At 36.7% G+C, this 140,517-nt stretch overlaps 4 protein-coding genes across 4 annotated transcripts; 1 reads left to right on the top strand and 3 right to left on the bottom strand.

Annotated features, from left to right (window-relative positions):
* Positions 1 to 57,886: 57,886 nt before the first annotated feature.
* Positions 57,887 to 74,626, bottom strand: LOC140169273 (cholinesterase-like). Its single transcript, XM_072192530.1, has 8 exons — positions 74,181 to 74,626; positions 64,579 to 64,738; positions 63,969 to 64,046; positions 62,055 to 62,173; positions 60,190 to 60,357; positions 58,765 to 59,384; positions 58,262 to 58,443; positions 57,887 to 58,038 (listed from the first exon to the last, which is right to left on the bottom strand). Exons 1-8 carry the CDS (start codon positions 74,532 to 74,534, stop codon positions 57,887 to 57,889), a joined length of 1,833 nt encoding a protein of 610 aa, XP_072048631.1. The 5' UTR covers positions 74,535 to 74,626.
* Positions 74,627 to 76,974: 2,348 nt separating this feature from the next.
* Positions 76,975 to 101,208, bottom strand: LOC140169272 (uncharacterized). The gene is made up of 2 exons (XM_072192529.1): positions 100,209 to 101,208; positions 76,975 to 77,120 (listed from the first exon to the last, which is right to left on the bottom strand). The coding sequence occupies exons 1-2, from the start codon at positions 101,206 to 101,208 to the stop codon at positions 76,975 to 76,977; spliced, it is 1,146 nt and encodes a 381-aa protein (XP_072048630.1).
* Positions 101,209 to 101,568: 360 nt separating this feature from the next.
* On the bottom strand, positions 101,569 to 102,999 carry LOC140169271 (uncharacterized). The gene is made up of 2 exons (XM_072192528.1): positions 102,976 to 102,999; positions 101,569 to 102,489 (listed from the first exon to the last, which is right to left on the bottom strand). Exons 1-2 carry the CDS (start codon positions 102,997 to 102,999, stop codon positions 101,569 to 101,571), a joined length of 945 nt encoding a protein of 314 aa, XP_072048629.1.
* Positions 103,000 to 103,046: 47 nt separating this feature from the next.
* On the top strand, positions 103,047 to 113,396 carry LOC140169270 (hyalin-like). The gene is made up of 6 exons (XM_072192527.1): positions 103,047 to 103,218; positions 104,031 to 104,273; positions 104,797 to 105,039; positions 105,160 to 105,402; positions 110,803 to 111,048; positions 113,065 to 113,396. The coding sequence occupies exons 1-6, from the start codon at positions 103,047 to 103,049 to the stop codon at positions 113,394 to 113,396; spliced, it is 1,479 nt and encodes a 492-aa protein (XP_072048628.1).
* Positions 113,397 to 140,517: the final 27,121 nt, after the last annotated feature.

Below are 140,517 nucleotides of genomic sequence, written 5' to 3'. Positions count from 1 at the left end.
GTTTAATTTACTGATAAGGAAACATCTTGATTCATTGAGCTCACTTGCATGCGCAGTATTTAGAAAGATCATTCCGGTTCCAAGAATTTATGCAAATAGTGGCATAAATAATTGGCTGTTTCCAGAAATTGTGATTAAATGGGTGCACAAATTTCATCAATATTGGGACGGTTCAGCGTGTTGCGTAATGTTTGGCATCTACGTGTAAACCTCACAGAGGGTGCTGTAGATATATTTCAAATTAATCCATATATTCCACATACATGTAACTACTTCTGACTATTAATGGGCTCTTCCATTTAAAATCCACACTACCCCTGTGGAAGATTTTGGAAATATCATCCCCAGGGGGAGTATGTTTTTCAAATGTAATTAGTCAAGGTTAATCATTTTGAAACCCATACTCCTCCTGTATTAATGTCTGACTGTTCATAAATAATAGGGATTGACCAAGCATCAATCTAAAGATCAAATTTGTGTCTATTGCCTAACAGAAATATGTACCTTTTCTCTTTTGTGGATGAAACTGGTTGGATTTGTAATTTTTCAAAATTTTGAATTTGGTTGGAATTGCAAAATCTTCCTCAGTGGGAGTGTGGATTTCAAATGGATTAGCCCATCTGATGAAAAGTTAGACTTTAACTTTGTGATTCTGTAAGTTAGCATACAAATTGTATGTGCATTGTAATAAGTCTGAGACTTAGTAATGTGTTTCTTACTATTGAAGATAAAAGTCAAGGTTACTAATTTGCTAACATTCATTTACTTGGCTAATACCGTAAACGTTTGCCTAATGGCGCACCTGGGCTCCTTTGCCTTGGGGTAAATTTCATGTACAAATAGAGAGATCCCTCCTCTAAAAATCCAAACAAGAATTAAGGGTATGTGCCCTTATTTTATTTGCTTGTGGGATTTTTATGGGAAGACACATTTAGTTTGTGTCTAAAATTCCAGTACATGTCAAGGGAGCCCATAGCGCCATTATACTGATCATTGTTCATTGATTGGTCAAGAGTACAGCTGAAATTGATGAAGTACCTTAAGTTTCTTCCTTGCTACTTTTAATTTGACCTTTAAAGGTCAAAATTATTTTGCTATTGCTACCATACTTGTACTCATCTTTTATATTTAATATGTCCTTGTTCATTAATTGGTCAAAAGTACAAAAATTTAGTTTCACCTTTTGGGGTACAAACTTTGATCAATTTGGCCAAGTAATCTCTATTAATACCGCTCCTCGCTTCGGTGAAATTGGTATAGTCAGACAGAGTAGAAATACGCGGAATCTTAATGAAACCTGAATTCCTGATGGTCTTGTAAGTTGTAGGCAGTGGGCGATTTGTCATGCAATGTGATGTACTATTTGATGATCATCCAAGTAATCTCTATTAATACTGCTCCTCGCTTAGGTGAAATTGGTATGGTCAGACAGAGTAGAAATACATGGAATCTTAATGAAACTTGAATTCCTGATGGTCTTGTAGGCAGTAGGTGATTTGTCATGCAATGCGATGCACCATTTGATGATCATCCTAGTAATCTCTATTAATACCGCTTCTTGCTTCGGTGAAATTGGTATAGTCAGACAGAGTAGAAATCTTAATGAAACCTGAATTCCTGATGGTCTTGTAGGCAGTTGGCGATTTGTCATGCAATGCGATGCACCATTTGATGATCATCCTAGTAATCTCTATTAATACCGCTTCTTGCTTCGGTGAAATTGGTATAGTCAGACAGAGTAGAAATACATGGAATCTTAATGAAACTTGAATTCCTGATGGTCTTGTAGGCAGTAGGTGATTTGTCATGCAATGCGATGCACCATTTGATGATCATCCTAGTAATCTCTATTAATACCGCTTCTTGCTTCGGTGAAATTGGTATAGTCAGACAGAGTAGAAATCTTAATGAAACCTGAATTCCTGATGGTCTTGTAGGCAGTTGGCGATTTGTCATGCAATGCAATGCACCATTTGATGATCATCGGGTGCCATCTCATCTGGCGGGGATTCTTGAGGGCTAGGTACTGTCTTTGTTGCTCCTACAGTAGCCGCAAGGGAGTATCAGGCGGGAAGTCATCAGTCATGGTTTTCTCCAACTGCTTGAAGACAGTGCAGGCTAGATCATTGCTTTGTGCGATACTGGTGCCAACAGCCTCTTTGTGCATCAAATCAGATATGCTTTTTTCAAGATTCCGTTGGAGATCGCATTTCTCCTTGCTCAAGTTTGATATTTTTTTAATGAGAAGCTCACTTGGTATCTGATTATGCCGTCCATGTGATGAGCTCTCTCCAGCTGTAGAAGTAGTAGATGACATGGCCTTGGCTTGGTACCGAACATCCACTTTGTAGAGTTTACATACTTTGCAAACACTTGACATGTGAGGTGCCTTATTGTTTTGCTTACTGTTTACTTGTGATATGTGGTAGCTCGTCTCTACACAGGCAATTGGTTACCGCGCAAACCTTTGAAGGTTTCCCTTCCAGCAATTTAGGGAAATCGGGATTCCCAATGCACATTGGCTGCATAGCAGTGTCAAATACTTGAACAACATCTTCTTCACCTACAAGCTGGTAGGTATTGCTGTGAAATTGGTGAATGAATTTGCCATTCAATTGAAGTCTGTAAGAGTTACCCATCTTTATTTCTACGAGACGGTGGACTTGATATGTCTGCATATGTCTGCATATCAAGGGTAGCAAACATGTGTGTGCCATCATCTGTTTGCCATGACCCAAACCCCTTCTCTTGTTTGGAGTTTACAGTATATCTTATAAATACATTGTTTTGCCATCTGAGAGTTTTGATCGGCCACTGTTTTTTTTTCAAATCGCGTATTGCTTTTCCTACACACTTCCGCACATGTCTGATGTACTCTTTCTTCTTAATTGTTATGATATCGCCATATGGCGTACTGTCCGCGACCATTTTAAAGGACTCTGTACCCCCATCATCAATGTAATTTACATATCTCAAACCTCTTTGCTCAACATCAGATTTCTCAAAGATTTTTTTCACTCCAGTAGGTTCCACTGCCGGAGCAGAACCTTGGTAGTTCTGTAATACCACAATGAGGCAAATATATTCTGCATGCAAGTCTCATACTGGGTCGCCAACATTGTTTCTTATGGCCTTGCCATATATGTAGTCAATTTATTTATGACAGGTTCAATTAGTTTTCCAAATCCACTGCCACTTAGTGCGATTGCTATTTTTATTTTTTGATGTGTCCGTCCTCAGCTTTCTCAGTGCCGTCCCCATTCAATTTCTGAAATCTTACCTTTGATTTTTCGGGGGATTGGATTATTTGTAGTGTCACGGTAACTTTGCAATAAAGATAATGGGCATGTAATTGAGCTGTCTTCCTGGATTTCCATTTCATTCTGATGATATTCAACAATGAGACATTTGCTCATCATCTTCCCACCCTCCCAAAATAATTCCGATCACAATGAGGTTGAAGACAAATGCAAATTTGCCTGGAGAAACAAAACCATCTGAAATCCTACCGATATCAAATATATACTGAGGTAGAGTTGCCTCAACAACCGGAGCATTTCCGCCAGAGGTGGGTTTTGCGATTTCAGCACATTGAGATATCTTACTTTGTATAAAGGCTACCACTCAAATATTGTCCATGTGAGATTTCTTGTGAATCACTGTTTTTGTCTTGATATATAATATGCTTTTGGGATGTTTGATTTTTTGTTTAATTGAGCAAGAACGGAGGAAAATATGATATTTCCAATGAACTTAAAATCTTAATTTTCATAGTGAAAACTTGGAGACGAGTCTGATGATCGGAACACACACCTTTAAATGATCATTCAAATTTTTCAACAGACGCAACAAATAGGTAGGCCTATATTGTTATAGCGGTATGGTGAAATAACAGAATGATATCTAAATGATATCCATATCCATAACTAACACAAGTCTTCTTACATAAAATGGGGGGGGGGGTTCAAAATATTTTTTGGGGCCTTAAGGGTGGGTCAACAATTAAGTTTTAGGGTTACATCAAGGGGGTCGAAAAGTTCTCATAATGTGCGAAATTAAATCATCCACCCCTAACAACCAACCACTCTTGCTGACCAATTTGTATCGATCACAGATACCGCACAGTAACCAATGGGACACTATGCATATATCTAATCATAACTTCAAATCAAATGTCACAATCAACTCAGATTTTAGAAATTTAAAAGCTTTTCTTGTGGATATCCATTGAACGGTCCTCAAAAAAGAGCATGCTAGAATCACAAAATACAACTTTAAACAAACACTACATACCATTGTATAAAACGTCTTGATCATCTGCATCACTGCCCAGAAATGTTTGCCTAATAGGGTCCACTTGCTGGACAGTGATATCTATGATGGTCCCATTTTGAGAGCTCACTTTTAGTGTATTCCCGAAACAGATCCGGTTATATCAACTAGGCCGGGAGCGAGGCAGTCATGAGATCACTTTCCCGATCGTTTTGCAGACAGCTTTTGGATGAAAAATATTATAAGTTTGTCAAGGGTGCACTTAATTTACAACACTGTTGCAGTTTAGAAACCAGTGTCTGTTATTATGGTACGGGTGGTAATACCAAAATGAAAATTTGAATACTGAAATGGTGAAAGTGATGAGGATTTCAGTGAGTATCTAGTGAAAATTATGACACTTATATGGCCATGTGCCATATAAGTTGGGACCTAAAGATGATGGTGACGTTACATAATTCTCAAAAATTTGACATGTTCATTTAAGTTTTTCATGAAGATCAATATGTACATAGCTGGTTTTGGGCTTATTTAAAAGCCCTGTTTCTTCTCTCTAATATGATACCAAGATTTATAGACTTATTCTAATCTAATTCTTCCGTTATTCGCCCCTAAAGGGGAGGGAATAATTTTACCCCTTTGGGGAAGAATTTCGTATTTTCGGGAAAAAAACTAATTTGGGAAACAAAAAATCTATAACTTGAGCATGTATTATTATTTTAATGTGGAAATGGGCTATTTTTGGAGTGAAATAGATGGTCACTGGCAGGCAGTGACTGCTCTACAGGGTGGGTGAAATTATTCATCAAGTGTCAGTGTCAGTTAGGGAAGAATTATGATGGTTAAATATCATTGGCATATCTGTAGCAGTTCTTTGGCTTTTACCCCCGCTTTTACCCTTCCCCATCCAAAAAATAATGATGTTGAGGGAAACCAGGAATGCTTTAGCATAAGACAGGGAAGAGTTGGGGTCAGTAATAGTGACTTGGTCAGTAGCGTATACAGCCCTTTTTAAACAGGCGTGCACCCCGTGTATAAAAAAAAGAGAAATTGGAGAAAAAGAGAAGAGAAACGCCTGTGTGCATGTGATTTTGACCAAATTAACCCATATTAATTTTGATCATTTCAGCTTTTTAAAAAGCAAATTTTGGTGCGCTTCGCTTAAATTTGTTCCATTTAAGCTTCAATATGTTATATGTACATGTTTCATGATCCTTTCTTAGCTCACCAAGTCATAGGGTATATTGCTGATCCATTAATTATCCTTTTCTGGTGCATTGTGGGATAGAAAAGGGAGCAAATTAGCGATCGATTTGCCCCCTTTTCAATCCCACAATGCACCAGAAAAGGATAATCAATGGATCAGCAATATACCCTATGGAAATTATACTGTAGGCCTAATGCTGTACTTTATTTTCTTATATTTTGTCCGATTTATTTATTAACAATGTTGAATATTGCTTTCACAATACAGGAAAATGAACAAAATATAATGTTATAAAGTAATTTTACACAACTTTCACAAATACCGATAAGTGTTGTATACAGGCATGAGAATTTTAAGGAAATTTCAGGAATTCCTGAAAATTTGTACAAATTTACAATTTATTTTCAGCCCATGTTGGGGCTTTTTAGCCTGATTTCACACTCACACTTTTTCAGGTTTTTTTCACCTTCTTTCCTGAAAATGTGCTTAACCCATTCTCATGCCTGTGAGCCAGTCCATGCCAAATCACCTGATGGTCCCCGGGTGATTCCCACCCTCTAATCTCAGATTTTGCTCATTTTTGGATATTTATAGGTGAGGATTTATGTCAACCAATCAGATTTTAAACGAAAAATTCTAATTCCTTACAGTTTTTGCGTAGCGGCTCCTCAAAAAATGACAAAATGGCTGCCAAGCCTATTTTTCTTTTGTTTTTATTGTTTTCTAAGTTAAATATCCCATGTGGGCAAACCTCCACATTTTTTCTTTTTTTAGTTTCTGATAAATATGTGTCAAGCTATTTTTTTCAAAGTTGGTCTCAACTTGGTATGTTCGATCAAACAAATCCAGAAGAACACAAAGGCATACAAAGTAAAGAACATGTTCTTTACTTTGTATGCCTTTGTGTTCTTCTGGATTTATGTATGATACTGTTGTACAAATATCTACTCGTACAGTTGATCCTTCTCTTATACGACCTGAATTTCTGCCAACCCTTTGCTCATTGTCTATTGCTACATTAACATATCTCCGGGAGGGCATATTACAACATCGGCCGGGGATGTGACATAATTGTGTACTGTTTTGTAACTTCCTGCAGGCTCCCAGCTTCCTGTTAAATTTACAGAATTTTTGGATCCGGTGATTGTGTACTGAATTATATTGTGTTCCATCAAAGTTAACAGCAATATCAATAATACTGTCAGGGGTCAAGGTGTTATCTATAGCTCCATGTGTTTCCCGAACAATTCTGACTGCTTCCTGAAGATTATCAATTCCATCATCACTTATAGTGCTGCTTACTGTTTTTGATGTCTTCACAAAATTTATATGTGATGCGATTAAGCGAAATCAGTCGGAGCTCGGAAATATTAAATTTTCAATTTCTTATAGGATAGTAAAAGGCATTTACAAAGCTGCATTTTGCAGAAAACTATTGAAATTGAACAACCAGTTCCAAAGATTATGAGCAATTAAATAGTTTCCAAAACAAAATCAATATTTCCGAGTTCAAACTGATTTTGCTCGAATGCATCACATATGACTTTTTCACTCATTGCAGTTGTGATCACCATCATATAAAATGTTCAGTACCCTGCATATCCACTGCCACTGGTGTTGAAGGCAGCAACTGTATTTTTGTGGATGTCGTACGTGCCCATTCAGGACATTTCAACGCGGGTGGATGACATAGTTGTGCAGACTTCATGTCCACATTCCTGATGCTGTCAAGTTACTTCAACAGCTATGCCTTGGTTGCAAGGATACTCATAATGTTTCAAGTCATCACTCATACAGTTTGGGCAAAGGGCCCCACGACTAAATTCCTTCAGTCTTTTCACTGAAACAACTACCTATACTCATCATCGGCAAGCTCTGACCTACTTTGTTTCACTCTCGGTCAAAGACTCAGTGTCCTGAGAATCTTCACTTGAAGTTCCAGCACTGTGACATGTACTAGTAGTACTACTTGTACTACCAGCTGCAAAGTTATTCAGTTTGTGTTTATTTGCTGATATAGGCGAGTCAGTTACCTTGCTCAGTTACCAATGTAAACAACAATACACACAGCCCGTATCATGCACAATGTGCATGCTCAATGAGCCATATATGGAACTATGCATACCATATATATATGGTCAAGCTACCTATTTGCAAGTTTAAAAAACTGATATAACATACTAATGTGCCCCTTTCTTTTTCACATTGTTACTCTTATATCAGTTACAATACATATTTCCTGTCATTAGTAGTCACATTCATGGGAGAAAAATTTGAAATATTTCAGCATCATCTTCTTCGTTTCCTGCACAAAGTCCTTGCACTGAGCGTCGGTGAGGGTACGATAAGGTTTATATTGCACAGGGAGTGCATAAGGTTTGGTCTGTCATTTCTCATCCGATAACATCAGCACCAAGACATGTGTTGCTGCCTCTCTCTTTTTTGCATGTACAGGAATCTCAAGTACTCCAAATGGTCCTTTATTCAACACTTGTAAGTCACCTCCGTCTTCCTTGTTGTATGTCTCTTGAAACTTGTTACATGTCTTTGGGGTAATAATAGATCTATCTTGGAAGTCTCTTATGAAATTAGTTTTCTGAAGTGTATTTGCCTGGAGAAGTTTCGCAAGATTCGTTTCTCCAAACCACCTTGCCAGTCATGGTCCAATTGGCATATATATGAAGCGCTTTCTTGGTTGCTGACTCTTTACATTTATTTTCCGTTGCTCCGGGCAATTCTTAAGTTTGCTATAGGGTCAGTCCATATCAAAACAGATTGAGTGTACACCCACCCTCTTGGATTGTGCTCTCCTTTGGCTTAGGGGTACCTTTCATGGATCCCTAGGTGAGGTCACAAGAAAACAATTCAAATTCCATTTCGTTTGCGAATGGCGGGCAATCAAAGTTTGGCGACCTCGACCAAAATTGGGAATTTAAGGGGTCCAAATGACAAAGTGCTCTCTTTGAGGGGCACTTTCTTCTTAATTGAATCAGTTGTGATCCTCTTTTTGAATCTGGTCACTCACTGGCTGTGTCTGAAATACCTAATGCCAAAAAAGATAGATTTGAATTTCGATTTGGGATTTCAGAGGGGTCAAAATCAGCACTTCGTACTGTTCAATCAAATTATCTTGATTTTGAAGGACCCATGATAATGTCACAGTGCACTTATAGGTCCTAATTATGTTCAGAATGGATTAACCATATGCCAATGTCTATGAGCAATTCAAAAAAAGAGAAGTTTCTAGACCCCTACAGAATTTTAGGCCACCCCTAAAGTGGTTCAGCCACAAATGGCGCTTAAATCAGCACATTTTGACCCCTAATAACTTTAGGTGTACACCAGATATGAATTTCTAGTCTTTTGCATCTGAAAGAATGTAGTTTAATGTTACTAGGAACATAAGATTTGTTTTGTATTTTTGTGTTTTAGTATTAAGTTGGCGCTTTCAAAAATAGTCATTTTTGCCTAACATACCATGCATACAGGATACAGTACACAATGCCAATTTTAGTATGATATTTTTTTTGTATTTTTGATCACTTTATAGCCATTTGTATTATTTATCCTGATATTTCAAGTTGCTCTTGAGTCAAGTAATAAGAAAAAACTACTTTCTAATCCTCTGTATGGATTTTTAAGGGGTCAAAATGCACTTCCTGGCAACGATGCACATGCAAAGTACAGGTTATGGGGTCAAATTTTCAGAATGCTCCCAATTATGTCAAGTAATATATCAAATTACTCGTATGGTCATGAGGATTCCAAAAATGTATAGTTTGTTATGTGTCAGACCTTTCAGGAGGGAGATATGACAAAAAATGTTCATAGGTCAACGACCTTTTTGAATTCTGACCATAGTTAACAACGTCTGATTTTGGTAATTTTGGTGTCTAATTATATATGTTTTCTTGCATGAGAAATACAACTAAGCAAATTAATAAACTATACAAGGAACCGATGACCCTCTTTTGCAACATGGCTGCCAAAAGCATCCATATTGTAATAAGGAGGTCATTGGTTCCTTGTACAGTTTTTTGTTACAAGTTAACGTAGTTATATTCTCATGCAAGAAAAACATAATTAGACACCAAAATCACCAAATCGGACGTTATTAACTATGTAATAACAGGATAAATAAGACAATTTGCTGTAAAGTGATCAAAAATAGAAAAAAGGGTATGTTGAAATTGACATTTTGTACCCATAACCTGTACATTATTAGTCAAAAATTGGGATTTTTGGGACCATCAACTTAGTATCAAAACACAAAAAATACAAAACAAATCTTATATTCCTAGTAATATTAGACTACATTCTTTCAGATGCAAAAGACTAGAAATTCATATCTGGTGTACACCTAAAGTTATTAGGTGTCAAAATTTGCCGATTTTAAGCGCCATTTGTGGCTGAACCACTTTAGGGGGGCCTAAAATTCTGTAGGGGGTCTAGAAATTTCTCTTTTTTTGAATTGCTCATAGACATTGGCACATGGTTAATCCACTCTGAACATAATTAGGACCTATAAGTGCACTGTGACATTATCATGGGTCCTTCAAAATCAAAGATAATTTGATTGAACAGTACGAAGTGCTGATTGTGACCCCCTCTGAAATTCTAACGAAATTCCGAAATCAATCTTTTTTGGCATTAGGCATTTCAGACACAGCCAGTGAGTGACCACATTCAAAAAGAGGGTCACAACTGATTTAATTAAGAAGAAAATGCCTCTCAAAGAGAGCGCTTTGTCATTTGGACACCTTAAATTCCCAATTTTGGTCAAGGTCGCGCCAAACTTAGATGGCCCGCCATTCGCAAACGCACTTGAATTTGAATTTTTTTCTTGTGACCTCACCTAGGGGTCCATGAAAGGTACCCGTGAGCCAAAGGAGAGCAAAATCCAAGAGGGTGGGTGTACACTCAGTCTGTTTTGACATGGACTGAGCCTATAGTCTTCAAGAGTTTCTTGGCCTTCTGCTCTTTTCAGCTTGTGGTACCGCAGTTCAATTTTATTGTTCTTTGCTTTTTTTTCTGTTTATCAAGTTTTTCTTTAAATGTGATGACCTGGTCTTTAAATTTAGCAACTTGTGATTGAAGTTCTTCGATTCTGCGTTTTCACGCTGATGTGTTTTTGTTTTCAAACGACGAATGACATTGCTAGATTTGAGTGCCTAGCTCACCACTTAACTTGGCTGACAGTTCTGTTGCTTGGTTCAGTTCAGTTGAAGTTGGCGAATGGATTCCTAGACCTTGAACCTTTAAGGATATCTTGCAAGGTTTGACGACTAACGGCGGAGGCGAAAGCGAATGGTCGATCCCGGTAGGTTCAGGTGGTTGCTACTACTCGGAGCAGAAGCACCGTCACCACCATCGTCATCGTCGTCATCAGCAGATGGGTTGCTACTACTCGGAGCAGAAGCACCGTCACCACCACTGTCAACAGCAGCAGCAGCGGACCTTGTCAGTGTTTTGGCAGAGGAGACGCCTACCAATATGTTGGAAGGGTCGACAACGAAAGTCCTGCGACGAAGGCGCTTGGCTGGTTGAATATCAACTGGTGACACCTCTACATCAACTTCTTCATCTCCTACATGCTCTGTCTCGTCAACCAAGCCGGGCATGGGCTCATCCTCACCAGTCTCGTCGCGGTTGGACACCGAGTCGTTTTGCTGTAACTTTACCAGCACCATATCGACAATTTGGTCGAAATCCAGTGGTACTTGCCACCGGGAGAAGAACGGATGAACATTTTGTACATTGGAATTGAACTGCGTCAGGAGTGCATGGCGTTCAAACATGCAACGGCAAATCTCTTGAAGACTTCCACCGAAGTACGCGTACCATTCTTTCCATTGGAAATACGGATGCCACTGTTGCCACATCATGCGAGATGAGCTAGCCTCCTCAGAAAGACCGCGAGATATCATGAGCAGCGTGCGCCTCCTTGAGCGTAAGGCCTCGTATCCATAGGCTGTTCCCTTGTGGCGTGTGCCCTTGTTCCCTGTTTTACTTTTCCCATGTGACCTGCCACACAGACAACGAACCTTTGTTTTGCTTAGTGGCGCTACGGTTCGTTGTCTGTGTGGTAGGTCACATGGGAAAAAGTAAACAAGGAACAAGGGCACACGCCACAAGGGAACAGCCTATGGATACGAGGCCTAAGAGCCATTGATACCAGCAGCATGAGTACTTTCTTCCAGCCGAAGGACTCCAGATCACCACGCTCCTCGAAGACTTCCAACAACTGAAGTAAACGGTCTGTGAGCCGATCACCAACACATATGTCCCCGAGGGTGGGATGAAGCATCTTGCTGACACCACAATGTTCTTGAACGCACAAAACCGCGTCCGCAATTCTTCCGGCACGATCAGAGTACTCCAGAGACCACCATCTGTCCAATCTGGACACTCCACTGCGCGGCCGCAACCAAGGCCACGCTGTAACACCGAACTCCGACAGCAGCCTGTACAGCTTCTGGTCCACTTCTCTCTCACTGATATCTGGGAACAACTTCCCCATTACGGTGAGATATACGGTTGAGCACAAGGCGTGCGGTCCTCTTGATTCCGGTAGAAATCGAAGGCTCTGCAGAAGATCAGAAAAATGGAGAAGGAAAAACTCATTAAATGTGCATGATCCAATCCACAGCCTCATTCCCCACCCTACTTCATCAAAATTGCACGGTTGTTAGGTTAACACTTAAGTGACCAAGGCGTTTCCACCGTTGGTGCCCAAGGGGTTCCATGGACCCCCTGATAAAAACCTATTTGCCAAAGGAATTTTTACCACATATTAGTGGAGTGAAGATTACAATATTTATGAAAAAAAAAAAACATTTTACCTTTTAATAGAAATTTAACATCTAGATACCTAGACCAAATTTTTTAAATATATTTTTAGTGGAAGGTGAAAAATAGTAAATGCACTACGTAAACTGTATATAGCGCTATATGCTCAATTTGGAGGAGCTCAGACATTTTTCTCATTTTTGAATGCAATCAAGGATGAAATCTATTTTTGTAAATATGGTTCAACTTGTTAGACATGCGGGTACTTGTGTATGAAAAATTATCCCATTAGCTCCAACCAATTCTTTTATTTCTGTCTTGGGCCGTTCCGTTTGGTGCCCAAACGGGAGGGGGGGGTCGAGGGGCGCTACAGGATTATCTCATTAACGCTACGGCGGCTTTTAAAATTTCTTAGTTCAAAAAAAGTGTATTTAAGAGGTTGACAATTACATAAAACAGCGGTCAAAACTATAAGCGCGATAATAGTTATATATGGGTCCACCCATCCTCTTTGTATTCTTGCAACTATTGTCTGTAGCTGTGCACATCAGCAATAGTTTTCAAAGTCTCATTAGTCGATCACCGTGTGGACATTTTGTAGCCTTCAGGAGCAAGGCATCTGCCTGCATCTTGGACAGCTTTGTTAAAGGTTGACCCTTCTGATACCAAAGTAGCAATCCTGTTAATTGTGTCAGGCGGGATGTTACTCTTTCTTTGTACCTTAGATGATCCATCTGCATTTTCTGGAAAGATAAAATGAAAAACCCCTTGATGAATGTCAACTTCAGCTTCTTTCCTTCCTCAATATACAAGACAGAATGTACATCAATATGAATCCTTTCAATAGTTATGACCACATAAAGCAAAACAACAACGCAGCCTGTGACAGGATCCACTTCTGGCATGTACAAGTACTGCAGGAAGTCCACCCCTTCCTCTTTGTATTCTTGCAACTGTTGTCTATAGCTGTCTCATTAGGCGATACCCGAGAGTGAGACACACATTTTGTCGCCTTCAGGAGCAAGGTAACTGCCTGCATCTTGGACAGCTTTGTTATAAAGGTTGACCTTTCGGATAGAGTAGCAATCCTCTTCATTACCTCAGGCGGGACGTTACTCTTTTTTTGTACTTTAGATGATCCATCTGCATTTTCTGGAAAGATATTTCAGCCAATGACATGTTTAGTCTGTAAAGCTGACTGTATATTTTCTCCAACGTATTTCACTTCTTTGTACTGCCTGGGACTTGTATCTTTACAATTTTGTCTCCAAGTTGTTGTTTTACTTCCTCTCTTCTTGTCATTTTCTTCCTGGCATCAAATTCTGATGTTGAAAGGGAGCTTCTTCTTTTGGGGAGAAGACTTCTTCTTTATAGCAGAAGAACATTTATGGGTATAGGAAAGAATCATATGGAAATGTTTCCAAACATAATAACCATACTGAAGATATGTCAGATCCCACATGATGAAGACGTTTTATTGGATACACTACTACAAACAAAAGTGTTAGAAAGCGAAGGCAGGAATGTGCTTAGAAACGTTATGTTTAGAATATGGATGTCTTATGAATTTGCTTAGGAACGTTAAGTTTTGAATATGGATGTCAGATGTTTAGTAGAAATTGAATACCAGTTTTTAGAAATTGAATACCCATGTTTAGAAATTTTACAAGTGATGGATGTTTAGTTTCTAAACATGTTTACAAAGTGAAGGCAGAATTATGTTTGAAAAGTCTTTAATTGCTAATCATTGCCCAAGAATCCTGCATATTTGAGTCAATGGGGTTTTCACTTGGGGAGAGGTATTAGTCGGATGATCTAATTGTTGACCAATATCCTGGAGTATAGTGTCTATCCAACAAGTATATGTTGTACACCTTGAACTGAGATAGTTGTTGTGATTTTAGCAAGTTATAGTCACATTCAGTTCTAAACATATGTATGTTGGGGGCCAGTTCTAAACATCCATGTTGGGGGACATGGTCTTCAGGTGTATCATATAGGGAGGTAAGTTCATGGAGAATGTGTCAAAGTGTTGATTGTTTTCTGGGCTTAATTATCCATTTATTGTTTCCATAAATATCACCGCTAGAAAATCCAGGAAAAGATAAGATATAAGTTTTCAAATGAATTCTGAAGAAAACTAAGTGTAGTAGCTAAGTACTGTAAAGTTGAGTACTGAAGCCATTGTCTGTTGAGGTTTATGGCATATATTGGTCTCCTCCAATTCCTTCAAATACTGCTGAAAGTTTATGTGTCTATAGTCAAAGAACAGATTCTTTGCTGCCTCACTGAACATTAACCTCAGATCAAATTTGTCCACACGTTCTGCTGCAATTTCAAATAGAACAGGTGCTAGTGAATCCGATTCTGGGTCCATGCATAGGTGTTGCTTCTGCGATGGATGATCATACCCACGTCCTACGCATCGCTTCTTCACCAATGAATTGAAGACTTGGTTGATGCGTTCGGCATATATGTACCCCATCAGTTGCTGTAAATCTTGGACGGCCATTCTGAAGATATAAGATGTGTTGTCACAGTATGGTAAATATTATGGTGATGTTGCTCTCAAGTGATGAAACAAGTGTCTAAATGATGATAATCAAATTTTTATCAAAATATTTATTACTAACTTCTACATTGTATATCAGCAACCACACAAAAAGATGTATTTGTAAATAGTCACCATGTTACAATCACATGGTCTGATGTTTTCTGTTTACATGATTTCTGGTTTGAGTTGAGCGTTCAGTTTACTGCTCATCAATACCTTTCTTCTGCTTGTTCTCTGTCTTGTTGCTGATCATCTCCTTGGAGATAGTTCCACAAGCTACTGTTTTCCTTTTATGTCACCACTTCTCTACTTACCTGGTAGAAAGGTGCCAAAGTCTACATAGAATGTGCCATCAGTCATATTCTCATCTCCTTTCTTTGGATGCAAACATGCAGGCACACAATAAGACGGTTGTTGGTCTTTCTCTTCTGTTTGCCCATCTTTTTCCTGTGAACACAAACCAACAATCTATGTCATATTTTCTTTCACTGTTGAAAGATAGAGTGTAATCTGAAATTGACGAGGTGGATTTAATTCTTTGTTTGGATAACAAAAGTAGAAAATCATCCTCAAAAAATGGTTGCTTTGAAAAAGCTTGCATTTCCCATATATGTTAATTAATGACTGTGAATTGGAATTCGTATGGCATAGAAGCCCTTTATGGTTCCAATTTTTATATAAATTGTGTGCATCAGGGTTGATTAGACCAACCTTTCTGTTGTTTTTTCCCCACTATTCCACATAAAATAAGGCACCTCCTTTGTGATACCTGTGTGTATTGATGAAGAAAGCATGCATAATGTTATTTGGGGATTTGGAACTCTTGCTTTGTGGTAGCATGCAAGCCAGCCACATGATTGGTCACCACATTATGTTTTGGTCCTGATGTTATAAATCACAGCATCCAAAAACAAAGAGCATCTATTCATGTGCTAACATTATTGACTGTATTGATTGCAGCTATATTCCACGCATGAAAAGAAGAGTCAAAGTCCATTGTTGTGGGACATGTAAAAAAACCTTAAGATTTTAAAGCAACAATTCTTGAATTATCAGTCTGATTACTTGCCCCAAGCTTAGTTGCTCCTGCCTCTGAAAACTTGTAAAAAGTGTGTGCATTGGCATGATTAGAAACCGAAAACCCAATTAAAAAAATAAAAATAAAGACAAAAGGGCCTCCTAAAACAGGTTTCTACTTACCCAATCTGTGAAGCTCTTCATAGTTTCTGCTTAATATTTTTATACCTTCTCATATCTGCTCATCATAAATTCATTGTCTGAGAAGTACTCGTATATTTCCTCATCAGAATCTCCTGTAATGCAACAGATATTAATGGCCACCCGTCTTGGTCTCTTTATCGTACTCCGCACGTTGCTCTCAATCCCACACCACTTCGATATTCTCGATGAGGTATCCCATTTCCACAGCTTTCTTTACTTCGAGCGTCACCCACGTAACCCTGATCGTTCGGGCTTTATCTGAATGAGGGCAGTAGGCTTGCCGGATTCTTCCATGCAGGTTCCGCACAAGGCGAACATTAACTTACCGTGACACCTCGCCGGGGTAAGGGGGTAAGACTGAACACCTTATCCAAAGTAAGAAGATAATTATATCCTTGAAGTTATTTGTGTAGATCTTCGGATGGCATACCAGGGATAGAGACTACAATAATCCAGGTATCTGATGACCTCTCCATCTTTGACCTGGTGGAAGAGTTTAGTCGCCTGCACGGCCTCCATATAAACTCGCTCTCGCGTCTAGGGTTGAAATGAGCGGAACCTCAATCTGCCGTTTCACATTGGCGGGTAAATCTTTCTAAATCCTCTTCCATTCGTGTTCCCACATTTCTATAATCTCGTACCCAGGGTAATTGACCTCCAACTGTTGCTTTCGGAACAGAGTTATCCTGTAAAGTTCGGCCATGGGTTTCTTGGAGATGGGGTTGAGAGTATCTCACAACGTAACAATCAGGACAACTGTGGTATAGGCATCGGTGGTAGGAATATATTCTGTGTTTCTCAGAACAAAACCCGTCGACCGCCACTTTCGAGTGTGTTCATCATGTGTTGTATTTCGATATCGTCCTCGAGAGACACATGATTCAACCATCGTATGGAGTCGAGAGAAAAGTTCTGGTTCAGACCGTATGTGTGCAGTGGAATGATTGCGATAGTGTTTGGCTGCAGGAAATTTCTTCCTAATACAAGGTTACACACGGCGGCCACAGTAAGGGGTTTTTCTAAATGGGTCTACCCTGGGATCATCTTCATCCTTTTTGGTCTGGCACATGAACATGTCGCGGAATTTCATGCAACACCGATGAAGGATATTGACGTCACTGACGCAGTATTTCAGGAGCTCCTCTTGAAAATTCAAGTTCGTATGCCATGCCATAAACTGATCTTTACCGGCTTCGGACATTCCCTCCGGGACGAAGAACTCAGTGGCTGGTACATCTCTCCCATATGTAATTTTATTCCGCTTCATGTTGAAGAAGTGCGGAAAGTAGCTCTTGCATAATTTTTTGATGCCGAAACTCTTGGGGCGTTTAGAGAGAGGCATCGGAAAGAAGTTTAGGCTGTCCTTGAACACAATGTCGGGTCCAGGTATGGTGATGGACATGATTTTCGCGCCATTCATGATGACTTTCGCTTGATGGCGTTCTCTATGTATTTATTTTTTCCGCCACTGGCACATACTCATGGGTGTATTACCGTGTGACACTTATAGCTTTGATATGTTTTCCTTAATGTACATCCTTGCAGAAAAGCAACAAGCTATATGTATTCATTCTTTTGGCTTCTGTCCACTGACACATACTCACAGGCAAATAACGTCTCATATTTGAATATATCTGCCCTTCTGTTAAAGGAAAATGTTATTTTTACAAAATATTAATGCTATCCGGTTTGATGTTTTGCATACACTAAAGGCAGACTTTCTAATCCTTCTATTTTTATTCCTTTTGAGCCTTTTACGCCTTTTGAGCCTTCTTCCCGGACTGCTTCAATCAATCCAAAAGGCTCTCTCAACAGCTCCAGTTAAACCAATTGGGCCAGTAGTGCCAACTTAACCGGTAGGCCATGGGGGCCAGTGAGACTGGAAGACCGAACAAACAAATTTACTGTTTGGAGTTCACAGTATATCTTATACACACTGCAGTCTGTGGATTGTAGCAAGTGCTCCTAAAAATGTATCCCCTTCTTCAGGAGCTAGGAGTATGGAAGCCTGACATGGGCCAGAAGTCCCTTGAGTGTGTAATCATTGATTGTTATTTTCCCAGAGTGCTTCAATCAATCCAAAAGGGCACTGAGGGCCAGTGTCCCATCTCTCCCCCAACTTCTCCAGTCAATCCAATTGGGCCAGTAGTACCAACTTCATCGGTAGGCCATGAGAGGGCCAGTGAGACCAGAATACCTAATTAAAGATCAACATAGCAATGACTGACTTTGTCAACAAATGGGAATTCAATATTTTTGTGCATCTTTATAATCTACAGTAGGCTCACACCAAAGTGTAATAATCACTAGCAATTATGGGTATCCAGGTGTAATACATACATGTATGGTTTTACATTTGCTTTGACAAATCATGTCAGCAGAAAGCCTCAAAGTTGCAAGTTATTTCTTGTACCATTTGGTAATTGTCTATACCAAGTGTATGGTGCATCTCCTAAATACAATTGTCTTTTACGTTGTAATTCAGACTGCGGAAGGTTAGTTTGTATCTCAAATTTTTAACAGTAATTTTCTTTTTCCAAGCATATAAATTTGGTCTATGCAAATACATACATTGTTGAAACTCAAGAATAAGTCAGAACAATAACTTTTGATGGATAATAAAACCAGGATCATGCAAGAAAATGCAATATTATAATACATACAAACATAAATCATGTATGACTGGTGCAAGATGGTTACATGGTAAGCAAAATACCATGGAGCACATGATGACAAGGGATAAGACACCAATGTTGCACCAGACATAATTTGAGGGAATATGTATACATATAGACATAATAATACAAGATGAAGACATTTGATTTTATAAGAGCATCATAAAAACCATGTAAAAAGGAAGCAGTATTGGAGATCAAAAGAAACTGGGGAGAACATAGTTGAATTGTTGAAATTCAAGAATAAGTCAGAACATTAACTTGTGATGGATAATAAAACCAGGATCATACAAGAACATGTGTAGTATAATACATAAAACCATAAAGTATGTATGACTGGTGCAAGATGGTTATATGGTAAACAAAATACCACGGAGCACATGATGACAAGGGAAAAAAACCAATGTTGCACCAGACATAATTTGAGAGAATATGAATAAATATAGATAAAATGATATAAAAATGAGGAACAGTTGATTTTATAAGAATAACAAATGAAAAGGTCATAGACCTTGATGTAATTGGGAGAGGAACAATAGTCATGGGAGAATGTGGGAGAAAATCAATCTGGGGGCGATACACACCGCATGAAATTATCATAACCAAGGATAGAGCTGAAGGAAAACAGACCAGTGAATGGATTATGAGGATCATGCGGTGTGTTTACAAACATTGGATAGACATAACAAGAAAACACAAGTAGGGCAACACATTTAACAATAAATAATTGAGTTTGTTGAACAAGTCAGTATATATGGAATATAAAAAATGTTCATGTTCATCCGAGTTATGTTCGCGATTTAGAAACGCGATATGATGGCCAAATGTTCAGTAATTATAAATTGTCAAATTCACTCACTTTGTGAATTACAGTTTTGTTACCATCATTAGACAAACATATGATTCTGCCATCTGCAGACCATGCTGCCTGTACGTTCTCCGACTGTTTAGCCTGGCGTAATATGTTCATTCTAAAATTGGTGAGGCTTTCTGTTATTACTTTACCTGTTCCTTTCAGTTTACTTTTGGTTTTATAAGACCTTGGCACGGTCGGCGTAGGAGATGAATTTGACGATGATCGGTCTTGGTTTCTGCTCTGTGGTTTGGTTTAGGTTTTAGAACCTAGTCTGTGTGATCTGTCGAAACAGTCTCACGGATATGTCCAAGTCGTTGTCCAACTTTGCATTGATCAGGTTTATGGTATCAATCACCTTGGATGATGTATCTTCCTTTGCTGATTCAGGGATGCCATGAAACAGCAGACAGTTTCTCCTTGAGTACTGTTCTTGGTCATCAAGTTTGTAGTGAGTGACTTCCAAGTCTTCTTGGAGCTTTGTTATCTGTTGGTTGGCTGTTTTGAGTTGATCCTTTACATCGGCTATATCAAACTCAACGGATTTGTAAATGTCGTTGGTAACTTCTTCTTTTATTGAATCTCGAATTTCACCAATAAGAGACTGTCTCAACTCATCCGTCTGCATAATCTGCTCCGCTAGTATGCTGGCGAGGTTTCTGATGATTGACTGATCAGATGTAAGCAAGTTGTAAATCTTGCTTTCAATAGAGTCCTCGCTAGCGGCTGACTCACAAGATGGCGGATCTCGTTGTTGTTTTGTCAGTCTTAATTTAGATGTGTCAACTTTTTCCTTCTTGTCAGGCATGATGAGGAGTTGTGTGACTGTAATATTATGAGGTATTGGTGATTAATATAATAGACGATGGTTTATGAGTTTAAAGATGATTTTTAGCGTAGATATGTTGGACTCTGCCACGTACGGTCAGGAGCTCTAGGTGTACACGTCCGTTCCGTACGCCGTCATAATCAACTCAAGTGAGGGAGTTTTTGGAACCTGGTTATAATGATTCCACTGTACTAACCTTATAATTACAGAAGAGCAATTAAAATGAAAATGAAAAGACCAAACAAAAAGGAAAGTGAGAGGAAAAACTAACCATGCATGAATAGCAATTTTCCTCTTCAATCGCAATCCATTTTCTGAAATCAAAATGTCGAGAGATGGATGGAGACTGTCAGTTTTTTTTTTTTTTGTTTTTTTAGTTTTTTTTTTTTCATATAACAAAATAATAGGGTTGCCATGTGCCACTTTTGGCACTGTACCAGGTTACAGACAGCTGGAATAGGCCAGAAGATAATCTGAAGTTTGCTGATCAGTTTTGTACACTTCTTACCTCTTGGAAGGGATATCCGGCTTCTAAAAGACCTTCATTTTGAGCCCATTGATTATGCCAATCTATCCAATAGTTAGCAAAAACATTTCTTTTTTGAGTTCATTTCCTCCATGGCCTTGAATGTTTCAAATCCTTCAATTAGCTCTAATTAGGTAATTTCTGAGGCTGGCCTGTAGTGGGCGATGGTGTCAAACTGGGCGTTTCATCAGCATTGAAGAACCGCTTTCTGCCATTGAGATCGATGTAATGGTTTGGGTTTCTTGACTTGTCAACACTAGTACAGCCAATATCCTGAAAATACCATTTTTATTCCTGCATTCACCTGAACAGTCATGGATTGTCTTTAATTACCACAGGATTATAAGTTTGACTTTACAGATTTGCTTTACAGATTTATTCTTCTGCAATTATTTGTGGTCTGCTTACTTGGGACAAATGAAATGGGGCAGAACTTTTCTACTTCCAAAGATGTATTCCAAAGTCCTGTCTTGTTGATTTTCTGATCTTAACGTTAACAACTGCCCACATGTGTATTTTCTCTTGAAAATCATATTCAAAAAATAATTGATCGTGTTCCTGATGACGATATGACGCCATGGTTCTTGATGTTGTGTTGTCACCTTTCTCACTGTGATGCACACTTGTTGTTCCATCATCTATGTTATCCAATTCTCTTGTTACTTATTTTTTTAAAGTGCACATTGGATCAATGTCACCAATATTAATTGATACATCTTGGTACTTTGTTTTGTAATATTCCAATAGTGTTTCACAAATAGCATCACTTAAGATCCTTTGTTGTTGTTGTTCTGGTTTTTTAGTGACATGGTTGATGGAATCTTCAAGTATGTTCTTTGGCCATGTTACACACACCGGACCTATACAAACTGCTTGAAGGATCTGCTTTGGGCAAAAAGTTGACTTGCTACTAAGTAACATATATATGTATACACCAGCCATAAATCTGAAAAATGATCGAAACAAAAATACTAATGTTTTAAAGCGACCGTTATAATGGTTACTTATGCTTGCAGGGGCAAAAACAGGTAAAACAAACACAAACTAAATGTGTTTAAAATTAGAAGGTCAGAATTTTCTTACTTTATAGATTTTAAGTGGTCAAAGAGACAAAATCAATGTTGCTGAGATTCTGTGGGTAAAAATTTTGCCCTTATTGGTGTAGAAATGAACTGTGATGTCTGTAACGTTATCATGCTTCCTATATCCAACTCTCCTAGTCTGTTCTTGGGTCATGCCTATTATGTCTGTCAAATATAGATCCAACTAGGACACTATTAGGTGGCCCCAGTCAAAGTCCTCCACTCCCTTTGCATCCTGCAATGCGATGTTGTAAATTTTCATTCTTTCTTATAGCTGCCTTCTCTTTCTTTAATGGTTTTCCATGTAGTTGTGAACTTCTTCACTCAAATCATCACCACAGTATACTTGGGTGAATGAACTTCTTCAACCTTTCTTTAATTTTTTTCTATCTTTTTGTTCTCATCAGTTGTAATGCAGGACATACAGCCATCTTCATTTTCCTTTTGGATGACTGCCAGTTTCGGTTCCCCACGCTCTTTCATCAATGCATGAAGTTGGGATCTTGGACAAAAATCATCACAGGCTTCTGACGGTTTTGTTGTATTTCATCCACATTTAAGCCATACATGGAACTGAGAGGTTTCCTGACCTGATATCCTGAGGATATCCTGTGTTTAGTATACCACAGCTCATCCGTCAGCTGTGGGCTGTCCTTCGATATTTTAATCATGTTGATTATTTGTTCTGCATTAGCTGGCCAGAATTGAATGGTTGTTTGAAGCTCACTGTCCTCTCTTTGAAGTTTATCAAAATGGCAGGTGACGATCGCTGATGAACAGGTACATGTATAGTACATGTACAAAGTTTATTATCCTTCACTAGTTTTATAATCTTTTCACAAGCTTTCCGCTCTGATAGCATGGGTATGTTGGCTTTCTGATTGAGGAATACTCTTTTCACTCTTTGTATGTTCATGGAATCCGAAAAATATCACTATTACAGACCTGTCAGATGATATGGTTTTAATACAATCGAAAACGGATCATACAAATGTATCATTCAACTGACATGAAGTAATGAATTTCCTGAAAAAAGTCAAGTTATGTCTTCATATTTGTTGGATCATTCAATAACTAAAGTCTGAGCAGGGTCGATCAACATGACCAAACCCCTCGAGTACTCCATAAATGCAACCATTCTGTACATCTATATGTATCTGTATCTAATCATTATTTAAATAATAATCATAATCAATATTTCTTACTTGTTGATTCCTTGACTTTCTGTTTGTTTATCTGAGGGTCCGTTTTATTCTTTCCCATTCTGTGGCTGCTTTGCCTGTTAGGTATGAAAATATTAACGCAATTAACGCAACCTCCAGAAGAGGTGTTCCTTTTCGGTGAACGATTTTCCATGCTAATATGTTTAGCTGATTATGGTAACAAAAAAGAACAGTGTCAAAATTCTCCCGTTGTCATATCACAAATGGAGGCGGTACGCAAACCATTTTGATTAATGGTTTGGATTATATGATTCCTCCAGAAGAGGTGTTCCTTTTCGGTGAACGATTTTCCATGCTAATATGTTTAGCTGATTATGGTAACAAAAAAGAACATTGTCAAATTCTTCCGTTGTCACAAATGGAGGCACTACGCAAACCATTTTGATTAATTGTTTGGATTATATGATTCCTCCAGAAGAGGTTTTCCTTTTCGGTGAACGATTTACCATGCTAATATGTTTAGCTGATTATGGTAACAAACAAAAAAAACATTGTCAAATTCTTCTGTTGTCATATCACAAATGGAGGCGGTACGCAAACCATTTTGATTAATGGTTTGAATTATATGATTCCTCCAGAAGAGGTGTTCCTTTTTGGTGAACGATTTTCCTTGCTAATATGTTTTGCTGCTTATGGTAGCAAAAAAACAAATAAACAAGGGGATATTCATAAGTAGTGGTAGATAAAATGGTTATAGAGTTTAACCTCAACACTACACTATCTTTTGCTCACCTGGAACTACATCGCAACATCCTATGACATCATTATGTCAATCATATTACGTCATCAGTGAAGGATATCCCAACTATAGACAAGATATCATAACAGTATCACCATCTCCTGAAGACGCCAGTCGGACTAAAATAAAAATAGTGTAGTGTTGAAGTTAAAATTCTTTAATCAAAACAAGCAATAATATTACTGTACAAAAGAACCTGCAAATAAATAACCATAGATTATTGAAAATTGAGGTTCCTACAAAATGGTGGGGAAATATTGATCTATTTGTTTATCATGCTATAATTACCATCTCAACAGAGAAAGGTAACAAAATATACAATTTACAGTCAAGTTGCATTAGACTTAAAAGACTTTACTCCTTGTTTATGAAGTTGTATACAAAATCCATGCCTCAGAATGAGTATAGTCAGGTATGTGTTTGAGGTGGTACATTAGTCCTTTCTCTTGGCCTAAGGGCTAAAGATTGATTCACATGATATGTTGGATCTTTTACCTTCTTTTCATTGACTGTTGAAAAAGGGACCATTCTTTTCTGTTTTATTCTTTTTGAACTCACGGGGAGCATGGTTAACTTTTCCAGTGTACTCCTTGACACACATATATCTCCTCCGTCTGTCCTTTCCTTCATAAAGAATGTAATCCTTTGCTGTAATGAGTGGTTCATGCCAGCAATGGTCTTTTATTACAAACTCTTCAGGTGACAGTATCTTGACTTCAATTTCCTCTAGTTCAGTTTCCGGATGGTTGTAACTGGTCACTGTATTAATTCGAATAAGAAGGAGAACTTATGTATAGAGCAGTGTACTCCTTGACACATATATCTCCACCATGTCTGTCCTTTCCTTCATAAAGAATGTAATCCTTTGCTGTAATGAGTGGTTCATGCCAGCAATGGTCTTTTATTACAAACTCTTCCAGCAACAGTATCTTGACTTCAATTTCCTCTAGTTCAGTTTCCGGATAGTTGTAACTGTCACACTATTAATTCCAATATGTACGTTGCTTCTGTCATGGCTTTTGAACTTCCTGTGTGAGGTTCTATAGATATCACTATAGCTACAGAACTGACCAGATATTGTTTCCTTTGGTTTCAGTGGTTTTGCACATGATGATGATGAGGATCCATGAGGATCTAGTTTTTTTTTTCACTGTTGACCACTTGGATTTCCAGAATAGTATTTTGGTTATATCTATATAAGCACAATCATTCAAAATGCTGACATGCGAATGGCTCACTTTCTTGGCCATGTCGTGTTGCTGCGTTGCCAAGGAAACGATTATTCAGCTTTCGGTCAATTTTGCATTGGGTAATCATCTCTTTTATTGTTCCAGTATTTTGAATTTTTATACACCTTTCTACTGGCAAGTGGTACACCTGTTGCTTGCAGCTTTTGAAAAAGTTGATAAATATATGGGCCACAAATTTCTTGTTCAAAAGTGCTATTTTTAGTAGTATAGCAAAAATTAAGAAATACAACAATATTCATTATGCACCTGCTGACTATATATGCACTTTCTTGAATGATGGTCAATATGGAATACGTAGAGTTTGATTAAGGCTTCTATGACTTGTGTTTTTGCAGGTCCTGTGACAGGTTGCCCGAACATCAACCGTCTCCACCACTTTGTGAATATGCAATGCTCCTTTAGCTGAAAGTAAGAAAGAAGAAAAAAATGTCAATCTCTAAGCTTTTTATAATATAATGAAATCAGTTATTGTTATAGTATTATTCACCTTTTTAATATTTTTGAACATGAACATATATCGAATGTAATTCAGATGTAATTTAGATTTATTATTCTATGATAAAATTTCTAAATGTTGCATACAATTGATATGTGAATGAATTGGGTATAGTGGGTAGGGTATATATTCCTGGCCCATCTACTCAAAACTTAAGTGATACAATAATGCTCCACATACCTGTTTGTCCAGAATCACATGGCAGCTTTTAAAATTATATTTAAAAATATAATCATTAACATGTTTACTAAAAGAAAATATATTAAGAAAAAAATTGGGTTTCTCCCATGTACACTTTCTTTGATATGATTTCCTGGGACAGAAGAGATTAAATGTGTCAATCCTGTATTTATGTTATATTACCTTGCAATGTTGTCAGTTGTTGTGAACAGTGATCGCAAGGATTTGCGCCCAATGACCCTCCAGAGCTTGTTGACCTCGTTGAGCATTTGTTTGCCTTTTTTTTTTTTCGCTCTTTTGACAGCTGGTTTTTACGTATGTGTGGAACAATGTATTAAAGTAATGTTGTGTTGCTGCGTTGTCAATATAATAATAAATAATACTTTGTTTTTATTAAGCGCATTTACATCAAAAAAGATCACAAAGCGCTGAGCAATATTAAAACTAAATAATAGTACAGATAAAATATATAAGCAAAATAAAAAAGTACAGATAACATTATCATAAAAACAAATTATAATGAAAAACAAGATAATCACGAGATAATAAAATAAAATAAAATTACTAAATGTTGCAAACAATTGATAAAATTTCTAAATGTAATTAGTAGCATAATGGCATTGGTGTATGGTTGAAAACAAACAATTGATGGGCTGGACGTATGGGCGTCAATCATGAGCGGACAGTGGGGTTGTGTCACCCCCTCCCCCCTTGGGTTTCTCCCATGTATACTTTCTTTGATATGATTTCGTGGGACAGAAGAGATTAAATGTGTCAATCCTGTCTGTCACGCTGGAATTATAGCCTTACATGAACGATGACGTTATAACCATGAGAAAATGATGCTTTCTTGGGTACCTTTTAACACATAAAAGAATAGGAACTTGATTTAGTGTTGTGATCCCTTAATTTCATGTGTATACCATGGTATAGAAACACTTTTGTGGCTACGGACTCTCTGTGACATAGAGTTGCACTGTGTAACAATATTTAATCAGATTGTTCATGGTTTAAAGGCCCACAGGTATTTGCTTATCCGGATGATGGTAAAAATCATCAAAATTCAGATTCTGGTACCTTTGTCATTGTCAAAGCTGTGTATTTAAGACAAAATAAGACATTTTACACAAATCTGTATAATTTAGATACCGACAGTAACTAATTAGCTACATGTATTTGAATGGGGGTTCAACTTCACCAGTATTGCTGTTTTCTTTGTTTTTTGGCAAATTTGTCATTTCAAAAATACCAAATGACAATTTGAATAACTTATCCTTCACTTTTAAGCAATTTATAAACAATTTAAATTTTTCTACACTTGCGCTGGCATCACTGAATGGGTCTTTAAGTGATTTTTTTTCTGTTTATGGGTAAGTTTTCTGCTAAATTTTCTGCTAAATTGACATTACAGAGAGAAAATATGTTGAGAAAGGGTGAAGATCATGTAAACTGATCTTTTTAAACATTTTTTTGTTTCATTAAGGGATCTAAAATGAGCGTTTATTGCGTTTCGACAGTATTTTTGTGGGACATGAGAGCACCTCAGACCTATCGAATTGCATTCTGAATCTGAAGCATGTCTTTCTGATATCAAATAATTTTCATTTTTGAAAATTACAATATAATACAAATTTTATGACAAATTATAAAAATTTGATATTTTTCAAATTTTTGATATATAACAGTCCTCGAAGTAAATTATATAAATCTAATGATATATTCTTAAAGTGTATGTAGCAGGAAGGAAAAGCCTACGGTCAATTGAAAATTTTGACCTTTCATATTGAAGATATGGATTTTTTCCCAAAAAGACCTAATTTTTTTTTAGTGTTTTGGGAAAAAATCCATATCTTCAATACTGAAAGGTCAAAATTTTCAATTGATCGCTAACTTTTCATCCCACCTACATACACTTTTAAAAGTATAAATCATCAGATTTATAAAGTTTACTTCAAGTACTGTTAAATATAAAATGAGTATTAAATTGCGAATTTCAAAAATCAAATTATTTGATATCAGAATGATTTCAGTATTCAGAATACTGATATATCTGATGTTTAATGTCAAAATAAATACTGTTCCAACGTTCATACCCCAGCCCTTAAGGGATGGGGTATGAACGCTTGGACAGTATCTCCTTTGGGACATTAGAGCACATCCGACATATCGAATTGCATTCTGAATATGAAGAATGTCTTTCTGATATCAAATATTTTCATTTTTCGGTGTCTGTCCCTTCTTTGATTTGTTTAGTCTGCCTTCTCGTTTCATCTATTTCTTCTCCCCTCTCCTTCCCTGAAATCTCTGTTTCTTGCAATGTTGTCAGTTGTTGTGAACAGTGATCGCAAGGATTTGCGCCCAATGACCCTCCAGAGCTTGGTGACCTCGCTGAGCATTTGTTTGCCATTTTTTTCGCTCTTTTGACAGCTGGTTTTTACGTATGTGTGAAACAATGTATTAAAAGTAATGTTGTGTTGCTGCGTTGTCAATATAATAATAAATAATACTTTGTTTTTATTAAGCGCATTTACATCAAAAAAGATCACAAAGCACTGAGCAATATTAAAACTAAATAATAGTACAGATAAAATATAAAAGCAAAATAAAAAAAGTACAGATAACATTATCATTCGGTGAATAGATTCATCAGGTTTGTAAGATTAACATTATCATAAAAACAAATTATAATGAAAAACAAGATAATCACGAGATAATAAAATAAAATAAAATTACATAATGTTGCAAACAATTGATAAAATTTCTAAATGTAATTAGTAGCATAATGGCATTGGTGTATGGTTGAAAACAAACAATTGATGGGCTGGACGTATGGGCGTCAATCATGAGCGGACAGGGGGTTCGTGTCACCCCCTCCCCCTTGGCAAAATGACCATTTTTTCTTTTCAGCCACTTTTTAACAAATCAGGCCGAATGACCACCCCAAACCTACACACATTTCAAGACAGATTGTCGGGACTGGTTGGTGGCAAGTATCTGTTTAGAATCTTGTAGGTTTATGTTGTTAGGAGGAAGGGGTGCGAAGACTTTTACAACAAATTGAATTGTACATTATCATCTTTTTTGACCTACTCTTTCTTGATATATTTTCATTAGAACTTGATTCTGATCCCAAAGTTGATGGTTTCCTGGAACGTTCCGGTCTTAGAACTACACCTTGTTCCTCTTCTGATTTGCTGGATGAGTAAGTGTACTGTGTACAGTTGTAGGAACAGAGTGATTTAAGACTGGTTGTAGCCAAACTTTTCTTATCATCCTTTACGGAATGTTCCTCTGCACACTAAATTGGTTTTGGTGTATTTGAATGTTTGGTTGCGTGTAGATATAAGGGTGTTTATTATTAAACTGGATAACTGGATCATTATCATCGTCCAGTGGTTTACCCATGTATTATTTTATTGCTTGTTAAGCCAGGAAGTCACCATGGTCACAGGATCATCAAGCTGTTCCTGCTAGTGGAACATTTTCCCCTATGGGCTCGTATGTCTTGTATTGTTCCGGTAGTATGCCTAAACTTATCTGTTGTGACCGATTGGTGGTGCTACATGTGTATCAATTGGCTTAGCCTCCAATGCTCAGCATTGAATCTACCTCAACACTGAGGAAATGGGTTTCACCAACACGTCTGAGAAGGATGGGTTCATCTTTCTTGTTTTCTTCATATTCAATTTTCATAACTTAAATCCATCAATTTTCGTAACTTGATATCCATCTCTCTGGTGCTTTGCTCCTTGGAAGTGACAATATGAATGTTTCTCTTGAGCATTCTTGACATTCCGTAGATTACCCACTCATCAGCCCATTCTTAAGCACCTTCAATTTCATTCAAGTCGGCTTCTGCCAGTCTGTCCATATGAACATTGGATCTACTCTAGCAATGCCTTTCTCAAATTCAACTGCCTTTCTGAAGAGATGAAGAGTAAGTGTTATCATTAAATCTACTTTTCAGTTGATGATGAATGCATGGAAGAAACATCAACCATTGAGGTGGTACAGCCTTGGTGTCAGTGTTCTGGTGCCATAGGCTACATCTTGCAAAGTTCCAGACATGAAAAGGTAGTCCAAATAATGATCTGCTTTCTCCATATTTAGATGATCACGATCATCACGATGAAGCTTTTGTCGTGTGGTACCAATGCTGGTCCATACTCTTCTTGCAGCATTTCAGCCTTGTATCAGGCATTGAGTTTTGCAATGTGACAGGTGTGCTGTAAATCGCACGCCTGGATAACCCGAGGTGTGCTTTTAGGTGTGCTGCAAATCGCACACCTAAATAAACCAAGGTGTGCTTTTTCAAAACTGGTGTATGACTATGATTTCATTTTCAGCTAAAACTTAGCAATTGTGACAACATACATGTACTTTTTTTAAATGGCCATGGTAAAAGCTCTGGGGTAATGAATGGTGTATACTGCATAGATGTCCCTGGACTTTGGACTTATTGCTAGTGTCATTTGTAATTTTTTTTTTTTTTTTTTTTTTTAATTAGTTTTTTTTTGGATTTAGAATGTCCTAGAATGTCCCTGGAACTTTAGAATGTCCCTGGAATTTTTTTAATTTAAAAAAAAAATTACAAAAAGATTTAAAAAAATTATAAATTCTTGTTTAAAATAGGCAAATTTGTAAATTATGTTCACATAATAATCTATTCATGAATGATTTTAAAATGCATTTGTTTTGTATGCTTCTTTACTTCATAAATAGGTTGTAATGTGAACATCAATTATAAATTTGCCTATTTTGAACATGAATTTATAATTTTTTAAATATTTTTATAATTTTTTTAAAAAAAAAAAAAAAAAAAATTAAAAATATTTCCAGGGACATTTTTAAGTTCCAGGACATTCTAAAAAAAAAAAAAACTTAAAACTTTTTTTTTTTTTTAGGTGTGCTAAAAATCGCACCTCGGCGTATTTTCAGGCGTGCGGTAGCGTGCGAATCTTTTCACTTTGACGCCTTAAAACTCAATCCCTGCTTGTATAGCTTTTATTTAGAACACTGGAAAAGAGCACAATAAGGCAATTGTGTCTCTCAAGAACACAAGACTGCACATAACTGTTCTCTCAGCGCTACCTACAGGTGGTTCTCTTCCATCTATTACCTCATGTTGGTCACAGAATTTCATCTTACTTTGGAATAAGTCATTGAACCAGTTGGTTGCTGAGCTAGGATAAACAATCTTAGGCTTGCAGTGGTTCTGGGTGATTTCATAGACTTTTTAGATACCCCCTCGTATGTTGCTGGAGATTGCAGACCATTCACGATCGCGATGATAGGTGTTGTCAGCATATGTTCAAAGACAAGGTTTCTTTAAAAATAAACCTTGTCTTCACCTTCATCTCTCATCATCATGAGTATAGTTTTAAAATCTTGGAACTTCATCAACTGAATTTGGAAAGTATTCATTAAACACGTCATGACCGCACCTCTCCCCATTTGGCAATGGCCAATCCAAAGTCAAAGCGAGAGATGTCAATCTTGGCTGAAGTTATTCTGATCAGGTTGTCCAGGTGACGCAGGTGCATTGATGCCCTGTACATCCACCATTGAGGTGGTACGGCCTTGGTGTCAGTGTTCTGGTGCCATAGGCTACATCTTGCAAAGTTCCAGACATGAAAAGGTAAATTTTGTTGGATTGCAAGTTGTATCTGTCATCAACCTCCTCCATCGTCTCAATTATTTGGATTACTCATGGAGTGACATACCCTACTTCAGATGGAAAACCATATGCAGGAAGATGCTTTTGCAGTTCATGGTCAGTGAGGCTTAACGGCTTATGGAGGGGGCAACTGAAGCCCTCTGATATTCCACATCTTAAGTAAGCTTTGTCATCAAAAGCCTTTCGCACCACCTGGTTCTTATGTCTGTCACTGTGCTCCTTGGAGAAGCAATATCTTGTGTAATTTTTAAAGTGGATACGGTTGTAATGAATGGTGATGTGTGTGTCAGCATCTTTCTAAATTGGGATCTTCTGCTAAACTTCCATAACCCTTCAACATTGTGATCCTTTGCGCTTCTGTAATGCTTGATGGGTGGAGCAGACCATGACCTTATGGTAGACGACGCCTTAACAAATTCATTCCATGTTTTTTAACCAAAGATTAGTTCACATGATGTGTTGGGTATTTTACCTTGTTTTCATTGAAGGTTAAAAGAAAGGCCCATTTTCGTTTCTTTTACATTCTTCCTGAACTTATGTATAGAACATGGTTAACTTTTCCAGTGTACTCCTTGACACATATATCTCCACCCTGTCTGTACTTTCCTTCATAAAGAATGTAATCCTTTGCTGTAATGAGTGGTTCATGCCAGCAATGGTCTTTTATTACAAACTCTTCCAGCAACAGTATCTTGACTTCAATTTGCTCTAGTTCAGTTTCCGGATAGTTGTAACTGTCACTGTACATAGCGCTGGACACTAATGTTCTAGGTTTTACCAGTGTTGCACTTATGACTTCTCCTGTACCAATGGATACCATGTGAATCGAGGTTTATCCTGTTTAAAAAAAATGAAAATCTTAGAACAAAATCTGCATCAGAGTCAACTGCACTAGTCTTGCATGTGATGCATATCTCAAAATATGCCTGTATGAGCTGCTGCCTTGCATTTTGCCATGCCAAGACCTCTTCACATATTCTCTCCGCATGTGATGAAGATGATCATATGGTATTTCTTCCGGTGGTGGTGGCAATGGTCTTTCTTCAGGCCTTTGAGTTTTGTCCCGATATATAGTTTGTTGGTTCTCTCTACTCCTAGGCCTTGACCAGGGTTTATATTTAGACAGTTAAGTTTTAGCCTCTTCGGCTTAAACAACCAGTGATTGTTTTTATAAACCAACTAGTCAAAGTTTTCACATGATTTTGCTCAAATTTTCACTTTTTTGTGTTAACTTTTTAAATGGTTGGTTATAAGAAATGGTGGAGGAAGAAACTTAGATTGACGTTGGGCTGCCATCATCAACCTCTGAAATGACGAACTCAATGTAGTGGCCAAGACAGGCGACATCATCCAAGGCTTCACTGGTCAAAACTACTAGATTCTAGTAAGGTCTTATTTCACACCAGAATCTAGTTAAATTTGACTAGTTTCTTGTCAAAAATGACAAAGTATTTTTAAGAGTGCATATAGTGGTTTCTATTGTGTGTTGTCAACAAATTTCAACATCTATAATTAATTGGATGTATGGATGCAGTGAAATATCTGGTCCAATAACCTCATTGTTTTGAAAACAATGACAACCCAACAAATTTGAAGCTAAAGTGTGATCAACTAATTTGCAAGTTTTGAAGTTCAGAGCAGGGTGCACAGTGGGTAAAATAGTTGACATTGACTTGGAATATGATAAAAACATTGCTCCTGCAGACAGTCATAGTGTCACTGCTTTAAATAAGTTCATTGTTGTTAAATGTTTGGTGCAAGATACATATACCAGCACTACAGGATGATACTGGTGATTTCAAAGTTGTATTTAAATGTTGAAGTAGACAAGGTGCAATAAAAAACAAAACAATGTTTCAAGAATAGAACTGATTGTGCAAAACAGGAGGTGTTTGCAACATTAAATTCAAAAAACAAATAAAATTGACTCTTTCAGATACATGTAATGTATGTTATAAAATGGTGGCTTGATCCACAAGTTGCTTTTTTGATCAGGTAGAATTGTTCTATGGAGAACATGATCTACATGAAGAAAAAACAAAAATGAAGTTGAAAGGTAGTTTGAAATAACTTCTTTACTCTTCCTTTCCTTCATGTGTTCACACATGACACCACCTGCCCCTCTTATACCATATGCTTGATGCAGTGACCTATACCATCATTGTCTTCTGAACAAGACTACAACATCATAGCCATATGTCACATTAAGTTTTTGAGCTTATTAAATTTTAGCTCTGTTCAATGGCCTCGTGAATGGTGCCATCCGGATAGGATCATGAGGCTGCATGTCAGCTCCTATGTCATTCACATTGGATCACCAAAGTTCCTCATTGGAAATAAGTGTATTCACCCTATCCCTTGCCATATAGTTTTTTTATCCCATCTTTCATTTTTATTGCTGCAAATGCCTGTGATACAGCTGTTTGCTGGACGCTCTCGCAATCATCTTTTTTCCATCAGCCCGCTAAACATTTTCCTTCGATCTTAGTATGTGAACCCCATATACCTTGAGGTAATGGAAGGTTTGCAATTACAAGATATGCTTTGATTTTTTGACAAACTGTTTAGCCTGGCTTACACTTCTTTAGGCTCTTATAAACAGCAATTTCATAATTCATAGCATGATGTATGCTAAGTCCGTTTAGGATGAAATGGAGCTGAGTCTCAGATGTCACATTTGCACAATGGCGCTTGATCTTCTATACTACATGTATTTGTAGTAATCTTGTGTGCTATTTGTAGTAATAGTAGTCACTGATATGGTATAAGCTTTGGAATTGATCAGCATTGTCGCATGAAGCAAGAAAATTCCATTTGTAGTAATGCTTGATCTTATTTGTAGTAATAGTAGTCACTGTTATGGTATAAGCTTTGGAATTGATCAGCATTGTCTGCTTCAGGCAAGAAAAGCCCACAGTTTAGTATCACAAGTGACAGAATAATATTTGTAAGTCATTGTTTTCCTTCATGACAGTTTTCCACAACTCTTAAAGATTTTCTGGGAACAATTAAATCAAAATAGACTATGACTACATGTACATGTACATGTACAGGCATAAGTGAAGTTCTGAGACAGCGGTGGAAAATGTACAAACATTAAGACCTCACTTTTGCCAAATATCAGAAGCACCATGGATACAGAGTTCAGAAAATCAGTACACTGTATACACATGTCCAAACAGACTAGTACTGGTTCCAGACTGTAATAATGTTCACAATGGGTAATGCACAGCAATGTTCACAGAATATTTATCTGGTCTGGTCTACATGATTGGTCTACATCCAAGTATGGCCAGTACCTAGCTATTATCAGTACCATGACTAGAACATACATTTACATTTCTAACATATGGATCACTAGTGTGTAATGCATTATAAATTCCTTCTTTCTACGCCTTTCTTCATAATTTATATGAATTGTCTGATCACAGCCACAGAAATATATTTTAGTGAACATTTTAATTCCCGCTTTAATTTAAACCCTAACTCAACTCTGTAGTAAATATTACATAGTAACCCCTAACTGAAATTTTACCTGTGATAGGTGATACAGATTGCTAAAAATCAGTATCGAAGAATTGAAGCCTACTTGATGAAATACTTAGCAACAGTTGTTAAATGTGTACATTTCGCGTGATATTATTTTATTATATTATATGATTTTGATACCAACGTTAGACCCAAATGAAATTGATCAGAACTTTTAAACCCGATATCCAATTAACATGGAATAAAAAGTATTTAAAAGGGTGAAAAATGTTCTTTCAGTTCAGTGATCCCACTGCTGCCACCATTTGTGGCGGGACCGGGACTGTTACGGGCTACTGGTTCAGTTTTATCACCACCACAGGTTCGTTGGTGTGGCAGAACACACCGTGTGGACTAGTAGAGTTTACACAAACCTTAGAGATTAAAAGCAAGTTTCACACATGTGTTTTCTATTGCAATTAGTAGCTTTATTTGCTCACTTTCTCAACTTTTAATAATCAAATAATATCGCAATACCAACGATATAATACCAGAATGTAATGGAGAACAATAAATAATACCGGAATATTATCCCTATAATACCTCAGTATTATCCAAGTGCACAAAAATATATATAAAATCTTCTTTCCAGCACACAGTTCACACCCTACACACACAGTTCCTCACACAGTTCTAAATTGTAACTATTTGCTCACACAGAGCCCACACAGTATGAATTTTTCTGGGTTGTGCACTGGGTTTTAATAGGGCCTAATTTGCATAATTGGGGCAGTATAATTGGGTATTTCTAGTAATAGGTGGGCAGTGGTTTTATTTCATGAATTATAGATGATACCTTTCAATATCCCATAACCAGACATGCCAACTAGTACGGTTTCACCGTATTTTGTACGGTAAAACGTGATAAATACGGTAGTACGGTCACCCCCAAAAAAATACGGAATTCCAGAATTTTGACCAAAATAATAAAATGTTGTGTCTTAAAAAGATAAACAGCTGCAAGATTAGACTATCGACTGAATTACTGGTATCACTTGACCACTTTTAAAGTGGTTGCCTACATCGTTTTTCTCTCGACTTTCGGTGATGCATGCACATTAAAAAATTATTATTTAATAGGCCTACAAGATGCTTTCCGAAATAATTTTCTTCCGACTTGCAGATTTTTCATGCACATTAATGTTTTTTATTAACCACCTAATGCTATGTCTTCTGAAGGTATTTAGTTAACTATTTAGCTCTATTGGTGCAAAAGAATAGGCATAAAAGAAGGTTTCCAACCTCCTTTTACTTCCGACTTTCGCACCATGCATGCACATTAAAGAAATATTTTATAGGCCTACAAGATGGTTTCCGAAATAATTTTCTTCTGACTTGCAGATTTTTCATGCACATTAATGTTTTTTATTAACCACCTAATGCTATGTCTTCTGAAGGTATTTAGTTAACTATTTTGCTCTATTGGTGCAAAAGAATAGGCATAAAAGAAGGTTTCCAACCTCCTTTTACTACCGACTTTCGCACCATGCATGCACATTAAAGAAATATTTTATAGGCCTACAAGATGGTATCCGAAATAATTTTCTTCTGACTTGCAGATTTTTCATGCACATTAATATTTTTTATTAACCACCTAATGCTAGGTCTTCTGAAGGTATTTTGTTAACTATTTAGCTCTATTGGTGCAAAAGAATAAGCCTACAAGAAGGTTTCGGACCTCCTTTTACTTCCGACTTTCGCACCATGCATGCACATTAAAAAAATATGTATAGGCCTACAAGATGCTTTCCGACTTTGTTTATTCAGATTCAGATGATGATGATCAATGATTTTCTGAACTTGAAAGTTTTAACAAAGCATGCTTCTAACAACATTAGAAGTAACAAAACCCAATGTTTCCAGAAGTATATCAGTTTGTTTGGTCTACATACTTTATCCAATTTCTTGAGGTCAAAGGTCACATACAAGGTCAAAGGTCGACTGAGGTCACCAAATCTTTTAAAAATTAATTTTCAACTGTGCATCATATATCCGGAATTCAGCTTGATCAGTTATGTAATTAAGGAAATATGACGACTTTAAGATGGCCGCTTTCCATGTAAAGTATAGCAAAGTAGCACTTTCAATGAGTGATAACTCGTAAAGGAAGCAACTTTCTGTATTGATTTATTACTTTGATGGAATGGTTCTTTGGTATTGCCAAATTTGATTGCAAATTTGTAAAGTGGGCCCCTGAAAACAAGTGCTCCCTCTCAATTATGTGTTCTACTTTTGGGGTTTCTGGGGTTGGGAGGTATGCAAAAGGTACATATTTAAAAAATACGGTTTTAGGGTGCAAAATACGGATTTTTGTTCTTCTGAGTACGGAATCTGGATTTCAAAGTTGGCATGTCTGCATAACACAGCCCCCCCCCTCCCAGAGTGTGCGTCCTCGGCACACAAACATTGTCACAACTGGGAGGCCAGGCTAATGGGTATTGAAAAGTACCTTATTCTCCAAGTCTATATTATATTACCTTACAAAAAAACTACTCATACAAAAAAACATAGTTACACAAATGAAACATATCACATAAGATAAACCCCAACATAGTTGCAATCCAATCCTAGTCCTTCCTGGTGAGTGTCCATTCTGTGACTTCTTTTATCTCTTCAAACTCCAGCAGTAAGGCGTACTTTTTGACGATGTACCCTGGATTAACCAGGGTTGGTGTTACAAATATATGACCTGTTCTGACAAAATCAGGAACAAGTCACATTTTTTATTTTCTCCATGGTATTCATCTATTCTTTTGACATCTCCGCTGCTTTACACACCTTCACGCACGTATCTAGGGTAAGATTATCTTGGCATAGCAGTCTTGTTCTTAATGAAGAACTTTGTATCCCGCATACAATCCTGTACCTAACCAGTGATCATGTGAGATCCCCAAAGTTTCATGTTTTCACCAGAATTTTTAATTCTGTCAGATAAGCTTCAATACCTTCGCCACTGGCTGATCCCTCGTGAAGAACTTATAGCGTTCCAAAACCTCATTTTTTCATTGGATCACATACTTGATCAAATGCTTTGATAACTTCTTTAAATGAGAGCTCATCTTCATGTTTCTCAAAGTCAAGTGGTTTGTATATTTCCCAGCCTGTTTCTCCAAGTAAATATTCAGCATTTTGACTTGATACGCATCCTTCTTATTCCCATGAGCTAGCTTCATTATATAAGCTTATTTCTTCTTTCCAGTTTTTCCATCTATACTTTTTTTTAATGTCTCAGTGGTACAAACCTGTGGTTTAGGGGATCGTAACTGCACACAAGCTTCTTCAGCGTTTGCTTGTTCTGGTGAATCAGGTGCATTTTCGCTGTGACTATCTTCACCAGGATTCATGATTTAGCCCTGTTTACTCACGTAATGTTGTACAAAATTACTTCAGTGGATTGCATGACAAAAACTGACAAGTCGAAGCAGGACTTGGTTCAAATTATATTTTCTAGGCCATGTGCCTTCATGCAATCCTTTCAACCACCACCCTGATGGTTACATTCCTTTTTGATATGTCTACGGTACTGACCAATCAATGAACAAGAACCAATCAGGGGAACCAATATCCATGCTTTTAAAGTTTGATGTAAGTGACCTGCTCCCATCAAATGAGCTATGTTGGGAGTTTCAAGACATTCCAACTGTTGAATTGACATTCTTTGCATGTCCTTTAGTTGAATAAGGACAGAATTGATACAGATTACAGCATTATGTCCCCATTTACAAAGGACATGCCACTGACTATACAGGTGTCTTCAAACAAAGAACAGCAACTCAACAATTGGAAGGTCAACTTGCAACTCCATGCTCATTTTGTGGGAACAGGTCACATATTAAGGCAATGGTCATGATATCAAGAGAAGTCTATCTGCAATAGCTGCCATATAGACAGTTAATAAAATCTGCACTGTGTATTCTCCTGGCAGCTATTGTAGGTAGGGTCTTCTTCAGGGATGTAAAACTTCAGGGAATTTCCCGAAATTTTGCTTGGATCCTCCCTGTATAGGGAAATACACATTTTCAGAAAATGTTTAAAGTAGTTTCAGGAAATTATGTTGGTGCTTGTTTTCATGCCTGCTTCTTGCACTATAAACCACTTGATATGTATGAGATTATGATTTGTATGCAGTTTACTAATTTTTATCTTGATTTATGAACAAAAACAGCAAATCATTTTGATTTGAGTTTAATTTACAATCAAAGTAAATATTTTGAGGTTCTAGTCTGTATTGTTGGAAAATAAAAAAATGTGACAAAATGCAGACCCTGACACATTCCGGTTTTCCTTTGAGTGTGCCAAGTAGTACAGAAATAGTAAATGTTGGAAGAATTGTATGATTGTAAATGTTAATAAATGTGTATCACTTGTTGAGAGAGAAATTGGGCTCAATAATGGTTAATATTGTGGATAGCAATTGATGGGCAAAAGTGATGCATGCTGGGAACGAAAAGGGCTCAGATTGGCTGTCGCAGTTGATGAATTCGATAACTTTTGAGCCCTTTTCATTCGTAGCACTCATCATGTTTGCCTAATAATTGCCATCAGCAACATACCTTATGTGGATGTACAGTAAGCCAAAAAATTAAGGTACCAGTTGTGTTCACCCCTGTATATTCTATATAAAGAGAAATGTGTCAAAATTAAAACAAGCAGCCAATACCTGTACTCTTTAGCTCTCATTTTAGGTCTCATTCGTTGAAATTGGTTAAAAATTAAAGAAACGGTGGTCTAAAACCTAATCAAGAAACAAAATGAAAAGTTGCACTTTTGTGTTCTAATCAATGAAAGCACGACGCTAATTGTAACGTGTTAATCAATGGAAGCACGGCGCTGGTTCTCTTGTTCATGAACGCAGTGTGTGCAAATCAATAGGGCACGCAATGTAGCAAACTGCAACTTTTACATTGGCATCTTCCTTGGATTTTTGGATCGTCATATCTTTATTTCTTGAACAATTTCAACAAATTAGGTCTAAAATTAAAAGATGCAGCTATTGGCTGCTGGTTCCAATATGACATATCTGTCTTTGTTTAGGATATGCAAGGGGTGAACATAACTGGTACCTTAATTTTTTGGCTTACTGTATTAACATTCATGGCAAATGCATTATTGTGTCCAATCCCTTGGGCAACAAGGCATCGCATCTGCATTTATTAACCTTATTTTATAAATGACATTTTTTTAAATAAAAACAAAATACTACAGTGCAACAGTTGACAACATGTTTTAAACATAGCAGTTGTAATTGATAAATGTGAATAAACATATTGAAATTGATAAAAGCTATCTTTGTGTATTATTTTGTGAAGTTTAGAGTGAATATCTGTATGCGTATTATATACAGGATGTCCTTGAAAAAAATGTACCATCTGAAACTTTCTCTTTTGGGATATTTTAATGCCCAAATCAAACCGAACTAAATAGTTGTTGGGAAATAACAGCTTTCACATAATTTATGTACTTTACTGCTACGTTCTTAAATTAAAGGCCTATTTAGTGATTTGCTCATCCCGTGGATGGTAAAAATCATCAAACTTCAGATTTTGGCACCTTAATTGTTAGTGTCAAAGATGTGGTAACTGGTTTTATTTTTGGGGACTGCTCTATAATCCAAAGGTTCTATAATCCGAAAGACCTTTAGTCCGAAGGTTCTCTAGTCCGAACATGTGTTCATAGCATTCGCTATTCGAATTTTAAAAGAGGTTCCCTAGTCCGAAAAAAAATTGAAAAGAGGTTCTTTATTCCAACGATTCTTTATTTTGAAGGTTCTATAGTCCGAATTTTAAAAAACGGTTCTCTAGTCCGAATATGAAAATAGTCTCTATTGTCCGAATTTAAAAAGGGTTCTAAAGTCCGAATATAGAAATAGGCTCTATAGTCCGAATTTTAAAAAGGGTTCTATAGTCCGAATACAGAAAGAGACTCTATAATCCGAATTCAAAAAAGAGTTCTCTAGTTCGAAATTGCAAAACGGTTCTATACTCCGAAACGGATACCGTGTTCTTTAATCCGAATTAGTAAAAAGGTTCTATAGTCCAAATTTTTAAAACATTAAGGGATCTAGAATGAGCGTTTATTGCGTTTCGACAGTATTATTTGTGGGACATGAGAGCACCTCAGACCTATCGAATTGCATTCTGAATACGAAGCATGTCTTTCTGATATCAAATAATTTTTATTTTTGAAAATCACGATATAATACAAATTTTATGACAAATTATAAAAATTTGATATTTTTCAAATTTTGATATATAACAGTCCTCAAAGTAAATTATATAAATCTAATGATATATTCTTAAAGTGTATGTAGCTGGGAGGAAAAGCCGACGGTCAATTGAAAATTTTGACCTTTCATATTGAAGATATGGATTTTTTGGGTGTTTTTGGAAAAAAATCCATATCTTCGATATGAAAGGTCCAAATTTTCAATTGATCGTCGGTTTTTCATCCCACCTACATACACTTTAAGTATAAATCATCAGATTTATAAAGTTTACTTCAGTACTGTTAAATATCAAAAATATCAATTTTAATGATTTGCCATAAAATGTGTAAAAAATTGCGAACTTCAAAAAATCAAAATTATTTGATATCAGAATGACATTCTTCGTATTCAGAATGCAATTCGATATGTTTGATGTGTTCTAATGTCCCAAAATAAATACTGTCCAAACGTTCATACCCCAGCCCTTAACATAACCTCTAGCTAAATAAGACTAAATAGGCCAATAGTATTAGCTATAACCCTAACATTTCTCATAACAAGCTGATTTTTTCAGGATAGGTCCAGGAACATGTGTAGAATCAAATTCCAAAAGTCCCCGAAAATCCCCCTTGTGCTTCCTTCAAAATCCAAGATGGCGTCCAAAATGGCCGCCATTTGCAGTTTTTATCATAACTTTGCCACCAGACATGTTAAAATCACAAACAAAGCATCTAAATATATGTTTTGAGGTACAAGGAATGTTTTGAAAACATTTGCAAGAGGTTTCAATAATCCTAAGTAGCCAAAATCCAAGATGGCGTCCAAAATGGCCGCCATTTTCAGTTTTTATCATAACTTTGCCCCCAGACATGTTAAAATCACAAACAAAGCATCTAAATATATATTTGTAGGTACAAGGAATGTTTTAAAAACATTTGCAAAAGGTTTCAAATGATCCTAAGTAGCCAAATTCCAATATGGTGGACAAAATGGCCACCTTTTTAGTAAGTAAAATTAGTTTTCAACCAGACATATGTTTAAGATGTGTTAATTGGCATTGGAGAAAGTTCAAAACTCATGATTTGTAAGCAGACTTGTAATGCACATCATTCAAATTCACTACCATTATTACCATCATTATTTTACAATATTGATTCAGTGCTTTTATCATGTACAATACAATAGTTACCATTATTTTCTATTTGCCTCCTAAAGAGCTGAGCTCATGCCAAGATGGCTTAAGCCTATGTTCACATCGGTATCCCCGTGATGTAATGCAATCAAATGGTACACCTTAAACTTGATCAACTTGCACTGTGTTTTCGGCATTAATGTTCTTCAATGCTGGTTCGGTCTCCTCCTCATTGTCCCCAAGTAGTACAGGTGCTGTGTTGCTGCAAGACTGACCACAGCATTTGCTGCACGTCAATGTACAGAAGAGTCTCAAGTTTCTTGCAGCTGCATGTCATGTTGTTGCAGCCATCTTGTTTGCATCCACATGATATCATGTTGAGCAATGTGTCTGGTGCAACAGCGAGTTCTGTTTCTACTGGAACAAGAATTCCATCTTGTGATCTCCATCCCCAGTCAGTTGGACTTAGGTTGTTCCCCATCCATTCTTGAACCGTGAGAAAAGTGCCATAGAATGCGAGACGTCTCACCCCGAAACCTATTCGCCCCAAAAAAGTTCACCCAATACACATTACATACCACGACCAGTTCGCCCCAATACACGTACATACCACGACCAGTTCGCCCCAATTGACTCACCGTGTATAACGTTGCCGTAGCGTGCATAGTACTAGTAGTGTTAAACATGATGTAAATTACTTATAAATCGCCAGTGTAATAATTTATATAATATATGGCAAAACAAAACATTATATAAAAGAAAATAAAAAAAAAAAAAAACTCTTACTCTTGCGAGTTTTGTGTATTTTTATTTTACCGACTCAAACTCAGTTAAAATAAGTTTGAGATGTTCAAAACTTTCAAAACTTGCAGTCTTATAAACATATTAAATCAGAGAAGATCTTCTTTGACATAATGAAACTATTAAAAGGACTGAAAAAAAATATATTTGGCAATTTTGCGTACAACTAGCAAAACAAACGCCAGCAGCAGCTTTGAGATGTTTTGTGGGTTCCGTGCTGTGCACCCGGACTGTGCACTGACTTTTGCCCGCTTTTTGCACCGCGTGTAAGCGGCGGATATTTGCTGCCACTTCCGCGAAAACGCCGGGTGTGATATGTGTTCAATCCTGGTTCAATCAATGGTACCGTGACCAAAGCACGCAAAAGTGCCAGAACACATCGACGGCGTATACCTTGCTTGACAAGTCCCCGGGCCCGCGGCCGTGTGCCTTACACACTGATGTACGATCGATTGCTTGACAAGTAGGCCTAGTATGCTCTCAATTTGATTAAGACCCGGAGGTAGTGCCACAAAGAAGAAAAATGCAATGATTTTGTTTGCAAAACTGGTTAAAGTCCAGTATTAATACGATTTCTGTCAAATTTTAATTTGGTTATTCTTTGCCAAATATTATTATAGTAACAACTGTCAGGAAAGTTTTCTGGTCATTCTAAACTGTGATGTTCTAAAATAATCAAAGATATAACAATTTTTAAATATTAGTCTCAGATAATTATATATTCATCCTCATATAGCTTGATATGCGCGTTACAACTCTTTACAATAACTTATTATTATATATATCTTTAATTGAAATGCTATTATTTTAATTTAATATATAATCATAATTTTATAATGTTTCAGATATATTGTACATTGTAATTGACAGTTATCATGATTCATTTTGTTCTTAATTTCTGCAACTTGCCTGTCAATCACAGACTAATTATGATTGATTTAAACACCACGGGACATCTTACATTGTACGATGTGTCCTAATCCTCTCAATATGCCAACAATTTTAAGGCGGGATGTTTTAACTCGATGATGTTAATACAAATGTCGGCCTTATTTTATTGATTTATATCATACGCTAATACATAAGCTGGCATAATTATTCCCGGAATATCATGATTATATCGTTATGAACACGACAGAGTGCCGAATACGCAAAATTGCTGTTCTGAGTAAACGCCGCGGCGTTTGAAAATCTTGGTACCATGCTCGACCAATGGGCTCAATCGATCCAATTTTATATCACAATTTTGCCCCCGAAATACCAATGACCGCAATTTTTGGCAAGCTGAGAGGGGGGCAAGCAATTTTTGGCACGAATTCATGGGGCGTCTTTTTAATAAAACGCTCTAAAAGGCTTAGGAAAACGTTACGGAAACGCTTAAAAATGCAAATTGTCCTGCTCGCTGGGCTCGCAACATACATCTAGACCATTTAAGGTTTGCAATTTGGGATCCCAAAAATTTGACATGTTCAAGGGGGGGGGGGGTAAAGAATTTTTGGCGAGCCGAGGGGGGGGCCGATTTTTGGTGGGCCGAGAGGGGGGCAAGCGATTTTTGGTGAGCCGTTTGGAAATTTTACCCCGAGGCGCTCATAATTATTGCACAGCACCTAAACACGTTACACAAAATTGTTCCATTAATTGGATTTTTTACCCATGGTAGCTCCAATATCTTAAAAACATAATTAATTTGGCAGAGTTCAATGTAAGCTTTGATATTTTTAAACATTAAATAGGCTATCGCCCTTTTTTTACATTTTTAAAGTAAAAACAAAATTGAAGAAGAAAAAGTTTGTTCTCAGAGAATAAATAAATTGAATATCTCTTGTGTGAAATATTGTATTAGGCCTATATTATATACGGAAAAACGGAAAAATTCACGGAAATCGGGGTTTGCCCACGGAAATTTGAAAATGCCACAAAATTGTAAAAACTGTGTAAAATGTCTAACTGTTGTGTTGATTTGCAAAATAAAACAAAGAAAAGTGATTATTTGGCAGTAATCAACCATTAAACAACCCATTTTAGCATTAATTCTAGGCCTACTACAGTAAAGGGTAATACAAAATACACTTATAAAACATGTTTGTTTTCAATTTTCAGTGCTTTATAATTATTGGAAAACGGAAAATCACGGAAATCGTCCAATTTGTAACACGAAATTTTAATTTCGTAACATGGAGAAATCGTGGCTTTAGCCTATATTATGTTGTAAAAGAATTAAATGGGAAATATTTTCCATTTCGAATTATAGCGGAAAGAAAACACATTCGGATTTATGCGCGCAAAAACATTTGTCAAAGTGTCAAAGTGATTTTCCATTTCTGCGCCAAATTTCAAGTTTGAGTATATGGGTGACCGATCATGACGATGTGTGTTGTGTGTATGTGGGGTGGGTGTGTGTGTGGGGGGGGGGGGGGGTATACCGGGTGTGGTTGTATAGAGAATAGCTAACCAAGCAAAGAAACAAAATTATTTGGGAAAGATTTTCCATTTTGAATTATTGGAGAAAGAATTCAGATTTATGTGCGCAAAAGTGACATTTTTCATTTCCGCGCTCAATTCTTCTAGTATTTCAGTGTGTTTATACTGCTGAATGAAGGTGAGCTTCAGTATGGGCGGGGCAGGGTGTGGAGGGTGTTATTGTTAAACGTTATATGCCTAGAGCGTCAAAATCCCACTCCTACATTAAAAGTATACAGTACCATGCATGATGATATATAATAATGTATGTACGTTCAAACGCATGCTGCATGCACTGCAAGACACCATTAAATATTTTGGCTGTCTGCAGATCTGAACATATAGGACTTTTCCCACAAAATGGTCTTGGGAGCAAAAATTTGCCTAAAAAAAAAAAAAAAAAGAAGGACGGGTCTTTGGATGTGGGTAAAGGAGCTCGTTACTAATAATATTTTGCCAAAGGATAACCAAATTAAAATTTGACCGAAATCGTATTAAAGGGGCATTTCGTGATCCACAGCCTCATCCCCCACTTTTCTCAAAAAAAGTTGAGATTTTTATATCACTGGAAACCTCTGGCTACATAATGTTTATGTACAAAATATTTCTTGCAGATTAATTCGTTTTGCAAAGATATCGTGAAATTTGAATTTCGTTCTGGTGCACCAGAACGAAATTACAACGCATTGTCTATGGAGCAGTGTAATACACATAATCGTGCATAACTCGCAAACGCAAAATCGGAATCAACTGAAATTTTGGGAATAGGCTTTTTTCGTGGATATCTACTGAATAATGTCATAAAAAGAGATTGCTAGGATCACGAAACACTCCTTTAATAGGCCTACTTTTTCTTCTTCGCGTGCCTCCCAATATAGGCCTACGTCACAATTTCAAAACACGGCCCGTAATTCTCGGGGTCGTAAAAACATACTCGATAAAATAGATAAGTAACAAAAACCCATATGGATGGAAAAGTACATGATCAAAAATAAAATGTTTTCATAACATAAACATAGTCAGCTCAACTGAATCTCGGGGCTGAATCACAAGGGTTTCTAAACAAATTCATAGCATTACACGTTTATATATATCACCAGCCAAATTGTTACAAATACTCAACATTTATTTAAAAACAGCACTGCATACTGTCTACTGAAAATACAAATTGTATTAGTTACGAACAATGGATTGTAAAAACATGACAAATTCACAAAATACAAAAATACATTTTAATGGCATAAAATTCATAGAACACCGTCAAATTTGTTTACAAAGACATAGGCCTACAGTGAATAAACAAATTAAACAACACAATGTAAAGTGATTCAATAATATAATAATAATTAAGATATGATTAATATATACTAGTACTATTAATAATATTAAAATGATAGTTATTTTTTATTGTTATCATAAGAAAATAATAATAATACTATAATTTTTACTATAATACCGTATTAATTATTATTATATGAATAGGTCGTATTGATTATTCCATAATACATGAATATAAATGCAAACAATTGGAAGTTGTATTGATTGGCCATATGACCGCATGCACTGCATTCACGGCACTTTACAGTTTACACAGTGAGTCAATTGGGGCGAACTTGTCGTGGTATGTACGTGTATTGGGGCGAACTGGTCGCGGTATGGACGTGTATTGGGGCGAACTGGTAGTGGTATGTACTGGTGTGGGGCGAAACGTCCTGACACCGTGCCATATCCATCAAATACAACAATCGGGTTTGCTCCATAATGCTTTAGCATATGTGATGTGTAGTTCTGACATATGCCTGCATAGGTGGAGGGATGTGGCCAAATGGCATGTCGAAGTAGGTAACCACCATCTACTTCAAAGAGACAATTCTCTGGCAGCTTGGAATGCTCAGTGAACAGAAGGCCCAGGGAACTCTTTGGCGATTTACGCATAAGGTCATCTTCAAAGAGAGAAGGTGGCTGAGGACCTAGTTCGTACGTAAAGAACGACGCTATCTCAGAGCTGTTGTTCAGTACACAAGTGATTCTATTAAATAATAGAGTCGGATTCACTTCTACTTGTTGCCCCCTAACTCGCACCATCTTGTCCTTTGCTCCAATCATAGTAACCTTGTCATTTCGGCGTAAGGCAATGTTTGTAAACTTCGTACCCATTATTTCTATTGCTGACTTCGTGCCAACTTCCACCGCTCTATCACAGTTAGCGGATGAATCTGCTACAGTCCCAGTTGACACAGATACCAGACGATCTGGTCCATACCCAGCAAAGGGGGATGTGCCTTCAACCACCAACCAACAAAACTTTACGATCCCTTATGTTCCCGTATGAACACCCGTGAACTGCTCTAAAGCATCATAATCTGGGGCACATCGAGAAAAAATCTAGACGTCGGATCATAGACCCTATTTCCAGGGTCTATGGTCGGATGGTGAAATATCCCTTGTCTGTGAACAGTTGGTACTCATCTGGGGCATGTTTTTCCCCAAAGACTCCATCTGTTGTAAATACAACCTTGCCGATTTGGCATAGTGGAGATGCCCTGCAGCGTAGAAGTGAGGCATCATCTCTCTTATGCAGTAGAGGCGGAGCTTCCAATTCCCTGTTCTTTCAGCTCTAATGAAATGCCGAATAAGGGCCACCTGTCTGATGTATTGCACCCACAGCTTCCCAATTCTGCTTTCACCTGCTTTGATGTCTCTTTACACTATTACAGGCTGTGACACAGTCTCAGCCATTTATCGTCGAGGAAAGCGCAAACCCCGAACAAGAAACATGAATATGACTTGTTAGATACCTTTACAAATGCCAGCAGCATGCATGATGAGGTACAGAGAGCAGGGGAGAGCTTCATCCTGAAGATGTATGGGGTTAGCAATGGTTCATTGAATGAATACAGCCACACTGTATACACACGGGCAATTGGTCGCAGTTCCCTTAGCTCTTCATTTGAGCTCGCGAGTTTACCCCCAACTTGTGCTGTTGCAAAACAGCACTCATTCCGCACTTTCCTCACGGTTCAAGAATGGATGGGGAACAACTGACTGGGGATGGAGATCACAAGATGGAATTCTTGTTCAAGTAGAAACAGAACTCGCTGTTGCACCAGACACATTGCTCAACATGGTACTATGGTATCATGTGGATGCAAACAAGATGCAACAACATGACATGCAGCTCCAAGAAACTTCAGACTCTTCTGTACATTGATGTGCAGCAAATGCTTCTGCTCAGTCTTGCAGCAACACAGCACCTGTCCTAGTTGGGGACAATAAGGAGGAGACCGAACCAACATTGCATAATATTAATGCAGAAGACACAGTGCAAGTTGATTAAGTTTAAGGTATACCATTTGATTGCATTACATCACATGGATACCGATGTGAACATAGGCTTAAGTCATCTTGGCATGAGCTCAGCTAGTTTGGATGTTAGGATCATTCATGGTTGACCTAAAAAAAAAATTTGCATGATGTTTTGTGTTTTTAATATGAAAATTGATATTTTGTACTCATGTCATACTCTATCAATGATATCAAAATGCATTCAAATTCAATGCATTTTGATAGCATTAATCGAGTATGACATGAATACAAACTATTAATTTTCATATTAAAAACACAGAACATCATGCAATTTTTTTTTTTTCAACCATGAATGATCCTAGCATTTAGATCTAGGTCCAGGGACACTACAAAACCGAAAAAAAAAAACCTTTTTGTTGGAATTTCGGTTATCCGGGCATGAAATTCCTGCCCGGGTACTCGGCTACCCGGGCGGGACTCGAATTCCCAGGACTCAGTCCCTACCTTACAATTAACACATCTTAAAACACTTCTTAAGCGGTCATTTTGGACGCCATCTTGTATTTTGGTATTGAAATCCTTCGAGTACATTTTGAATATATCCATTGTACCTCAAACCTATGTGAGATATTTTGTATATGTATTTATTACAAGTCTGATTGAAAACTAATTTTACTTACTAAAATGGCAGCCATTTTGGCCGCCATATTGGAATTTGGCGACTTAGGATCATTGAAACCTCTTGTAAATATTTTTAAAACATTCTTTGTACCTCAAAATATATATTTAGATGCTTTGTTTGTGATTTTAACATGTCTGGGTGCAAAGTTATGATAAAAACTGAAAATGGCGGCCATTTTGGACGCCATCTTAGATTTTGGCTACTTAGGATAATTGAAACCTCTTGCAAAGGTTTTTAAAACATTCCTTGTACCTCAAAACATATATTTAGATGCTTTGTTTGTGATTTTAACATGTCTGGGGGCAAAATTATGATAAAAACTGAAAATGGCGGCCATTTTGGACGCCATCTTGGATTTTGAAGGAAGCACAAGGGGATTCTCGGGGACTTTTGGAATTTGATTCTATACATATTCCTGGACCTATCCTGAAAAAATCAGCTTGTTATGAGAAATGTTAACCTTTTCATGATTTTTGAGCTAATACTATTGGCCTAAAAGCAGAGTTTGGTAAACGAGATGACTCTGCTGCTAAAACGGCGTACACCACCAAATCACGATGTAAAGTAGATGGATTCCAGTAAAAACAAGTCTTTTTAGAGATATTTTGGCCTTTCTGTGGAAAAAAAAGAGGCATGTTATAGCTTAAATAGATATTTGAGACCTACACACGGACTAGAGAACCGTTTTTAAAATTCGGATTAAAGGACCTCTTTTAATATTCGGATTAGGGAACCTTTTTTAAATTCGGACAATAGAACCTTCGAAATAAAGAACCGTCGGAATAAAGAACCTTCGTAATAAAGAACTATAATAGAGCTTCCACCTTATTTTTGGGCAGATTTTTGTATGTTCTGTTTTCTATCTTAATACATTGAGGCAAACCATTTCAATGTTTTTTAAAAAAACAAGCTGTTTCAAAATTTTGCATAAATTTTATTGCTCCAGCTGTTTTGATATGAGAAGAAAAAACACGGGTGTGACCAGATTGTCCCTCAATTTTCCTCCTTAAAACTGAGATTTAGGTCTAGATGAAAGCCTTAAATGTTTTTGTGGGACTTAGGAGCACATCAGACACACCAAATTGCATTATGAATACGAGGAATGTCTTTCTGATACAATGTATCAATTTTTTTAATTTTTTTTAAATTCGCGATATATTACAAATTTTATAGCAAATTATTAAAAATCGACATTTTTGATATTTTACCGTCCTCGAAGTAAATACACATCTAATGATATGTACGTAAAGTGTATGTAACTGGGAAGAAAAGCCGTCCATCATTCCTCGTATTCAGAATGCAATTTGGTGTGTCTGATGAACTCTCAGATCCTACCAAAATACTCTGCAAACGTTGGTATCCGATCCCTTAACAGGTTAATATTCAGTATTCTGCCAAACTCATGACAAAATCATTCAAATAAATTGTTGTGAATCATACTCCATTCATAAGTTTTCCCAAGGATACCCAGATAAATATCATACAAGTGAATATAAGAAGTGTGTGTCAGAGACCAGTTTAAAAGTTCGCGAGCAGCAGCTGTGGACAGCGTATAACCAGTGGTGTCTGGAGAGCAGAATGGAAAACCATCCCTCGTTGATAAATTCATTTTCGAAAATGTATGATCTAATTGAGGACTTCCATTCCAAGTCACTATCTTCCCGGATAAGATCTTTTCCTCTCTACCAGCGAAATTAAAAATTGACTTCTGAAGAAGTTGGCTTACATCACCAACCATTATGTCCATAATGTTGACAACGAATTCAGCAGAGTTGCACCGATTCAGAGTCCATCCCATTCCTATTAGTTTATTTAATAAAAGTCTATTCATTAAGTTATTTGAATATGCAAATAAGATATCACCATAATTATCGGATTCTTGTTTTAAATGCGCAAATTGGTATAAATTAACGGGTGTGAGTGTTTCAACAACGAACACAGTTTGATATCGAACACCTATATTCTTTCGAATCCACGTTTGTCGACCCGTTTTCCTTAATGAAAATGATGAGAATGAAGTTCTGACTAAGATAACTACTCGAACATCGGGTACGCATTGCCAGGGCTCCAAGAAATATGATGAATTGACGAACTTCTTGAAAAACGTACCGATATTGTTTGCCGGCGCATTATCAAGAAAACCAGACTGTCTTTCAGATCTGTTCAAAAGTGCCACATTACCATTATTCACTTGTAAGTTTGGAGTAGAAATAATGACAAATTTTGGATGTGGCCATCTTGTAGACAAGATCATGCATATTGAGGTCGTAAATGCAAGCACTATAATTGTCCAGAAGTTGAATATCCGCAGGGGTGTCTGAAATTTAAGAATCATCGTCAAATAACTTCTCACACAACCAAGTTGCCCGCTTGGTTACTGCTAACATAACCGTTAATCAACAGAAACGATGACTCAAGTCGAAGAATGAGCAACTTCAGGAATTCACACACCAAATCGCTTTAGGAAACTGGAGTTGCACCTTTATTCGACCCATTGCCGATGATGGAGGCTTAATTGTCTGGTTAGACTCGTCGACTTCACCGTTTCGGGTCTTGTAAACATCATTCCCCAACACATCCAATCTTGATGGGTCGTTTCTTCAACGGATGAATAAAAATGAGACGTATAAATAATCACATATAAATTTAGTTCGTCTACACCAGGCACAAAAAGAAACTAGTCAGTTATATTCATCCTTACTGTTCAATAACGTGATAATTTTGATTATTCTGAAATATACATTTTGTTAATTGGACTTTTTTTTCTCATTTGACACCCTGTTCGTGAACATTGAGCAAGAATTGACCTAGATATGCGCCTCCAAACTCTCAAACCCCAAAATGAAAAGTTGCAATTTTAACGATTCAATTGTGCTTGTTACACTGTATGTTTTATCGATTGGCCCGTGGTGCTTGTGTGCAATACATGGATGCGTTCCCATTGAAAATCGTTGAAAATGCCAACTTTTGATTTTGGGGTTTGAGGCTTTGGAGGCGCATATCGTGGTCAATTCTTGTTCGTTTTTCACGAACAGGGTGTCAAATGAGAAAGCAAAGTCCAATTAACAAAATGTATATTTCAGAATTCTCCAAAATTATCAAGTTATTGAACAGCGAGGATGAATATAACTGACGAGTTTCTTTTTGTGCCTGGTGTAGTATGTAGAGTCAATGTGGAAAGTCATTCATTCCTTGTTGACTCCGAGATATTTTCTTTAAAAACTGGTGTCAACAGAAAATCTGCACCAGAAACAAATAATATGATAGTCATGATAATCTCTTTATCAGATTGCAGATTTAATTTACTTGTTATTCTTCATACCTTGACTGCCTTGACATCACTAATAAATAATACACTGATATTTCAATCTACTCGGATTTACCTTGACTTAAGGGGGTACTACACCCCTCGATAAATTTGCGTCTATTTTTGCATTTTCTCAAAAACTAATAACACAGTGGTAACAAAAGTTATGTATATTATAGGGCAAAGAATCCAATTACCACACTGGAATTTCAGTGACCCAAGACAAGCGGTTTGTTATTTATGATAAGAAATAAGGTACCGCTAGGATGTACCTCGTTTCCTATCATATATACTGAACCGCTTGTCTTGATTCACTGAAATTTCAGTGCAATAATTGGATTCCTTGCCCCAATAATATACATAACTTTTGCTATCAGTGTGTTATTATTTTTGAGAAAAATGCAAAAATAGTCACAAATTTACCACAGGGGTGTAGTACCCCCTTAAAAGATTTACTAAAATCACATCACAATGGTCACATCCTGCTGAACATTCTTGATTGTGCATTTAATGTCAGTACGATAATTATTTTCTTTTTTCTTTTTGACCTTTTAAGGTCAAAACGAAAAATACTTCTTGTCATGTAAAATATGGGATAACGGATTGAGTAGCAGTATCAATAAATATAAGTTTATTCATTTTTATTATTTTCTGTTTTTTTATGGCAGTATTTCATCATTAAAATTAACGCTTCATTACGACTGAAATTATAGGATGCGGATGACCTTCCGGTTGTTTTTAACATTTGAATAACAACGGGAAACATAACGCTCATTCTACAAAATCCGGTGCCAATCCACAATAAAAATTGAAAAAATAAAAGTTGTTCAAAAAGACCTGCTTTTTGTGTTTTTTAAGAGTAAATGTATCACTACTTTCAGATGTAAAAAATTGCCAACACCACTTGCATATTTTTCTTTCAGGAAGTCATGATGTTTTTAACACTAAAACTCAATGTAATGTGAGCTACGTTACCGACTATAAAATGGGCTGGTTTTACTCAATCCAAGGTCATAAAAAGCAAACTAAAGATCACTTGAGTGAAATGTAAAACAGATTTCACCATTTCATAGAAGTTTTGAAGATGCGTAAATGAGTGTGTAACGTAGCTCACAGTAATGTAGTTCACTGGTTTTTAATGTTTTTAATGTGATTTGCGAACGTTAGAACGTTATGTCGGTTAATTCTAATATAAATGGGGTTCGACCACTGGTAGCTTTCACATATTATTAGGAAGTACATGTAATACATGTGCATACTATAGAATCCTGGTAACGTAACTCACCAATCTTAACATGGTCGGTCGAAATTTCAATGTTTACAACATTTCTATGCCAAAAATGCTACAGCATCACGATTTTTACTGTGATTTTTAAAAACCTATGAGTGTTTCCTTTCAAAAACCGCATTTTACATTGATACCTCTGTTTTACTTCTTTCCAATAACGTGTGTTAAAAAGGGGTAACGTAGCTCACAGCGTTTTGGTGGAAAGTGCAATTTATTTTAGAATTACACAAAGACGTTTTAATCACTAAAAATAATGTTGATAAACAATATGATGGTGCGTTATCTAATTAAAAACAACAAATATGTAAAGAAATCGCATTTATTCAAAGAAAATATTCAGGGTTAGATGTGACACTTGAGCAGTGGAAACGCATTTTTAGCGATTTTGGAGCCTTTGCAAGTTCCACCAGAAAAACAACATATTTGATGCCCTAAATGCTCGACAAAGTGTTTGTGGACCAAAGAATGGAAAAAAGGCTATTGGCACCGGATTTTGTAGAATGAGCGATAAACGGGATGTTAAATCTGCATTCATACTTCCTAAATCCTGATTAAAGTGAGCTTGTGTAGCACACTTTGTAACTGTCTATATTTAGTGTTATGGCGCTGTTTTCTTTATCAACTATTTATCAATTATTTAAATATATTGCTCCGCGGTATTTCTCTCATCGATCACGCTTGACTACGATTCTTTTTTATTCGGCAGTCAGCTATTGAAGGAGAAACATCGCAAGCGTACGGGAAATAATAATTTATGCCCGGAATTTATGTTGTGAGACTTTGTCTATATTTTAGATGCGGAATTAAATATTATAGTGAAGATATATCTTGTTTTCTTCGTGTATTCAACGAGTCATACCCCTGGAAACTTTGAGATCCGTCGGCTGGATATTAGTATGATTTCTTTCACCAAATAACTGGTTGACGGAATTCGTAAGTTTCATTCACAACATTAGGTTGCATGATACCACTAAATGTGGCTGGACAATGCTTGATAAAAAGGGACTATTATTAAATTGTAGGAAATGGTGCTTTAAAATCCGATACCAAATTTCAGAGTAACATGCCATGTTTTCTATCATTATTTTATATTGTTTTGATGAAAAGTCCCCACCCCTCCAAATTCATTGGACATCGATGTTACCACCGTACTGGTATGTTCCTTTCAGGTCCCAAAAAGGAGGGCGCATTGTAAATAATTATGGTCTTTACACTTTATCCAGCAGCTGTATTTTACTGCAAACGGCGTTCCGTTGTGCTACAGACTGTTTAGTGGTTTCAAACGAGAAAAGTCTGGTGGTTTTGAGATTCAACCTTCTCATTAGAGAATGAATTTGGATAAAACCTTCTGATAATTACAAACACTCGCTGAGCAGAAGACCTTCCCTCTAAGCTTTTAATCCGATAAGCTGATTATCTATTTGTTTTCATGAATTGGAAGACATTCTTTGATGTATTACTGAGCTCAATCATCTGAAATTACTGGAGCGTGAGCCACCCAGGCTGGTGGCTCAGCATAGTATTTTATTAACAGAAGGTTTTCTCCAAATTCATTTCCTAATGTAGGCCTACTTTTAATTGATAAAATTCTTTCGCTGTTGTGAAAGTTCTTTGTATGAGACCCGGGGTATGAGAAAATCGTATATAAAATTACCAATTTTTCCATTGAAAACTGTTAAGAATTTCGTCACGCTAATTGCCCATGTCAATTTTGTACAAGAACAAATGATAATATGAGACCAATGGGAGGGAATAATCAGAAATACTTATAGGGTGATTACGTAACTGATGCATGCTTGAACCATCGTTTGTACTTTGTTCTTTAAATTGCAGAAAATAACTTGGGCAATTAGCGTAGTAGGCTGATGATTTCTGGTATTGAACTTTTCATACTTCATTTGTACCTATCGCGTCGACTCACACGCGCTGAACCGTGTTATATCGTGTCATATAACATGGTTAAGATTAGAACCAATAACTTTGCATGAACCTTTCTCAGGTGTTTAAGAATATTCGATATTTACGATTCGCAATTCGATATTTGAACAATCCAAAAAATAAAAAGAATTGACATCATATTTCTGAAGGACACCTCAATGTTTTATTGATTCTGTACAATACTGCTTTACAATCGACCATTCCGGGAAATCCCGAGAAGCATTATAATCAAAGACCGGATTAAAGACTAGTTTGCGTATGACGTGCTGTCAACAGTCCAAAAATGCCGCAGTACGCAGGTCAGCAACCAATCACGCTGCGCCTTTGTCCTGACGTCAGACGAAAACTTAGTTCGGTCTTTGATTTATATACATTTTTACTGTGCAGGTCAACGTGCGTATTAACGATGTTGTTTAAGGTGGCTGTGTACTCTCAGACATGCATGTAGTAAAAGTGCAATAACTTTGTAATTATTCGCGCAAAACATATAAAAGTATACATTTTTATGAAGGCAAGACATCAATAAATCTTAATATAAATACAGATTTGGGGTAAAAACAACAATTTTGAAGAAAATCACAAAAAGTGAGTTTTTGGCAATATTTGTTAGGTACATCATAACAAAAAAACACTCTTTCCAAAATATTTTATTTTGTTTTTAGCTCAATCTTGAGGCTCCATTCCAAAAACGGTTTTTTATTTTTTGATATTGGCCTTATTTTTGAGATATTGACCATATAAGGCATCAAAATGAACTTTTAAAATTCAAAAACGCCTATTTGCACAAAATGATGCCCAAAATCGGAAATATACCAAAATATAAAGAAATGAGAAAACCGTTTCTTGAGTCGATCATGCTTTTTACGATGATCATATTTGCTTACCTATAGATGCTGTATTTATTGAGTTATCGTGTACCTAAATCGTCATTTTACCGAGAAAATGAACATTGAAATAATGGCCGTTGAAGTTTAAAGTGGTCACATTTTCCACTTTCATCGAATCTCACAGGAGAATGCGACAGTTTTCGTTTTTGTAACTTATATTACGTGAACATCGGGTAAATCCACAGCCCCTTGAGAAGTTTGAGCGAAATCCATTCATAACTTGATATTTAAATCGGGGAAAGAACTTGAAAAAACCCACATTTTATCAGCTAAAACGGAGCCATTTGACCACTAGGTTTTTGTGAAATCAGTGCTTCCGTGGTGTTTCCATAAGATGCGCAGCGCATACAGATAAGCGTCGCGTATGCGTCGCGTATTTGTGCGTTAACAAATTGCGCGATACGCAACGCGATGAGTTGTTGCCCGCGTGTACCTTGCTGGTACAACAAAGATTTTCTTTCCTTTTCAATTTCAAACACGAGTGGAATAGTGAAATAAAATCCTTAAAATATTGCAGTTGGAGTTTACAAATCTGGATTTTCATTCCTTGTATTTATAAAAAACATAACAAGGTACAAACATATCATAAAAACTCAATTTTGAGAAAGAAACAATGGCTAGAGTACACAGCCGCGTTAACGAGGTTCGCATCGGTGACATTCCGCGTAACGTATTTAAAATTGTAAGGCTTTCGGCATGTTCGGGGTTTGCTGAAAGTGTCTGTCTAAAAGATACAATACATGTTTTTGACTGTCTGTTTTCATTTCTTTGATGCGTGGTTACAATTCATTACGCGATGACCGTCGCTTCCTGTTCTTGTTGCTGACTTCGGTTTTGTATTCAGCAAAGGCGTCTCTCCATTCCTCCAAATCTGCGTACTTCCATGCGTTAAATTCTTCCCTCCATTGGCGCTCTGTCTCGTCAAGGTCAGCTGAAAATGTAAAATAGAAAGGTAAAATGAAATCATATTCGAGGGGTTCGGATGCGATACCGCCACTTTTGACGCCGCCATTGGATCATTGTGATCAGTCTTCACAAACAATTCTAAATGTATTAGGCCTATGTGTTGTCAAAGCAAAATTATGTTATTCTAAAACCGTTGGGGCACGCCATGGACTTCTCATCAGAATAAGACTATATAAATATGAACTTACCAGTAAATGTGGTTAGTTGTTCGAGATATTCATTCCAGAAATGGCATTCATCAGCCTTGAGTCCTCTGCCTGTCGTCAAGTTGACAGCAAGTTCCTTATATTGTAGCCCAGGGAGGGTAAATGCTGGCCACGCTCTGTCGTCATTGTATGGGGGTGAGGAGGAGGATTCTTTGTTAGGGTTGCTAGAAGATATAAAGAAGTAACAACACTAGAAATGTTATGCATAATGACGTTTTAAGAACGTTTTCCGTTGCGCCCAACACTGTGGTATGATATCCTTCGGGAAGAATGACAGTGTCCCGAAATGCTCAATATTTTAACGTTATGATTCGAACAAAGCTGTAAATAATAAAATAAATAAAAATAAAGCTAACTTTTGATTGAGCTTGGTAAAACATGAATGGGATAGTAGTATCCTATTTGTAGTTGAAATATCAAACAATACTTCACATTATTATTTTTGATTTAGTAGTATAGGCCAACTATCTTTAAAAAAAACTCACCCAGTTTTGGCAAAGTTAGTCCAATATTTAATCACTTGGTATGACAAGTTCATTTCTTCTGCGGGGTATTGATGAAAGTCCAAGTGCGGTGAAGGGTCAAATGGATAGCCAAACACAAAATGAAGCTCTTCCCCGTGTGTCGCGCCTAACCACGTTGGCTCGACGTAGAAAGAAATACTGGGGGAATGCGTGAGGAAAAACATGTACACGTCATTCACATCAGACATGGCGTGCAATCTAGCTTCATAAATTTGCGGGCACGAGAACCAATAGTCGGATAATATGTTATTCCATTCATCTAAGTAATTTGCTTCCGGGTCATCCGCTTTGGACCAATCAACGTACACTTGTTTGAACCCTTCTTCTATCAGATCATTTACGTAGCGGCCATATGCAGTTAAGATGCCAGGGAGTTCTGTTTCGAACCTTTCCTTAGACACAAATGGAGCTTCTGAACTACTTGAGGACGACGGGAAAGAGTACATTATGAAGTAAGTGCCTTCGTCTTTATTGAAACCGGTGATGAGTGGGCACTTTTTGAAGTTGTTGTTCTTGGCAGAGACCCTGGGTAGTTCGACGATGAAATTATTATCCACACAGATAGCTGCGTAATATCCAAACTGGCATAAGAAAATGAAACATCGAATGATCTTATTAGTACTATAGTAGTATGAATTGCTTTCAAAATATCTAAATTACTGACTCTCTAAGTAAAAAATTCAACATTGAAAAAGCAATAAATCACCCTTTGTGCAAAAGAAAGTAGGCCTACATATTAGATAGTGTTGAGACGCAAGGTCATTAAAAGGGAAATAGGTGCAAGTCTATATCCGGTATGTATGTTCCGAAAGGATTTTGCTCCGAGATTACGATCTTTTTTTATATATAATTTCTCCAAAAGGTCTTTATTCCGACAGGTTGGTTTTTTCTCCAACAAGTTATTGTTGAAGGGTCATTGTTCTGAAAATGACAAACGGTTTTTTGCTCCAAAAGGATCGTTTCCCCCCAAATAGCATTCAGATGGGTTTTTGTTGTCAGAGTAATGACCCATACCATGTTAACCATTTTCGAATTTTCGCCCCTTCGGAATAAATACTTTAGCTTTCGAAGTGATAAATTCCATTTTTCGAATGCCTCATCAGAATAAAAACTCAAACGACCCTTCGGAATCAATACCGTTCGGAATAAAACACTTCCAAAAATCGCCAAGTTCCCATGAAAAGAATGCCATTGTTGTTATGTTTTATACGATTTAAATCAAACATTGATATTGACGACATTCATACTATTTTTTTTGAAAGAAATGTCTTTTGGGGGAATTTTTGGTGATGAGCATGCTCAAAATACGAAATAAGTTGGTGGTGTTTTTTTTTGGTTTTTGGGGTTTTTTAAGGGATTAACAGTGGTTTTATTATCAAAACCTACCTGATAAGACGCTTGGTTTAGAACCTCGGCATCTACTTGACGCATACATGCTATAAGATCTTGGGTGCTAGTTGCTGAACACCCTACTTCTTCACCAATCTTGAAAGCTATCTCACGCTGTTCTTCCAAGTCTTCATGAATAGACCAATCATCCAATGAAGTCCCACTCTACATTAAAGAGATGAAACAATGTAGTTAACGCATAAACATTGTGGTTCCCACATACTGACGAAACGCGGCTAACTACAGACCGTCCTGTGTGCTAATAACTAAAGAGGGCGACCGAAAGCCACAAAAACTTGTCTTCCATCGACCGGCATTTATGAATATCAGAGCTCCGATTGCATTTGGAAGTGTTTACTTGGAAGGGTAGTTTACTTCATTAATTCAATGAAGTATATCTAGTTGTTCAATCAATCTTTATTAACACAGCAAGCAAAATACATACAAGCAGGCAAAACAACAAAGATTGTATACACAAATGCCCAGGACATGTACCAGGGTCAGCAAAGCTGACCCGGATACGGTGCAGGGCTGCACGCAAGACAACGAATTAAAACACAAGACATAGGCCTATTCAAAACAAGGCAATATAGACAACAATGCAAGAGGCAAATGAACGGCAAAACACCTAGAGCTTGAGATGAGGTTGATCAGATGAGCCCCATGACGGTTCATGACGGGCATTCCAGATAGTGTAACTGGAGAGGATAGCAAGTTTGCTTAGGTCCTTTTTGATTGACCTGGGTGGTTTGGCTTTGACACTGGAGAAGATGTTGGAAATCCTTTTGGTGGTATCGGGTGTAACCAAACCACGTGACCCAATTTCTATGCAGGTGAGATTACAGGTGAAGCCATTGCCGGAAATGTCTGATATGAGGTCGGTATATTTTTGAGTTTTGCGTTCATGAGCCTTACTAATATTTTGTTCAAACGGAACTGTTAACTCAACCAAGTGGACATATTTCTTTTCAGTGTTGATTATAACAATGTCAGGACGGAGTTTTGAGTGGTGGTAAAACCGGGCATGTCGGAAAAGATCTGGGTAGTTGTTGTAGTGGCATTTTTAAGATGTTGTAGAAGACAGTTTTAATTAGTGTACTTCGGTTATATTTATAAATGCGCTTTTATAAATACGCACGTGAACACCTCCGCGCTGCCATAACAGCTATTAGGCAGTAAGTCTTGAAGTGACCTTCTACATAGCGGGTGGTCTTCCTATACATTTGGATGCAAATGCGGAACAACATGAGACTACTGTGCAGCAAAATTGTGTATTTTGTTCAACTTTGTGATTATATTGTAAACGTTTCTGTCGTTGATTTTTTTTCCGTCGTCAAATACTTTCAAAATGTTGTTTTTGATAACATATGTGTACATCCATATCAAAACGATGCATGTGTCGGCTGCTACATATGTCTCTTGTTACATTAATAGCTAGGAATAAACACCAGATTCATCTGAAGTGGAGGTCACTTCAAATCATCCCCAAGTCACATGGTTTAGGAATACAGAGAACATTCATTAACCATGTGACTTGGGGATGACTTGAAGTGACCTCCACTGGAGATGAGTCGGATATTTATTCGTAGCTATTAAGTGAAATGAGACACATGTAGCAGCCGACAAGTGCATCATTTTGATATGGATGTACACATATTACAAATTCGGAATCCCCCCATGTGTAATAATTTTGCTATTCAATTAATACTTAAATTTGCACTTGCTGGTCTTGGTATGTCGTGCCCATGAGTCACGTGCATATTTATAAAAGCGCATTTATAAATATAACCGAAGTACACTGGACAATGTGGTTATTTATCTTTCACAGATGAAGATACCACTAATTATTTTCTATTTCTAACCTGCAATATCGCCTGTTGAAATAGTGGTTCACTTAGTGGTGAAAACAAATGTGCAGATACAGCACTGCTACCGGAACTCTCACCAAATATAGTGATTCTGTTGGCATCGCCTCCAAACGCTGAAGAAATATGAAAAGGGGGAAAATGAATAATTTGATTTACAAAGTCATGAAATTGTTATATTCTTTACAACCTCAGTAAGGTACAAATCTTGTTTATTAGATCGCAAATTGAAGAGATAATTATTTTTGGTGAGCGAAATGCAAATATTCCTCGGAATAATCGCAGAAACGAGGGACAAAGCCCCAAACAGATATTGGAACCATATTCCAATATCTGTGCCCAAACAAATCCAATCATATGAGCAGAAATTCGTAACGGTGAGCAAAACTCGAAAAAGGAGAGCCAAAAATCGTAGAGGTATGAATGGCCAGCAGTATCAAAACAAGCTTAAGATTATACGCCTAATCTTGGACGTCCAGTGTAATATTGGTCGTTCAAGATGTAATCTTGGTCGTTCAAGAGACAATCTTGGATGTCCAAGATAGTAATCAATTTATTGACCAATGAATTATTAGACGCTTAAGATTTTAGACGCCTTAGAAATCTTGAACGAGCACAATTGCATCATGGTTGTCCAAGGTTAGACGTATAATGTTAGGCGTCTTTTGATGCTGCTGGGCATCTATAGCGGAGATCCAAAAATGCAATGTTTGTAGCAACCGGAACATGTCGGACTAGGCCCTATTTTTAGGGTCTACAGCTCGACATTTTGTGAGTTTTTGGTGTTGAGACAAACATGACAAATGCAGTGGGGATTTTACCACAACTTTTTCCGCCACTAACGGAAAATACTGTCGTTCCCAGTAGCAAAACGCATGGAACTTCGAAGCAATATACTTGCTCTTAGACTATGCCATAGTCTATTTTTGATAAATAAAAGCATGTTAATCATGATGAAAGCATTCAGTTGAACTCGAAATTATACTGATATTTAATACATCAAAATACTAGTATAAAATTGTTATGAAAAAGTTAATATAATTATATTAGTGACAGTAAAAGTAAAGTGGCTTATATTATTGAATGCAACATATCATAATATCATAATTGTATTGGCACTTCAGTACTGAACAATTCTGATTTTAGAATCTGCCAGTTTATTAATCGCGAAATTCCAGGTTTAAAATAGACTATGGACATTCAATTAAAAACGTGATTTTGAACAGGCAAAGTCCCTAACACTCACACTGTCAATCATACTTGTTTATCAATCAAATTTAACCGCAAGCAAATACAAGACACGCTCATTGACTTACTGACGCGTTCATGCAATTACACAACACATACACAAAGGCGGCGTAGGCCACATACTTGTGTACCATGTAGTTATTAATGGTAATGACAGGTACCCGGAGGATTTAAACCATAACGAGATCTGGGCGACCAATCACAAGCCAGATCCATTTAAAGATGCATTACATCATCGCCAATTTTAGTAGGCCAGATTTCCGACAATCTCATCCATAGAAGCTCATAGACAGCCGTGTTAAGCATGTAAACCGCAATCCAATGTCAGTAGTCCACTTGGGAAGCTAACAAACAGAGGGAGTAGGGTGACTGAAAAGATCAGATGTGAAAATCTATCAATTGTGCACACATTAATTAAATCAGAGTTTTAAGCTTAAATACAATATCCAGAGTATGCACAATGGGCAAGTGGACTACAGGGTAGTCTAACTTGCTCTAAGAGCATAGTCTGACATACGGTCGTAAGGTCGTAACTAGACCTTCGCAATCGAAAGGCCTAAAACTAACAATTGGGGAGTGCACGTTTGTGAAGAGAACATTTCTAATCTGACCACTCTATTTAACTTTCAAGTGAAGAATTTGGACAACTAAATTTGTACAAACCATTGATATTTGCATTGATCCATCGTAGAGCCTCTACTTGATCCAGCATGCCATAGTTTCCTGGAGATGCTTCGTCACCTGTAACACAAGGGATTACAAATAAGTTCTTTTCAGTCCAAGAGAATGTCAAATATGGAACAAAATTATTGTACAATAATACACTCCTATAGGGATGGATAAGGTTAATTTTATTTTCTGCCCTAATTGGTCAGTTTGGTATATTCGTCTCAGGACCAGGAACCCGTCGGTGACTCTCGTAAGGCATTTCCCATCTTACGAAGAAAATTTATTTATAGAAATCTGGTAAGATGATGACAACTTCGAGGACCCTCGTCTCAGGAGCTATATCTTTATTCGTTTATAATACTATTCGATATGCATGTCTTATTTTGTCTTTCAGTTGTTTTTTAAACGTTACCATAATCCAAACACCAAGACAGATCTTGGAGCATTTATAGATATACACGTATATTTCGTAGCAACATTTCACAGTGATGATCGTGAACCCTCGCAGTGGACAAGAACACAGTATGACAGGAGAGAAGATAAAAGCATAGGTCTATTAGTACACAGAGAGACAAGAAAGGTTAGAACTAAGGTTAGTACTAACCTGTTGTTAGAAATCCAAACGTTGAGAGCCTGTAGTTGATAGTGACTACAATTACGTCGCCAATGGCTGTTAAGGCAGTCCCGTCATAATATCCTCGATAACCATTCCCTGTGTTAAAGCTACCACCGTATATGAAAACCATAACTGGGACATCTGAAGGCTAAAAATAAAATTTAAAAAAATTAGTTTAAAAAATATTGGCTGAAAATGGATTTTGGCTTAAAAATTGTACTAAGTTACAGATTCAGATTTTGTTGATTTAATGAAGTGCATTCGTTTGAGAACTGGGAAAACGTGTAGTTTGCCTTGAGCATGTTGAGTATTTACGGCTCGTAACAATATGAAAGGGAACCACCACTTTAAGGTTAGCAACTATTTCAAACTGTTGCGATTTGGTAGTCACAGCATCTTGCGAATGCTTGTGAGCTTTGGCAAAAATTGCATTGATCGTTTCATAGCGAGTATGTAGAAGAAATCAAATATCACAGATATACTTTTGTAGGTCCTGTTGTTCTGGAGTTATGTTATAAAGAGAGCCGAAACAACAATACCTTTGTAAAACGTACATAACTCATTAACAACAATAAATCAAGCAAGTTTTAAAATTATATGGTTTGTAGAATGAACTTTTGCAAAACATCAAGGTGTTATTTTTTAATAATATGTGACGTGTCATGTCAAAAGGAGACACTTTTGGGCAGGATCATAAATGGAGATATAGCCAAAAATCTGCTAGGGGTAATTTTTTCACAATTTGGGTTTGTTGCGAATTTGTGATGTTATTAATGTTTAAAATATTGTCTGATAGTTTCAGACCGGAATATAATTGGCATCTTGTATTTTGTGAGATATTTTCAAGGTAATTCCTACTCTCAACATTGTCAATGATATTTTTTAAGGCCGATATCTCTATTTCCAATTTTATAGTACCATAACTTACAAACTCAATATCTTCGCTTACGAATGTCCGATTTCATTGGGGAAAACGGCGTTGTGGAGCAAAATATCTCTATATTTAAGATATGTAAAAACATCAAAATTGATAACCTGCCCAAAAGTGTCTCCTTTTGACATGACACGTCACATATATTGATTTAGATAATGAAAATCGATTTGTTTTTGCTTCTTCAACCAACAATACCTAGTCTACCCTTAAAAACGAAGCAACACAGGAACTGTAGCATGTTTAAGTCCATTTAAGGTTAAACGAGAGTTTTTCATGCGCTTGATTTCAGAGGGGCGTAAGTTCATAACAGAAACAGCCATGCAGAAAATGAACAAGCGTACCGGGACGTAGGCCTACTTACAATAGAATATCGATCCACGGTCAAGACATGAAAAGGCTATGAAACTTGGCTTAGCTCGTGCCCGGAGCTCGTGAGTCGGGGGGGGGGGGGTGTCATGAGGGGCGGCATGCCGGGCCGGATGCCAGGGGGCACAAGCCGTTTTAGGCAATTTTCATAAGGATTTTATAATTTTAAAATTGATTGGGGGGGGGGGGACTTCGTCAAGCTACGCCCTGGAAAATGTGTTGATTTTGAATTTATAGCCTTGATATCTTTGATGAAATAAATCAATGCTGCTATTCCCCAGATTACAATGTAGGCCTAATAGGGTACAACAATAACATCAACAACAATATCAAAAAGCAATTATTTGCAAATCGAATTTGGGAAGAATATTCAACAAGACAGACTTAGCAGGCCTACAAACTAATTATATAAAGTGAAAAACAATCAATCATGATTCACTGCAGTCACATCAGCGAATCAATCAAATAGGCCTAAAACTAAAAAGAAAGGAGCAAGAAAGAATAAAGAAATAGTGAAAAAGAGAAAGAAAGAGAGAGAAAGAAAACGAACGAAAAAGAAAGAAAGAAAGAAAGAAATGAAAAAAGAAAAGGAGAACGAAAAGAGGAAAGAAAGGAAGTAAAAATGAGAAAAGAGAACAAAAGAAAAGAAAATTCAGCCACACGGGGACTCGAACCCACAAAAAATGGTTCCTAACAGATTCTCAGTCCAACGCTCTATCCACTCGGCCATACATCAGCATACGAAATTGCTTGTTCTCGAAGCGGATATATTACTATAATTGGATTCAATTACGTGATTACAATCGCGTCCGCACAATGGCTCTTAGAATAAACACGCATGTCGGCGCTGAAATTTTGAGCGAACTGATGGAGGAAAAACCTCGTTTTTTGCAATAGCTTCAATTTGGAGTGAAAATCAAATGGGATAGCAATTGACGGAATGTTGAGAAATAATGTAGGTATTCAGATGTCTAAATTAACGTCCCGTAATCAAGATATCGATAATTTCACAAAACAGTTTTTTCTCAGGCAAGATTCTCGAAAATGTTCCCCAAAAACGGGCTTTTAAAATTTAATCGGTACTGTATTTGGTTCTTCCCCATGGCAACATTATTTCTTTAATCGATTTGTAGTATAATACAAAAAAGAGGAAAACAATCACTCGGCGTGGTTTTATACGAGGCGCGCATTTGAAAAAAACGTCATGGAACGCGTTTTTGATCTTGTGAACATGGTGCGTAAAACGGCTTTAAACGAAGGATTTTCACATTTATTCTAAAAATTTGTATAAACACACAAGAAAAATGTTAAGCTACATCCAATGCACCAACATTTCACTTGCTGCGATATTTGATTACTGAGAAAACTACTCTGTTTTAGAGAACAACTTTATACGTCTTTTATACGTTTTTTATACGTTTCTTTGTATAACCTTAAACCATGTTTAAACCAGTAGCATTACATTTATGAGGACAGATTCTAAGTAAAGTTCTAATATACATGATGGGATATCTTCTCACATTGAGATTTCTTGATATGTGATACGTATAATGTTACAACATACCACAAACTTTGATATAAAATTGGATTGATTGAGCCCAAATTTATTGTCGAGCTATGAGTTTTAAGATAAATATTGGGCGTAAAGCATCCAATTTTATCATTATTATATTTTGGATCCAATATTTTCCCACACTTGGATTCATCAAAACATAATATGTCTGAAGTTGGCCAACTTTGTTTCTCTTTGAACACAAATTAATACCCAAAATAATGTCTGTAAGAAGTTTGACCGCCAACTTAAGGGATCTGGAATGAGCGTTTTGAGCGTTTCGACAGTATTTTTTGTGGGACATGAGAGCACTTCAGACATATCGAATTGCATTCTGAATACGAAAAATGTCTTTCTGGTATCAAATAACTTTCATTTTTTTTAAATTCACGATATAATACAAATTTTATGACAAATTATTAAAATATGATTTTTTCATTGAAATGTTCTTAAAGTGTATGTAGCTGGGAGGAAAAGCCGACGATCAATTGAAAAATTTGACCTTTCATATTGAATATATGGGTTTTTTTAGCAAAAACACCTTTTTTTTTGTGGTGTTTTGGGAAAAAAATCCATATCTTCAATACGCAAGGTCAAAATTTTCAATTGATCGTCGGCTTTTTATCACACCTGCATACACTTTAAGTATAAATCATCAGATTTATAAAGTTTACTTCGAGTACTGTTAAATATCAAAAATATACATTTTTAATCTTTTGCCATAGGCCTAAATTGTGTATTACATTGCGAAATTTTAAAAAATCAAAATTATTTGATATCAGAAGGACATTCTTCGTATTCAGAATGCAATTCGATATGTTTGATGTGCTCTAATGTCCCACAATAAATACTGTCCAAACGTTCATACCCCATCCCTTAAGGTGACAGGTAGGGTTTTTTTTTTCCAAGTCTACATCTTAATGTTTGGCTAATACTTAATGGAATTACCTTTTCAAAATCAACGACGCGCTTTGGTAAATATAAATGGTATTTTCAACCTATTAAACTAGCAACATGAGGAAATTTAAATTTAAAAAAATGAAATTGATTTGACCCTGATGACCTCGGCAAATGAACAATTTAGTTTAATAGCGCCACATCAAGTATTCACTTGCCTATGAAGGCTATCTTAAGGGTAGAGACAATAGAAATTTTTACCAAAGGAACATATTCTTGTTTATACCATGATATTGTTGTATCTCAATACTATCACAAGTTCAGCTGTGTAACTTGCCTAAAAAGTGGTTCTTTTAATTAAAAATGCAATAAATAAAATCACTCTGCGCTTTTAGTACTGACCAGACTATAGTAATATTTTTAAATCACTCTGCGCTTTTAGTACTGACCAGACTAAAGGGTTCACAAAAAATAACTCCCCCTCTAAAATTACAAGACATTTCTTTGCATAACTTGACATACATTTCGTTGATTTGAAAAATCTAAAAACATGTGAATAAAGGGATCATTTTCCTATCCTCCCAAAGTTCTTTCCTTCAAAAAATCTTTTTGTTTTGGCCAAAAATAATCACATTTTTCAAAAATGATGCTTTCAGAAAAAGTTGCACTTTTCCACATCCTATACATTTAATGTACAAAAACATTCTCGATATCATTGTTTTGATTCATTTAATGGTGTTTTTGTTTTCTTTAATTTTTATGTATACGATTACCCAGTCACCCATGCAATCATCTTGCAGTATAAAACAATGACTAATTGACATGTACGGGGTTTTTCTAGAAGATTTTATTGAGCCGGTGTTTCAAAAATGGTAAAATCAATTTAGGAGTTACAATACATTTCTTTGCATAACTTAACATTCATTTTGTTGATTTGAAAAATTTAAAAACCTGTGAATAGAGGCATCTTTTTGCTACCCTACCAAGGTGATCCTTTCTCAAAATCGTTTTGTTTTGGTCAAAAATAATCACATTTTTTCAAAAATGATGCTTTAAAAAAAGTTGCGCTTTTCAACATCCCATACATGTAATGTACAACACTTTCTCGGTATCAATGTGACGATTGGTTTAATTGGTTTTTTCCTTCACCTTTTTGTCTCTGAACTCTTAGTCACCCATGCAACCATCACGTAGTGCAAAATAATGATTTGTTGAAGCCAATTTTGACATAAATGAGGATGTTGAAAAGTGCAACTTTTTTTGAAAGCATCATTTTTAGAAAATGTGATTATTTTTGGCCAAAACAAAAAGATTTTCAGACGAAAGAACGTTGGGAGTATAGAAAAATAATTCCTTTATTCGGAGGTTTTTAAATTTTTCAAATCAAAGAAATGTATGTCAAGTTATGCAAAAAAACGTTTTGTAATTTTAGGGGGGAGTTATTTTTTGTGAACCCTTTATATTTTTTCCGATAGAAAACGCTTTACAATATTATGCAATACTAGCAGCTATTAATCATGCTTCAGTGGGCAAGTACCTCGAGCTTTAAATGGTATTGAAATGTGTCTTGTCCGGGGGGACTTCCATAATAGCTCAGTGGCGTTATTTTCTAGGATGGCGAAGGTGACTGATGCGTAGTAGGCCTATGTAGGGCTGTAAAAAGCCTGTTCAGTAATTTCATCCGGAGAATGTAGAAATCCATGAATCAGCAAAATTTAGATTTTAGCACCTTGCCCAGCACCTTTGTTAGTTTCGATGTGCAAACATTAAGCCCTGTATTAAAGACAAAATAAGTTATTTTACATGAATCTGTAATTTCTCTACATAGTATGTAGAGAAATCAGATATCATTATTATATTCGGTATTTTATTTTTCACATATCGTGGCCAAACGGCCAAATTACATGTAAAATTACTTATTTGAACATACATATAAATATTAAAAATATTAAACACTTTAAGAAATTTTAAAATACATCAAAAATTGCATCTATAGGGAAAAAAGTATTAGATCAGAAAAGCATCATATTGCACGCAAATATTAATTTGACCAAAATACTATTGCACTATGAAAAACATCAAAATATACTAAAATCCAAAATATGTCAAACATATTATAACAGTACTGTTGTACCAGACTATAAAAAGCAATCATGGCATTGGCAATGAAGAACAATCCCAAGAGGAGATAACTGATTTAAAAGATTAACAAAATATAGGACAGGGCTCAGCATTTGAACGGGGCTTAAACTTTATCAATACTGCTGCTTTCCTCGGTTCTTGCCAAAACGTTTTAAAATATCTAATGACAATTTTAATGATTTATCCTTCACTTTTAGGCATTTTATATACAATTTAAATTTGTTTTACCATTTTATACTTTCGCTGGGATCACTGAATTAAGACCCCCCCTTTCGCTATCACCCAGATCACATGGTTTGTCATCCACCCCCCCCCCCACACACACACACTTGTCATCCTGATTCAGACGCTTTTATTGTTTCATTTACAACTTTTATTATATTTATCACTGATTATGTTGCCGAATAGTCTTTTGAAATTAGTAGGCGTCATTAGTAGATCTCATATAATTGAAGTGCTCCCCGAATAGCAAGATAATGACAGGCTTATGCTTAGTTTTGACATGTAAGAATACAAAATGATTTCCTGAGTTCTTAATGGGGAGTTATAAGCTCCATTGCAAAGTGAAAGCAGAGCGAGGTGTGTGGATGCGAGGGGCATGCGTTGTGTTTATGGCCCGGGGTTTATGGGGGAGGGGTGGGTTAGGCAATTAACAGCTGCCTGGTATCATTCAACATTTCTGATACTGTTACGGCTTGAAATTTGAAGGCAGCGGGACTTAAGATGCTCTCAGGAACAACTTTTACCACCTGATGAACAATCTCAAATGCTCTACTTTGCACCAACATGACAGTATAGATTAGGCTCATGAAAGTCAATTCCGAGTTTATCGTCCTTTTTTCCAGGTTGGTGAGGTGACTTTTTCATTTTTCACTATTTCATCAGATTTCATTATTGACCTATAAAATGCGTGTTGATTTAAAACCAAACTCATACATGTGAATTATAAACATGTTTTTATATGGGTAAGGACTAGGAAAGTTAGAAAAGAGCCTGGTTTTGCTTCCAAGTTATGAATATATGTTTTACAAACAAAAATATATGTTTCCAATTGCTAAAACTGGTGAAAACACTGATACTTTGGAAATAATGAATTATTTTGGCATTTTTGAAAATTTGACGCGGGTATTTTTGGTTTCCAAAAAGTGACGCGGGAGGGGGACGATAATCTCGGAATCGACTTTCACGCGCCTTATAGGAAATATATTCCATAAGTTAATGGTTTTATAGTTTATTATTTCGGTTTACCAAAAGTCAAGAAATAATATCAGTAATAACTGTAAAAAATGGTTTATGTCCATTTGAAGCCAAAATAATGGGATGAATTTAAAAAAATAAAACGCACTATATATTTATATATCTTGGAGCTGTGCATAGTGATAAACTAAACCAAAAACATATATAGAACTCACGATAATAAACTCTCTTTATTTCCCAATCATTTATCTAATGTAAATAACAAAGAGACGCTTATTATACGAGAAACTGAGCACAGCTGTTGCACAATTGATCAAGATCCATAAACTTCTGAACACATTACAGTAGAATCAAGGACGTTGGTTCGAATCAACGTTTCAAATCAATAGGACAGAATCTGAATTTCAATACGCTTACGGCATTCTGTCAAAATCGGAAAGGACAGCATGACACGTTTAAAGTATGGCTGGTGGAGTAGTCAGTTTTGAAATATTTTCGCCATTTTACAAAATACAAATATGCTCATAAGTTTGCCAATAGCAAAGATCAAGGATCTGGAATAAGTCATAGTCGAACCGGAATATATTTGCCAACTATGTTCTACGTTTGAGGTAAGTTCATAATGTTCTTCATAGCAAGAACAGAATAATCACTGGCAAAAATGCAACTTTTTACTAAAACGCCATATTCCGCGATAGTCCATATTTACATGACTTTGGCGAACACTTTTGGTTCTCGTTTAAATTCTACCGATAGCACAGTCGATCTAATGTTATCTGCGGTTAGAGGGCAGTTTAGAGAACTCTTTTTGCTGGTTGTTTGGTTTAAAAAACCCATAATTTTTAAAATATCGGGATTCAAGCAGGCGACCCGCATGGTGTGCAAAAGACGTTGCAAATTGTCAATGAAAGAGCTTATAAATTAAAATCACGGACATTAAGCTCCACAATAGGCATCTACATTCCAAGCGGAAACGCTTTTCAGAAATATACCCGTCTTTTTCAGCAATCGCTGAAACCTAAATATGCAATTCCAGGCGATTTGTAAAAAATAGCGTCAGCATATTTTACTATGAATTTGGGACACCGAAACAAATGCTTGCATTGGTGCCAGACCTATTATAATGATACGATAATTAGGCCCCCAATAATGGCTTTCACTTTAACCGTTATTTATTAAACTGAGATTTTTACTTTTTGAGAAATTAATGAATTTTTTCGAAAAACTTTTCGGAGAACGCTACTTTAATGATCCCATGCCTTAATTGCCATTGTAATGGTCTGGTACCTTAGACCCATAATAAAATATACAAAAGAAAGAACACTAAACGCCACAATTACCATATGAAATAGTCTAGTGATTTCAAAGATCGTGAGAGATAAAAGCAAAACGACAAACCCTGAATTACCAAAAACGATGGCGGATTTAAGAAAAAGGCTATACCAGTAAAATAGCCCGAGGGCCCAATAGTAAGAAGTTCAATTCATAGGCATGCCAGACAAGTTGTCGGGGGAAGGCACAGAAAAGAAATTGCCGAGTGAGCATTCGTTTAGCCCAAATCGAGATATCTGCGCACACGCGAAAATTTTCGGTTTTATAATATTTGAAGTATAAACCCACTCATTTCTCTAGAAGCACGTGAAAATTTGCATCAAATTTTGCAATCAAATTTATTTTATACCCAAATTAAAATAATAATGAAATAAATAAAAGGCCGTAGGACAGAAAAACTCATGTTTACAGATATGTTACAGATATATTACCAACTGGACTTCTTTACGGGATAACTGATTCAATTATTATTTTATCCAGTATCTTATACGCAATTTGCTGACAAAAATACTGTACCATAACGCTTACAAAACGATAATAAACATCTCCAAAAAAGTAACTAACCCCCTTAAATAATGGCCATTTTTCAAAAACGGGCGATTGTATTAGAAATCTGTAAAATGCGTTGGAAGCAGAATTTATTTCTGCATTTTGACACCTCATTTGATACGATAGCCCAGAAGACAATAAAACACCGATCAATTTAATGTACTGAGGTCCAGATTTGAAAGTTGCACTTACATACAAATTTTTACAATACAAAAACACTCAGATATCATTACACAGATTTCCTTCCATTATACTGAATACAAAATCAAATGCAATTTACTACAACTTTCAAATCTTGGGTTACATTGATTTAAATGTACGCTGTGACGTGCTACAAAGGAGGCGTCAAAATGTGGATTCTGCTTCCAACGCATTTTACAGATTTGCAATACAATCACCCGTTTTTGAATAATGGTCATTATTTTAGGGGGTTAGTTACTTTTTTTGAGATGTTTATAATAGTATACAACATTGCAAAACATAGAATTAGCAACTCTAGATAAATTTCTTGAGAGGAGCAATTTTAATTTTAAAACTTTTGTAGAAACAATTGTTATAAAACAAAATATTAATTGACCAATCAAATGACAAGAATCTTTGTATAATGACTTACATACATACCTTAGGGTTTGGAGCATAAATATTTAGATGTAAACAATCTTCGCTCACAGAAAATAATTCTGCTTCTGAGCCAACCTGCATACATATATCCCTAATATAAGTAGCATTGTAAATCTCATCTTCATTCCATGGCTCTTTACGTAACGGAGGCGTAAACCGTCTCTCTCCAACAGGAGGTTCCGCATAAGGAATCCCCAAATATACGTCTATGTCTTTATTCATGCCGAGGAAATCATTTTCAAACGATTCCATTTTTCCCATTAATGTTCCCTGTTCAACTGTTACCATTGGTTGACAATGTGAGAGCGCAACATAGCTTAATAAGCCAGCTATTATTATCGTGAATACTGCCATTACTGGTTCTGAAAACTCTAGCAAATCGTAACATCAACTTCTTTCTTGCTTAGCGGTATAAGTGTACAATAGGACTATAATATAAAACAAAAATCAATAGCAATGTTTATATAGATAACCTCGAAACAAGTGAACCTAGACACCAGGTTACTGACCAGAAAAATCAATCGGGGTACAGTACCGTACTATGATTTATTCCGTACGGCGGTGGTGATATCTGCTCAAGCCATGCATTATGATTTGTCTTGAATCTCACCGTCCCTAATTTCCGAATCCATTTATATTTTCAATACTAGTGGAGTAGAATCACTAATTAAGTTGGCATTGGATCTGATTGAGGTGGTTTGTGTCATTTTTTAGGTATTTTATTCTATGCAATGTATCAAATTTTGACTCTTCAAGGGGACGTGCACCAATGTGTCTCTATGTCGCTTGCGCCATTGTTTAAATCTATACTCATACATATTTTATTTTGTTCATCAATAACAATATTTCAAAGAGGCAAAATATTGTAGCACAAGATAATTATGTGTCTGCTTTGTTCAATCAATTTGTCTTATCAATAATCTTATTGCGCATGATCATGATTATGTTGCGCACTCATACTTAGCCAATCAATGACACGTTTCAATATTCTCCTCCGTCCCTTGGGTGTTATTGATTACTTAGTTTTACAAATTCAGTCCCCATTTTATTACTCTTAGTCTCTTACTTGCTGCTTATTATAGGTCTTTGTCTTTTGATAGAAATGTGATTTATTTATGCGCAGTTTCCCATATCACTACAATGCTGTACAAACAAAGTCAATGGTCTTTAATAACTTTCCATATTATTTGGCGTTGTCTGGAAAAATTAAATACATTTTCTATGGAGTACCATATACAGCCTGTCTCAAAAAAATTGTGCAAGTGAAAAGCGCCCACTTTGGAAATTAGAAAATACCATTGTGACATGATGTTTACATCAACGTCAAGGGCGCAATCTTAGCTCTCAAATTTATGCCGTTTGTTCTGTTCAATTTGCTTGTTTTAATCTCTAGATATGTTTAGTTAGCAACGATAGGGTGAAATCACAATCGCTCACTTTTACTAGAGAAGAGGGCTGTACATGTAAATTAGTTAAATGTATCTTTATTGTATGTTATTATACATGGGAGTATCAAATAAGGAAACAATATTAAAACATTTACATACAAATGTATGTTTCTCATTTCTACGGGATTAGTGGTATCTAGCCTACAACTTGAAGGCTGAAGAGATGATCACGCTCGAGATAATTAATCCATATACTATCAAATTAGATCTTAGAATATAATTTGTAATGGAATATGATATCAAGAAATTTGATAGTTGCCTTGGTTACCACGTGAAAAAAAGTACATTCAGTGAACCATGGGGTCATTTCCGGTATGAGGCAAAATACCTCCTCTCTCCCACTAATGCATATTTAGCACAAAATCCAATTTGGTCCTGTAGTGCCATCGGTGTTCCGATATGTACCGATGGTTCTATATATCGTTCCCTGAACATTTGCACAGTTTATTTAAATGAAAAACGATAACACTATGCAAATGTTAACTATTATGCTTTATACAATTTACCAGGATATAATAAAAGAGTCGGCTTCACGAGCACCAAACAAAAGAGAATTAGCATAGTCTATGCGGGACAGGATAAGTGCTCTGACGGCCTGATGGAAGGCTTCCTGAGAAATAAAACGGCGTATGCGCCACAGATTGCGAATGTGGAAATTGATAGTTATACACAGGGTACTGATATGGATGGACATGTTCATTGAATCATCAAAAGTTACACCCAGATTATTTGGCGTTGTCTGGAAAAGTGAAATATATTCCCTATGGAGTACCAAATGTGACGTGGTATATCGAAAGGAGACACTTTTGGGCAGGATCGTAATTGGAGAAATAGCAAAAAAATCTGCCCGGGTGATTTTTTCACAATTTGGGTTTGTTGCATATTTGTGATGTTAATAATGTTTAAAATATTGTCTGATAATTTCAGACCGTAATATAACTGGCTTCTTGTATTTTTTCAGAAATTATCAATGTGCATATGCATCTACATAATTGTCAATAATATTTTTAAAAGTCGATATCTCCATTTCCAATTTTATAATACCGTAGACTCAATATCTTCGCTTAAGAATGTCCGATTTCATTGGATAAAACGGTGTTGTAGAGCAAAATATCTCTATATCTAAGATAAGTAAAACACTCAAAATTGATAACCTGCTCAAAAGTGCCTCTTTTTGATATAGCACGTCACAAAATTGAATTTATATAAGAATAATTATTGATGTGAAGATAATTATTGTTTACAAGTTACACTTTTAATAAAATGAAAAGTAAGCTTTCATTTTAAGATAACATTTCAACAATGCGACTGGTTCACATCGATCATCGGTATACGTTTTTGCATCTTTACAGTTCATTGTGTGGAGATGATATTTTCCCGTTGCCACCATTGGGCTTGTATTCATCAAATGTATCCCTCCATTCTTCCATATCTGTGTATTTCCAAGTATGGAATTCTTCTCTCCATTGCCGCTCTGTCTCTTCAAGGTTAGCTGCGTTGAACGTAAAAATAACAATAGATTGATTATCGTCAGCCTGCTACGCTATATTACCTAAGTCATTTTTTTTGTAAATTTGAGATCAAACAACAAAATGTGATTCAAGCTTGTATCAGTTACGTAATCACCCTAATTATTTCGGAGAATTCCTTTTCATTTGTATCATTATCATTTGTTCTTGTGCAAAGATTGGTGAATAAATATGTTTAAATGCATGTTTGAACATTTTTGTACTTTCGAAATTACAAAAAATGACTTAGGCATTACATTTAAGGCCAAACGGCCGGGCTAATGGACGCGTCCGTTAGGGCAAAAAAGGCCAAACGGCCGTAGGGAAATGGCCTAACGGACGCGGTAATGACCGTGGCGCTATAACCCTATTGTGACAACGGCCATCGCAATGGACGCGTCCGTTAATTCGAAAATGGCCAAACAGCCGTGCAAAAATGATCAAACGGCCGGGCAAAATTCAAAATCCAGTCAATTCGGCCACACGCCAATTCGGCCCCTGTATAAAACCTCATAAGGTTTCAATGAGAAGATGTTATGTTTTATTAAAGGGCGAAATGAAAGAGATAAAAAGGGGGATATGCCATAATTAAAGAAACAATATAGTCACATGTTTAATGTATTTAAAGCATAATTTTAAAAAGTATAATCATTTGTGGAATATATTTTCATGTTTTGTTTGTTGTTGTGAAAATCAGATGTGATCCACTCTGGCTTTCATGCATGTGCATAATAATAAATGGAGTATAAAAATATAATAATAATAATAATTGATAATAATAATTATTATTATCATTGTTAGGCCAAGTTTTATTATTATCGAGCACTATAGCAATAGTTTGTTAGGCCTACTGTCCACTTGATAAGGTGAATAGCACATTGTCACTTTATATAAAAGCAGAATGTCGTAGTAGGTTAAATATATATATTTATAGTAGGCCTATATTTATTAAAAATACATTGCAGCCAAGTGACTGAATTACATGAATTTTACTATTTGATTTAAATAGTATAAAAAACATCAAATAACATTTTAAAGGCACATTTAGAAATTGTAAAAACATCAACATAATGCACATTGGTGGGCAACGGAACCCATGCATGCATACATCTATACGCGTCTATATAAGGTACGCTGGTGGTCAACGGAACCCACGCATAGCATGTGCGCGTTCGGGGGGCCGCAGAGTACGGGATTTGTGTTTTATTTGATATCGCTTCAATACGTTTGACATATGAACGGGAATAGATGATGTTTCATGCATGTATTTTCGCTATCTACTGAAAATATTATTTAGGGTCCAATAACAACAGATATTAATGCACACATTTGGCAGAATGTGTGATAGGAAAAACTTGGTATTATTGTGATATTTCGTGTTTGTTTTGTTTTGTTTTTTCGTTATCTACTGAAGATAGCGTTTTGCGGCGTGGCGGCACTATATCAACTTAATATAGAACATTGAAAAAAGTTGAAAAAGCCTACCTTTAATATTTGGCAAATTTGAAAAGTTGAAAAAGCCGAATTTCGGATTTGAAAAAGATTGATAAGACCACAAAGGTTGAACAAGCCGACTTTCAATGATTGAAACATTCTTTTGAATCTATAACTTGGGTCTTTTGGTTGCACATGTAGAAACTTTACAACTTTCAGTTTTGAATGAAATAAAGATTATCATGCTATGCCATCCTTTTCTGCCCATTATACATCCCGGCATGCACATTGCACATCATATTTCTTTACTGATTTCTAGCACACACCACACCAATATTAGCTTATATTAATGTATTAATCATACGTAATGAAAAAAAGGGTGTAATATGACTATTCTGTTTGTAAATGATTGACATTTATTTGATCATGCCGATGAGTATATGCTATACATGCTGCAGTGCATTGTACTGCGCTGGTGCTCCTTTGTTGAAAGGGAAATCCTAGATCGGAGACAGTCAAAGAGCTTACTTTTTTAGGGTGATTAATAGCATTTTCATGAATGAAACAGAGCACTAGCCTATACATAATAACTTTAGAATGTAATGACTATTATCATTACCAGTAAAATGATTAGGGGGGCTTAAAATGTGACATGCATAATTATATATATGATAATATATGCATGTCTTCCCAATCTAGGTATATCAAACACCCAGATTTGGAAGTTTTACGAAGTGGTCCTTTACTGTTACCAAAAATAGGTAAGTGTTGTTTGAATTGGCGAAATTAAAAATACCATTGCTGTGTCCGTGTCATCATGTCAGTTGTTATTTTAACAACTTTGGATGAAACTGAGTTTCTCTTATTTTTCAGAAAATTAATTTAGAGGATGTCGTTTGCATGTATGATCAGGCTGGAATTCAATTGTTATTATTACTATTGTTATGTTTCTTTCTTTCATCTATCATGTGTATGACTATACCTTCCTGCACAGTGCACATCATATTTCTTTACTGATTTCTAACAAACGTACACCACCGTCAAATACCGAGAAAGAAAACTCAAATTCGGATTTATGCGCGCAAAAGTAACATTTTCCATTTCCGCGCTCGATTCTTCGAGGGGGTGTGTTCGTGAAGGTGTGTGTTGTGTATGGGGGTGAGGGGTGCGTTTGGGGTGTGTGTGCGGGAGTGGATGTAGAGAGAACAAATAAACAACCCAAGGTCAATGAGAACGATTATAGAACTACAGGAGAAAGAAAACAAAACACGCGCGCAAAAGTAACATTTTCCATTTCTGCGCTCAATTCTTCGAATACAGGGTATAACAATAAAATTTATACAATTGAATTTCGACTTTTCAGGAAAACACTAAAAGAGTTATGCCACAAATGTTATATGCAATATAATTAGTAATATCTCAGCTAAAAGAAGACGTTTAGTTGGTCTCTCTACCGGCATTGGTTCAAAAGCTATGTCCGATAAACTAAACCGTCCAGAAAACGTGTTAGGCCACTTTTGCCATATCAAGTTTGCACCGCGTAAAATGCTAATTGTGCATTAAACATCAAGAGCTGACACAAAAGAATCATAAGTAGTTTTTTCTTCTTATAATTAACATTAACTAAATAACAACATGATATTTCTTTAAATGAAGTCATGATATTTCTTTCAAAATATCTTATAAATAACGTAATTTCTCACATCCCTGAGATATCATCATGGGTAAAACTAAGAACAGTTTTTGCATCCATAAGTACAAAATAAACGGTAAAAATGCTTTGAAATGAAATTCAGCTGGGCTTGTAGCTGTTCTGGGGCGACCACTATTGCTAGCATTTCTGTTGGTACTCTTACTGAATTCTACATACTTCTCCTATTTAAACGTAATTGTAGGCCTATGACTTAATGGAAGATGTGATTAGGCCTATACACGTGAAAATGGATGAAAACCATGATGCAATAATAATAATAGTAACAGGCACGAAAGAAATATAGGCCTAAGTATTTTATGTCAGTTATAATTATACTAATATTTTAGTGTATAAGCCTATATTGGCCTGAACATGCAAACGACTTAACGCCGACCCACTTTCTATGCTTCCAAATCTGGGTGTTTGATATACCAAGATATGGAAGACCTGTATAATGTGTGCTCGTTAACAGAAACGTGTTTTCAATAATTTTAAATTTAATTTACCGGGCGCAAATCATTGAGCAGAAACTATATAGGAAAATAATGAGAGACACAAAAGGCACGAAAGAAACATAGGGCTAAGTATTTTATGTCAATCATAATAAGTATTTTAGTGTCATAGGCCTAAGCCTATAATAGGCCTATGGCTAGCCTGAGTTGAACATGCAAACGACATAAAGCCGACCCACTTTCTACGCTTCCAAATCTGGGTGTTTGATATACCAAGATGGAAGACCTGTATGTGTGCTCGTTAACAGAAAAGTGTTTTCAATAATTTAATTTATCATGTTTGGGGAGGCACAAATGTGATACCAGCAGAAACTATAGAAGGAAATAATGAGAGACACAAAAAGCACGAATGAAAAAAAAACACGTAATAAATATTTTTGACAAGTGCCAATTATGTATAGGCCTAGCCTATATCTGAACATGTAAACGACATAAAGCCGAGCTATTTTCTATGCTTCCAAATCTGGGTTAATATACCTAGATATGGATGTGTGCTCGTGTATATGAAAAATAACGAACTCAGAAAAAACTAGAAGTGTTTTTAATAATTTAATTTATCATGTTTATATGAGGCACAAATGTGATATCACCAGAAACTTGAAGATAATAATGAGAGAAACAATAGGCACGAATGAAAAATGCCTATATGAAACAAGTAGTATAGGGTTAAGATGACTATTATATTGACCCGTTTAAGGTCCAAGAACAGAGAAAATGTAGAAAATTAAAACCCGATCTTAAATCAAGGTGTATGAAATAGATTTGGAAGGCTATGTCTACTAGGCCTATACATAATTATTATCATGATTATAATAATTATTATCTATGCATGTAGCTCACTGGTTTATATGGATGAAAGAAAAACAAAAATGTGCACGAATTGAAAAAAAACAAAGCAAAGAATGAATAGTAAGACTGATAGAATGGATGAATGAAATAATTAAATAGGCAAAATTATGGTAAGGCCTATAATACGGTAATCGTTAACTTTGCATACATGTAGTCCTACGTGAATGAAAGAAAACTAAACTAAGAATGTGCACGACTATAAGAAAAAAAACACCAAGCAATACTAAAGACTGATTGAATGGGTGAAATATTCCCCGTTACCCATCAACGTGCCTGCGGCCGGGATAATAATAATTATAGCTAAACTATAGGCAAATTCATCAAATGGGTAACACCGTGCATCATGATATATAATTTCTGTTTTATACGCCTGTCTTTTCTGTGCAGTTGTCACCACTAATCGTTTTTCTGTTACTAGCAAAGTAGAAAATGACGTATCTCAACTAAACAGACACAATCTTGTCAAATTTCGTTTCGGCCCAAGTCAATATAAAAATGTTAGTATGAAATAATAACTAAACTGTAAACGACTGCAAAAAAAGACTACCACGTCATAGCGCCACGGTCATTACCGCGTCCGTTAGGCCATTTCCCTACGGCCGTTTGGCCTTTTTTGCACTAACGGACGCGTCCATTACAACGTCCGTTACGGAGTTTTGAGTAACTTAGATACCTGCATTTAGCGTAGCAGGCTGACGTTATGTTGAATCCGAGATTGATTATGTTGAGTCAAAGTTGGCTCTGACAAACTTTGTTAGTGAGGGAGGTATGTGTTGGAGTATTGTGGGGGTGTATGTGGGATCGGTAGGGATAATTTTAGGCTGTGGACCTGCTCTCATGTAGGCCTATGTAAAAAGGACAGGTTAGAGGGAGTGTTCATGGTGTTATGATGGTTTCATACTTTGCGGCTCTGACGGTGATTTTGCTTCACTGCGCAGTCGCACCAGAAACGCTAGCGGTGACCAGCAGCAAGCCGGTATATTAATCACTCCGCCGCTTTCTAGCAGCAGCATCGTTCAATTCATGTCAACTCGGGAACGTTGCCGTTCTTACGTAAGGGGCCGTCGCCATTTTCACTTACGTACAAAGCGTACGTAAGAGGGAGGGAGGGGGTAAAAATCCTGGGCATGTGTACGTAAGAAAAATGGCGATTTGTTTGAGCAATAAAAAAAAAATGAAAGTGAAAAATTATGGTATTTTCCAATATTTTATTCATAAGTTATAACCAACTGTTCAATTCGTTTGAACAATTTCTTTAACATGCCATGCAAACAATGATTTTCGCTTTATATTAATTTTGAGTCTAATATGCAGCAGCACAGTGGTCCTATTTTACATTATGCTTAATTTATTTCATACCAAAATGCTTTAAAAAGTAGCTAGGATCGATGTGTGGATTGTCAATGTTGCGACAAAAGACATGGAACCAATAGTTTATGTTGCAAGAACATACACCAAACATGCCAAAAGGATGTCCACCCCCCCCCCCCCTATATATGATTTGATGCCGGGGGTTCTAAGTGGAAAAGAGAGTATATGTTCAGCAGATTTTGGAGTGCATTAGTCATTTAGTTTAGATTCGAGCTGCATTTTAAGCTATATTTTAATTTATTGATGGCTTTCGATTTCATGAAGATATGGTTTTCAGCATTTCTCAACTTATCTGTAAAATCATGTTAATCCAGAACCAACTGTCCTCCTGGAACATTAATATAACCCTAACCCTAAACATAATCGAACCTTTAACCTAAACTCTAACTACAACCCCAACTCAACATCTCAATTTTACTATTAGTAGTCGTGGAAATCCTTCGCCATTTAATTTGTACGTAACTCGAGGGAGGGAGGGGGGTAAAAAGTTACGTACGCTTTGTACGTAAGTGAAAATGGCGAAAATTATGGACAGCCCCTAAGACATGAACATGATATGATTTTTGGCGATGCTGTGCGGCAATTGTGGCTTTCTTAGTCATGCCGCTGCCGCTCAGCTTGCAGTAAAGCAAAAGCGGCATGATCTGTGTACTTTGCCCTACCATATTAATCTGCAATCAATATTCTTACAGCATTGGCCGATTTCCAGAAAATGTCTCGTGATCCACCGTAAGTGAAACAGTATAAACATGATAACGTTACGAGCTTTTTAGATTACATAAATAATCTGCCAAATAGTGTGGATTCAAATTCATTATCATGCCCATTGTTGCTGAGTACAAGATTATTGTTTGCTTCCTATGTTAGAAAAATCGTTGATCACCACAAACATAAATCTTCCCGTATTTCTATCCCAGTTATGTTACAAGCAGATGTAATTCTTCTCTTTTGTATTAACCATAGACCACATCAGCTGTGGAACGAAACCAATGATTGGGAAACACTACATGGTCCTGGTGGCAAATTGCGAGGTTGCTGCATCCACATAGCATGGATGATCAGATATTATAGTCCTTGTTCCAACCGCCTTGTTCTTGTTTGTGACAAATGAGCACAATCCAGTTTGGAACCAAGACTAGCAATATTTAACACCGTTTTCAACGTCGTATAAACACACGGGCCAACGTAGGTGCGTACATCGCAATCTCTCTATTGATCAAAGTAAACGAGGTTTACAGAGTTTTGGAATTAATTCAAATACTGGAACTTAAAGAATCGAGCCAGGTATACTGGAACTTACTTATTGCAACTTTGCGACGTTGCGTCTTGAACCACCAGACTTCATCAGGCAACTGACCCTCTGGGCTGGTCAGGCTAGTCTGGTAGTTCCAGACGCAACGTCGCAAAGTTGCACAAAGTAGGTTCCAGTATTTTGATGTATATAATTCCAAAATTCTGTTTGAAACTACTGGATTACTAAGAACATTCACTCATTTAAACGAGGTTCACCATATGATCGGCATTAAATGCTCAGCAATAGCTGCCACGTGTAGTTGCCATGTGTATATGAGTACAATATATTGTGCAAATTCCCAAATGTTCACAAGGCAGCTAGGGGCGTAGCCAGCTTTCTTGGTCAGGGGGGGCAAAATTAATTTTTTGGGGCACAGACAAAAAAAAATTGCAGTTGCATCATACAATACATAGAGACTGTATGTCTTCGAGCTTCCCGAAAAAGGCCTTATTGGGATGGAAAAAAATGGTATTTTACATTTATTTCGCCCATTATCCGGCTGAAAAGGGCTATATTGTTACAATGTGCTCGCGTAGCGCGCAAAAATTTTGTATTTTACACTATTTTGGCCCTGAATTTTGCTAGAAAAGGGGCTCCTTGCCCTTTTTCTTTTCCTTTGCCCTTTGATTTTCTCTTACATTTTTTGTCAAAGGGGCACTTTTTTCTTTCATTTTTTGTCAGGGGTGGCACTCTGCCCCCCCCCCCGCGGCCGGCTACGCTACTGACGACAGCTACTGCACTTACCCACATCTGGCACCGAGCAGTCGAATTTTCTTTTTTGATGTGTTACCTCTCGATGCAAATTCTGATATATAATTGGATGGTTTGAATACAATCCACAAATTTATTGGTCGAGCTATGAGTTTTAAAATATGAAAATATTGGATTGAAATTGAAATTTTTTTCGGCCTGTTTCCGGACTTTTTTGGCCCTACTTCCGGAATTCCATAAGTTTCCGTAACGTTTACATCAATGGGGATCCATTTCACCAAAATTTATGAGGATTCGTAGCGCTTCGTAACTCTCAAAATCCATCGTAACTTTAGAACGCATTATAAAATACATTTCACTAAAATAATTTACTAATCTGCACTTCCCAGAGATTTCCTACCAACACTAAAAGAAAATGAAGTTACGTACTCGTTCCGAGTCGGTCATAAGTTGCGAAATGATATAATTGAATTATGAGGGTTAAGAAGATGAAGTAATAAAGTGTTTATAATTAGAGAATAAACGATAGAATTTTTATTTTGCCTATCCTCTACCGTGTGATAGACGACAGGCAGGTCCAATATTTTGAGTAGTGGATGCCGGCGCAGCCGGTATCCACTACGATAAAAATATTGGACCTGCCTGTCGTCTATCATAGGTAGAGGATAGGCAAAATAAAAATTCCTATCGTTTATTCTCATTCTTAGTCAGTTAAATATTATTTTAATAACTGTAAACAATTTTTTTAAAGCAAAAACTAAGTTACCGTCATAAAAACTCCCCTCATTATAAAATGAACGAAACTTGTTTACAACATCACGAATTCTGTTGCGCGTACTGCTAGCGCGTCGCGTATTCCGCACTAGTCTACGCATTACAGCGCAATACATACGCGCACCTCTACAAGCGTGTAAGGCATTATCAAGACGCATGATGACGTGGGGTCGTCTACGGCCTGATAAACGGCACCCGAAATCTTGCGATTGTCCAATCAAAAATGTGTCTACGAACTAGACCACTCCCACTGACTAAGAATGATATTTGATAGGCAATAAACTGCCATATATGACAGTACACATACCATATATATGGATAATTTTTTAATTTATATAGAAATCACATCTGTCATAATGTCCATCACGCGTGATCACGTCATGGATAATCCGAGACTAGGCAAAACTCCGTTCTGTGATTGGTTACTCATTAGTATGTGTACTGTGTACTTGGTTATGTGCATATATGTCCACTAACTAGCCGCAGAGGGTCGCGGACCTGCTGTAAAAGTCTGTGACAGTCAAATCGAGTTCATGCAATGCATAGTCTCATACAGTGCGTTTGTGTTCTCTCTTGATTACATACGATCGGTCGATTTACAATACGTTAAAATTGGCGGCAAAATTGGCGATTTTAAAAATCACGGGGGATTAGAATCTGTATGGCGCTAAAATTGGATGCAAAATGCATCCAATATGTTGTTTTTTTTTGGCGTTTTAAACTGTGTGGAGATGTATAGGAAGCAAGATTCTGAAAACATAATAATGATCAAAATTGGATTGAATTGATTTCAAGCATCATTTCAAAAACTGGTTGGAAGAGGAGGATTATAGTGAAAGCATCAACATGATGAATGGTATTATTAATATAATGAAAAACAAAAGGTCAGTTTTAGATCCGGTGCCTTTATTGCACATTATGTTTCTGCTTCTGCTTCTGCTTTGATACTACTCAACGCTACATTTGTAACCAGACGAGGAGAACTCTGGAACCTAGAGTTAATGAGTGTATTAACCCCTGCTCTTTTCGAATAGCCTGTGACGTTCTTCAACGTGCAGACCACATTAATGTGAGAAAATATGTACACGGGACTGACAGCTTAAAGTGCCCTCCGAAGCACTAAGCAAGTAGAGTGAAGTGTCTTGCTCAAGGACGCAAAGAGCCAGCCAAACTCGGGCGGACATGCGATGTGCTCTATTTCAAAATACATGGTGCCTCGTGGACACAATTTAAATTGGGAATCGCTGTATAATGACTTGTAAACATAAACAGATGTGATATACAGGGTGTCCCTGAAAGAACTGTATCGTCAGGAACTGATTTTATTTTGTACTTTAACGCATAACCCAAACGTAACTAAATAACTGGTGATGTTGAGAAACATACCAGCTATCACATTCTTTTTGAATTTTGACAAGTGACCGCTCGGTTTTTGAAATAAAAGAATTGTACGAAACTCCCTCATTTTCAAGCCTTTCCATGGAGTTAATATCTATCAATGACAACATACGCATCATGCGCTGATGATGCGCAGTCAATAGGCCATCTTAATCGCCTCAAAGCCCATCCCAAATTAAAAACATAATACGGAATACGGTTTTGATTAATTTCTTTATATTTTTATGATAATCTTTTTTGTATGTATCTGCGGCGAAAATATACCACCTTTTCATCTCTCAGGGAGGTTGCACTGTGGTGGATCGGGAAAAATGCTAATGCGCGCAGGGGGCTTTGAGACGAATTACTAAATCAAGATATTTGAATCCGTGGTATTGGCTTCAAAGTGAAGGATTTTTGTAAAATTCTTATATCTCAAGAACGGTATGATCAATTGTCAAAATTTAAAAAGTATGTGATAGCTAATGTATTCCTCAATTACACTAAGTATTTAGTTATGTTTAGTTGTGGCGTTAAAATACCCAAACAATTACGTTTCCGACGATGCAGTTCTTTCGGGGACATCCTGTAGAAACTTTCAATATCTGAAAAGTTCAACTTTGTTCTGACGTAAGTGTTGCTTGTTTTTATTATTGATTTTTTGACTCAAACAAAAACAAATTCAGGATTACCATGATTACACTACAGTTGTTTAAAATATTTACATTATTATTAAATATAATGGCGTACATGAGCTCCTTTGCCATAGGGTAAATTTCACTTAAAACAGAGAGCTACCTCCTCCGAAAATCTCAACTTTTACAGGAGAGCACTTTTAGTTTATTCCATTTGGCGGATCTTTAAGATATTTACATTATACATTGGAGTATCAAATAAGGAAACAAACACTTAAAACGTCATTTACATACAAATTAATAGCCGTTGTAAATTTGTTGAGCATAGGACCCCGTGATAGGACCTACTTATACTGACTTAAAATTGTACATTTTACGTTTCACATTCACAAATTTTTTAGCAGTTGACTAGGAAGAAGTACTAAAACCATGATACTAGGGACAGATAAGAGGAGATCGGATAAGAGAGAGAAGAGGGATGTGAGCTAAAGGGGGAACAGTGGAAAGAACGGGAGGATAGGGGACAACACGGGGGGGGGGGGGGCACAAAGAAGAAGAAGTTGATTAAAATGAATTAAATGAAACGACTGATCAATCGGTGATAAATTAGGGAGCTGGTAAAATTGTTCGCATCAAAACTCGGAGGGTGGTGATGCATTTGGAAAATTGCATTTATTTACGAACCGCGAAAGACGGGTGATCGCTAGTTGTTATAAAAAATCGACCAGGCGAACTTGCCATCAGCGCTGACAACAATTAAGACCTACCAATCACAGAAGCGCGACGGCAACGTGTGGGCATGTATGTTGCCATAACGCTTAGCGTATACACGCACGCTCGCGTAGAAGTCATTGTAGCGCGTATCTGTGACGAGCACCGTACCTCATTTAATACAGGGTGTAACAATAAAATTTATACAATTGCATTTTGACTTCTCAGGAAAAAGCTTAAAAAGTTATGGCAAAAATGTTATATGCAATACAATCAGTAATATCCTGGCTAAAAGAAGACGTTTAGTTAGTTTCTTTACTAGCTTGGGTTCAAAAGTTATGTCCGATTAATTAAATCGCCCAGAAAACGTGTTGGGCCACTTTTGCCATAAAAAAATACGCTTTTCCAACGTGAATTGAGGTTGAAGTTGTTGAGCTGCAGCTACGATTTCTAGTAAATGAGGTAGTTATGTCAGTTCTTAGTTGTGACTTTCAGAAAGTCAAGGAAATATTCTATTGTGTAATCATTTTTACCACTTCAAATACCTCATTGTTTAAAACTACCTATCATAAGAGCACCGTCCAACTGGTTCATGGTTCAACTCTATTCATAGACAAAAGTGGCCCAAGCTGTTTTAAGACTAGGTTACATAATTGGCCATATCTTCACTTGTATACCATAGATTTTATTGGAACAAAGCTTATCTGGTGGCTAAAGAAATTATTTTGGTAGACATATAAATATCAAACCAAAAAATAAGCTGCATACTTGAGTCATTCTATTTTCAAAATTGTACAAATTTTATTGTTACACCCTGTATACGCGAAGCCTGCGATCCAATCAAAAGAAATAATTATTATTTGATTGCCTGACCGCACACTAAATGCGCGGTCATTAATAACTCACAATGACTCCTGGAATACACCAAGACAAATGACAAATTATTTGATTAGAAATGGAATTTATGAAGTGTGAAGTCATTACGTGTAGGCCTATATAGTTTTTTAAAATGTGTTCATAATACACGAATACAATACATGTATAGCTATAATAGATGAAACAGGTGAACTATCCCTCAGATGATAAAAAAGCCTTGCGGCTAGAATTTGGCTACAGTTTGTCCACTCTGAAGTACAAAGTGACAACACGCGCGTATACAGCGTGTTAAAAGTGCGTAGTGCTGCGTCTCCGCTGCAGGTATACGTGCCTTCAAAGTCGGCACAATTTGTGCGTCCGCGTCGGTACTTTGTACTTCAGAGTAGACTGACTGTACTTGCAATATACAAACCTTCCTTTAATACACACAAAATGCGCAGAAATAAATTGTGCTTCCAGCGCATTTTACAGATTTGTAATATAATAGCCCGTTTTTGAAAAATGACCATTATTTAAAGGGGGGTAATTACTTTTTTTGTTGAGATGTTTACAATACAATCGTGTGAACATCATTATTGTGAAAACAATTGAGGGTGTCCTTCTCGTAGATGTTACAATATGGCCTGAAGCCTAATAACATAATGTAATGATGTAGCAGATGTAGCTGAAACCAATCGGCACTCAAATCGTCACCCAAAGTCGACACGTGGCAGTCAGGTGCAGCAATGACATTTTCTAGATAATTCCGCTGATTCCACTGTAGCATTCGTTGTCAATTGATAGCGGTGTAAGGAGTTACTAAAGAACACCTGTTTCTATATCAACGGTGAATTTTTAAGAAGATGAACTTATGAAGAATACGAGAATGGCATTTGACGTTTCTTGTATTTTCATTATCACCATAACATTAATAGGTGAGTGTACATTTTTATATTCAAGTCTTGTGCAGAAAAGAGAAAATAAAAGAGAAGTCGGTATGTTACAGTTTATAAACTTTAAACTTAGTAGGCTAAATGTATTGTTTGTATACAATTATTTTTACAATAGGACACAAATGTGCTTCATCTATGATAACATACCTTTTAACCATATTACTCTTTACTATCTCCCACTGGATTTATTTACGAACCCTTGTGCTATTACGAATCCCTATGCTATAGTCATAGGATTCCTCTGTCCAGTGATACCAACTATACCATTTTCCACCCTTATGTGGCAGTGACGTTACTGCGCATTTCATTGGGCGCAGCTACAAATCGCTAGTTTATTTATTTATTTATTTATTTGAACGGACGCTTTTGAATCAGCGGCACACGCCTAAATTGGCGGTGCGTTAATATAAAAGACAAAAATACATTAAAAACATTAACAACAATAACTCATAGGAAACAATATAAATATAAAATAATGTACAATGTATAAAAGGTACGCAACCCACTCACGCACACCTCCACGCTCTCATCCCTCTCACCCTTACTCTCCCACACCCATATCACACATATATACCCTCACACACATGCACACAAAATCAAACTTATGTAGGCCTATATTACAATTATTACAATCACAATTATTTACAATCATATGTACATAGGTAAATCAAATCAAGTATTCGCTCAAAGTTCTGGCATACACACGCACGAGCTTAAAGACGCCGCATCGATGCACGCGCAAAACAGCTGCCTCAACGATTTGACGTCATTGCCACACAAGGGTGAAAAATGCTATATAAGTACCAGTGTTATCCAAATGACGTCAATATCATATTATACGCTCGTAAGTGCGCATTCGCTATATGTGCAAAATAATGAAATATAGGCATCAAATTATTTATTTCGGCTAAAATATCATACAAACTTTCGAATTTTACCAGATATTTGGCTATTATAAAATATGACAGAAGATCACTAAACTCAATATCTCTTTTTTTTGTACGAGTACTAAAGCCTCATCATTTCTTTGCCATAAAATGTCAGCTTTTACTGTCAGATATATCCCCTATTATTTTTGAGCCGAACAACTAAGGCGAAGCAAAGAAAATTGGAATTTACTACCAGCGCCGATGTCGCCAATACGTATCACTCCTTCGGTCGTGTTATGGTACGATTCTTTGTTGTGTAGATCACCGTCACGTACGTCGTGTACTTACTGTTTTATGAACATCGCGTATGCGTTCGACTAATAATTCCATCGTAATACAGGGCGAGTCAAAAAAAGTGCAATAGAGCAAAGAATCGATATTTATGTAAGAACCAAGTTGAATGTTCCCATTATTGAAAGTTTTTATAAATGCCACACCCAATAGTCACCTTCTGTGAAAAAATGAGCGGACTCGCTACTACCGTATAATTTTTATGAGTCCTTTTGCTGCCCAATTTCATTATTTGTCCACGAGGTACCATGTACATGTATTGTGAAAGAGAGCACACATTGCACGATAAAAGCACCAGCTCTGAAACTGACTTAACCAACATGACTAAGGTTGATTTTTGCGTTACTTTGATTTTTTTCTGTTCAAACAAACTTTCTAACGTTACTTTAAGTCCTTCATACATCACTCGACTCCAACTCCAGTTTTTTTTAACCCCTATATGTCCAACTTACTGGATATTTTGTACTTCACTCCACTTCAATTTGCGCGCATTTCATTTCGACATTTGAAAAACCCGCCTACAAATTTATATGTTTTTGATAGAGAATAAATATCTTTAAAGTAAAGGGAAAATGAAAATAACAACAAATAATGTTTCCTCTCCTTAAACAAGACCAAGGACAATAACACTTTAGGTGCTCCATTTTATTTCAATGCCAGTGGGGTTAAGAAAATGGCAGTTGTTTGAAATCTACTATACACAGAGTGGGCTGACATTCAAATGTTAGTTGTCTCTTGGACAAACATTAAAATTGGGTATCGCTATAAAATGTGTCATAAAAACAAAACGGTAAATGCTAATTCCTTGATTTTTTCACACAGGATCACTAACGGATATGTTAAGTATGAAATGTTTTAGAACCTAAAAGGTTCAACTCGGTTCGTAAATAAAAATAGAATTTTTTCTCTATTGCACTTTTTTTGACTCACCCTGTAATAAAACGACGGATCCTGTGTTTTATTCAAAATCTCGGAATTTGACAAAACTACAGCACCTAGAGTCTTGATTTTTGCAGGGTATGTTGGTTGAATAAAGTACAATATAATCGTTTGAAAAAAAGGTCCTAAAAAGTCCTAAGTACAAGTCACTTGATCTTGATTTAGTCCCGGGGATTTAGTGCACCTGGAGGAATACTGTAAGAACAGGGTTAATGATTATATAGAGACCTACACTTGTCTAAAGAGATTGTCAAGTTAGATGAAAACTTTCTGGACGGATGATAAGTGTTTAGAAATCACCATGAGATACACATTAACGTGTTGGGTTTTGGCCGTTGCAATTTTGGATTTTTAGATTTTTTCTGAGTAAAACTGTGCATAAAAACCAATGGGTATTGGTGGGATCTTCTCTAATTCCTTCTATCATTGCTCAAACATGTCATGTCGGGCTTGATTAATCCTCCAAAAGGGAGTGGGACACATAAGAATAGGCTTCTTCTACTGGTAGAGCATCACCATCTCTTCCTACTTCACCACGCAGTCCTGTATGTTGTTTTAAGGAAATGTGTTATGTATTTAAAAATACATAACACATTTCCTTACCAAATCCAGCAAATGTCGATACGGAATCACATCCAAGAATGTTGTCCTGTTCTTACCATGCTTACTGTGGTAGTTTTTTTTGTGTAATCACATTACTGAACCGAACATACATACTGCAGTTACTGTCCGTTTTCCTATACACAATACACAGTGCTCTTTCCCATTGACGCGTGACCTTTACAAATAGCCCTACGTTAACAGTATGGGGATATGACTAGTTAACGTCGCTGTGTGAAAAATAACCGGCCAATATTAAAAGTACTCTTCTAAAGTTCTAAAAATATAGTTTTTAACATGTCCTAAATTTTTAGCTAATTTAGATGTTTGGAAATATTCGTACTTTGGTGTTTTAGTTAATGTTATAGGTAATAGTACATTGCCTAGTTAACGTCGCTGTGTGAAAAATAACCGGCCAATATTAAAAGTACTCTTCTAAAATTCTAGACAATATAGTTTTGTAACATGTCCTAAATTTTTAGCTAATTTAGGTGTTTGGAGAGGGTCGTACTTTTGTGTTTTAGGAAGGACATGTAAACGACAGATAACACCAAAAATATGAAGAAATTATTTCCAAACCGTGTTAAGTCAAAAATCATTATGTTGCTCATTTTCAAGAATGCTGGTTTACAAAAAGCACGCCATTGTCTGATTTCGTGAACAAAGCCACACATAACATTGTTTCCTTTCGTTTCCTTTATAATCGGTTACCCAACTGAAGCTATGAATACCAGCTTTATTGCGATATCGCACATGAAAACAGTCACTTGTGCACAACCAGAGAAGATCCGATTTAATCAGTTGAGCTGTTTCAATGAGTGTTATCTTGGTTTAATAGCTTTTAATGGGGTTAAGTCCTGCAAAGGTCGAGATGAATTCTACTGTAGACATGACTGCATCATGAGGACTGAAGCTCTGCGCACCGTGGCCCCAAACCCAGCCTACTGTAGTTGAATGTCGAGGGTCTTACCAATGTTAAGCTAGCCATCATTGAACAACTGACATTCCAATAAAGCCACTGAACAATATTCGGGCTGAAGAAATTATTCAAAAGGGGGAAAAGGGCAGGGCAACTTTCAAGGAAAAGGGGCGAAATTGGACGAAAATGGTCAAAATTGGACTTAAAAGCACAAAAAGGGCTAACAAACTTAAACATCTGGGCGGCCAACATCCTACGGGTGGGGGAAAGAGCGTGAGGAAGACCTCGGGGGGGGGGGGCAGATGGCTACGCCACGGCGTAGTATAAATCGTTATAGTTATCATGGTTGTACTGGTTCTATTTTGGAAATATGTGCTTATTTAATCAAGTTCGCGTAAAAGATGGCAACCAATTTTTTTGGTTAATTCGGGTATGCTGAATTCATAACTTTTGTCTGCAAAGCTACATTGGAACTCCGTGACCCTCAAAAAGACCCCCAAACCCCCTACATCCTTAAACAGGGGGAAAATATTAAGCATGCTCCAAAATCACTAAAAAACATGTCAAATTATTTGTCTGGGTCTAAGGATCACAAAAATATAACATATTTGCATGTAGGACATATAGTTACCAAGTTATGAGGCTCAACAGGTCCAAGGTCAATTTTCATGCTATACAGGGATAAAAAATTTAAGTTGCTCCGATTTTCGTAAAATGGATGCAAACTGTTCCTTAAGTTCAAGGAATTCAGGAAAAGAATAGGTTTTACTATCTGCGATGTGAAGTTCAGAAGATATATGAAAAAATAAATACAAATTGCATTGAATTCTATGGAATTCTACATATCTTTTGACTCTTTGCTGTGCAACATGCTAACTAGACATCGCATGTAGAGCAAACTATTCTTTTTCTGAAACCTCTAAGCTAGCCGAACAATTTGCGTCAACTTTTACGAAATTTTGGAGCAACTTTTACTTTTGACCCACACACAACAAACAAATCGACCTGTGACCTTTAACGCCCCATAACAACGATAGGTTGTACACGCACAAACATTACATTTCTGGGATCCGTGGGACCAGACACATAATTTGACATGCTTGAAACTGCAATTGGATTCAAATTAATTTCTGCGCCCTATACGATCCTATGGGGGTCATTTGAGGGGGCTTTTTTAGGGTCACTGTCTCAAAATATTGCTTGGCAGACAACAGATTCGAGTTCAGCATTCCCAAATTAACAACAAGAAGCTGGTTGCCAACTTTTACGCAAGCTTGCCGCTAGGAACGCGATTTTTCCAAAATGGAACCAGTCTAAATCGGTATGTCGCATGTTCAGTGATTCTTCTCATTATAGTAATCGCTCACGTTTACTCAGCTAGCCCGGGAAAGTCAATGTATTCAATGAGAAAGTCAATGTATTCAAGGAGAAAGATAGCGCTCCTGATCACAAGGTCTATAAACCCTAACCCTACAAATTTGGAGCACTAACCCTAACACGCTAAGTGTCGCGTCAATTTGGCTTTATATTGTCGCCGATTGTGTATGTGTTGTTTACATGTAATTAATATACACCAAAAAAGCTCAATGTCTGATTTATAGATTTATATAGAGTTATTAAAAACATTTTAAGTTTCGTTACAAATGACGAGTTAGGGGGTCAGTTATGAACAGAAACTTTAGTATACGTTTATAGGACTTCGTCGATATTTTGTTTGTTCCGTTTAGATGTTGATTTATAAAACTTTTTTAGATTCATTTTTTATCAAAATACTACGTAATGTTTTGTTTAATGTTGAAATTTTGTTATAAAATATTTTTTACAATTGGCAAGAAAATCAACGTTTTAAGAAGTCTGGGCAAATTCCAAAAATTCAATTAAAAACGTCATATGGCAACATTTTAAGAAGTCTCGGAAAATTTATTAAGCGTTTTTAGCTTTTATAAAACGCTGTAGGCAATCTTTGCGTGTCCGTTTGAAAATATTACAAAAAGCTTTGTTTGTGTGTGTTTTTGATGGGATGATCGACAGTGCAGAACCGGCTTTGTTGCAGAACGTTAAATTCGCACTTTGTTAATTGCCTCGACACACGAAGAAATGAGCACCCTTAATGATCTTTTTAATGACAGAATTTTGCATTGGAAACACTTAAAATAGATGTAGCGGAAATTTTGATAGCACCGCCAGGTGTTGAGTATCCATTAAATGACAAAGTAGACATTAACATTAACCTGATGAAAACAGTTTCATTAATTAACATGGTCGTGAATAGAATAGTTTTATTATCTTTCTTTGTGTTAAAATTATAAGGTTTGAATGCTTTCGATGGATTATTAACTGTCAGATTAAAGTTTCATTCTTATAATGAGGTACAAATTAAATTTGTGGGCTTATAAAATTAAATCCAAAAAGGTTAGGTACAGAATTATTATATACATTATTTCATCGACCTTTCACATGTTCTGAAAGAGAGAGAGAGGGAAAGAGAGAGATGGTTAGAGAGGGAGAGGGAGAGAGAGAGAGAGAGAGAGAGAGAGAGAGAGAGAGAGAGTGAGAGAGAGAGGGAGAGAGAGAGAGAGAGAGAGAGAGTGAGAGAGAGAGAGAAAAGAGAGATAGGGAGGAGAGGAGAGGAGAGAAGAGGTCGAGAGAAAAATAAATGAAAAGTGAAAAGAAAGGGGGGAAAGAGAGCAGAAAATGGAAAAAGGAGAGATAAAGAAGAGAAATTATTAAATTGAGCAAGGTAAAGTGAGACAGATATCGGACATTCAAACTAGACCTATCGCGGTTGTTTGATGTATATAGAATTGGCTTCATTATTAAGTAAATGCAAACTATAGGTGGCTCTATTTGTTATAAATCATATTTCTTAATTTGCAAGGGGTAAGTGATCAATACTGCCATTAAAACAGGTGGAATAGGTGAAACAAGCAACAAAGAAATTTTATAAACATATTTCAGCAAAAAAAATAAAAGGAATTATTTGTATTAAAAGCCCGAAAGAGTAATTTCCAGTATCTAAATAGCGCCACCAATCTTGTCATAAATAGATACATTTTATATCCGAAAAAGCTTTCAAAAATGCCGTGAAAGTGAATAATGTTGTAAATAAGGGGAAATTAAAGTTTAAAATGACTCAAAAGCATCTGCATACATTAGCATGATACCGCTTTTTAAAGCTTAAAAGCTGTTTAAGCCTAAAATTGGGTTGTAACATGATGTTTTGTTTGAAAAACTAATAAATGATCACATCAAACAACCATGATATTGGAATTTTGGACATAATAATTGGACATTAAACTGAAACAGAATCTATACTAATTAACGAGTTGCCTCTTTATGTCTGTCTTTTTGTATGTCTGTCTGTCGCTCTGTATGGATATATGTACATTGTATGGTGTGGCTGGGTGTATGCATGTATGTCATGCTATTCGACGTGGTGATATTCTAGACATTCTAAAATTGGTGTCATGTTTTCGCGTGACTTGGTAAAACAAAAAATTTCAATTACTGATTTTGAAGATGATCACCAGTGCTGACATGCAATCAGTCCTCCGTAAATATCACATAAACTATATCCCATGTTGGAAGAAGAATACCAACAGCTGTATGAAGACTACGTATTTACTTTTACAAAAGACGATTCCGATGCCACATATCCTCCATCCTACTTTCACGCCTGGATAAAAAGAGGCAGGAACGGTGGCTAGAGACAGCGGAATCCACATACTTTACACACGTTGGAAAGCATGGACCACAGTGAACTACCTTACCTGTAGAACAACATCCAAGCCAAAGAAGTGCCCACTGAGTGCAAACAGATTGTACCAACTGGTATTTTTTGGAATCCAGACTGCGGCTTCTCACGTCAGATTGACAAAGATGTTTCGGAACTATGGGAATTTAACAGAACACATGAACACCACAACTGCACTCGCCATTGAAGAGATGACAGAGGAACTTAAGAAAATGGGCCAGACAGCATCCAATCAGTGTTCCCCTCTTATACTCATGTGAAATTGCTACTGAGTAAATAGAATCACAAGTGATTACAAGAAATGACAAGTTTACGAAGGTAGGGGTCCAGTCATATCTCAGATGTCAGTGCTTAATTTGCCATTTTTGCTGGCCCTGACAGCCCTTGCTTGCTGGTCTAATTTTACTGTTCTTTTCTTTTATTGAAATATACAAATAAATATGACACTGACCTGACAAGATAGCTGCGCGCAAGTGTTTCTGAGGCAATTTTTGTTTGACCTTACTATACAATTGGTTCACTATTTTGTCAATAACAGCTCATCTAGCTGTGGTGCAGACTACCGTTTGTATTCTTGAAAAAAGACCAGATCCTTCTAGAGGCGGTGTCTTGAGATGGTCTCTTACATATAAGGAAATATGTTTTTGCCAAGGAGTGGTAGCACCTAAACGTATCAAATCGTGTGCAAGAAGGGAAGAGGAATATGGAGATGGTGACCTGTGGTTCGTAGATGACCCAAGCTTATTATTCATGAGACAACATTGGAAGAAGGACATACTTGATGAACTTATGAACCGCACTACGCATTGTGGTAAGAAACTTTTCCTTGTTATTGTTCTTAGTATAATTATTGTTATTGTTATAATTATCGTTGTCATCATCATCATCATCATCATCATCATCATCATCATCATCATCATCATTATCTTCGAAAATAACGTTTACTTTGCGTGGCATGCAAAAGTCAACATCCGAGTTATTGCTCGCGCCGGTAGGCGCGAGCTATTAGTGTTTACTTCTGAATCGAACGTGGGGACATGGGGAAAGCCTGAATATAGTAAATTACATTTACCTTCATTTAAATATTTATGACACGTACGTCAAAACAAATATTCAAACGATGATAATGTGTAATATAATAAACGTGAAATTTTAGTATTTTCAGAGTTTTTGTATATTTTAGACGTTCTATGACTTTTGTTTGCTGTGTAGAGGCTGAATTGCACGTCAGTGATAGTCATGGGCAAATTGATTGGGGTGTTTGATAAAATTCCTTTAAAGGAAAGCTTCCTGGAAAGCTTAAGCAACATAATACGTCACTAACTTTGTCCGATCGGGCTCAAATTTGGTGGGTGGAATCCTTGATACGAGGGGAATATATGCCCGAAATAAAATTGAGGTCAAGCGAGGTCAAAAGTCATTACGGAGGGGTCAAATTTCAAACTTTGTCCGATCGGGCTCAAATTTGGTGGCTGGAATCCTTGATACGAGGGGAATATATGCCCGAAATAAAATTGAGGTCAAGCGAGGTCAAAGGTCATTACGGAAGGGTCAAATTTCAAACTTTGTCCGATCGGGCTCAAACTTGGTGGGTGGAATCCTTGATACGAGGGGATTACATGCCCGAAATAAAATCGAGGTCAACCAAGGTCAAAGGTCATTACGGAGGGGTCAAATTAAACTTTGTCCGATCGGGCTCAAATTTGGTGCGTGGAATCCATGATACGAGGGGAATATATGCCCGAAATAAAATTGAGGTCAAGCGAGGTCAAAGGTCATTACGGAGAGGTCAAATTTCAAACTTTGTCCGATCGGGCTCAAACTTGGTGGGTGGTCAAAGGTCATTATGGAGGGGTCAAATTTCAAACTTTGTCCGATCAGGCCCAAACTTGGTAGGTGGAATCCTTGATACGAGGGGAATACATGCCCGAAATAAAATTGAGGTCAACCGAGGTCAAAGGTCATCACAGAGGGTTCAAATTTCAAACTTTGTCCGATCGGGCTCAAATACAATAAAACAAACCTGGTGGTCGTACACCTAACAGTATTAAAGTTATAAGAAAAATCATAAAATTTGGGTCCCTATTTTCAAGGTTACCTATTTCTCCAATGCTTAAGCAATGAAATATACGTCACTTATACGTTGAACACGGATCGATTGGCGCGAGGTTCATATTGGTGCGTATGCACCAAATATGTATCTTGTTTCCGTAAACAGATGCATCGGTAGGATTGTAGATCAAATTATTTAGATTTTTGTGTGACAAATCCAATAAAATATACTCACTGACTTGAGCTTTCGCCATCCAGGCTGATGGCTTGATCACAAGTGATCTGGTCCACTGCATTTCCCGCGGTGTTTGGATGCACTCTCACTCCTCGGGATCAAAGTTTGTTTTAGCAGTGGATCATATACGTGACTCAGAGAAAAGAGCCGTCATCGCGGTTGATTGCATTAGCCCCCTTCTTGCGGATCTGAATTGATTCTCGGATTCTTCTTGAAACAGCATTTGAGTCTTTGTCTAGTATGCTGGCCCCCTCCCAATTGATAACATGATTTTCTTGGGCGACGTGATCTGTGATCGCTGACTTATGTTGTTCTGATGTTGACGCTTTTCTATTTGCTCGGGTGAACTTTGTGTCTTTGACCGTTTCAGAGTCTTTTTGATGTTCTTTTAGACGGACGCCGAATTGCCTTCCTGTTTCTCCCACATACGACTTATCACAACCTTTGCAGGGGATTTCGTAAACTGCGTCACTGGTTTCTAAGATGTCTTTCTTGTCTTTGGGATGCACAAGAATGCTTTTGAGTGTGTTTGTAGGTCGCATGGCTGTTGAAATTTTGTGTTTTTGAAAAATCCTTTGGAGTTGTTCCGAAAGACCTTCGACATAGGGGATCACAACCATACCTTTTGATGGTGTTTCGTCGGATTTCTTAGGCTTTTTTGGCTCTTTGGTTTTCGCTTCCATCTGGTGTTTGACTCTGTCAAACGCCCACTTGGGGTAACCACATTCCATTAAAGCGTTCTTGATCTTTCTTTCTTCTTCCCTTTTGTCTACTTCTTCCGTCACTATATTATCCTTTCTGTCCATGAGCGTTCTAATTACACCGAGCTTCTGGTGGAGTGGGTGTTGAGACTTGAAATTAAGATACTGATCCGTATGGGTCTTTTTACGGTACACGAGCATTTTTACAGAACCGTCTTCCCTGCGAACTATTAGAGTATCCAGGAAGGGGATTTTCCCCTGGTCTTCTTCCTCGTGGGTAAACTTTATGCTGCCCGTAGGGTCGATGGTGTTGAGATGTTCTGTAAGCTTGAGTGTAGTATCTTTCTGAATGATCTCTAAAACATCGTCAACGTATCTCCTCCAGTACTTTGGCTTACAATCTAGTGGTGCTGTCATTATGGCCTCTTTCTCTAACCACTCCATGAAAAGATTAGCCACGATTGCGCTGACCGGACTTCCCATGGCTGCACCGAAAATCTGGTGAAAGATTTGTCCGCGAAAGCTGAAATATGTGGTTGTGAGGATAAATTGTAAGAGCTCGATGATGTCTTCCGTATTTAGTTTTGTTCTGTCTTTGAGTGTTTTGTCATTCTCTAGCCGTTCCTTGATGATGTCAAGACATTTTTTCTATGGGAGTGTTGGTGAATAGGGAAACGACATCATGTGAATTAAAAATATCACCATCGTCGATGCATATCCCCATCATCTCCTCCGCTAGGGACTTCGAATTAACCACATGGTGTTCCGAGGTGCCAACTAATGGAGCGAGAATTTCAGCTAATGCTTTAGAGGTTTGATAGCCAATTGAACCTGTATAGTCAACTATGGGGCGGATCGGGTTCCCCGTTTTATGAATTTTGGTGGTGCAGTGGTGTTTTCAGCTGTGGGGTATAACAATCTGTATTGACCTTCGTCGATCTTATCCTCCGATTTGAGCCTTTTCATGATGTCTACCAACTTTCTTTTGTACCTAGGCGTGGGATCTTTGCTCAGTTTTTCATAGGTGTTTTGGTCACTGAGCATCTCATTAACCTTCTGTTCATAATTATCTTTGGTCTGAACTACAGTGCACTTCCCTTTGTCAGCACCCATTATTAACAAATCATTTGATTTCTTAAGCTCACCTAACGCCACTCTCTCCTCCTTGGTAATGTTGGATTTCGGGAGTTTTGCCGACTTCAAGGTACCAACTACCTCTGCTCTAAGACTCTGTGCTTCTTCCCATGGCAATTTCTTACACGCCGATTCACACGCAACGATGTATTCTTCGTGTGGGATCTTGTTTACTGACACAGCAAAATTCAAACCACGCGCGAGCAACTTTTGCTGTGGATCCGATAAGGGTTTATCGGAAATGTTTTTGACCCACTTTTCTCTCCATTTCTTCAACTGGGACCCGCTTAGGTCGGGTTCTGAAACGTCTGCTTTCTTACTACTGGCTTCATTTCTAGTTTTGAGATGGTTTAGCTTTTCCTTATGTCTCTCTTTGGTTTTGTTTTCGACTGATTTTCGTTTCGTATCCAAGTGAGATTCAACATGGCCGATGACCTCGGGGTCGATGTTGAGTGTTTCTAGATCGTTTTTCTGTGATTCTCGCTTTCGTTGTAAACCTCTAATTTTATTGTTTACTACACGAATTCGCTCACCGATTAGACCTTTCTCCGCTTTCTTGATGATATTCCTCGCTTTTTCCGTGTTGATCGGGCAGCGAATTTTTAGGCTTGACGGCGTGATGCCATTATCCTTACAGCGGTGGGTGAATGTTAAATGTTAACGGTGCCGGGCCAATTTTTTCTCTGTATTCTCTAGGTCACGTATATGTTTTACTGCCGGTTGTCCATAACGATTTCTGACTTCCGTAAACAGATGCATCGGTAGGATTGTAGATCAAATTATTTAGATTTTTGTGTGACAAATCCAATAAAATATACTCACTGACTTGAGCTTTCGCCATCCAGGCTGATGGCTTGATCACAAGTGCAATCAACCGCGATGACGGCTCTTTTTCTCTGAGTCACGTATATGATCCACTGCTAAAACAAACTTTGATCCCGAGGAGTGAGAGTGCATCCAAACACCGCGGGAAATGCAGTGGACCAGATCACTTGTGATCAAGCCATCAGCCTGGATGGCGAAAGCTCAAGTCAGTGAGTATATTTTATTGGATTTGTCACACAAAAATCTAAATAAAATGTATCTTGTTTGTTCATCGTTTTTATCCAGACAAACGACAAGCACCAGTGACGGTTTCATGTCCGGCTAACCAAAATAAGGAGGCAGACCCGGGTAAAGCCACCGCCATGGTTGTGTACCAGAATCCCACTGCTGCAGATCAATCTGGTGCTGAAGTGAGCGTAGTGTGCTACCCACCATCTGAATCAGAATTTACTATTGGACAAACAACGATCACGTGCGTAGCAGGAGACCACAGAAGGAACAGCGTAACATGCGACTTTCAAGTTGATGTAAAAGGTAAATCAGTCTTATTTTAAATGCTTTGTATCAACAAATGGATATCCACCCACACAACAAACGTACACACATAGATACACGCGAGCGCGGGAAAGGGCTCGCGCAACTAGCACGCTTTTATTTTAAAAACATGACAAATAGTGAAACTTTCGCATCTAGTCAGAATGAGTAATGTGAGTGATAAGATTGAGGGACACTTTCCTTAAAGATGTAACTTATACCATCAGAAACCTAGGACAATTATAATGTTTATGTGCATAACCTTTCTTGCAGATTCGGTCGTATGACAAAAATATCGTCAAATTTGTACTCTCGGGCTGGCTGCCGACAGGCCGAAATTACAATACAGATGCCTATGGAGCACTGTAATTTATGCAATTATATGTAATTCGCAAATTCAATGTCCGTTTCAACTGAAATGTTAGGACACAGTGCAGAATATCGCCGACTAAGTCAACGTCGTCTCGGAGCATTTCGATGGCTCTCCTGGGTCTTGCATTTTCAAGACGCAGTGTACCGATGAATTACTATAGTGTACGACTTATCACTGGTTGCCTCTTCGCCTATATGATTATAGCCATCGACTTCTAGTCTTTATACTAATTTATATGGTACATAGTATACAAATATTGACTGCTATGAGGGGCATGGTTAAGATTATATGCCCAAGGTGATGCGGCACTGCAACTGATTTTATGTTGCAGATCTCTTGCTTTCTCTATGAAGATATGGTAATGATGGCTTAAGGTAATATAGAATATGTCCATCCAAGATAATTTGTAACATGGTTATTTTCTTTTTCGTTAATCCAGATTTAGAAGTGCCATTGATTGTTCCATGCCCCACAAACTATGAAACTGAGACAACTCCAGGCACAGCAACCACCATCGTTGTGTACCAGATTCCTACTGCTACTGATAACTCTGGTGAGGTGAGCGTAGTGTGCACTCTACCATCTGGATCTCAGTTCGCTATAGGACAAACAACGGTCACGTGCGACGCACGAGATAGCAGTGAGAATAGCGCCACGTGCGACTTTCAAGTCGTCATTAAAGGTAAGTCTCATTCATTATAGTCAGAACCAGAGATAAAGATACTAGTTTGCGTCTGGCGTCACGTGTCAATCAAATTCAGAAACATTTTGTGTACGATTTGGGTTTATGATTGAAGTTTCTGAGCGCAGCGATATAACGGCGTGCCATATTGTTAGCACTTTTAAACATACAATCCGTTTGAAAAGGTAGGGCTTTAGTAATATGAAACGTTCCAGAAGGTACCATGACAGTAATACCTTGCAAAAGTACCGACATCGACATCCCCATTTTCTGCGAATTCTTTTTTTCTGATGAAGGCACCAGATGAACCAACCTTCCTTTAATGCGCTACTATTTAATCAGGTTCTGTAAGGAGATGATGGTTCAGATGCGAACCATTTCTTTATCTCTGTCTTTTATCATAATATCATAATAGACCCATTTAATTCAACCACAAAACGTGCCATTGGGTTGTGGACCTATTTATACCGCTGAGAGCCACATCAAAACATAGCAAGATCATTTTATGCTCTTTAAATCTTAGATGTTGAAGCCCCAGCAATTAAGTCATGTACTACAGATATGGAAATGGAGACGGATCCAGGCAAAGCCACCGCCATAGTTGTATACCAGACTCCTACAGCTACTGACAACTCTGGTGAGGTGAGCGTAGTGTGCACTCCACCATCTGGATCTCAGTTCGCTATAGGACAAACAACGGTCACGTGTGTAGCACGAGATAGCAGTGAGAATGACGCCACGTGCAACATTCAATTTGACATCAAAGGCAAGTTTTGAGACTAATTTTTCCACCACAAATGCATCATTACATGATAGGCCTATATTTATGTCCGCTTAGATATACATCTCATTACAGTTGGAATTATTACTGTTCTTCTAATCTTAGACGTAGAAGCACCAGTGATTGATTCTTGTACTACAGACATAGTAACAGGGACAGATCCAGGCAAAGCCACGGCCATGGTTGTATACCAGACTCCCAGTGCTACTGATAACTCTGGTGAGGTGAGCATAGTATGTAACCCGGCATCTGGATCTCCGTTTCCTATAGGACAAACAACGATCAGTTGCGTAGCAGCAGACACCAGCAAGAACAACGAGACATGTGACTTTTTAGTCGACGTCAAAGGCAAGTCTGATCATGCTGATAAGTGTAAATGTATTTTATTTGCCACCAATATCTACGTTACAAACGTAGTGAATACTAATATAGGTACATGTATTTATTGAAATTGGGAATTCGGGATCCTGGGACGGGAGAGTCAAATTGATATTTTGGGCCTCGAATCTTCACTCTAGTCTCAAATCTCAAATGAAACTAGACAAACAATTCAATTTAAATAAAATATTTCTTTCTTCTTAATAGTCGTTAACTCACAAACGTGAGAATATTAATGTTTGCCCTTGTCACTCAAATATAAAAGCGCCACCCATGCGCATCAAGCCTCAAAGATCCTAAATGGCTAAACTGAAGATAGCAAATTGGTATGTCTCAGACTTAGAATTTGTGATGATAAGTTATTGTCACAAGTTCTTTCAAATAATACTTGATATTGTAATCCCATGTGACGATGTTTAAAGTTCTAAAAACGATATCCTGGACCTGTACCAGCGCAATACACAAAGAAAAGGACGATTTATTGTGCTGACATTTATTGGATCATAGGTGCCCAGCAAACACAAAACGTTTTCGACATCATTCACAAAAGGTTATAAAAGGTTGTCAGAAAACGTTTAAATGTCGGGTTATATAAAGGGTATATTAAGAGTATAAAACGTTTTCATAGCCTTAAAAAACAATTTTTTGATAATCTACTGCCCAGCAAACAAAAATGTTTTACAGAAAACGTTTAAATGTTGAAAACTTGTTACAAAACATTCTAAACAGAATGTTATTTTGGGGTTGAAAAAATATTTTGCGAAAAATGTTTGCCCAAAATATTTCAATAACGTTTTAAAAACGTTTTCATGACCTTTATATAACCCGACATTTAAAGGTTATTAAAAGGTTTTGAAAAAAAAAAAACATTTTAAGAACATTTTTGTGTTTGCTTGGTTCAAATATTTTAACATAATCTTATTTAAGTATTGACACAATATTTGGCAAAAATGTTTGCAAAAATAGTTTACAATAACATTTTTTGAAAACATTTAAAAATATTGTTGCAGTGTGTTTTCATACAAAACGTTTTATAACCCGACATTTTAATGTTATTAAAACATTTTTACCTAAACCAAAAGCCAAAATATAACTTATTTAAAACGTTTTTAAAACGTTTTTGTGTTTGCTGGGTGCTGCCATTGGACATAAAAATGCTGTTGTCACAGGGGAGAGGCTACCTAAAAATTACGCATATTATTATAAAGACATAAATGACGTCACATAAAAAATGGCGGAGCTCGTGAATAATTAATTAAACAAAAATTCTGCTTCCACCAGCGTAGGCTATTCGTAACATTAAGCAACTTTAACAAGTTTTACAATACAAGGATCTATACAACTTTTGAGGTTTGAGAGAATAATGGTACACTTAAGGGTTCGGTCGCCCACCTTTGCACCCTATTTTTGTGGGACCTGACAGCACATTAGACATATCAATTTGCATTCTGAATACGAAGAATGTCCTTCTGATATCAAATAATTTAGATTTTTTGAAACTTGCGATATAATACAACTATTATTAAAAATTGATATTTTTGATATTTAACTGTCCTCGAAGTAATAATTATTTATAAATCTAGTGATATTTACTTAAAGTGTATGTAGGGAGGTAAAGCCGACAATCATTTGAAAATTTTGACTTTTCATAAAAAGATATAGGTACGTCTTTTTGGGATACAAATGTGTATTTTCAATACAAAAGGTCAACATTTTCAAATGCTTTTTCATCCCAGCCACATACACTTTAAGTACATATCAGTAGATTTATGAATTTTACTTCGAAGACTGTTCAATATGAAAAATAAAAAAAACATATAAATTTTTATTAATTTGCCATAAAATGTGTTTTATATCGCCAATATCAAAAAATCAAAATTACTTGATATCAGAATGACATTCTTCGTATTCAAAATGCAATTCGATATATCTGATGTGCACTCATGTCCCACAAAAATACTGTGCAAACGTTGTTATCCGATCCCTTAAAAATCATTATATAGTCAATCGAAATACTATTGCAATTAAATTCAAAGATAAAGGTCTGAAAATCGTATTGTTATAAAGACTTACGATAAAACCGTGACATTACTCTCCTCAGATCATAAGGTGAAGTTGCCTAGTCATGCACTATTAGTGCATTATCCTTTATAGCCAAAAATGGACCTCAAAATGGCCTCAAATTGACCCATAAACGGCGCGGCGTCGAAACTATAGCTCGAAATCGGGCTCTTTTTCTTCATTTTTATTAAACCAGGATGTATTCACTTTTACATTCGAGTGACCCGGGCTTGTACATGGCTTAACCCTAGTCATACCAAACCCCGAAGGGTTTTCATCCGGCAAAAAAAAACCGCTAATCATAGATCCATCCTTTTCGCCTATTTTAGTAATATAAGTTTTACTCCGGGGGTAGGACCAACAATCAAAATTTACCATAGAGGCCCACCTTAGGTTTCCACAGTAAAACCCATGATTTTGCAAATATTTCAAGAGATATCAACTTGGTAGTTAATAAGATTGAATTAGGCATTTCTATTCATATTTCAGAGAAAATCCGGTAAAAATCACATTATTCATAGAATTTTTAGCCAAAAATCTAAGTTGCCTGTAATTTTTTACATATTCATAATTGACCAATTTTGCAAGGGCTTGCTCGAATGCTCACATTATGACGTCATAGCGACATTACGTGGGCAATGTGTGTACATAATTTGGTATCATTGGATAGCGGAGACCCATGTATATTACATTGGTATCAAAATAATATAACGGTATATGACGTTTAAATTAAGAAAATTAGGGGGATTACAACCCCCCTTCGTGGATCGTGTTACAAAATATGGATCAGTAGGATGAGGGTTATTTATGGAGTGGTTGGTAAGTCGAATGCGAGTCGATTCGGCCCCAAACCAATTCGGCCCAGTCAATTCGGCCACACGCCAATTCGGCCATACGCCAATTCGACCCCTGTATAAAACAATCACTTTTACATTCGAGTGACCCGGGCTTGTACATGGCTTAACCCTAGTCATACCAAACCCCAAAGGGTTTTCATCCGGCAAAAAAAAGCTAATCATAGATCCATCCTTTTCGCCTATTTTAGTGATATAAGTTTTACTCCGGGGTAGGACCAACAATCAAAATTAACCATAGAGGGGTTGGTGAGGCCCACCTTAGGTTTCCACAGTAAAACCCATGATTTTGCAAATATTTCAAGAGATATCAACTTGGTAGTTAATAAGATTGTAATGGGCATTTCTATTCATATTTAAGAGAAATTCCGGTAAAAATCACATTATTCATAGAATTTTTAGCCAAAAATCTAAGTTGCCTGTAATTTTTTACATATTCATAATTGACCAATTTTGCAAGGGCTTGCTCACATTATGACGTCATAGCGACATTACGTGGGCAATGTGTGTACATAATTTGGTATCATTGGATAGCGGAGACCCATGTATATAACATTGGTATCAAATATAACGGTATATGACGTTTAAATTAAGAAAATTAGGGGGATTACAACCCCTCTTCGTGGATCGTGTTACAAAATATGGATCAGTAGGATGAGGGTTAAATATGGAGTGGTTGGTAAGTCGAATGCGAGTCGATTGGGCCCCAAACCAATTCGGCCCCAGTCAATTCGGCCACACGCCAATTCGGCCATACGCCAATTCGACCCCTGTATAAAACCACATAGTGTTTCAATTTGTAGATGTTATGTTTTATTAAATGACGAAATAAAAGAGGACAATATAAAAAGGGAGATATGCCATAATTAAAGAAACTATAGTCACATGTTTAATTAGAGGTTAATAACTGCGCATCGGTTATTTGGAAAAAAAAAAAAAAAATCTAAACATTTTGCCTTTGGAACCGAGGAATATCCCGAGGGCGTAGCCCCGAGGATATTCCGAGGTCCAAAGCAAAATGTTTAGATTTTTCACAATGCCCGACATATTACCGATGCAAAGTTATTAACCTCATTCATAACCGTCACTTTAATCTCTTCACCTTACAAAATAACACAAAATTTTGCTCAAAAGTTTATAAAAATAGATGATTTTTACATCTTCCCTTGCCAAAAATCGATCAGGCTAAAACAGAACGACCAATAACAAAAGTGCGTATCACAATCTGTGCAAATATGGTAGCGCGCAATCCAAATACGGCAGCCAGCGCGCGCGCAGTTTGTTGGACGCACAATACCGCGCACGCAGAAGTCAATTGTGTGCGACATTGGAACAATTACGCATTTTGCGGTCAATTGTGAGATATTAATGACCTCGATTTGCGTTCGCGTTTTCGCAAATAATAAAATATGATTGGATCGCACGCATCGCGTTTATTAATGAGGTTATGAATGTAATATAAAGCATAATTTCCCTGGGGAAGTATCATAACAAATATTCTGACATTATATTAACACATGTTTTGTTTGTTGTGAAAATCTGATTTGGCATCACCCATTCACCCAACTATATGTGTGATCCATTAGAGTGACTTTCATGCATGTGCATAATAATAAATGTAGTATAATAATAATATAATAATAATAATTGATAATACTTGCGTTAATTGTGAAACGTTTATAACATAATGCATGTTGGTGGGCAACGGAACCCATGCACGCATATGCAAGATTCTCATCTGTGTGACGCCGATGTCACCACAATGTCACTCCATCGGAAACTACACCTCGGTTTTCCATATCGCCGGTCCAAAATAGCCGGGTAGCCAGCCTCCCATGTTCCTCCAGAGTGACTTCGCGGCGCGGTGACTTCGCAGGAGAGTCACACCGGTGTGACTACGCGACTCAATACAAGCTATCGATCCACTTTTCCTATTCCACTCCGTATTTAACCAGATGACCTCTACAAACCCCTGCGACTGCGTGCTACGCTATAGGACCAGCAACAGCCGTCGGCGGTTTAGTGTTAAAATTGGGAAAATTGTAATAGTCACAATAAATTGTCGGTCGCAACACATAGTGGCGTACGTGAAGGACAAAATACATCTAAGAGCAAAACGTTTATGAAGGATATGCTACTAGTAACGGAGTCGATACTCCTCCACTGTTATCTCTCAGTGGCCCGATTCCATTTAAAATTAAAGTTTAAGGTTCAAACTATTAAACTGTATCTTTAATAGTTAACAAGGAATAACTTTGATAGGATATTAGCTAGCTCTAAACCTATACGCCACTATGTGAAACGGAAAATTTGGAAAATGGCTATACGCCACTATGTGTTGCGACCGACGAATTTATGCAAAGTTACCGAATATACATGTATGTTGAATTTTAAGCAAACCTAGCATATAACGTGTACGTGTATGTTTATTTTTTTTCTTGCTGAACATATCCAGATTTTGAGGCACCAGTTATTGCCTCATGTCCTGCCGATCAAGTAATGTCGGCAGATCCAGGCAAGGTTACTGCGATAGCTGTATACCAAACTCCTACGGCTACAGATAACTCGGGTGAGGTGATAAGTGTAGTATGCCATCCACCATCCGAATCTGAGTTTGTTATTGGACAAACAAATATCACGTGCATAGCACTGGATAGCAGTGGTAATAACGGAACATGCTACTTTCAAGTTGACATTAAAGGCAAGTCTTATTAATATAATAGATAGAGCGTCCACGCACGAGACAGACATGAATGGCGATTGGTTACAATAAGGCCTAATATTAAAAACAAAACAAAAACAAAACAAAAAACCCTAAATTGGGCGCCAAGTCCAAACGTTGGTAACCACCATGTGGAAGCCTTGGTGACAGCCATGTGACAGTTCTTGTTATAAAATTCGGTATAGGTCTCGATACATCTTTATATAACATAGCAAATAAAAAAGCGCCTATTGGGTGCCAAATCTAAAGGTTGGTGATCACCATGTGGACGATCTTGTTATCAGCTTTACTTTGATATAATGTCTCATTCTTATAGCACCTAAAGTTTTTTTTTTTTAAAGTGCCCAATGGGCGCCAAATCCAAAAGTTGGGACTACCATGTGAAAGCCCGTGTTATAAGCTTTAATTTAATACAGATTTGATCTTCATATCACCTAAAATACAAAAGCGCATGTAAAGGTTGGTGAACACCATATAAAAGCTTTTTAATTTGGTAGCCTGGGGTCAAACATGTTGCACTTGACCCAGCTCAAAACCCTTAACCCACCATGACACCCTTAAAGCCATAATGTGTGATTTGCATAAAGAATATATTCCTATTTAGATGTTAGTTTTCACAGATCACATTGTCCCGTTTTAATTTCGAGCCAAACAAATGATGTAAAACGAAGAAACTTGCTGTTTCATTCCAGCGCCTACAATGCGTGTATTAGCTCGCCGATCGTAGCATTATCATGAATATTGGCGTAGCTTCACACAGCTAGGGCGAACAAACAAACCGTAAGACGAATAGCGATATGCACACAGTTTATATGTCAAGACGTAAGACGATGTATTTAGCCACCACTCAGTTGGTAAATTCTGAATAAAACTGGAGATCTCCGGTCTTAACATAAATTTTACTGTAATTGAAGCACATCAGGCTTAGTTTTTCACATGGTATTTTAGTACACCATTGGGCATTACAAACATGCAAAAAGTAGAAATTCAACAAAAATTGAGGGCGTCGCTGTTTAGCAAATCACACATTATGGCTTTAACCAACCGTCAACCACCCCACCAAGAGCCCCGTGGCATACACCTCTACGCCCACCGTAACGAACCTTAAACCAAACTTAAGACCCCTTAACCCAACATGACAACCCTTTAAAGTGGTCCAAGGAACCAAAATCAATGATGGCCCGTTTTTGCCAGACCATTTCCTATTAAGGGAATTTAATCAAGAGATCTGTTTTCTTTTATACGTAAGACGTACGTTTCAAGCCTTTATCATTGCAATTACAGATTGGTTCCCAAAATTGTAACTAGTGCACTACGTTTTTTTTCCTTTGCATTCCTCTAGCTCAAAAACCAAAGTAGCCCCGGAGCTCATACTTGGTAAAATGATGGCACGTGACACCTACATATAGTGTGTCAAGGGCTAGCATGGTGATAATAGGTGACATGGTGGGTCAAAGGGTTTTATGATGAATCAAGGGTGTCATGTTTGACCACCCAGGGTATCAAATTAAAACTTAAGAGATTCCACAAGGGGTGTCAGGGTAAGTACATGGGTGTTGGGAAGTTAAGGGGTGTCCGGGTGTAGTAAGAGTGTCATGATGGGTTAAGGTGTGACGGGGTGGGTTAAGGGGTGTTATGACAAGTCAAGGGTATTTCGATGGGTTAAGGGTGTTATGGTGGGTTAATTAAGGGGTGTCAGGGTGGGTTAAGGGGTGGTGTCAGGGTGGGTATGTGGTGTCAGGCAGGGTTAAGGGTAGGGTATGTTATAGGTGGCAGGGTTAGTGAACGGGTAACAGGGTGGGTAAAGAGGTGTCACCGTAGGTTAAGCATGTTATGGTGGGTTAAGGGGTTTACGGTGCTGTGTGGGTGGTGATGTAAGGATGGGATAGAGGTGGTCACGGGCATAGCAGAGCTGTGTCAGTATTCATTTGCTTTGTATGTCAGATCATTTCTGATTCATTCTTAAAAATCTATTCTCTATTTTGTTCATATCAGATTCATTAGCATGTTCTTCTCCACTTGGAATGGAGAATTACCAGATTCCTGACTCACGAATCACAAGCGAGAAAGACAGTCGTTTTTTCTTTAACACCCGAGCATTAAACGGCAGACTCAACAGCATGACTTTTTGGGAAACAGTTTCTACATCAAGCACCTGGATGCAGGTGTACCTTGGGTTGAGAAAGACAGTTGTTGGTCTTGAAACACAAGGAAATGGCACTAACTGGATTATGAACTACTATGTGTGGACGCAAAGTTTTGGAGGAGAACTGCAATATATAACGCATGATTTGAATGACTCAAGGAGGGTACGTAGTAATATTTAATGAACATACTAATTAGCGTTATTTACGGGTGTACCTCGGTAACGATGATACATTAAAAAATATATACTTGAATTTAAGGGCTCATTCAACGATTCAATATACACATACAGGCAAAGTATTTATTCAGCACTCGATCGGTGAGCTCAGAATAAAACCGGGGATACCCGGTTTTATTATAAATATTAATGTTTTATTATAATTAAAGCACTTCAGGCTTAGTCTTTCACATGGCATATATTATGTACACCAATGGCCATTACAATGGTGCAAAAAGTAGAAATTCGAAAAAATTGAGGGCTTTGCTGTGGAGCAAATCACACATTATGGCTTTAGGGGCCTAATGCTGATTACGAAAACAACGTTACGAGGCTGAATTTTGTGGTCAAATTAATCCAAAAATGACTTTAACAAACCCGATTACTAGTAGTTTGAATTGCCAGTTGTTTTAAACGAAAAAAAACAACAACAAAAAAACAAATAATAATAAAAAAAACCAGAAAATAAAACAAAGTTTGACATGACAGCATCGGTAAACAACATACGCGTATTGAGTGATATAAGTGTAGGTGATTTCCTTTTTCTACAAGAAATAGCATTCGCCGACTGGAAAAAAGAAAGAAATCGCAGTAGCATAACTCTTTTCAGTAAGAAACAAAATTTAAAAAATCTTTTTTTTTTGTGGCTTAGCTCACCGATCGTATTATTATCATGACTATTGGCGGAGCTTCATGCAGTTGGGATGTACGAAGAAGACGTAAGACGAATGGTGATATGCACACAGTTTATAGGCCTACGTCACTGCTTCAATGATACACTTACACATGCTCGAGACGTGTTAACCATCACTCGATCGGTGAACTCGTAATATAATAGCGTTAATCTTACTGTAATTAAAGCACTTCAGGCTTAGTCTTTCATATGGTATTTTAGTACACAACTGGGCATTACAATCATGCAAAAATTAGAAATTCGAGAAAAATTGAGGGCGACGTTGTGGAGCAAATCAAACATTATGGCTTTAACTTTATTATATCAAGATGTAATAACTTGATGCAATTATCACTTGCAATTATAACTTGCAAATGCAGCTAAGGCGACATGTTGCTCAAATATAAATAATAAAGCAAGATTAACAAATTAGTAGGGGCCTATACTCATAATTGAAAAATTAGTAGTCCAACAAAGCGTGCTGTACACTTTACGCACTACCCAGCGAACGCAAAACGTTTTACTGGTCTCAGTTCATTGATGACGGAAATTCTCCCTGAACTTGCATAACCTCACAGCCAGAAGTCACGAGGAAGTGAAGTCATGAGACACATAATGTTTCAACACAATACCTGCGAACAAAACAAATAACCTAATAGACAACCATTTATCATTAATTACAGTTCAGGTTTGAATTGAATAAGGTCAAGATGTTGCGAATCTATAACAAATCCACGTAGACACATTTATATTCAGGGTCTTTTCATTAAAACAACTATAACAATGTTATTATTTAGCCCATCTCTTGCCATGCTTGTATTTTTCACCGCTTATACTTAAAGGGATATTCTCTACATCTCGTACTCAAAACGTTGCCGAAGTAATATTTAATCGAGAAACCGTGCGGTGGCATTGAATGAAAGAACACATATACATAAACACTAGCAATCTTACAATACTTAAAGACCCATTCAGTGATCCCAGCGCAAGTGTAAAAAAATTAAAATTGTTTATAACTTGCTTAAAAGTGAAGGATAAGTCATTCAAATTGTCATTTGGTAGTTTTGAAATGAAAAATTTGGCAAAAAACAGCAGTACTGATGAAGTTGAAGCCCCATTCAAATACACGTAGCTAATTTATATACTGTCAGTATCTAAATTACAGATTGGTGTAAAATGTCTTATTTTGTCTTTAATACACGGCTTTCGGCTGAACCACTCGCAGGCTATGTTAACACATCTATGACAATGACAAAGGTACCAAAATCGGAATTTTGATGATTTTTACGATCGTCCGGATGAGCAAATCACTGCATGTGCCTTTAAAGCTGTTTGAATGCTGAAATATTGGTGATGCTGAGAGTGCTTGGTTAGAGATCATTCCATTGAACTATTGTACGGGGCGAAAAAAATGAACTGATACATGTATCTGTTGATTCTGGTTCTCATAACTCTGTTTAGCTGGGTGGTATTGCATAGTGTTGTTATCAATTTGACGTTGGGCCTAGTCTGGTTTTGGAATTGCAAGCGATTTATGTTAATATTTTAAACATACAGTCGTAAGCCGGGCATATTTTCTTCTTTGCTCAGTGGAGGCCATTGTAATTTATTGAGGATCTGCGTCATGGGACCCTCTGTTCTTCTGTAGTTCTTGGTGATACAGCGCGCTGCCTTGCGCTGTATCATCTCAAGACAGTGAATGTCCGATGATACAGGTCCCACACAGCAAAGGCATCTATTCTAGATGCGGTCTTAAAGGGCAGATCTGTAGCAAAAACAACATCATATCATTGGCAAGCTAATATTATGAGGACAATGAAAATGACTCCTTTTTTGAGAAAATAAGACGTTTAAAATTGATATTCCGCAAAAACCAACTTAAGCGGTGAGTTCCTTCGAACGAGACAGATTTGGCCTAGAAAACCGGTGACGTCATGAAATGAGATGTGCCCGCTGTGAGAAAAGGGACTATAAACGCTCTCAATGGACGGAACGTATACTGTTGCTGTTCACAGAAAAAAATTCAAAATTAAGTATTACAAATTTCATGGTTTTTAAACATATGGATAAAATCAGCGGCTTCTTTTTTATATATTAGACAATTGTGATATTACAATTCATATGTATATCAATATCATGAGAAATATTAGGCCTAAAAAATAAATACATAATTTGATCTTAGAATTTCATCTGAGACTAGCATATAAACCGTGTTAGTCCACAAACTCATGTATCTCATTTCCCTGTATATTGCAATGCTATAGTTTCAGTTGGATGAAATATTACAAAGAAAACGCATAGTAACAATTACTGTGTGGGCTTTGTTCCCGAAAGAGGACAATAGCGTGCATATTGTTATGCAGCATTGTTATGGTAAGTGATAGTACAACTCATTGTTGCTAATGTCAAACTTGTCAAAGTGATTGTGATTGTATGATGAGAGCACGATAAAGTGTCCGCTTCATTTACCTACGTCATCAGTCAAACGGGGGAGAACACGTACGCTTCAAACGGGGGAAGAACACGTACGAGGCTGAACTTTACCCACACAATTTCTCCTTTTTCAGGAGAAATACGCACAAAAAATTACAATTTACATTACAAGTGTCAACTTGTAATGTAATAATTATTCTCTTCGAATAGAGATAAACTTGTTTTTGCTATAGACCTGCCCTTTAAGCACGAAATACGGTATAGCTGTTACCCTTTGCCGACATCTCCAAAGTCAATAATCAGAGGGCCTTGTTTGCCTTGGCTATGATATTCATATGGATGCTTCATTTCAAATTATGAGAAATGTTCACTCCAAGATGATGATGAGCGATACATTCCACTTCATCATTACACATCGTATATGCACTAATGAGGATATTTTTTTGGTTGTTATTCTGAGTGTCTTACATTTAGCTGTATTAAAACGCAGGTGCCATTTTCAGCCATCTCAATATATGTATCTTGAGATGTGTAAATGACTCTCGATGTGATCTGCAATATCATTAATATATTCTGTCGGTCCGTGCCACGTCACTTCTGGTTGATGATGCGACTCACGGTCGAGTGAAAACAATTCCCTGATTCGATTTTTGTTGATGATTTCTGTCATTGGTGTTATGTAAATTTCGATCGCAAATAGTCAGTGGAATCAAACAACCGTTTCTAAGTATTCAGAGTGGAAGAAACTTACTTGATTTACCGTTTATATACTGACAAACTTAAAATTAAATTCCATGGTCGAGTGTCGTTTTTTTCCGAAATTGAATGTCACTCCAACAACATCGCTATGTAGCCTCCTTCACAGCCGGTTTCTGTTGTTCATAACAAACCGTGAGCCACATGCAGTTTGGGCCCGAGACTAGAGATAGCCCGGATGTTGGACCGACATTAAAGTGCCCAATACCGTTTCTTGAGGAACTCCTGATTTAACATTTGCTGGGTCCGATGTTTCACCGTGCACCGCAACTCTTTGTATTCTTATTGTCAAAATTTGGTAATCCATGCAAGGGTAATAATATGCAATAAAAATACTTGAGGATCAAGGCAAATGTGCTATCGAAAAGTGCTACCGGACAAACCACTGTACCTTTCTTTAAAGCTCACAAAAGTACATGTACTTCCAATTATGCCCAGTGGTGTTTAGCATGCTAAACTTTTTTTAACCAATACATGTACTTAGAAAATGACATTTTGAATGTATTAAGACGATCATGTGATAATGATGCTATCGCAGAGGAGACGAAGATGATTATGATGGTGATGATGATCATGAATATCATTAATTCTGTCGGTCGAACATCCGGGCTATCTCTAGTCTCGAGGCCCAAACTGCATGTGGCGCACGGTTTGTTGTGAACAACAGAAACCGGCTGTGAAGGAGGCTACATAGCGATGTTGCTGGAGTGGCATTCAATTTCGAAAAAAAACGACACTCGACCATGGAATTTAATTTTAAGTTTGTCAGTATATAAACGGTAAATCAAGTAAGTTTCTTTCACTCTTAAGACTTAGAAACGGTTGTTTGATTCCACTGACTATTTGCGATCGAAATTTACATAACACCAATGACAGAAATCATCAACAAAAATCGAATCAGGGACTTGTTTTCACTCGAACATCATCAACCGGAAGTGACGCGACACGGACCGACAGAATACGATGATGATGATGATGATTACAATTTTGACCACCTACAAACTAGACTCTTTCAAAACTCCAACATATTTATTTCATTGTTTCCTTCCATATTTAGCTTTTCGTAGGAAACACCGACGGGAGCGAATCCGCTACCAACATATTTGACAGCCCGATTGAAACTGTTCTTATTCGTGTAGAGCCTCACTTGTGTAATGGTTTATGCCAACTACGGTTGGAAATATTGGGTTGTAACAATTCTCTAGCTCTATCAAAAGGTATGGTTCCAAAAATATAAAAAAAATTATAGGGATTGTGGTAAATGTGTTAGATATAATATGTTGGCCACCTGGATATGTACAAGAAAAATGTTATTATATTAGTATTAACAAATTGCTTAATCATCAACCAACAGAAGACTGGTGCAAACGAAGTACCCAAGTAAAAAAGTTCTAAACCAATGAAAGATGTGCTTAAAATAGTAGTATTAACGGGATGGGTCCGCTAGTCCAAAGGTGCGCTTAAGGAATAATTAAAATGTATTCATGTTTATTTACATATCGCTGCACACTTTAGGCAACATAAAAAGTGTTGAATTTATATAAATTTTACATATTTCAAATAAGTTTGGTGATTGTTATACATCCGGGTAATCTTTATACCAACATATTGAACCATAAAGTTTAATGAACATCTTCTGAATAGCGGTCGCCATAATTTTTATAATAACCCAAATACTAACCCCAACATCAGAGTGTCTTTACCCCTACCAACTTAATGCCTTTACTAGACATTGGCCAACTTAAACATTATCTTTCATCAATAAGTTCAAACATGGGCCATTTTGGTGATTGCAAGTAACTATTTTCAAGTAAAGAGGAAGCCCCACCAGAGCAGTTCTTCTGGGGTGAACCAAACCTGCCTGATTATCAAATTAATCAGTGACAAGGTTATCTCTGAATTTTGACAGGTGCTAATTGATGTTTTAATGTTATTGCATCAATTAGCACCTGTCAAATTCAGAGATAACCTTGTCACTGATTAATTTAATCAGGTTTGGTTCATCACAGAAGAACTGCTCTGGTGGGGCTTCCTCTTGATCGGTTAACGTATTACAGTAAACTGGGGTAACTTTTGTGGACCGGAGACATTTTCTACAAGTCACTTTTTCCAATTTTAAAATTGATTTTCTTTCAATCAAGTTCTTTCTTTTCTAACTGAGCGAACTTGTTAAAAGTGACCTGCCAAAGTTACAAAGTTTTGAAGCACGGTCATTTCAAGAAGGTGAAACAATATTGCATATTTTAGTCCACGACTGTAAATGTAACTTTTGCTGCAGAATAAGCTGAATAACCATAATTTTATCCACTATTTAAATACACCTTAAATTACAAAAACGTAAGGCGCTGTGCACTAATTATGAGCACTGGGGAGGGTAAAATGGGGGGTCATGCGCGTATTTTTTGGGGGGGGGGCTTGGGGGCGCCAGCCCCCCGGGGTCAAAGTAGGGAGCGGCAAAAACGAAGGGGCGGCGGAAGAAGAAGGGGCGTCAAAACGAATTAGCAAAGAAAAAAGGGCGCCAAAAATTGAAAAAGCATAACAAATTTTGAAAAACGGTTGCTTTTGGGACGCTAGCGCCAAAAATCCTTTTTTTTTTTTTTTTTTTTGCTCTTCACTTTTCAAACGACCGTGAAAAAATTGGGTCAACCTTTTCGGGCTGTTAAGGAAAGGGCGGCAAAATTGTTTCTTCATCAGCCCCCGGGGTTGGGGCGGCCACGGTACGCCACTGGGGGTGGTGGTGTAAGCAAAGAAACTCAGAAAAAGTGTTCTTAAAGATTTCCATTTCCATGTTTAAAATAGCCCCTCAGATATATCCTTTTTTTTTTTCAGGTGGCCGAAATAGCCCAATTTTTTGCTTTGGAAATGAAAATCATTGAAAATCATTGAACCACGTCCTTTGGATAAATGTTATATAACAATGGCATTCGGACTATCTAACATTACATTTGTGTTTGCTGGATAATAGTAAACTAAATTTTTGGATTTTTTTTTCGCACGTTCAAAAACAATTCCTGTAGAGCCCAGCCAAGTGTACCCTTTCAATCATGCTAATATACTGTTATAACAATACCAAATCTTTTTTCTAGCGACATTAAATATCAGCACACACACTTTGAATTATTGTATGTGTACTTCATAAATTTAAAGTATATAAATAACAAATGACAAGTTGAGTGAAATATTCAGCCTTAATAAGTTTCTGGAAATTTTACCTCAACATTTTCACCCTTTAGTTTGCATGCAACCTACTGGAATTGAGTATGTAACAGGGACACCAGAGCGACACGTTATAGACCCGCATGATGGGACCACCAATGGAAGACTAAATGGTAAGGGCGGGTGGACACTACAAATACCTCTGGCCACGGAGCTGATGCAGGTTAGTGAACGTAAAATATTTCAGATTTGAGCATGCATCTATCATAATGGGAGTTGTCATTTTTTGGACACAGACACCATAACAAATTATTCCCAAATAGTCAAAAAACGGTGTTATATATTTTTCCATTAGCTGATTTAAGTGCGAGCGTACAGTGCAAAAATGTGATTGATATATATTTTGTTCCTGTAGTTTATTTGGGAAGAAGGAATTGATTGTAATAGTCACAAACCCCTTGATAATATCATGACCTCCTTTTTTGATGTAAAACATTATAACCCCATATTTTTCATTAAAAAGTTGTGACCCCCAGTATTTTTGTGCCCCCTTCCAAAGAAAATGACATCCCTAACTCCCTAGAAAAGTCTGTTTTTTTAGTTGGCCTAACACTATTTTAGATGGCCTAACACTATATATTTCTCAACTCCCAATTATCTTCTTGTACGTCTTCAACCAATGTTAATTTTGAGAAATTGATGGATTGCTGTGTTGTACATAAACGTACCACTTGCCGATGTACATTGTTAGAACACATGTTAAAGATTTTACCCAACACGGATGGTCAGAAAATCATCAAAACAAGTAAAAACCTGAAGGGTTGACTAGTATTTTTGATCGAGGCAGCCGAAAAGATCGATTTTCATTGTCTTAATCAATATATTATTGAAAAATAACACCTTGAAGTTCAACCTACAAATCATATACTTTGAAGAAAACTTGCTTGATTCATTAATGAGTTATGTACGTTCTACAAAGGTGGTGTGGTTTCAGCGCACTCTACAACATAACTCAAGAACCAGGATTTACAAAAGTATTATCTGTGATATTTGAGTCCTCCTACACGCTCTTTATGAAATGATCGATTTTTGCCAAACCTCACTACTATTCGCAGGATGATGTTTGCGACCAAATCGCAACAGTTGCAAATAGTTACTAACCTTGAGCTACTATGCAAATCCATATCCATTTCTTACGATAAACGAAATATTTGGTATAGGTGATGTCGCCTTTGAAATGAAGAAAGTAGACCGTGTTTCCAGATCACAAACTTATCCAAGCCGTTTCATATGAACTTATGAACTTATAAAGTATGAACAATGACAAAAATAATGCAGTGGCACAGAACGAGATAAGGCTAGCCGAGAGGGTGGAATCACATAGATAGGAACAAATGAGTCCCATCAAATCCCATCAATGCCAAGAAAGCTGATGACATCTGCCTGAGAATTGGTGACAGTGTTATCCAGCAATCAACTAATATCCGGAACCCCAATAAATTTGATAATAACAAAACAATGTTGCCCAAATTCATAAATGTTGCCCCCACAAATCTCAAAATCATTCTCCATAAATCCACCATTTTAGGCAAATATACTACATTATGAACACCATAAGGTAAACTCATGAAAAATACATTTCCTATCAAAAAATTATTTGACAACATCTACCGATACACCCCCACTTATATTTCGCCCGTGCGGTTTCTGCAGACTCCTTTCAGACTAGTCTTGGCACTTCGTAAAAACTTAATCTATACTTAATGTCAAATGTCGAGTTTGGATATCTCACGACAATGTATTTGCTCGCTGGATCATCAGGTATGAATGTTCAGGATTAGTACCAGCTCTTCACTGCAGAATGAGTACTTATTATTATTTGGTACTTATTTAACCATTTACCCACTTACTTACACAGTTGTTTGATGTTATCATTTATCAATGTTTAATAAAACATTACATTAATTTCAATTCTAGACGTTTACAATACCAACAGCTATCAAACATATATTTTGTAGCTATTTTCATCTTTTATTTTGCCTTTTTATTGTATGAACCGTATATTTGTGCGCAAATTGAGGGCGCTATTTACATATAGCTTACATATACGTATAGTTCCTTTCATTTCGTGATGGTGCATAAAAAGTAGTTTCACAATTTTCTTACATGAGAGTCAACCAACCATCACTCAACCGCGACCGGGACCTGTACAAGCTACCGAGAGTTTACGACCAGGTCTTGGGGTTGAATGTCAGTCACCGATCCCCAACTTGGGTTGCCATACTCTTATTGAAGGTCTTAATTTGATGTGTTGAGATCACATGTTTAAAAAAGTTTTTTACATTTTGTTCCTTTTCCTTTCTTTCAGGTGACCTTTGCTGAACCATTGTTTATATCGGGTATCATTTTGCAATGTAGACCGTTGGGACTCGGTGACGGCTATAATTGTGTCACCAGTTTGTTGATTAAACTTGGCAATGATACCAGTTCAATGCAATATATTACTTATCATGACACAGGAATGCCTAAGGCAAGTAGTATTAATTTTTTTAATGTATCCCATCTTCATTGTGCATTTTGATGAAATATTGTATGCCCGGTATATTATGTGACAAAGGTCCAATCTAGCTTCGACGAAACATTTAATACTCGAACTCCAAATGACACCCAATGACTCGATTTAAGACTCGACATTCAAGTGACTTAGGGGCTGTGCAATAATTATGAGCCCCTGGGTGTGTAAAATTTCCGAACGGCCCGCCAAAAATCGCTTGCCCCCCCTCTCGGCCCGCCAAAAATCGCTTGCCCCCTTCTCGGCCCGCCAAAAAATATTTGCCTCCCCTTTGCACCTGCCAAATTTTTGGGATCCCAATTTGCAAACCTTAAATGGTCTATATAGATAATGTTACAAGCGCAGCGAGCAGGAAAATTTGCATATTAAAGCGTTTCCGTACTGTTTTCCTAAGCCTTTTTAGAGCGTTTTTATGACCGGAATCTCACCAAAAGACTTGAGTTAAGAAAATTATATAAAATAAAAAAGATATTAGAAGTAGTTAAATTAATTTTCTCAACACTACTTTATTTCGATAACCGGGAGCACTTTCGAGGAACTTTCACGTCATCAGTCGATGTTGTTAGCTGTGATGGTTTTCTTGAAAACGGCTAGAGACCAAACTGATCAGGTGAGATAACACACAATGACGTCACCGAAGATGTAAAATTCCTGCCCCTGGTGTCGCTAGGTTTGATCAGGTTGTCCCACACACAGCGTCACCATCCCTATATCTTCGTGTCAGAAATTGCCATGATAGTAAGGTAAATCCACTAGTTGTTCAACAGCACGGCATGGCGATTCTGTTCCGCCGTGATTTAATAGTTTCGAGATAAAGGCCGAGCACTCCAGGCAAAGTATAACACACCACCTGTACCTGTACGAACACCACCTGTGCGATAGATACATAACATTTCTTTTCCACTATATTTCATAACATTTCCTTTCCACGAATTTGTGATTTCATGATCTTGATGTGTATCTAAATGCAACAATTTGTGCTTCTTGTGGGGGAGGAGTAAGATAAATGTTTGCCAAATTGGGATGTGTTTGAGTTAAGGTTTGGTGTGTATTTTCTTATTTTGGACATTGTTTTGAGAGTCAAAAAGTCCGATATTGGGTCAGGGTTCAAGTTCAGGTCATTGTTTGGCAGGGAAAAAACCTTGTGGAAAGTAAGGGGTGTTAAAATGTAATGTTTTGCAGAACAAGCAGCAAATTCGGGGATGTCCGAGACTTGACATCATGTAACCCGGGATTTGACTCAAAAGTTGTCCGGGGCGGGGAGCCGGGACTGGTAAAGAATTGACGTAGGCCAAACCCCGGGAATTGGGCAGGGACTTTACCCGGGTGAGAGCCGGGATTGTGTCGTAGCGTACCCGGGGTTTTCCAACCAGTAAAAATGGCCTGTGAAAAATTCAATGTCTTGTGTTAATTATACATATATTTTCAAGTTGGAGCGTTCAACAATGTCATTAATCACAAATCGTTGAAAGGATGTTAAATATTATCCAAAATGGCAACCACGTGAAACAAAATTAATAACGTGTGCGCCAAACGTTTGACCAATTTTGTCACACAATAGATGGTCATTTGATTTTAAAAACAAGTTATAATTGTAAGTTTGATTACATGACAGTACTATTGGACCACTGGACTGGTCATGTGACACTTTGAGACGGCTAGGGATCGTCTTGATGGCCCGGTCCCATGCGTGAGACAAGTTGTGCCTCAGTCCCCCTTTCTCATTAAGTGACGGCTGCTGTACAATCTCCCAGATGGCTTCCTTGATGCCTCTCCTATGCCACTGTTCCTCCTTATCAAGAATCACTGCGTCCTCGGTGTGAATATTATGACCAGTGTCTTTAAGGTGGAGGTACACGGCGGAGTTCTGGGCCTCGTTTGTGCTAGGCCTCCTGTGTTGGTTGAGTCTAGCTTTCAAGGCTTGTTTTGTTTCGGCAACATAGGCAGCAGAAATATCAGCGTCACCGCACACTAATCCATAAATTTGAACGTGTTTCTTTAGATTGTTTGTCTTTTACTTGTACGAGCTTGCCACGGAGGGTATAGCTTTAAGGTGTTTCTTTACACGTTCTGACAGTCCAGCTACATGTATATATGGGATTGTGACGCAAACTTTGTTTGGTTGACCACCCCCGTCGGACTGCTTTTGGTCTTTTCTGTTCTTGCTGGCTTTCAGAAAGCAAGTCAGAAAGTCGGGTAACCACAGTTTTTCAAAAGCAACGTAGCAGCAAGTTGCAAAAAAATGTAAGTTCCAGTATTTGATTTAATTCAAAGCTTGATGATTCTAACGACCGGATGACTGAGAATATTCACTACAAAGTTTGGTATTGCTTTGGAAGAATTTTTGTTTAAAATGTTGTTGTATTATTTTTTTCCAGTATGTTTTTAAAAAGCGTTTTCATGACTTTTAAATAACCCGACATATGAATATTACCAAAATGTTTTAACTTAAACCAAATGCATTATGATGTTTTAAAAACATTTTGGTATTCGCTGGGTAGTATCCATAAGCAAAACACTTTGACAGCTGTTTAACGCAACGAAATAGCAATTATGATAAACAACGTTACATTAACTTCTGTTGCCCGTCAAAAACAGACAATTCATATCGCATTATGCCGTAGGACGACACGATCTTGCCTAAAACGCCTTTTCGAAAGGTGTTTTGTGGATATTCTCTACACACAAATGAATAGGAAATCTGCCCGTTCGAATTCGCGTTGAAAAACTTCAAAATCTATTCACCTTATCTCATCTATACTAGATCAAAATTAACAAACCAAATATATTTTATTACGTGTCAGTCTCTGCTGGTTTAATTTAGTTACTTTAAGTCGCTTTAAAATATGACAAACATGATATTTTTATTACATTTCTTAATGCATTTTTTTGTCATTTTGGAACGGCATGATTTGCTATTAACCGCAACGTGACCGTCTACCAATTCACAATGGATTTCACCCTCTTGAGGTTATCACCTAAGACATATTTAAAACCAAATGTCACTATTACCATATCGTTTGGCTCTATATTTAGGAACCTGATAGGTGTTTCAGTGTCTCAAGTCAATATTGCTTTGTGGGGAACCAAACTGAGTACCTATCTGAGTCAGTACCTTCGAGCAAATTCATGACAGCGATGAATTATGATGCAAAATGAGCACCCAGGATGATACGACAAGCTCTGTCATGTATGATCATTATGTCCATATCAATATTCAACTATTGGGCGGACATATCCAATAAACGAAGAGACTATGTCCTTGAAGACGTAAAAAAAGATAGCACTGTGGTATCTGTGGCCAACCTAAACTACTGCTATTGTTCCATGTCTATATAATTAACGGTTGACCAACATTGATGTCATCATATCTACCTATTCATATCTTCATTTAATAACCCTTTCTGTTTCTCTCTCACAGATATTTCATGTTAACCACCAGGCGATATATGCATACGACGTAATATCATTTGAAAGCGTGACAGAAGCAACATTGATTGAAATACAACCTCTCACCAGTTCATCAGACACGGGTATTACAATGAGATTTGAAATATTAACTTGCAAAAACGCCAACGGCACTTTAATATTGCCAACCTTTAGTAAGTTGACTGTACTATTAAGGCGAGTCAATCGTTTTGTCGGTGGATATATTTGGCGGGAAAATAGAAAATGTTTAAGGGACATTCTTAAACACTTGATACTGTTCCTGCAATCTTATTGGTTACGACACGATATAACACGGTTCCGTTCGTTCGCGTCCACACAATATCTTATTATTTTAAAACCGCCTTGAAAAATCGCTATTACTAGTACTAGTAAGAGTGTTCCTGTGATCTCTACTTAAAAGGAATGATGTCTTGAACCAATAATAGTTCTTTTTGACATTGGGAGATAGGTGTTGGAAAAAATTTCTTGAAGCGAAGCGCGCGAAAATCTGTCCACATTGAAGCTAAACTGGTGAAATATGGTGCAAAAGTGAAATAAATACTTTACTTCCTACGGCCGGCTATTGCAGAAAATAGAAGTACATCCCCTAAAGAGGAGTTCGGCTTTACGGATTTTTTGTTTTTGACCAGTTATGATTGATGGAAATCCAGACTTTCAAATTGTCTGAATACGAAAAGAAAAATCAAGCAAAAAAGAGTTCACAGATTTAAAGTCCTAAATTTGAGCATGTTCAAGGGCTCCATTCGGACAATACCACGATTTGTATACATTGTGCTAAAAATCCAAGCCTTTTCCGGTAACATTGGCAACTGGAATGCCAGTCGTTTTCATTAAAGCAAACCTGGTAATCCAGATAATTTTTGTTATTGAAACTTAACTCCTCTATAGGGGGTGTGTACTTTTTTTTCTGGAATATAGCCCATTACTCTATAGTCAGGGGGCACACGTATTCTACTTCATAAAGTTATGCCAAGTCTGACTTTTTATATGGACCTTGTTATTGAACCCATAAGGAGTTGATTCCAACTTGGTTTGAAATTATCAGTGACAATTTTCATCACTTGAGGGCGCTTTTTCAAAATGGCTGCCAAAATGATAAAAAAAGGCTATAAAAATCAAAAGGTTATGTATAAACTGCCTCAGAAATGTTGCTGAGTCTGATATAGTATGCAGAACTTGTTAATGAACCCATTAGCGGTTGTTCAAGTTGATGTCAAATACTGAGGGCGCTTTTTTCAAAATGGCCGCCGGAATGACAAAGTAGTGTATAACATGCTACATTTTAAATGAGATTACTGTGGATATAAATGATACAGATGCATGATCTGTATCAAATGATACAGATCATGCATATAGCAATGGCCGCCATGCTATAAGGACGTGTGTCATACGGAGCTCCCGAGAACCACCGGGATAAATCATAATTTTCTTGATCCTTTACCTTATGTGCTTGACTTATCACTATTATATACTTGTGTGCATCATTTTGTGATCATTCGTGAGGAAAAACGTGGATTTATATGACTTTTATTGCACGATATTCATCTGGAATTTGAATCCTATAATACTTCCCGCTGCACATTATGGCCGACAACAACGCACCAGCCACGAGTACACTTGAGCAGTCAATTGCATCGGTCGATATGGTAAAGCTATACACAATGCTATCCAAAATGGACATTGACATGAAAACACGCTTTGATGGTTTATCGCGTCAGCTGTGTGATGTTCAAAAGAAAATTAAAGCAATAAAACATGATGTGGAGGAACTTGATAGAGGTTTGAAATATGCAGATGAGGAAATAACGGAGCTGAAAGAAGAAATAGTGCCCAGAACTGATGAAGAAGATTGATGCATTGAACAAATGTAGACTTGAAACGGAACTGTACAGTAAAGAATCTAATTTACTGTTCTTCAATGTCCCACAGTCAACTGAATCAGAGGATAGTGAGGGTGTCTTGAGAGACGTACTGTCCAAAACCAAAATCCCCAGGCAACAAGACATCATATTTTCCAATGTCCACCGACTGCCTACTAGAGCCCATACCAACAACAGCAAACCCATCATTGCCAAGTTCGTTCGGATGCGTGACCGTGAGATGGTTCTTAATGGAATAACTGAAGCCGAAATCAGCTTGCAAGGGAAAAGGATAATTGCTGTCCCCCACCTTCCAGCACCTATGCAGGAGGAGAGAAAGCGTCTGATGACGATTCGCAAGAAACTTAGAGCAGAAGGTAAAGATGCCAAGATCCGCGTGACCGGGACAAAGGTACTCATATTTGTAAACAATGTTGTTTGGAATGAAACGGAGTAGTAACTTTTAGTTCTACTATACTAGCCATGTAAGTCTACCTGTTTATGAGTAGCATGAAATAAACATTTCTCGTTATATACTTTGTGTTTGCAAAAACAGTCTTCCCGCTGCTGCCGGATTTGTACCACTCGCTTATCAAACTGAACTTTTTCGCGATTACGCTGTGAATTTACAATGATATTTTGCTTTGCTCCATGTCTGGATCGGTTGAACTTTATACTTAGTTGGATAATAACGCGTTTTGAAGTGTTTGAACTTTTGCGCTATGAAATTGAAATTGAAAATCTGTATGTGTCATGATTTGGACTTTTATAATATCTCTTTCTGATAATGTTGCATTCGTTTAGTTTTATTCATAATATTTTTAAAGTAATACATAATGTTCTAAATAATTTGTTTATAAATGTTGTTAGTTATATGGTTTGTACTATTGGGCGCTTGCACGGAGGGTCATTGGTTCGGGTCGTCCTCCGGGCGCGCTCCGGTGGACATGCTGATGCAGGGAGTGTTTTCCCAATCACCCGTTTTTCCCCGTTGTGATCAATTTAATTCTTTTTGTACTACATGCATTTGTGTGTCTTCTGGGGCGTGTGTGGGGGATGATTTGGGCTGGTGACCTTCCGTGCATGCACTCTATATTTGTTTATTATTGTTTGTAGTGTGAACTGTCTGTATCAGATGACCCAATTTTCACGGATGCTTTGGTTTGAATGATGGCTGCATTTATTTTTCTTGTTCCTGGTCTCGGTGCTCAGCCTGGTTCTCTTTGTATTTCTGATTATAGCCATTGATGTCATCCTTGCACCTGTCTTATCAGAGCTACTTCATTGAGGGTTCATCTTTTATTATGTTTTCCATAATGTCGTCTTTCCTTTAAATTTTTTTTACAAGCCGACGTCAAACGTCGGCTTGTGCTGTCTCTTCTCAATTCTTTCTTTCTTCTTCTTTCTTTCTTTCTTCTGGCAACCGTAATCAACTGCATGTAGCTCCGCAAGAGATTGACAGATTTCAACCAAAGTTGACCCAAATGACCATTGGGCTAGGCCACACCTTCCATTTGACTTTGACCTCGCTGTGACCTTTGACCTAGCTATAATGGTCAAAAATGTGTAGATACGGCACGATTTAGGGTGTAAAAAAAATCAGATCTTTTTTTTCTACAGCATCACATTTCTATAGAACTAAAAGACTGTTGCCTCACAAAACAATCAATAAAAAAGCAGAAAATATATTAAATACATCAATGTAATTATGCAGCATTGGAAATGGTTGCGACATTGTAACCAGTATTATAAATCATAACAAAGACTGGAGGGAAATATAGTCCAGTTTCGATAAGCAAAAAGGTTTTAATGCCCAACCTAAATACATAGACCACTCACAAAATAATAGAAAACATAACATTAAGATTTTTTTTCTCTTTCCTAAAAACGATCGCCTCACAAAACAATATAAAACAAAAGATAGCCACTCACAAAATAATAGAAAACATAACATTTAGATTTTGTTTCTCTCTCCTAAAATTGACCGCCTCACAAAACAATATAAAACAAAGAAAACTATTCACAAAATAATAGAAAACATAACATTAAGATTTTTTTCTTTCCTAAAAACGATCGCCTCACACAACAATATAAAACAAAAGATATCCACTCACAAAATATTAGAAAACATAACAAATAGTAGTTTTTTACTCTTTCCTAAAAATTAGTGATCGCCTCACAAAACAATATAAAACAAAAGAAATCCAATCACAAAATAATAGAAAACATAACATAGTGGTTTTTTACTCTTTCCTAAAAATTAGTGATCGCCTCACAAAACAATATAAAACAAAAGAAATCCAATCACAAAATAATAGAAAACATAACATAGTGGTTTTTTGTATCTCTCTGCAAATGATCGCATCACAAAACAATATGAAACAAAAGAAATCCAATAACAAAATAATAAAAACATAAAACAGTGTTGTTGTTGTTTTTGTCTCTCCTGCAAATGATCGCCTCACAAAACAATATAAAACAAAAGAATATAAATCACAAAATAATACAAAACATAACATATTGTTATTTTTTATCTCTCCTGCAAGTGATCGCCTCACAAAGCAATATAAAACAAAAACAATCCAATCACAAAATAATACAAAACATAACAGTGGTTTTTTTATCTCTCTTGCAAATGATCGCATCACAAAACAATAAAAAACAAAAGAAATCCAATCACAAAATAATACAAAACATAACATAGTGGTTTTTTTTATCTCTCCTGCAAATGATCGCCTCACAAAACAATATAAAACAAAAGCAATCCAATCACAAAATAATAGAAAACATAACATAGTGGTTTTTTTTGTATCTCTCTGCAAATGATCGCATCACAAAACAATATGAAACAAAAGAAATCCAATAACAAAATAATAAAAACATAAAACAGTGTTGTTGTTGTTTTTGTCTCTCCTGCAAATGATCGCCTCACAAAACAATATAAAACAAAAGAAATCCAATCACAAAATAATAGAAAACATAAAATAGTGGTATTTTTTTATCTCTCCTGCAAATGATCGCCTCACAAAACAATATAACACAAAAGAAATCCAATCACAAAATAATACAAAACATAACATAGTGGTTTTTTATCTCTTCTGCAAATGATCGCCTCACAAAACAATATAACACAAAAGAAATCCAATCACAAAATAATACAAAACATAACATTGTGTTTTTTTTATCTCTCCTGCAAATGATCGCATCACAAAACAATATAAAACAAAAGAAATCCAATCACAAAATAATACAAAACATAACATAGTGGGTTTTTTTACCTCTCCTGAAAATTATCGCCTCACAAAACAATATAAAACAAAAGAAATCCAATAAAAAAATAATATAAAAAAACCATAACATAGTGTTTTTTATCTCTCCTGCAAATGATCGGATTTCTTTTTTTTTATATTTTTTTGTGTGTCGTTTATTTGCATGATAGTTAAAAAAACCACTATGTTATTTTGTTTTATTTTGTAATCAAAAATAATACAAAACATAACATAGTGTTTTTTTATCTCTCATACAAATGATCGCATCACAAAACAATATAAAAGAAAAGAAATCTAATCACAAAATAATATAAAACATAGCATAGCGGTTTTTTATCCCTCCTGCAAATGATCGCCTCACAAAACAATATAAAACAAAAGAAATCCAATCACAAAATAATATAAAACATAACATAGTGTGTTTTTTTACCTTTTCTGCAAATGATCGCCTCACAAAACAATATAAAACAAAAGAAATCCAATCACAAAATAATACAAAACATAACATAGTGTTTTTTACCTCTTCTGCAAATGATCGCCTCACAAAACAATATAATACAAAAGAAATCCAATCACAAAATAATACAAAACATACCATAGTGTTTTTTATCTCTCCTGCAAATGATCGCATCACAAAACAATATAAAACAAAAGAAATCCAATCACAAAATAATAGAAAACATAACATAGTGTTGTTTTATCTCTCCTGCAAATGATCGCATCACAAAACAATATAAAACAAAAGAAATCCAATCACAAAATAATACAAAACATAACATAGTGGTTTTTTTTACCTCTCCTGAAAATTATCGCCTCACAAACAATATAAAACAAAAGAAATCCAATTAAAAAAAAATATAAAAAAACCATAACATAGTGTTTTTCATCTCTCCTGCAAATGATCGGATTTCTTTTGTTTTTATTATTTAATTGAAATCATTTACAGGAGAGATAAAACCCACTATGTTATGTTTTGTTTTATTTTGTAATCAAAAAATAATACAAAACATAGCATAGCGGTTTTTTTATCCCTCCTGCAAATGATCGCCTCACAAAACAATATAAAACAAAAGAAATCCAATCACAAAATAATACAAAACATAACATATTGTTATTTTTATCTCTCCTGCAAGTGATCGCCTCACAAAACAATATAAAACAAAAGAAATCCAATCACAAAATAATAGAAAACATAACATAGTGGGGTTTTTTTTGTATCTCTCCTGCAAATGATCGCATCACAAAACAATATGAAACAAAAGATATCTAATCACAAAATAATAGAAAACATAAAATAGGGGTTTTTTTATCTCTCCTGCAAATGATCGCCTCACAAAACAATATAAAACAAAACAAATCAAATCACAAAATAATACAAAACATAACATAGTGGTTTTTTTAATCTCTCCTGCTAGTGATCGCCTCACAAAACAATATAAAACAAAAGAAATCCAATCATAAAATAATAGAAAACATAACATAGTGGGTTTTTTTTGTATCTCTCCTGCAAATGGTCGCATCACAAAACAATATGAAACAAAAGAAATAAAAATCACAAAATAATAGAAAACATAAAATAGTGGGTTTTTTTTTATCTCTCCTGCAAATAATCGCCTCACAAAACAATATAAAACAAAAGAAATCCAATCACAAAATAATAGAATACATAAAAATGTGGAGAGACTGTAGAGGGCGGTAATGTGAGTGCGGCACAAAATCCTCACACAGAAATTACACCCTAAATCGTGCCATAGCTGAAAATGTGATTTCACAAAAAATGCTACTCCTTCCACAAATTTCATGCGATGAGGACATGGTTATATCATGTGACTCGACTTTAGTCGGTGTCTATAGGGTGTGCTCAGATAAGGGGTCAAAGGTCATTAGGGGTCATTTCTGGTCAAAGTCTAAAAAATATTCAAAAATTCACTGTCTTTACAAATTACATAGCAGAGAGTCGCCATTCACGTCTATTTTGTCCCGTAATAAACTTTTTAGGCTGCGTCTTAAATGCAGCGCCTCAAGCGGTGACCTGTTGTTAATTTAAAATCGTAGCGGCTCTGTCATTGGTTATTATCAAACAAAGCTATCGCCTCAATTCTATACAAACCACGATTAGGGGCACACTTAGAAACTTGCTTGACAAAACTTCGAAATTCTTTTGATATGGTAATCTACAGAAGATCTTATCTGATAACACATAGGCCTATATGATTCTATATACTATGTTAAATTTTATAAGACGGATTCAATTATTATTTCTTCTTCACGAAAGAAAAAGAAAATTATCTGAATTAAAATTCTGACGGGGTTCGAACCCACAACCTCCGGTTTCACAGTCGAGCGCTTACACTACTGTGCTAGCAGTTCTGTCAGAAATGATTTTGTTCATTAGCTCTTATTGATTACGAAATTAAGCGCATACACTTGAAATGCTATATACCGCACTTGTCTCTTTATAGCCTACTGAATCTCCAATCAATAATGAACCGTTGCCTCTGACTATGCGGTTCATATGCAAATACTTATCAGTAAAAAATTTCGGAAGACCCCCCTTTTTGGATTTCGCAGCTCCAAAAGACCCCCTATATTTGACCAAATGAAAGACCCTTGATTTTGAAAAATTTAGCTATAAAACTAAAAGACCCCAAAATTGTTCATTCCTCATATTTCTGGGATTTTCAAGCAAAAAGCCAAGAAAGACCCTTGATTTTGACTGTTCGCAGCTCCAAAAGTCCCCATATTTTACTTGTTCGCAGCTCCAAAAGATCCCCTTTTACTGGTACGCCCGCATCTCCCAAAGAACCACCACCTAAAAATTCCGGGGGAACATACCCACCAAATATTGTTGATGTGCCTAGGCTACTGCTGACATTTTATCAATATAGGCCTACTATTGACTTGGTGATAGTAATACTAGTAAATTCAGTACTTATAATATATCAACAACAAAATAATAGTCAATCTTTCTAATATTAATAATACAGATGATATTAATATATAAAGAGTTTTGTTGCAAAAGCCCTTTATACATCTACTTTTTGACTCAGCTTTTTCAAAAATTGTTCAATTATTACTAGTTCGATTTGATTCATTTTGGTTTTGAATAAAGTGTTGATAAATAGAAAGTAAAAGAATAGGTTTGGTACAATTTTCAAGCCTTCCTATTTATTTTATTATTTCGTTTATATCGTGCCTTTTGTGGATGTAAGGGCTTTTGCAACAAAATAAATTTACCCCTTTTCTAGAAACCATCTTTGCAATCAAATTCGAACCCATATTTTGCACTACTTTATGTAACTTGACTAATGTTTTCAAGAGAAAAATTGAAATATCTCATTTACTTTGATTAAATTCGGCAAAATGTCATTTTTTTAGTATTTCCGAAGCTACAACTTTTGTTAATCAAAACGATTTTTTTCAAACATAGTGACCCAAAGACAGTTTCTTTTTGGTTTTAATAGGTAAAGATTATCATGGCTAGGCCTATACATCAAAATATTTTGACATGCCAAAAATATCCTCTTTATAGGCCTACCATTTGAATTTAGGCCTATCCTGACATGTTTCTACATCACATTCGCAATATTGGCTCCCCCCTTGTCCCGCCAAAAAAGCTTCCCCCTATAATTCAACACCCTGGGATAAGTATTGAATCACATCACCCCCTCCCCTGCACCTCATCCTGGTGCGGCACTCCTTTGGTGACAGATCGAATGGAACAATAGGGTGTCTTCGGGTGACAGAGCATGTGCTCGTAAAAAATATAGGGTCTGTGGGTGACAGCGACGCTGAAAAGGGGGTCTTAACAGCCCTACATACTAGTACGCGTCACCTCCAAAGTGGGAGTGCCCCCCCCCCCAATCAGTCTTACTATTAAACTTCTTTGATTGATGCAACGACCGGCCGTGACCCAAGTTATGTAATCACTTCGATGTCGAATAGACAAAATACAACACTACATGTATTGTATGTATAAACCTATATAAGGGACGCACCATTAGATATCAAGGTGGGGGGGGGGACTTGGTAGTTATTTGGAAAAGAAATTGTCACGCCATCTGATAAAAAAATTGCTTCACCTCAGAGCCCCCCCCATATGCGCATTGTCTCAATAAAAACATTTTGTCCCGGTTTTTGGAGGCTCGAAAACTTAACAGTTTATATGTAGGCCCTACAGTCTCGCTAAAAAAAAACCAGTGTATGTACATATCGCATTAATAATACCGGTTCAAATTGATGATTATTTTTGTATTTTCCCCAAAAACCTTTATTTTTCCCCTCTGATCACGAAAGCTGACTACGCTCCTGATCTGATCCTGAACTCATTTTAACATAAGAAGAACGTTTTTCGTGCTACGCGAAATTTAGGTGCTACAAAATGTAAAATGTTTGCTTCATCGAGGCGCTAAAAATTGCTTCACCGAGGTAGGCCTACTAAAATTGTCACGACTCAGCCCCCACCTTGATATCAAATGGTGCGTCCCTAATATTGTACCATGCCTGCCATGTATGCATGCATGCAGGGACCGTCTTTAAAATAAATTATATCAAGTTGGCAAGTTACTATTTTTGGTGAATATTTTGTATTGAACCATGATCTTTCTGACATGAACATTCAGAGAACACATCAAAGAAATATGAAATGTCCCATATATATCTTTACTTTAAAGTCGAAGCTGCAAGATAGCCTGAATAAAATTTAAATTTGCAGGCCAAAATGTGATATTTTGAACTTTTTCTTGACCACTTTCATGGAAACAAAAACTTACAAGAAACCTCGGTAAAACTGACGATTTACAAGGAATTTCAAGTCTCAAAAGAAAATCTATCCGTGTTATTTTGCACACAAAATAGTTCTTGTCTCAAAAATTCAAAAGAAGAATGCGTTTTATCTGTACTTTTTAGAATAAAGCTTCGGGACTTTAGGTCTCGAATTTCGTACCACGACAAAAGAAGTACAGTACATACATCTGACACAAAGCATACATCCTTTTGGCCTGATATGGAAACGTAATTAGAAGGTAGCTATTGTATTCTAACAATAAGATCGGGGTCAAATAGCTTACAAAAGGCTCCTCCGATTTATAGTGATCTCCAATCACTCGGCAAGCTGCGAGTTATTGATTTTTAATCAATCACGTATTGCACTCCCCAACGGTAACAGAAGGGTTTAGCCCAGGTTGAAATCTCATCTCCTCCCAGTCGTCATAAGCGAATTATAAGTATGAATTGAAACCCTCTAGAAGTTACCAAAGTATACCGCACATGGCGCTATTTATAAACCTGAAAGATTTCTAGCACAGGTCGAATGCGAAAAAGACGGATGTGCATTAGCACACATGCATTGCTACTAGCCAGGGTCTTTAGGATGCCTACAGTTTCGGGGTCAAAGGTCATTAAGGGGTTACTTCCGGTCAAAAACCAAAATTATCAAAATTCTCAAAAGATAAACAGCCCAGAATAATATAACCAACATACATGAATTAGTGTTCCCTGATGTATGCATGGTATTTTTATTTTGGGGGTCAAAGGTCATTAAGGGGTCACTTCCTGTTTTTAGCTGAATAACTTCAAGAATTTTTATCTCAAGAAATGAACAGGTTAGAATTTTTAAATTAAAATTAGAACAATACATTTTGTCGGTGTACATAAGGGGTTTTTTTCATTGAGGTCAAAGGTCATTAAGGGGGTCAAAAAGTCAATCAAAAATTTTAAAAAATCAAAATCCATGTATAAGTTCCAATTAAGCTGAAATTGACCAGGAATATTTCTTATGACATCCTAAGCACAATGTAAGAGCATTTGACCCCATCCGTAACCCAGGGGTCAAGTTATAGGGTCAAATTGCGGCTTGTATTCAGCGTCTGTTGACTCTAGTTTCTTCTTCTTTTTTTAAATATATTTATTTATTCATATGCATTTTCTTTAATTGTTTCATTACTTATTTACTTGATTTATTTCTTGTCATTTACGTTAAATTGTTTTTAATTTAGCTGTCCATGACATTTTCTGAATCATTGTGTTCATTGGCGGGTGATTGAACATGTTTTTCTTTCCTTAATCTTCGCCATTTGCTTACTTGCCTGCTATTTTCACCTTGATTGCTGGAATGTCGTGATCAATTTTCCCCTTTTTGTTTGTGTATTTTCAAGTCATATTTAGTACTAGGTTTCTAATCGTTGTGATTTTTTTTGAAATAAAAATCCCTTATATTATAATTTCTGTATCTATTATTGATTTATATTTGTTTATGCATTAGCCTTTCTTTATGGTATATTTATCAGTTACCTGGTGGTTTTCCGTGCTCGTATGATTCTGTCCTATATGCTTTTGGCCCCTAATTTGTTTTCATCACCTACTTTAAACCTCAGTGTTTAGTGTAACCTTGTGGGGTTTTTTTGTGTGGTTTTTTTGTTGTTGTTGTTGTTGTTGTGTGTGTTTGACGTTGGATCTTCATGGCAAATTGTAAAAAATGTTTGAAGAACATTGCACATGATCGTATTATGTTAACTTGTAAATACTGTAATAATTTATATCATAAAAATGTGTTTATGGCAATATTGATGATGATAACTGGATGTGTTTTAGTTGTACTGGTACCTTATTTCCATTCAATCACATTCTTGATGATAATGAATTTAAAGTTAATATTTTTTACTTCAATAACTCCATTGAATATAATAAGCTGCTGAGTCTAAAATTGAATCCTTTCTTGTATGATGATATTGTTGATAATGCTATGCCAACGAATCTGTTTAAACCCAATTGTGTTAACTCCTGTAACTACTACTTTGATAATTTACTTGATATTGATGTATCGTTCAGTGACAATTTTTCAATTTTACATTTAAATTCTCGTAGTTTTAACAAAAACCGTGACAACATTGAAATTTTCTAATCAAATTTGAAACACACTTTTTCTGTAATTGCAATGTCAGAAACTTGGTTTAAGGAGGATCAATCTAATTTAATCGATATTACCAATTATAATTTAATTAGTGTACCACGGAAGAACAGGAAAAGTGGTGGTGCAGCTTTGTACATTCATAATTCGCTTTCTTTTAAATTAAGAAAGGATCTTGATCTAATTCAGCATGACTCTTCTGTTAATGTTATTGATCATTCTGAGTCTATCTTCATTGAAATTATGAATTCAAAGTGTAAGAATATAATTATTGGTAATGTTTATCGTGCTCATAGAACTGACGTTGATTCATTTAACTCTGATTTAAGCCGTTGTCTTGATGTTATTTCAAATGAAAACAAACATTGCTATATTTCAGGTGATTTTAACTTAGACCTTTTACAGCACGAGAATGATTTAAAAATTCAGAATTTCCTTACAAATTTCTTTGATCATAATATGTTTCCACTTATAGATCGCCCCACCAGGTTAACGTCACATTCTGCCACACTTCTTGATAATATTTTCACTAATGTTTTTGATAAGAAAATTAAGTCTGGTATATGTGTGTCTGACATCACGGATCATTACCCTATTTTTCAATTTACTGATTCTATTTCATTGAAATATAATTTTGTTGGATCCACACATGGTCGTTCATTTACTCAACGGAACATTCATTCATTTACAAATCACCTTCAATTAACTAATTGGAATCATGTTCTTAATGAAGAATCTGTTAGCCAAGCGTATAAGTTATTTATTGATAAACTGTCTGTATTATATAATCGTTGTTTTCCCGTTAAGGCTAAACGTGTGAATTTATGTTATAAGCGTATTCCTCATAAACCATGGATCACAACTGCTATTTTAACATCCATCAATCGTAAGGATAAGCTGTACCGTAAATTTAAATCTTCTCCAACAGATGCCAATAAGCGTTTACTGGTAAATTATAGAAATACTCTTACCAGTCTGATTCGTAATTCTAAAAAAAATGTATTATTGTAATTTGCTCAGTGAACAAAAGCACAATCTCAAACAAACCTGGAAAATCCTTAATGATCTTTTAGGAAGGAAGCGTAAGCAACCTCTTCCAGATTGTTTTGATATAAATGGCACACCAACAACTAATCCTAAAATGATTGCAAATGGCTTTAATGATTTCTTCACCAACATTGGTCCTAAATTAGCTAAAAATATTCCTCCTACACATGTTTCTTTTGATCACTTTTTGAATAACATTCCTTCTCCCCAGAATTCACTTTTTCTTACACCAACGGACACGAATGAAGTTATCAAAACATGTGCTTCTCTTAGATCTGGTGCAAGTCCTGGATATGATGAAATTAGACCTGATATTGTAAAACATGTTAAACATCTGATTGCTTCTCCGTTGGTTCACATATTTAATTTGTCTATTTCTAATGGAATTTTTCCAGTCAATCCAGATGAGCTTAAGCACGCTAAAGTTGTTCCTATTTTTAAAGCTGGCGACTCCCATTTATGTAACAATTATCGCCCAATTTCAATCCTTCCTGTGTTTTCAAAAATATTTGAGCGTATTATTCACAAGAGACTTTATAATTTTCTTACATTTTATTCATTACTTCATCAAAGTCAATTTGGTTTTAGGACAAATTATTCATCCTACATGGCTGTTTTAGAGGCATACAATAATATAGTTTCTAGCCTTGATAAAGGTCACCATACATTGGGTATATTCCTGGACCTCTCCAGGGCTTTCGATACGATCAATCATGATATTCTCATTGAGAAACTTCACCATTATGGAGTACGTGGAAAGGCTTTGGAGTGGTTCAGGAGCTATCTTACCAACAGAAAACAATTTGTTGTGTTTAATAATTGTAAATCTTCTTTAAGTACAGTTCAATGTTCTTTTTATTATTTTCCTTAATGATATTGTTTATTCTTCGAAAGATTTGTCCTTTTTTATTTATGCTGATGATACAAATGCTATTATGTCCAATCCGAACCTTGATGAACTTAT

This window comes from Amphiura filiformis, chromosome 14 (genome assembly GCF_039555335.1).
Source record: "Amphiura filiformis chromosome 14, Afil_fr2py, whole genome shotgun sequence".
NCBI lineage: Eukaryota > Metazoa > Echinodermata > Ophiuroidea > Amphilepidida > Amphiuridae > Amphiura > Amphiura filiformis.
This window is presented reverse-complemented; position numbering and strand designations above follow the sequence as displayed.

Bases quoted from the DNA above. Each gene is read 5' to 3' on its own strand.
- LOC140169271 (XM_072192528.1), bottom strand. From the start codon at position 102,999: ATGAAACCGTCACTGGTGCTTGTC. The intron at 102,490-102,975 runs GTTTGTCTGGAT...CACCGCTGTAAG, and splicing joins AACCGTCACTGGTGCTTGTC to GATAATGGCATCACGCCGTC.
- LOC140169272 (XM_072192529.1), bottom strand. From the start codon at position 101,208: ATGGGAAGTCCGGTCAGCGCAATCGTGGCTAATCTTTTCATGGAGTGG. The intron at 77,121-100,208 runs GCAAGAAGGGGG...CGTTCAACGCAG, and splicing joins CCGAGAATCAATTCAGATCC to CTAACCTTGAAGAGACAGAG.
- LOC140169273 (XM_072192530.1), bottom strand. From the start codon at position 74,534: ATGGCAGTATTCACGATAATAATAGCTGGCTTATTAAGCTATGTTGCG. The intron at 64,739-74,180 runs GTATGTATGTAA...TTTTATTTTTAG, and splicing joins TTTATGCTCCAAACCCTAAG to CCTTCAGATGTCCCAGTTAT. The intron at 64,047-64,578 runs GTTAGTACTAAC...CTTGTGTTACAG, and splicing joins GTTTGGATTTCTAACAACAG to GTGACGAAGCATCTCCAGGA.
- LOC140169270 (XM_072192527.1), top strand. From the start codon at position 103,047: ATGGTTGTGTACCAGAATCCCACTGCTGCAGATCAATCTGGTGCTGAA. The intron at 103,219-104,030 runs GTAAATCAGTCT...TCGTTAATCCAG, and splicing joins CTTTCAAGTTGATGTAAAAG to ATTTAGAAGTGCCATTGATT. The intron at 104,274-104,796 runs GTAAGTCTCATT...TTTAAATCTTAG, and splicing joins CTTTCAAGTCGTCATTAAAG to ATGTTGAAGCCCCAGCAATT.